This window comes from Poeciliopsis prolifica, unplaced genomic scaffold (genome assembly GCF_027474105.1).
Source record: "Poeciliopsis prolifica strain line A6 unplaced genomic scaffold, Auburn_PproV2 SCAFFOLD105, whole genome shotgun sequence".
NCBI classification, from domain to species: Eukaryota; Metazoa; Chordata; class Actinopteri; order Cyprinodontiformes; family Poeciliidae; genus Poeciliopsis; species Poeciliopsis prolifica.
The window spans coordinates 861,447-987,500 of NW_026562480.1; the positions used below are offsets into that span (position 1 = coordinate 861,447).

Genomic DNA, 126,054 nt, shown 5'->3' on the forward strand with positions numbered 1-126,054 from the left:
TTGTCCTTAAAACATTAGATTCTTAAAATCCCATTTATCTTTAGATAATCTGTCATTTTTTTGTATTGATGTAATTATCTCATACTTCCTGTGACACTGTCTATAATAGAAAGTGACACCTGGTTTATTTTAAATGGTGAAACCAACATATTAAAGTAAAAGTAGGTAATTACTTTCTGTAACTGCAGACCAGTAAACGATTAAACTGACATAATTTCTTCTGACATAAAAGTGAATTAAATGTTAACAAATTTTCGCATTTAATTTGATAGAATTAATTAAACCATTCATTCATTTCATGCAGTTTATAAGGATTAGTTTAAATAATCACATATTTCGTTTTTAGTTTGAGTAAAAGGGTAATTACAAAATAGTCCAAAGAAAACTTATTCTTAAAAATATTAGAATTATTTGGTTTGAGGTTAAACAAAAGACCTTGTTTTTACAAAAATCTTTTTATTTGGGTTTCAATTTTTTTGTTTTTATTCACTGCGGTATATTTTACAGTTGTGGAATTAATAATCTAACTAAAACATCTGGGAAAAAGTAGAAAATAACACTGTGGGACATCTGTTGACAAACACCAAAACCAAAGACATTAAAATAGTTTTCTATTTAATAATTCTAACATTTTGCAATATTTTCAAAGAAAACCAGAATTAAAATACATCTGGGAGAAGTTATTTAACTTTGACTCAAAACAGAAACTGCTGAGAAACATTTATTGAACCACAAGCACAAAAAAAAAAACAGGACATAAAACTGTTTTATAACATTTTATTAACTTTTTCTGTTTTGAAGCCAGCTTCCTCAACCATCAGAGGAAAACCATCACATGCACATAATCTGCACCAAATGAAATATTTATGTTAAATAAGCAAAATAAAAGTCCAAAATCAGCTGAAGTGCATCTGGTGTCTGGGTCGAAGCAAAAATCTTCCTCTCATTGACATCTATTAAGGTCCCATTCACAATAAAAACACCAAAATAAAACCTTTAGCACAGTCTATGTTCATAGACCAATCATGTCACAAATTGCACCAAAACCCAGTGAAAGGAGGTTTATCAAACAGGCTTCAAACTATCAGATTACATTACATTAATCTTTAAGTCATCTGTATGAGCTAATCCAGCAGGCACATAAATCCAGATGACATAAAAATAACTTCAAGTCTATTTTCTTCAGAGCAAACTAACATTTAAAAAACAAATATAGATTAAACTATAAAATATATCACCTGGAAAAGAAAATCTTTTTTTTATTTGTTCTTATTGCATAGATAAGTGATCGTCATCACTCAGAAATACACACCTGAGTTTTCATTTTTATCTTTTTACATACGTACCGTGCCGTAACATTCACAGCTGTCCCTGAAAATAAATGTTCCCACAGTAAAAAACCATGGGCCTCATCCTAAACGAACTGATTCTACATTAAGCAAAGATGCCAAAAGGAATACAACACACCAATAAATCAACAGAGGATAAAAAATTATAGGATTTTTTTTTTTTATAAAATGTCGATGATCTCATCACATGGGCAATTTTGGTGAAGATGATTGGCTTCTACCGAGGGCAAGACTCATCTGGAAGACAGAGATGAAAGGAAATTAAAGTGAATCTTTAATAGATATTTACGTTTTGAATACAATTAGATTTTAAGATGGATTACTTTTCATTAATAAATTACCAATTGTGTCTACAGGAACATACAGATATAGTTTAACTCTTCTTCTTTATAATGAGCTTGCCCACATTGCTCACCTGTTATTTACAATGTTTACCTCATTTATTTAGAAAATAACATCTAAATGATCTACATTTTCTCCTTCACAGCAAACCATTCAAATGTCAGAGGAGTTTATATAACATTCAGCAAGATAATAAAACAGACGTTTCTAAAACTCTGATGCTAACTAGCTTGCTAACAGAAGTCATGCTAGCTTGATAGCATGAGAAGATATTTATACTACTTAAAAACTAAAAGTTATAAAATCAGGTACAGACAGACACATAAAATAAAACTTAAAACGATGCTGAGAGCTTTGGTAATGTAGCATTCCTCTGAAAATTTCAGGAAAATGATTGCTACAATGCTAACTAGCATGATAAAGTAAAACTCACTTGAGATATATTTTTACCCAGTTAGAACGCTGATTATAAAATGAAAGGGAAGTTATCTGAGGGTTGATAAGCTGTAATAAAGGGGGAATAAAACATTGTTTTGACCTTTCGGGGCAACAGTATTTCTCTCAGACCTTTGGTAAACAGATAGCTACAATGCTACATAACATGCCAAAGGTAGGCTAATGTAGGAAGATGTTTTGAGTCACTTATAAAGAATTTTTCTGAATAAGTAAACACTCTAAATATGAAGAAATATAATGTAGGGAGGAGCAACAAAACTAAATTAAAGACAGGCTCAGACCTCTAATAGCAAAAGCTATTTCCTTAAGAGTTTCAGCAAGCAGATTCCAACTACGCTGATGAAAATTAACTTATTTTTTTACTTTGAATGTTCTTACGAAACAATTTTATAATAATGAATAATAAACTTTTAAAGGCATTGAAGAAATTAACAGCATATGAAGAATTAACAAACTGAAAACTACAATGCTAGCTGGAATGCTAGCTGGAATGCTAGCATTCTAGCTAAAGTCCAAATACTTGCAAAAGCAACTGGTGCTTTCAACAGAAACAAATTCTACAAAGTCATCCAAAAGCAGTGGCTTTATGCAATTTGGTGAATATTGATAACAACGTGGTTGCAAAAAAACAACAATTTAGCAGCATGTTTTATTGGATGTAGACTGTATTTATGTTGTGCATTTCTGCTAATCACTCAAAGCATTTTATATCAGAGTCACATTCACCAAACTGCATTCACAAACATGTATTCAAACACATACAGGTCTTTAAGAGCCCACTGCACTGAACCCCATTGGAAACCTCCTGGTTATTCCACCAAATATTGATTTCTGAACTCTTCCTCAGTTAATACATTAGCATGTTGTTTCTAAATAAATATTAACTTGTTTTCTTTGCATTATTTCAGGTATGAAATCACTTTTTAGTTATTTTGACTATTTCTCATTTTCTGCAAATAAATACAAAATTTTTACTTGGAATTTCGGAGACATGTTGTCAGTAGTTCGTCGAATAAAAGAATAATTCTCGATTCTTTGAATTTTACTCAAACATATACATATAAAATGTAAAATCAAAGAAACTGATCATTTTACTTGGTCTTTTAGATCTTTTCAGAGCTGTATATGCAGATCAGCCGGCAAAATATGGCAAAGTGCCCAGAAACAGGGATAAACATGAAGCTGGAGTCGAACCCACAACTTTCAGATTGCAAGAGAAGTCAGTTCAGGTTAAAGGTCAATAGTAAAAATAAATGAGGCAGTGGTGAGTATTTATGTCTGTGAAACATTTGTTTGCTGTTTTTTCCAATGTGAGTTATAATCTCAGTCTTAGGGGTGTCCAAACTTTTTGTCACTGGAGCCAAAATTGACTTCTTCATGAAAAAGAAAAAAATCCTAACCTAAAATCATGCAAATAAAGTAGCCCCTATTTTTCATTTTTTCAAAATTAATTTCTTTTGTAGATCCAAAAGTTGAAAGGGATTTTTATGACAGTGTAGTCCAGCTACTGGAAATAATAAAAATTAAATTAAATTAAAAGCAGAGTACATTTCTAGAAAAAAAACTATAAATTGAGTTTAAAATGTCAAAAATGTTGGATTTTTTGAGGAAAATGTCTGAGATTAATGTCAAATGTATGAGCTTTTTGGCAGTACTCTTTTTCTCTACAATTACCCTTTTGTACTTTCTGCATATTTGCTGGATTAAAAGAAAAAAACGTTTTTGCTGTCTTTTAGAGAATTTGGGTCACTTTCTTTCAAAACACTTGATATATTTAGCCAAGTTTAATCAAAAATAAAAACTGCAGCAAATTTGGCTTTTACCCTGATTACAAATTAAAACCCTCTAAATTTGAATACATTTTTAAATAGTTATTAGGGCCACAAAACTCAGCTCAAGGGCCATAAATGGCCCCCAGGCCGCACTTTGGACACCTGTGCTCTAGCTGTAGCTTCACCAAGAAAAAAACCCTTCATTTTGACTAAAACATCAACTTTTTAAATGAATGAAATCAATAATTTCTCATGACATCTGTAAGACCTGCAGAAAACATTCATTAAACTTTATGTCTTTGGAGACGGGGGTGACACTGACCCACTCTCAGGCGAGGCGCTGTCGCAGTCCCTGTGCTCTTCGTGCTTTTGAGCACGACTCCTCCTCCTCCCTCACCTTCACCATCGCCCTTGTGCGCCTCCTTCTCCTTCTTCTCAAGGTCATAAGGGAGCGGGCTCAACGTCAGCATGAAGGTCTCTGAAGGATACTCACACACCTGCTCCAGCTGGTCTTCATCAAAACACACCTTCCCCTGCAAAAGACAACACACAGTTTGGTTTTATTGTATTAAACTAAAAATAAATGAGTGACGTCGCACTGTAAAAGACTTGAGCTGCATTTAGTTGTGTCTACTACCTTCTGCTCTTTGAGTCAAATAAATTTAGCGATTTTTAGATTTTGAACCTAAATGTGTGACTTTTTATTAATGTTTTAGGTGAGCACTTAAAAAAAACTGAAAGAGAAAAAAGACAGGAGTGGGAAATATTTCCCAGAATGCTTAGCGGCATGATTTATATCCTGAGATGGAAATGTGTTACATTGACATGAGTAATTTGTAATTTTACTTAGCTGTTCAAAAATAGTGTTAATGTTAATGAGACTCCTGATTTATTGAGAAGGTGAAAAACATTTTCACTAAGAGACATGATGAGTTTTACAGCATTTTTTCCTTTATAAAATAAATTGACATTTGACAACTCATTTTAAGTTTGGCAAAAAATAAAAACTCAAAAACCAATTTTTTGCATACACTGTAAAAGGGGGATTTAACTTGGAAATGAAAGTCCAATTGCTGCCTCAAAAATGCAATTTAAATCAACAACTAAATTGTTTTGGTTTTAACTAAGTTCCTGAAGTTGATTTAACGACAAGACAAGTTGTCTAAACATTGTTCTTAAGTTCATTCATTTTTAATTGAGTTTTAACTTAAAGCTGCTATTTAAACCAAATAAATATTTCGCAATGTGCAACAAAAGGCTTCCCTCAGCTAGACAGTATAGCTACTTATTTTACTTTAGAATAACTTAAGTTCTTGTTTCCAATTGCATGAACAAAAATTCTGATCCGATAATACATTTTATTAATCATCACAATTAAATCAGCTCATAAGCATTTAGTGTGACCAGGACATTATCATCAAGCATTAAAATAAATATTTGCCTTAATAAAACATTAAAGTTCTTATAGGTTTTAGGAAATTAATAAAAAGTTAACACAACTTAATACTTAAAGTTTATCTTTTATAAACTCACACAAAATCTGAAACTTGCTAAATTTATTTGACTAAAAGAGTAGAAATAAATGTTTTACTCGGTGTGAAAGCTTAAAGTTCTTGGAAACATGACCTATTGTGGAAAAATGTTTCTAACTGAAACCAAACGGCTTCAAACTCGGCCTCTTTCCTCTTCGATATGCTAACTTCAACCTGCAAAGACAGACAGGGTGTAGGTGCTGGGAAAGGCTTCAGTGTGACTCTGAGAGGCGTTTGCACACACTATGACTGTTAAGCCAACTGACAGCGTGAGGCTTAAACCAGCAGAAATACTCCAAACACCCCATGCAGTCGTTGACTGGAGAGCGGCGCAAATTAAGGGGCAGAAGCAGAAACTGAACGCTAAGTTCTGGTTTTCTTTAAAAAAAAAAAAAAAAGAAAGAAAAAGTAGCACAAAGCCCAGTAGAGGTTGATTACAAAGCAGTTAGTCTAAAAGGAAGCAGTGGCACATCGACAGACTTAATCACAGAAGCTCAGCTCTGGTGCCTGGATGGGGCAGTAAGTACATTTAGAAGTGCAGACAAGGTGTGCGTGAAGCTGATTCACCTTCAACTTTGGCCGTCTGAAATGCAGAGAACAGCTCCGCTCAAGTGGAGGCTGCCCGAATCAAACTAAGGCACAGAAGGCTAATCCTGCATCCCTGACCCTGATTAACCCAGGCTAACACTGCAGGAGACCAGAGCCAAAGAAGAAGCCAAGAAGAGGGAAGTTCATGCATTTAAATTCAGGCACAACAATGCAAGGCTGAAACTAGCGACGGAGTGTAGGTCGCCTCCTACACTGACTTCCTTTTGCAAAACATTCGTGGGACTATGCAGAGGTACAAAACTCAAACAATACATGGGTCAGAAGAATAAATATTGCACTGACAAAAAAATCCAACAAAGTTTGGCTGCAGGAGTCTATGTTTAGTAATATTACACAAGATCTGAGGTATAAAAGTGCAAGAAAAGAATGAGTCAGTTGAAGCCCAGGCGGTTCACCCTCCTACTGTGATGTGATGGTGTTGAAGGGGGGAGGGAAGGACGCCTGACGTCAAACGGTCTGAAAGGCACCAACGTGAGAGCAACAGGTGGTCAGAAAATCACTTTGTGGTCATCTCTTACTGCAGCTAAAAGAGTAAGTCCTTATCGCCTGAATTACATGGCAAAAGCTAAAAGGTGTTTATAGATTCCATTTCTGCTACTTTTAAACGTTTCAGGTGACCAAGTAAAAGATCGTTTTTAAATTAATTTGTTTATTAAAGGAAAAAAAGCAAACCAAGCAGACTTCAACCTATGTGAAAAACGCGTTGCCCTTAAATATAGATTGGTTGAGCAGCGACAACCACCAAACGTGACGTTTGCAAATACGTCACTACGTCCATGATGGACGTCGGAAGTGAGGGACGGGATTACTGAACTGAGCGACAGAATTTGTTTCCCAAAGTTGTTTTCGCCAGTTTATTCGTGGTTTTTACTGGTTCGAGTCGAGCTAATTTGTCCGTGAACGTCACACACCTGCCTGGGGCTCATACTATTCACAGAAGCTAGCTTAGAAACCGAGCCGTTACTTCCTTCCTCCTGAAGTATTGATCCTGTTGATCAAATTACCGACCTTGACTGAATTCACGCCACATGATTTATGCGGATGTGTCATGAACAGCGTTTCCTCTTACTCCGGAGCAGCATTAAAAACACAAAAGACAAGAAGCTAACCGGTTTGCTTTTTCCGTACATGCTAGGCTACATGACGGCGCAGCACTGTTACCATGGTTACGGCTAGACCCTTAGCTTATCCATAACACAATATTTCATGTTTCTAGTCATACTTACTGATAAAATAAATTAACGTTAATCTTCTAACCTTGTAAAAAGTGTCGATACAGATCCGACTACCCTGAGGGCTGACAGTCATTATTATTAACGGCTGCTGGTCGTTAAGATTAACGGCTGCTATCCATGGCCGCCATCTTTCCTCGTTAAAATAATACAATGATAAGTTTGGTTTGTATCCTTGTCTTTTCCTGCAGTCGCCCGCACAGCTTGTTGATTTTGATTATGCCAGTTGACATAATGTTTATTGCTGGTTTAATAATGGGTCACTGTTTTATGCCAGGATTTATTGGCCTGACGATTTATCTGTGCCGATTTCCTTAATCTTAGGAGATCTTCTCTTCCTCTGCCAAGGTCTAAAAATCATCCACTGTCCTCTCTTGCTTTGCAGAGTGATAGGTCACATCGGCATGTTTCCAGTTAACAATAGCCACCCCACCTTTTCCAACTCAGCCATTTTCTTGCTATCTTAAGCAACATTTCACATAAAAAAACTGGCATTGGCCAAAATAAGAATCGGCAGATCACGTTTTTTAAACATTGAAATGCCTTGTTACTGAAATGTGCAATGAAAATAAACTTAACTTAAGCATCTGAGTATGAGGATAACCTTAAGCTTTCGTCACAGAGTCCTTAAAACAAAAGTTTGGGAATTAAAAAGTGGACCCCACATCTCTTCCGTTTTGTCAACCTTAAACTTTTTTAGAGAAGCTCAGACATCTGAAAGAGGAAGCGAGTAAAGACACAGCCTGACAGGGACTTTCTGTCAGACCAAAGAAAAAGACTTTAATCTTCTCACAACAGCTATCAACAAATTGCCATTTTTGTCCTTACTTCTCCTCAATGCCACCCGAATACCAGCCTGATCTTCAAACACTGTCTATTTTCCTCACCAAATCATGCACATCCAACGGAAACTTGGCCGCCTGACATCTGAAACACTCAGAGGGACAACATGGTCAAAGACTGACCTGCAATCTAACGACCCAAAGCCCCCGCTAGGGTCATAGCCAAGCTCAGACAAAGAGTGATTTGTGCGAGAGATAGAAAAGGCTGACTCAACAGTTACAGGAGGCGAAGGATGAAGTCTGCAGGGGAAATTTCAAGCAGCTTAGAAGTGTTAAAACACCAAAACAGCGACATGAGTCATCTAAAATAGGCTGGAAATGTCCAAAAAGAGCAAGAGTGACCTTCACAGGATGGTGAAAATCTCTACTTTTGACTCTTTCTTGCATTTCCCTACATATGAAAGTAAAAAGAAGAAAGAAGGTTGTTAAATTAACGTTGTACAGTGAATTATTGGTGAGGAAAAGTGTTCTTGTGAAGTGATCCTGCATGAATTCACTCAGAAAATCTCATGATTCAAGCAGGTACACAAAATTAAAACTGAAGAAAGGGAAGAAATTTTGCCTTTCATTGTGGTTTCCTATGCAGCTTTTCTGCCTCCACTGAAGCCTGCACTGCAAACACAAAATTTTACCCAGTATTTTTAGCCTAGTTTATTAAGCAAGTACCTTTGTACACTTGAAATAAGACAAAAGTAACTTTTTAGCAAGTTAGAAGCTTGTTTTAAGTAAACAATTCCTTCCACCGGTGCAACAGGAGATCTCTCCAGGGTTTATGGCTCAGAATCAAGATGTCGTGCTTCATAAGGCTTTAACTGGCTTAGCTCCTTCTCCGTGATAACACTTCTCCATCAAAGGGGATGTTCTCCCACTGCAGAGGTGTCCAAAGTGTGGCCCGTGGGTCATTTGTGGCCCTTGATCTGATTTTATGTGGCCCCAAGCTGCAGTTAAAATATGATACAAATGTGGCCTGTAGATGCAGATGGAGATTTTACCTACATGATTTTCTTACCCAGGGAACGTAAAATACAACACCAAGTATTTGTCTTTTTCTAAGACAGTTTTAAAAAAACGTTTAAGCCAAGTTCATCCAGAGACTTTTACTGAAAAGCTGCACCCAAATAAGCTTTTACTTTTTCTTAAACTTGGCTAAATACATTTTGAAAGAAAGGGACCCAAATCCTTTTAAAAACTGAAGAAATTATGTCAATACACCAAACATGCAAAATGAAAGTAGTACTAAGTAGTACATTTCTGCAAAAAATCTAAGAAATTTGTTAGAAAAAAAACAATTTTTTAGATTAGATTTGACAAAAAACATTAAAAGTATATCACAAAATTGGCAGAAATTTAATCCTGTTTTTCTAAGTACTACACCATCGTAAAAATCGCGTTCAAGTGTTGATTGCTTGATTTTCAGTTCTTTTTGGGCAAATTGGCAACATGTTTGAACTTCCCTGTCCTAGTGAAAGGCCATTCTAATTGACAACAAGAGAAGTCAGAAAGTGATAAACTTTGACTCTGGCGAGACTTTGGCTACAACTTACCCTCTTTGGTGTCACTTTACTCTTGACCAGACAGGACCTCTCCAGATTCTGATATCCACCAATCACCTCAATTTCCTCCACTGTTGGATACTTCTTCTTCGTAGGCTCATCCACAGTGGGGCTCATCGTTTGCTGGGGTGGGGCTTTAGCCGACCCTGATGATGATGCTGGTGCTGGTACTGCTGTTCCGGGCTTCGCCGCCGACCCCGTGGCTCCTCCTACGACGGGCTTTCTGGGGGTGATTGTGATGGTGGGGCCTCTCTTCACTTGGCCCCCAGAAGCACTCTTGATGGTGAAGAGCTTGGGCGAGGCGCTGGGAGACGGGGAGACGCCGGGGGAGTTGGCAGGAGACGGCGAGCATGGCGAGGAGGCTGGAGTGGGAGCACAGTTTGTAGGTTTCAGGGAGTTGTCAGGTGATTGGGTTCTTGAAAATGAGGAGTTGATGGTGATAGTTTGCTTCTGCTGAGATGTTGGGGAACAAAGATGTCGTGGAGACTCCTTGGGGTTGAGTTCTGGTGTTTCTTCAGCATCTTTCACCTGCAGCTTTATCTCTCTTTTGGGACTCTGCTGTATTTTTGCTTCTCTTTCCTTTGCAGAAGAATTTGCAGATGACTTCAGGACTTCCTGCTCTTTCAGCTGAAACTGCTCGATCTGTGTCTGGACCCCGCGGATGTCGTCGCCTGCTTTGCTTTTGCTATCCCCCTGCTGGGAGCTTGAAATAAACGGCTTCACTTTAACGAGGTGTACAGAAGATGGGATGTCTACTGTCCTGTCCCTCAGGTATAATCCAGTTCTGGAGCCAACAGTGTCCAGGTTGTAGATCCGACTCATGGCTGCCAAAGAGTTGGGATGAGGCGGCGAAGGAGAGAGAGATCCTATAGAATCTGTAGAAGTTGTGTATTTGTCCAACTCCTCCTCGGAGAGCTCCCTGTCTTCCTGCTCCTCCTCTTCGTCTTCCTCTTCTGCGCTCTCGTATCGGGCCCTGTGCTGCTCCAGGTGCGGGTCTACATGTTTCAGGGATTCAGCTTCATCCTCGGAAATCTGTGAGCCTTCAGAGGCAGAAGCTGAGCGCTCGCCTGCCACTTCCTCTCTGCTGCTGTCTTGTGAACTGAGGACAGAAACAGGAAGCTGAGGGCTGGTTTTCAACACGCCGACTTCCCGTCTGACGTCATGCAGACCCGTGAATGTCTGCTCTGCTGCTTCTCCCTTTACGCTCTCTGGTTCAGCCGGCTTTGTCTGAACCGCCATAGCTTCCCACTCTCTGTTTACCTGACTTCCTCTCACCTCGTACATGTCCTCAGCTGCTGGAGCATCACAGATGTCTGCAGCTTCACATCCATCTCCGACTCGGGCCTCTCTTTCTCTCTGCTTATCCAGCTCTCTCTGCCTGATCTTCTCTCGGAGGGACTCGATCCGGCTCAAAGGTTTTCCGATCCTCCAGCTGTCCCTCCTTTCCACCTTCTGACCTCCTTCCCAGCCTTGTCCGTCCGCGCTCCGACACTCGCTGCTTTTTCTCTCCACCATCTCTTCGGCAACATAAAACACAGTCCTTGGGATTTGAACCTCAAGAGGTGGGATCCTTTTTGGAGATCTAGGAATCTCTTTCTCTGGTCCAGAATGACTTCCTGTTTGAAGATCCTTATCGTTTATGTATATAGTTGTATCCCCTACTTTTTCTACTTTGCTGATAAGCTCCTCGGTTTGTTGGGGTAAGTTGGAGTGCATGAGGTAAGGTCCTAGTGGTCCTGTGCCGCTCCACTCCGGCCCTCGGTGGGGGATCCGATCAGGGACCATGGAGAGCAAACTGGAGCACTCTGTGAAAGCCGAATCACGTTTGCATTGACTGTCAGGAGCTTCACTGGGATTTGGTGACACTTCCAATGAAGCACCAACATAATCACTTTCAGTTTGCACTTTTTTTTTCAGTCCATCATTTGCTTCTGAATCTTTTTCCAAACTTTTCTCTTTCCTCGGGTCTCTTTCTGCTCTTGCTCTGCCGTCTTGTCTGATTGGCACTCTTCTCGCAAACGATATTCCCTCGGTGTTTTTGACTGATGCCACCGTGAACCCCTTGTCTCCCTCTGCGTCCAGTACTTTCTCTGCGGCTCTCTTATTGACAGGCTCAACTTTCTTCAGCTCACTTCTGTGTTTCTTCCACATTTCTGCATCGTTTTTCTTCTGATCGCCTCCTTTTTCATCCTCAGCCTTTACATTTCTTTGCTTTCCAAAGCGCTCCTTGCAGCTCAGTCTGAGCTTTGCTACCCCTACTACATCCTCCCAAGGACCAATGTTTTTGTCTGGGTGAATTGTCTCTTGACCACCTACGTCTCCTAACCCGTTTTCCACAGCACCAATGACTCGATCAGAGAAGCTGAAGGAGCGTTTAGGGATGTTCCTCATCAGCATGTTCTTTCCATTTGCTTTTCTCTCCTCAGACTGTCGATCATCTTGGTCTCCAGAGTATTTTCTCCTCCCCGATTGGAGGAAGTTATCTGAACTTTTGGACCGAGATGGAGGCTTTGGATGCTCCCCGAACTTACTCAGCAGCTTGCTGACCCTTCCTCCCTTCTCAATAAACACGTTGTCATCACAGCTGTCTCCTCCCTCGTCTTTATTGATCACAGTTGCCTGACCCCAGGGTTTGTCCTTCTCTTTTTCTCTCAGACAGGACATTTCTGATTTTGTATCTCTGGTTAAATCCAAGCCACTCTTCCCTTCTCCATCCTCCCTAGACTTTCCTCTCCCTGCTGTCCGCTCTTCGGTGCTGACCGACGGCTTGATGATCAGAACTTCAGAAGCTCGGATCTCCGTCACGCTCCCTCCTCCTGCCAGGATCTCCCTCAGGTCCATCTTCATCCCTCGTTTCCCCTGCTGGTCCTCCTCGGACGTCTCTCTTTCCGCCTCCCTCCATCTCGCCCTTCTTTCATTGCTGCCTTTTCGGTCCTGCTCGATGATGATGATGTTGTCGGCTCGGATGGTTCGAAGGCAGGGAAGAACGGGTGAAAACTGACCAGATGGTTGAAGGACATCTTTATCCTCCATCTCTTTTTTTCCTTTAAGGAGCTCCTGCTCTTTCACTGAGTCTTTCCACTGTTTTTTGTCTTTTTCGCATCCTTCTTGGTTGTTCTCCTTTTCTTTCCCTAGACTCTTCTCCCTGCTCTTCTCTCTCTCCCACCCTTCATTCAAATCCCTAAACCTTTCTATTTTCAGCTCGATATCTCGTCCTCTGCTCACCTCCACCTCTTGCGACCTGACGCAGAGTTTTCCCTCCGCCTCATTCGCCGCCTCAGGATCTTTGCCTTTCCTCCACACACTTTGGGTGCGAATGAACGGATTCTCGTGGACTGGAACGATGGTTTCCATCGACACCTGACTTCCAGGTTTGGGCTCTGCATCCAGCCACATCCCGGGATCCGGACTGAGTGACGTCTCGCTTCCCAGATTGACCGTAATCGAGCTGTCGGTGTCACTCAGGCAGTCGGAGGGAGTCCTGGGATCCACCTGGAGCAGGCAGATGTCTCTGTCCCTGTCACCTAAACTGTCCTGCTTGGCCTTCCTCCGCTGGATGATCCCTCGTTTCCAGGCCGGCATGCTGGCCAGCTTCTCCTCCTCCTCCTTTTCTCTCCTCTCTCGCTGCTCCTCCTCTCTCCTCTTTCTCTCCAGAAGAAGCTGTTTCCATTCTGGCAGAGAAGAAACAGACATAACAAAAAGAAATGTGCACCTCTGTGGCCAAAGTGGGTGAAACCTCTTTCCCAGGAGATTTAAGGAATTATCTGTAATTTAAAAAAAAAGAAATAAATATTAGCAGAAAATTCAGTTTTGTCTCACTAACAAGTCTAATAACAATAAAGCATCTCATAATAGTAGTAGTTTGGGATTTAGATAACTTTGATACTGCGTTTGAGAGGAAATACTTACAACGATGTTTGCGCAAAGATTTATGGGATCCAACGCGCTCCGTTCCGTCTTAATCTCCCCAAGAGCAAATAAATAAAAACAAAGGAAGAATCAAGCCTTTAAAACGTTTTGTCTAAAAGGCATGCAGTCCCACGAAGTCGCCCGGAAAGTTGTCTTTGCCTGAAGGCGAGATGGACGGCCGCTCGGTCCGCCTGCAGCTCCAGAACTGCAGCGCTAATCCGATAACTGCGGGCGGTTCCGTCAGGAGCGTTTAGCGGCACACGCCATATTGTGGGAACTAAGAACAGGAGTTTAAAGAGCAGAGCCGTCTGCCCGACTCCTGACCCCCTCCCTTCAGAGGAGGAGGCAGAGGAGCAGGACCAGGTTCACCAAACCTGAGAGCAGCTTCACTGGCAGGGGCGGCCCAAAGCTGGAGGGGGCCCAGAGCTGGAGGGGGCCCAAAGCTGGAGGGGGCCCAAAGAAGAGTTTAATCTGGGGCCCAGGACCTGGGGGACCATCCATATAAAATAAATAAAGAAAGAAAGAACAGCTAGATTTGTACAAAAACAAAAATACTGCCTGGGTGTGCTAAAATTGGGGATTAAAAAGTTCTCTTTTAATTGAGATGTGATGAGTAAATAAAACGTAAAAGCAAACAGAGATAAATTCTACATCATGTTAACAAGAACAACATTGTTTAAAAGTTTGATTGTTTTATGGCTTTGAGTCAAAACAGCAAAATTTTATTTTTTAGAAAAAGTGACCCAAAACATTGACTGGGTGTTTTTTTTTTATCCGCTTGGGCTGTTTTTGGACACATTAGAGACACAGATCAAAGTAGAAAAATGTACAGAATGTGAATTTTGTATGATACGTCCCACTTATTTTCATCAGGTGGCAGCAGAGAAAGAGTTAAAACCTGCAGGTTGGTCAGCTCTGAGAGCCAGGATTAAAAATATGCACTGATCGGGGAAACGGCTTTGAATCTGTTACCTTAATGACTTATTTAGAAACAGAGTAAAACGTCTGTGAAAGAGAGCAACAAATCCTTATAAAAGAAACAAAAAACATCCAAGGTTAATGTATTTAATGTAGTGTACAAAAATACTGAAAGTTATGATTGTGGTTCTCTAATTTAGGATTATGAGTTTCTTTCTGGCAGACTGTTCTTATAAAAAAACCCACAGCGTATTCAATGAGTGGCTCTTAAAACTAATTAACACTTAACATCTTTTCACATTGATTTATACAAAAATAATCCTAATTTGATTTCTTGAAGTTTTGTTTTTGTGGCCCTCTAGAGACTGGAGGGCCACATAAATGGCTACTGTGGCCCAGATTTGGCCCATGTGCCATGAGTTTGACAATTGTGGTCTAAATAAAATTATTACAGCACTGTGAACTGCAAGTAGACAAAAGCACTGGTCACCCTGTGTTATCAAGACATGAAGTTTTAACTCAGTCTGTTCAAGTCAGAGAAATATATTCATAGTATCAGAAATGCACCCAGACTTTCTCCTCTTCTTTTATCCAGCAGTAATATACAGCATGAAATGTCATTAAGACAGTTTTTCAAGAATCATTCACCTTTTAAAAACCTAGCATGTGGTAAACACAAACATGTCAGTAGTAGTTGTACTTTGGATCCCTTCAACCCTCCTTTTCCTTGTGGCTGCTGCTGTTCTGCTCCACGCCGCCTCGCTGCGGCTCCGCTAAGAGCCACACTTTGCCTTTAAGCTGAGCGCAGAGGTAGGCTAAATCCTGTTTGTCCAGAGAGTGCGCCAGGCCCACGTAGGCCGACAGCGTGCCGGCCAGCAGCAGCCTGTCCAGGGAAAAGGCCGGCAGCAGCCACAGGATGACGGCCAGCTCCAGGCAGACGGGGTGGCGGAGGTGGGACAGCAGGCGCTGATCCGGGGCTGGCTTCTGGGACCAAGGGTCCCCCAAACCCAGGCACTCATAATACACCTAGGAGGAGAGGATTTGATCATTTATAGACCTGCTGCAGTAAACTATAAATCAATCAACTGAAATGTGTTGATATAGCGTTTTATAAACAGGTTAAAAACGGCACCAAAGTGCTGCACAAAAACGATGGTAGAATTCAAAATTAAATTAAATGTCACACTACCAGTAACATAATGTAACTCATTCAGATCACATTTAAAAACAAAAATATGTCTCAACTTTTCTACCTGTTTAATACCCAGCAGTTCTGGATAATCAAAAATAACGAGGATGCTGCAGATGATGGCCCAGCAGAGGAAGTGCAACGCAAAGCAGAGCACAGGAAACCAGACGCTCCAGGGTGCATGGCGCACTGACCACAGACAGGGGGCGCCAGTCACTGGCTGCCAGTGAAGCATCAACATCTAACAGAAATAAAAAAAATAAATAAAATATTTGATTACTGGATTCAAAATGAGTTTGTATAAACAACACAGAAAAAATAAAATTGAATTGATTAAAGTTAAATTGTTATGACAGAACAAGTGTGGTAAAAATTATGATCAAAACTTCCAAACAAGAGTTTTAAAATATTAAACAACTGTACATAGACTGGAAATGCTCAAAAGGAGATTAAAAAAATTAACACCAAAAGAGGCAAACGTTTACAAAAACGATATGTACAAAGAAATCAGCACAGCTTAGTTAAAGAAAAACAAAACTACAAAAACTGAAAACTAACAATAGGCTACAATAAAAAATTTAATGTAATAAAAATATGACAAAAAAACTATAAAAATCAAAACTAAGAATGCAAAATTTAATAAAAAAACTAAAAATATAATAAAAATAATAAAAAACTAAGAAAGAAATTATGCATGAAGATTTTAATTAATCTAAAAATAATAACAAAACTGCAAATCTTGTACATGTACCTAAAATATTCTGAATGGTAACTTATAAATAATTTCAAAGATATTTCTTAAATCTTGGCATCACTTCAGGGATTTATATGAGTTTTCACAAAATGAAAAGAGCAACAAAAGATGGGATTCAATGCATTTTTGGATATTAGTAAAACAACAGGAAACTGATTTGGGGAGTGCAGTTGTACCTGGAGGGCGAGCGCAGTAGTGAAGCAGTAAGCTGTCCTGTTCAAGGCCCCCAACACCGACTGCAGGGCCCGTTTGACCGGAGCCCAGGCCATCAGGCTGTGCTGGGCAACGAAGAGAGCCAGCAAGCACAGATCCACAAAAAGAGCCCAGAGCACAGAACTGTCCTTCAACGCCACGGACCAGGGCACCGAGTCTTAGTGGACACAAATCAACAAACATTCCAGTTTTTTTAATTCATTATTTTAATCTAATTATTGATAGACAGGGCCAGACTTTAGGAGGGGCTTCGATGGGCAGTGGCCCAAATACCCAACTTTTGGGGAAGGCCTAAAAATTATTAATTTTTTTTTTCTTTTTTATAAAACCCAAAGTAGATGACTTGTATTAATCTTTTGAGATTTTTATTATTAATAACAATATTCAAGTGTTTAAAAATGATGAAATTATAGTTGATTTCTTTGGGAACAACATAAAATAAGAGTACCTATTATTGTACTGTAATTTACATTATAAAATAATTTTTACTTAGTGTATAGGGCACCAAAACTGGCACCAGCCCAAAGCCCCACATCCTTGCAAATCAGGCCCTGGTGGCAGGAAATACAGCAGTTTCAATATATAATGAAGGAACAGAAAATAACAAGCGTTATTAAGGTAGACTTTAACATTCAACAACATAAAATAACAAAAGGTCAGTCAGTGTGTGGGGAAACTTTAGTTGCTGAGGCTAAATTTCCGAAAACAAAAAATAACGACCGCCCAACGTGGGGCTCGAACCCACGACCCTGAGATTAAGAGTCTCATGCTCTACCGACTGAGCTAGCCGGGCGCTGGTATCGCCGAACATCATCCCGCCATACGTCATAGGTACTGCAGAAGTTCTGCATAAAACACTGCAAACAGTTGAATGACTGAAAAGACTACGCACCCATCATGACTGTAAACAACTTCCTCAAGTGATAACTTTGTGCGGCTGCAAGCCGCCTCCAGTTTTCCGAGAGCTTACCTTGACAGAGCGTCGTCTCCCCTGTAATGTTATGATAAATGGGCCGAAACGACACGAAGCGAATGAAGTCTGCGCCAGAAATGAACACAAAGAGCAGGTTAAAGAGAGAGAGCGCGCAGAGAGCCCAGCCACGGGCTGTGACTGACGCCATTTCAATCAGCGCTGCTCTGTCATGTTCACAGTTCCGGGAGAAAACTTGGACGGCAGTACGGATTATTAACACACGATGGCGCTGTTGTTCGCATAAGCCTGGTATTTTAGCGCCAAACTTGTTTTAATTTGAGAATTAAACGGTGTGAACTTCAGCAATTGAAAAGTAAATATTATATCATTAAAGGACTGCATGTTAAATTTTTAATATCACTTATTAAGTTTATCGCTAAAGCAAGTCAGAAATGTTATTAAAAGTTATCAAAAACTTGTGATTTGCTGAGTTGTGTATGGAGTTCCAAATAGAACAAAAATGTTTTTCTATGTTCAAACGTTTTGTTGGGTTAGTTTATCTGTGAAATGAATATGGGACATCTAAGTTGTTTACTTGAACCTGCATAAGTGGAAAATATTTAAAAAATATGTTTTCTTCATTTGACATAAAAATTAATTCAAGCGCTAAAGGAGTTTAGCAAACTTCACTAGTTGTGTGAAAAAAATCTAACTCAAACAAATGATGAACCAGAAACAAATCATGACATCATTAATATAGATCAAACTATTTACATCTTACGAACAAATCTAGAAATCAGCAAATCTGATCATAAACAGATTTTACAAAACAAGTAAGGTGACATAATATTTTCATCTTGTTCATGCTATCAACCAAACAGTTACTGATTTAAAATGTTTTTAAATGTGCTATTTACTAACATTTGAAACAAATAAGGAACCTAGTCTGCTTTGCTTTGGCCTGGCTCTGGCCAATTTAAATTTGCCAAGTGGATTCATGAAAAAATTTAAAGAATTTGTTCTTATATTTCCTGCTATATGACATAAATAAATGATTCTGAAAGTGGTAAATCAGGAAAGCAAAATATTTATTTAATTGAGACATTGTATAAAACATCACAATAATACACTCATCTCCATTAAATGAGGCTGACCTCACCGCTGTAGCACTCTACATGATAGTATTTGTTACATGATGCCACTCGAATTGACTCTGCAGATCCCTGAAACAGTTGGAAAAGGAAAACATGAGTAAAATGAGTAAATAATAACAAACTCAAGTTGTTCACTGAAGCTGGACTTCACCTCTGTAGGCAGTATCGGCTTCCTGCAGGCACCGCAGAGGGGAGACTGGACCCTGAAACCATGAAGAAGTCTCGGTGAAACTGAAAATCTCTTTGCCTGAGACTCCCCCGTCCTCATTGTAATCAGAACTGGGCCGGGTCTATTGTTGTTGTAATGTCACCTGTGATAGTCGGTGACACAGTAAACCCTGCAGTCTGAGTCCACAGCGAAGGCCTGACCCTGCAGCTCCTGTCTGCAGACCACGCAGTGAAAACAGGTCGGGTGGTACGATTTCCCCCGAGCCTGCAGAACCTGAATGTGTAGCTTCAGTTGTTTTAAACATGAAGGTTTACAAAGAGGTGAACTCATGCGGGTAAACAAGAAAATCCTTGCCAAATCTGTGATTGAACTCCCGCAACTGTAACACGTTTCTTCAGATGGGTGAACTCCAGAGAACTGCAAAAAACAAACAAACAAAACAATGAGAACTGGAGTATTTCATATGTGAAGAGTAACCAACAAATCAATACTTACCAAGAAATCATCCTCGCAGTAGATGTGTCCTGACACGGTGAAAAACGGCTGTCCTTTGAGCTGTTTGTCTGAAATAAAATAAATAAAATAGGTCAATATGAGAAAAGTGACTATATCACTGAAAATGTAAGTTTTTAAGCCTGAAATGTTTTTATCTTTTCATTTGATCAACTTTTGAGTCATTAGATCAAGTCAAATCAGCATAAACACAATAAATATGTCTTTTAAAGTATTTTTCTCTATTTGTTAGTGTAAGTATCTTAGTTCACTTGAAATTGGCTTAAGTCAATAATTCCTTAACACTGATAAAAAAAGCTGATTATTTCTCTTATAAATAGCACTTTTTCATCAATATGAAGGAATTATTAGCAAAAACAAGATCCTATATTTTACTGAAATGTTACTTGTAAGAAATTGTTTTGTCTTATTTCAAGTTAACTACTTTGCATTACAACAAAAAAAAAAAAAAAAAAAAAAAAATATATATATATATATATATATATATATATAAAAAATAAAATTCCCTTCTCACCCACCTCGGGTGGTTCTTATCCTCTGAGCTCGGGTCCTCTACCAGAGGCCTGGGAGCTTGAGGGTTCTGCGCAGTATCTTGGCTGTGCCAAGGACTGCACATTTCTGGACTGAGATGTCTGATGTTGTTCCTGGGATCTGTTGTAGCCACTGCTCCAGTTTGGGGGTTACTGCCCCGAGGGCCCCGATGACCACAGGCACCACTGTGGTCTTCACCTTCCAGGCCCTCTCCAGTTCCTCCCTGAGGCCCTGGTATTTCTCTAGTTTCTCGTGCTCCTTTTTCCTGATGTTGCAATCACTTGGTATTGCTACATCTACCACAACGGCTTTCCTCTGATGTTTATCCACTATGACAATGTCTGGTTGGTTCGCCATTACCATTTTGTCTGTCTGGATCTGGAAGTCCCACAGGATCTTAGCTCTGGCGTTCTCCACCACCTTTGGGGGTGTTTCCCACTTTGATCTTGGGGTTTCCAGTCCATATTCTGCACAGATGTTTCTGTACACTATGCCTGCCACTTGGTTATGTCGCTCCATGTACGCTTTCCCTGCCAGTATCTTGCACCCTGCTGTGATGTGCTGGACTGTCTCAGGGGCCTCCTTGCACAACCTACACCTTGGGTCTTGTCTGGTGTGGTAGATCTGGGCCTCTATTGCTCTGGTGTTTAGGGCCTGTTCCTGGGCTGCCAGGATGAGGGCCTCTGTGCTGTCCTTGAGTCCAGCTTTTTCCAGCCATTGGTAGGACTTACTGATATCAGCCACTTGGGTTATTTGCTGGTGGTACATCCCATGTAGGGGTTTGTCCTCCCATGATGGTATCTCTGGCACCTCAACCTCCGTTCCCTGTTGTCTGAGACATTCACTGAGCACATTGTCTGTTGAGGCTTTGTCCCTGATGTATTTATGGATCTTAGTTGTTTCGTCCTGGACAGTGGTTCTCACACTCACTAGTCCTCTGCCTCCTTCCTTGCGGCTCGTGTACAGTCTCAGGGTGCTGGATTTGGGGTGGAACCCTCCATGCATTGTTAGTAGCTTTCTGGTCTTAATATCTGTGGCTTTTATCTCCTCCTTTGGCCAGCTAATTATTCCAGCAGGGTATCTGATTACTGGCAAGGCATAGCTGTTTATCGCACGGATTTTGTTCTTGCCATTGAGCTGGCTTCTCAGGACTTGCCTTATTCGTTGGAGGTATTTAGCTGTGGCTCCTTTCCTTGTGACCTCATCGAGGTTGCCATTTGCTTGTGGTATACCTAGGTACTTGTAACTGTCCTCTATGTCTGCTATTGTTCCTTCTGGGAGTGTGACCCCTTCTGTGTGGATGACCTTCCCCTCTTTGTGACCAGCCGACCACATTTCTCTAGTCCGAATGACATCCCAATGTCCGTGCTGTAGATCCTGGTGGTGTGGATCAGTGAGTCGATGTCTCGCTCACACTTGGCGTACAGCTTGATGTCATCCATGTAGAGTAGGTGACTGATATTGGCCCCATTTTTGAGTCTGTATCCGTAGCCAGTCTTGTTGATAACTTGGCTGAGGGGGTTCAGGCCTATGCAGAACAGTAGCGGGGACAGAGCATCTCCTTGGTATATGCCACATTTGATGGACACTTGTGCAAGTGGTTTGCAGTTGGCTTCAAGGGTGGTTTTCCACAGCCTCATCGAGTTTGCAATGAAGGCTCTCAGAGTCCTGTTGATGTTATACATCTCTAAGCATTCAATGATCCAAGTATGCGGCATTGAGTCATAGGCTTTCTTGTAATCAATCCAAGCCATGCACAGGTTGGTGTGTCGGGTTTTGCAGTCTCGGGCAACTGTGCGGTCTACGAGGAGTTGGTGTTTGGCTCCTCTGCTATTTACACCGATACCCTTCTGTGCCGTGCTCATGTGTTTATCCATGTGTTTGCTTATCTTGGCCGCTATGATGCCTGACATGAGCTTCCAGGTTGTGGAGAGGCAGGTTATTGGTCGGTAGTTGGGTGGGACTGGACCCTTTGATGGATCCTTCTGGATTAGGATTGTCCGCCCTTCAGTTAACCATTCAGGGTGAGTCCCACTTTGTAGCAGCTGGTTCATTTGGGCTGCCATTCGCTCATGGAGAGCAGTGAGTTTCTTTAGCCAGTAGGCATGGTGCTGTCCAGTTTTTCATACCTGAGACTCTTTCTTGGACATCTGTCACAGTGATGGTTACCGGGGCTTGCTCAGGGAGGTTGTTGTGGTCCTCTCGTAGAGAGATCAGCCACTGTGCATTGCTGTTGTGGGACGCCTCCCTTTCCCATATGCCTTTCCAGTATTGTTCCGTCTCCAGCCTTGGTGGGTCTGCTCTGTTGTTATTACCCTGCCATTGAGAGTACACCTTAGCTGGTTGAGTGGAGAAGAGCCGGTTAATCCTTCTGGATTCATTCTCCCTTGTGTATCTCTTTAGGCGGCTGGACAAGGCTTGGAGCCTCTGTTTGGCAGTCTCGAGTGCTTCAGGTATGGGCATCTGCCTGTACTTTCTGGGTACTGGTCTTTTCATTGCACCCTTGTGGAGCTCTGACAGTTGGCTCACTTCCCTCCTTGTTACCTTGATTTTAGCCTCTAACCGTCTTTTCCATGGTGGGTATTGGGTCTCATGGTTGCTCTTATAGCCAAGTATCTCAAGGATCACTGATGCTGAGTTGTAGATCAGCTCATTGGTTTCTGTTATGGTGTTGGTAGGGATCGTTCTCAATGCTGCATTCACATTCTCAATGAGACTTTCAGATGGTACTTCACTCAGCCGTTGTAATTGGCGCCGGGGAGGCCTGGTTGTCATTCGGGTCATGATTCTCTCTCTCAGGTCAGCAGCTGTCTCGTTCAGCTCTGTTTCGCTCATTGGGGCCGTGTATCCCCTCACTGGGTGGGGACTTGTAGTTAAGTCCCCACAGTCCTGACATCCGGGTTCCTCCCTTTTGCCGTAGCATTTGTGTTGTATCTCGTCAATCTCAAGTTGTGATAGCAGTTGCCGTTTGCGGATGTTGGAACACTGAGCTACTAGTTGTTTAGCGCTTAGTGTTGACTGGGGATGTCGAAGTAACCATTCCTTCCCCAGTCTTTGCATGTAACCCCTCTGACTAGGGTTACTTGAGTAGTAGCATTCCAACAGATCCACATTTTCATCTCTCGCCCATTTCCTTCTTGTTCCAGTAGCCCATTTGTCATCAAGGTGCTCTGGTTCCCCAACACCTGACGCAGACCTTGTTTGGCCGGGCGACGTCTGAGCCGGCATGTTATGCAACTTAGTATCTCTCATGGTATGAGGTAGGCAGTAGCTTGAAGGGTCTTGCCTAAGGACCCAGACTGGATTCGAACCCTGCCCTCTCGGGTGATATACTGATGCCTTATGTATTGAGCTATCCAGTCAGCTATATGGAGGTTGCCATATATATATATATATATATATATATATATATAAAACTCAAGTTGTTCACTGAACAACTTGAGTTGTTCAGTGAACAACTAATATATATATATATATATATATATATTATATATTTTTTTTTTTTTTTTTTTTTTTTTTTGCAGTGTAGCAACCAGAAAACACCAATCTAATGGAGTTGATGGGAAATCCAGTTGATTTAAAGTAAAAACTTGTTTCCACATGTCATCAGAACCTGTTGTATAGTTAATTTATCCAAATTCATCATGAGCATTACATGCAACCGGACTGGTTTTTGTTTTTCATTTTAAGAGAAACGGGTTTATCCAGGTTGGGCTGCAGAGATGTTGTGTTTACACTTAGCATCACTTTGTTTACTGACAATTTGGAAATGGAGTTTAAAATACAAACAAGGTTGTGTAAATATCTTGAGTCATTCCTCTTGTATTTATATGTAGAGTTAAGGACAGAATTCCCTCTTTTAATGTCTTTAAAGCTTTGCTTGTTTGTGCTACAAATGTAGAACTTAGATTATATTATATTTTAATGAATAATCTATTATTTTATATATTTTTTATCTTATTTCTGGTCTTGATCTGTATTTATTTGGGGTTTATGAACAGCTTTAAAAGTTTTCCCAAATTAAAAATATAATAGAATATAAGAATATGATAAAACCTGATTAAATATACAGCTCTTGAAAAAATTATCAGTTTCTCTGATTTTACTTTTTGTATGTTTATGTTTGAGTAAAATGAACATTGTTCTTTTATTCTGTGAACTACTGACAACATGTCTCTGAAATTTCAAGCAAAAATTTAGTATTTATTTGCAGAAAATGAGAAATGGAAAAAGATGCAGTGCTTTCAGAGCTCAAATTACACAAAGAAAACCAATTCATATTTATGTAGAAACAACAATACTAATGTTTTAATTCAGAAATGAATATTTGGTGGAATAGCCAGGAGGTTTTCACTGCAGTGGACTCTATTTTTTTTAGACCTATATATGTAAAGACACTAGAAATGGTTTAAAACAATATTGTAATTTTCTAAAAACGCTCTATTAACTTCAGCAACTTTAACAACAAATATCATGGAATCTCACTAAACAAGTGTTAAATTCACACCATATTTTAAATACACAACACCGACACTGTAAATCTGACTTTTGCTCTTGCTGAGGTTCCTTGACGTTCATGAACCAGGCGACTCACTGCAGACGCTGCAGGTGAAGCAGGTGTTGTGGAATAAATGTCCCATCGCCTTGCAGGCTCCTCCAGCAGAAAACACGGCTTCCCCACATCTAGTGCAGCTTCCTGAAGTCACATCGCACACGACCCAAATGTCAGATAAGGAACCAAACAGAACAAAGCGGATAAAAATACAAACCATCATCCTCACCAAAGCAAAGTCTGGGCTCCATGGCTCCTCTAGTTGTCTCGTTCTGACAGTCTAAATTTACAGACAGCTGTAAGGGAAGCTGATCTCTGGTTTACTGCTATTGCTTCTTGGAGGGCAATAAGCTGCAGACGCCCCGACTCCCCGACGGTGGCAGCTCTCTGGGTGGCAACGGACAGCGACAACTGGCAGGAGGAGACAGGCGCTTCGCAGGACAGACGCAACTTAAATCCAGAAATATACAAGAAAATCAAGTAGGTCACATCATCTGGAGTTATTAGTAGAACTAAATTATACACATTTAGCTTGTGGCCAAATAATTAAGTTTATAATGTCAAAAGTTCATCTGTGTAAAGAAGCAGGAAGTGGTTGAGCTTATTGTGAGCAAGAATGAGGCGACAGTGGAGAGAAACATGAAACCTCCAGGAGAACCCACAGAAAACACTGAGTTTAAAGGTCCATCCATCCAGCCATCCATCCATCCATCCATCCATCCATCCATCCATCCATCCATCCATCCATCCATCCATCCATCCATCCATCCATCCATCCACTCAGTCATCCATCTGAGTGGATTAGAAAATATTAACAGTTCAGGGTATTGATAAACAGTCAAAACTCCTTAGACTGTCAGATTTGAAGCTTCATTTAGCAAATATTTACATTTTGCATTAGTGTTAGAAGTTAATAATTTCATCAAGCGTATGGTTAGAATTTTTATAATTGTTTCTCACCTACAGGCCATAAGACACACTACCTACTTCTCTTTGTTACTTCTCCTACTGCTCTCCATTCATTCATAATTCATATTTTTGCTGCTATTAAATCCAAATGCTTTGCTTTTCCTCTCCAGGTAAAATACACCTGACTAAGAGCTTCTGTTTCTGTTTAAACTCTCCATGAAAATAAGTCTCTAAACAGTGCGGCCATGTTTTCCATGTCTGCTTCCTGCTTGGTCTGCTGCTCGTCCTGAGCCTGGTTCTGGTTCTGGTTCTGATGGAACACCTCTTCCTGTTCAAAGGGAGTTGTTCTTCTCCACTGTCCACATGTGCTTATTCAGTCAGAGCAAAGTCCATTCAGAGTAATGTTTATATAAACAATGACAATAATCACACTTTTCACACATAACCATATTCTGTTTGATTTTATTTGTATTTCATCTGTAGGTACTTTATTAATATGCAGATATTTATGTTGTTTTTAGATATTTATTCTTAAGTTTTGTTAAAGTTATATAACTTTTGTCATAAATTATTCAGGATAACTGAATTGTCATGTAATGTAATTGAACTAAATGCTATAATATATTGAATTAATTATATTTTGATCTTTTCTTAAACTAGTTATAATGATAAAGGGAAATTTGTTGACAATTTCTCCAAAGTGTTAAATAGTAAATATAAATATAACTATTTGTGATATAAAATTTGTAACGCAAGTGTTCAATTATAAGTATATCTAAAATAAAATGAAATAAAAAACAAGTATGTATGTGAATATAAATCTATAAATGAGTGCAGAGTAAATTTAAACTTAAAAACATGTGATTGGATCCTGGGAATCAATTGAGTTTAATTAAATGAACTGAACTAATTTGAACTGAATTTCAGCCAAGCTGAATTTTCTTATCTGAACTGGACCTGGTCTCTTGTGAAGTGGATTTACAAACTAATTTAAATAACCTGTAATAAATGCTGGTGTAATGAATTGACCTGTTGTTACAAACAGAAAATAATCCATTGTGATTCTCTGTAGCTGGTCTGCACATGTAAAACACTGAGCATGAAAACATTTTCTCTGAACTAATGTGTTACTGCCTCCATGTGGACTGTCCAACTCTTCAACGTAACCGAGTATTTTCTCTTCAATAAATACAAGCTGCTACAGTAGATTTAGTGATTCTGACTCTTATTTAAGAGTCAGAATCACTTGTAACTTGTGTTACAAGTGGGCCTGCAACACTTCCCAGTGCTTCCCAGTATCTGTCAGCCGTTGTAATTCTCCCTCCAGGAAACAAAACGCGGCCCTGAAACCCCCGGCAGCGGCAGCAGCAGCATGTGTGGCGGTTCGGGATCAGTTTCACAGGACAGGAGGGGAAGTTTGACAGCTGCTGACTTTTCTCTGAGAGCCTCTTGTTAAGAGGAGAAACAGCAGCACAACGCCCACTCTGCATGCCGTCAGACTGGTTCGGACACACACACACACAAAAAAAAGCCCATTTGTATGTTTTAATGTAAACACAAATGTAAACATTTGAGGTTAAAACATTTGCGAAAACGTAAAAACGTAGCAAAACTTTGACTCTTTTTGGACTGTTGTGTTAATTTGACCTTTAATTTTTTTTAAGTGTGTTGAATCTGAATGGAAATTCAAAGTGAGCGATAAAATGAGGGTTTGGTGGATTAAAAACCAACGCAGTGTGTTCGAAATGGTCCAGCCCTCAGGTATGTTTCTGAGCAGGAATGTTGTGAGGCATGTGGCGGCAGGAGCAGGCCTCTGCAGCTCTGGGAGTGTTGGGCCTCCAAAGGAAATCATATACTTACTGTCACTGCACTGAGAGAAAAAAAAAAATCCACCTGACCAAGCATGCGTTTCATTTTTGCATAAGAACCTTTCCTTCCTTACTCATTTGCCTGTTTGAACAGATACCGCCTCCTTCATAAGCTCTCTGCTTTCCTGCAATATTCTGACACAGTTAAATACATAAACACCCTGAACTTATGCCGCAGCGTCCACGCCCGTCCCACGCCTCATGTTGGGGATCCACGGCCCCATGCCAGCCATCTGTTGGCATGTTTGGCTGCTTATAAATAGGGCGCCCATTGTGCCACACTCACTGCACACGACTTTAACTCTCATCCCACGGGTGGAGTGAGTCTCCCGTGGATTTTTTTTCTTTCTTTCTTTCTTTCTTTTTTTTTGCTCAACGGTTGGGCAGGATTCTCACGGCGTCAAGTTGGAACAGGTAACCCACCTGTGGGGCCACGCCCTCCGCTCCTGCGCAGGAAATCTGGAGCAGGAAGTTGCTGTCAGCGCCTATCGCTGCTGTTGGAAATCGTAAAATAATGCATTCGCTTGTCTGAAAAGCGAGCCTGCATCTGTTTCTTTTTAAATATTTTACTGTTCTTTTTCGTCGGAAGGATTTCCATACGGTCGATATGCGTTTTTGTGGAGCATGCGCTCTCCTGGCGCTGTTACTTGTGTCATCTTTGGACTCGTCAGGTGAGGGAAAACGCATCTGGCAGCTGGAAATAGTCATTTGTTGCAGACTTGTGTTCGTGTTTAACGTCACATGTTGATGTTTAAGAGGGTTGAAATGTGTAAAACAACATATGCGCTGCAAAACGCCCTTATTGTTTAAGATAAGCCTTCTTTCATGACGCTGAAGTTCGTGTATGATTGAAAGCATGACTAAAGGGCTATTCCAACTAATTTGATAATGTTTGACAGGCTTTAATAACATACTGCAAACAGATCATTTAATTTTTATTCCATATGTTTTTGGAATGCAGTCTGATATTTAGCATCATTGTCTTTATTTCTGAATCTGACCTTCATTCAGATTCTGGAAAGCTAATTTAGGAGTTGGAGACCCCAGTTAGATGACTTAATATTAAAAACTTTAATTTTGGCCTTAAATCATTTTACATTAAGTCTGGCTTTGAAAACTAAACCAGACACAACCTTTACATAATTCATTTTACACAACTGAAAAAGTAAAGATTGTAACTTTTGAAGTTTATGATTATTTTTCTGCCCTGACTTTAGATGGAGTCAATCTTGAAAAAAACTAAACCACCATTCATGTGAAATTCAGACAAAATCATTCCACATCAATGATAGATTATATCAAATCCAGTTTGTGTTTTTAATACCTTTGATAAGGTTTGAAAATACCAACAAATGTAGACATTTGAAGCCAGATGTTACCATAATGTTTCTAAATTAGTAGAAGACCATAGAGAATATAAATAGGCATTTATAAAAGAGTTATTCTATTGATTTTTATGAAATAAAACACTGTTTTATATTCTGTGTGAATACTGTAGAGCTATTTTTGTGAAGGTTGTTGTGTAAAGTGATTTAAGGATAAAGAAAATCAGCTTTTTGAGTTTTTTCTAAACTACAAATCAGATAACTGTGAATTATATAATATGTATTCATTAGTGGATCAAGTCTTTGCTAAATTTGTTAAATGCAATCATTTATTTATTCAAGTTCAAATCAGATCCTAACTTCACCATTGTACCAAGTTCCACCTTTTTGGGTCACTTCCACTGGAGATGAGCTCAGCTTGAATCACCCATTACATTATGACTGGAATAGCAAAGAACATTAATGTATCCTCATTTATGATGGAAATAACTTAAGAACTGAGCTGCCCAGCTCTTATATTAGCTTTCAAAAGCTTTGAGGCGTTAATGGAGCCTCTTTCCTGGAGCCATGACTTCATTCATTAATGATTGACCAACAATCTGCTGAAGTATGATTCTGGTGGGTGTTTTATTACAGCCAGTGTTTGGATTTAAACTCTGCTGTCTTTCTAGAAGCTGCACTTGGCTCTGAGGAGGAGTGTTATGATTATTTTAATGACTTATACATAAAAATGTTCAAATATTTACCACTGCTTACTGCTAAAAGGTCCTGACTCCTGCAGTGCTAACAAAAAGCTGTTTATCCTGTGTAGTATTGTCCTGTTCAGATCAGAACTGCAACAAGACAAAATGTTGCAAAGTGTTTTTGGTTTAGTAATAGGGCGAATATCTTGAAATAAAACAAAACTAAATCACAAGTAACTTTTCAACAAGATATTCTAAGTCGATAACGCTTTAATATTGATACAAGTTTTACTGTCAGATTGTTTCACTTATAACATGGCAAAAATGTCTTGTTATAAGTGGAATAATTCACCAGAGGAACTAGTTATTTTTCATCAATATTAAGGAATTATTGACTTAGAAGAAGCTCATATATTTTGCCAAAAAGTCTTTTTGTAAGATAAAAATGATTAAAAAAATACTTGTTTTTCCAGTGAGGCGATACATTCTCCATTTTCTTTTTCTCTTTTTGTAATGGACAAAATTTCCAGCGAAACTGTAAAATGTCTGGAATGAAAGTTTTGATGTTTGCATGGAAACTCTCTCTTCCATTGGAGGTAAAGTCTTGTTTTTATCCTCCTCTAAAACCACTGCAGCATTTCTGTGAATCACGACTCCAACCGGCCTTCAGTGAACTCTTCAAGTTTTATCTACAAAACTAATGTTTTATAGATAATCTTCTATCTCTGTTCTGTTGCCACATTTCTGGTTCAAGTCAAAAAGATGATGCTGACCGCCAAGCCGGTAGAGGAAACTTCACCAGTCTTGAAATCTAGATAAATGCCTCTAGGTTGTGGAAGAACAAGCGATTGCTGTGCAGCCAATAAGTTTTTGTGCGTGACGCAATGCAATCATGTCAACACAAAGCCGACTGAAGAGGAATGTTACTTACTTTGCGTGGAATATGGGCCACAAAAAACAGGCCAGATGGATGCTTAACAGTCTTCTTGGTGCAAAACTATAGATGTAGGTTTCCAAATAGAAATGAATTATTTTGTTTACTATGACTCATTAATTCGCTCTGGTTTATCGTTTCTGTCGGTTGGATAGGTGTGCCTGGCAACAGTGTTTGCTCATGTGTCACCAGCAACCTCTCTTTGCCAACTCTACCAGCAATAAGGTGAAGCAGTCATTTCCTGGATGACTATCAGTTTCTCATGTCGCTGAGTCTGAATCTTCGTCAGCTCCTTTGAGCCTCAGGAAATGGTTTTTAACCAACAAATGATGGTTTCCCCCTCTGAGTTAGTGGCTGGTGTTTGCATTAAGGGGAGGTGATTAAGAATGTTGTTTTTGAGTGATTGCAAGATGGTGCAGGAGATTAAAAAAATGGTCCGGAGTGATGCGGTAGGCCTATATCACAAGAACATATTTTGCTGCGAACTGTCCCAGAAGTTATTGTGATAAACGATAATATTGCTGTGGAATGATTTAAATACAAAGATCAAACATAAAAACTGTGTAAAATTTAAGAATCTGGTCGTCACTTGATATAAATATGAGAAATAATTACTGCTATTATCAGTGTTGTTGTTTCTAATTAAAGCTGCAGTATGTAGCCTTTTTTACATATTTGTTACCATGTTGTGACAATATGTTATGAGACAGATAATCTGTGAAAAGATCAATCTTCTCCCTGTTTAAAAAAAATGCACCAACCAATCAGAGCCAGGAAGAGGACGGACTTAGCGCTGTCAATCAACATCCTGTACCTCTATTTTCTGTACTATTATCTTTTTAAATACTGCATCCTTGAGTCACTAAATCCACTCTTACCGTTATAATAGTTGTCTAATTGTCTATAATTTTGAAACATTGAGTTTCACAAGATCAAGCCTAAGTCAAGGTTGATGTGAGTTTATCTTTCTGACTCAGAGATCCAAACAGGAAAGTCAGTCGAGCGTAATCACTGTCTCTAAAAACAAATGTCTAAATGCATGATTGTGAATAGAAAAGAAATGAGACACGGAATAAAATTATCTGAAGTTAATGGGTTATGGTTTAAAATGTTTACTATTTGGGTTGTAACTTGATATATTGCAAAATACAAACAATTAATTGATTGATGTACGGCTCACTGGCCTATCGGGTAACTCTACCAAACAGGAAATACATCTTCAGTCTGTTTCTAATCGCTCTGTTGTGAACTGCAGCATCTAACATGCTTGCTGATGCTTGTGGAGCGATTTGGTCTTTATTATTGCTTTTAGCATCGTGTTTTCAGATTTTGTGGTTGTTTATTTATATATGTTTCCAATCAGTTTCTGCAATGTTTTCCTCAGAGTCCCTTCAAACTACGGTGAAGCCAAATAAAGGTTCAGATGTCATTGTTTCCAGCCTGCAGCCTGATTGCACCGTCTGCACCATCAGTGGCGTTAACGGCAATCAGACTTCCTGCCAACTTTCTCTTAAATTAGAGCCTGAAGAGGAGGTGAAGCTGCTGTTTCAATGCCCCCAACCTGTCGAACAGTCGTACAATGTGACAATAATCAGTTTAATTGGTAAGTTTAAGCACAATTTAATCCCAGAGTACATTCATTCATGTCTTCTTTTGGTTTTGATTTCAGTCTTAAATTATGTCCTTTTTAATACTTTAAGAAGAGGTTTGTGCAGAAATAGATTTGTGCAAGTTTTTTGATTATTGCTGGATTAAAGCTTACGCAAATAATAAAAAAGAAAACTCAAGACGAAATGTTGTAAAATTTAGTGAACAGGGAGAGGAGATTATAATGTTATCACTGCTTGTGTAAAAGTGAGAAACAATTGTGAACTTTATTAAAAAGCATACCAGGAATGTTTTTATGTTGAGATAAATTCCCCTTTTATTGCAGGATTTTTCTATTCAAATAATCATCAACTAATTTAGTGACTGATTAATCAGTAACTGGATTTTAAAGATTCTTAAAACTTGAACATTTAGAGAAAAACATCATTCAGGACCGTAATTCAATTTAAGATAAAAACACATTTTGTTGTGAATACATTTTAGTCAAAACTCCTCAAGTGGCAAAGGCTAGCTTCACATGGTTCAGATTTATGAAAGGAATGCTACGGTATCAAGAAAATAAGTTTATATTATTACTTTAAAAATGAATTCAATTATTTGCATCTTTTAACGCATTTTTAATATTGTATTAAAATTCTGAAGCAGTTAAATGAAAAATCTACAGAATATGCTACTTCTTCATTTGATTGATCATCAGAACAATCCACTATTAAAATAAGTGTTGCTATTCTAGCACCACAATTTCACAAGTTTACGAGTTTAACCAGTTTCGCCTTTTTCTAAAACGCTTTACAGAATGCACAAAAGATGCTTGCAAACCACCGACGGTAGAAGTTCAGTCGTCCCTCCTGCCGACGTTCTCCAGAACCTTCAGCTGGAAGCTGAAAGCGCCAGAAAAGACCCTCGTGAGTCTGAAGGTCATCGGCAACGGACTGAGTAGGACTCCACACCCCTGCAATGATGGACGGCAGTATTCAGTGCTCACATCTGAAACCAGCAAAGAAGTCCCGACTCAATACTGTGAGGGTGGCAGCGAGACACAACTGGACCTGTCCGATCAGGGCGTTGTGTCCCTGGAAGCCAAACCAAACACACAGGTGGAGTCTGTCCTGTTTCAAGCCTTCGCGGCACCAATGAGTAAGAATTGTTCCAGCTCTTTACCGCAGATATTTCAGTGAAATGTTGATTCAATAGTTGATCTTAGGGGAAAATAGTTTCGGTATACCGTTATGTCCCATTGCCTTATGGACCTATGGATCCCTTGCAGCGTGACGTCACACTTGTAAGATCCTGCCCTCAACTCCCGTCTCCAAAAGCTGCTGGCCGACGATGACTACCATTAGTTCTAGCTATCAAATTATCAATGTAGCATTCTAAATCTTAAATGTACACCTGATATTTAAATGAAAGAGGGAGTCAGTGCCTAGCTATTAATTGTCAACACTAGGACAACTATATAAAAAGTCAAAGAAAAAAAATAACGGTGGAGAGGGAAGCAGATCAGCCATGCTAGCTTGACTATGACAACCACAACATGTAGATGTGATGTGGAATTCTGTGTCTTGGTTCAGTTACAAAAAGAAAAAATAAGTGACCAAGGATGGCATGTTACCAGTGCCAGTATTACCAGTTTGTTTTGAGGATACACATTGAGAACAATAGTAGACCTATCTTATACAAATTGAGATTTTTCAGTGTCAAACTTTAAATAGTGCTATGCTGAACATAATTTGGTTATAGGAAAATGTTATCACTGTACTCTATGATTAGCATGTGGCTAACTTGTTTTGCTGGTGATTACTGTGGCTCTATACTGAGCCGTCAGCATTCACAGGATTTATTTTTCTCACATTAAATAATATCATCGGTGACAGTTTGAAAGAAAAACTGAATATTTCACATAATCAAGATTACAACCACTTACATTTAAAGGCTCTACTGCAGTGCAAAAGCACAAAATCTGTTTTTTGGTCTAGTTTCTAGTGCAAATATCTTTGCAAACTTGAAAGACATTTTTAAAATAAATATTAAAGAATGATTTACTTTAAACAAGCTGCTATATTTTGCTGAAAAGCTGCTTTTAAGTTAGTGTGTCTTATTTCAACTGCACTAAGATATTTTCAATAAAAACTGGACCAATAATACTAGTTAAGATTTTGTGTTTTTACAGTGTAGGGTGAATGAAACAGTAGAAAATGGTCTAAAGCATCCAGAGTCTATTTTATGCAGAGCTTACAAAGTCATTAGCATTAATTAACTACTTTTTATTTGTCTTGAATCTCTTTACAAGAGCGAGTGATGACCGTCACTATTGGTCCTGCTTCCACTGTGGTTCTGACCCGGGATCCTGGGAAGGACGAGTGTGAAGTGTGTGTCAGCGGCGGCGCCAGTCCTGACTGCCACGCAACAGAAAAGACTCTAAAAAGTGCAGAAAAACTTCCTTTGGAGTTCAGATGCCTGAAGCCTGAAGATGTGTTCACCATGAAGATGACAACAAAAATTGGTAAGAATTTACTTCCTCTAAATCACAGGTGTCAAACTTCAGGCCTGCGGGCCAAATCTGGCCCACCGGATCTTCTGATGTGGCCCTCTAGATTCTAGACTAACCACTGTGTTTAAATATAATGTAATCAACCAAATCAATGCAGTTTTTATCTGTTTATTACCAACTTATATCAGTTTCATTATGGGAATTCATGCAAAATCAATAAATCCCCACATTTTTTCACTAACAGTTTATAGGAGAGTTTTTTTAAAAATTGTCAAAAACTTTCTAAACAGCTGAAAGTTTTTTTAAACTTTCTAAACAGCTTTCAAATTTTATATGTAATTATATAACATTTATATGGTTATAAATGTTTTAATTAAAACATTATAATGTTGATTAGAATGTTATAATCAACATCAGAACAAATATTTCCACAAACATTTTGATTTTCATTGAAAAAAAATCACAAAAACAATCGTGAAATTCCGGAGGGACTGAAAAGATGTTCAGCATTATTTAATTTTAATGATTTGTTAATGTTTTAACAGGTTTTGTCAATACATTCTGGCACCACCGGCCCTTTAGGAACTTAATTCGGCCCAAAACAAAAATGAGTTTGACACCTATGCTCTAGTGTAGACCTTTATGAAACTCAGTTTGGCTCAGTTGTGTTGATCTTTTTTCTGTTTTGTCTCAGAATGCACCCAGACTTCCTGCACTCCGGCTTCGGCTGAAGTGGATCTGGATCTCTTCAAGGGCTTCAAAAAAACCCTGACGTGGGACGTTACTGTCCCAGACAGAACTGTTTTAACGTTAGAGTTTCCTGGACTGAAGGAAAAATCTGCATCAGAGGATTGTGAGGATGGTATTCAATACACGGTCACAACCATGAGGACGGACGGACAGATGAGAACCAACAGTTATTGCAAACACGGCCCAGTTTCTCAACTGGACCTGTTTGGAAACATGGCTGTGACGGTGGAAGTGTCCAAAGAAGGAGAACCGGACCAGACCGTGTTCAATACAACAGCAGCACCGAGACGTGAGACAATAATTCAACAACGTTTAATAAAGGAACCTATAACGGAGAACCAGGAGTATTAGGAAATAATAAAATTACTAGAATTTAGTCATGATATTACGAGAATACAGTTAAAATAATGGGAATAAAAAAGAAATAATATGAGATTAAATTCATAATACTCTGAGAATAGTCATAATATTGACTTTATTCTCATAATATTATGACTTTGTTCTGGTATTACTTTGATATTATTCTCATATTGTAATTTTATTTGCATTCTTTGATTTTATTCTCAAATTTTTTCACTTTGTTCTCATAATATTACAACTCATGTTACAACTTTATTCTCAAATAATTCTCCATATTTAACTCTCATAATATTTCAACATTATTCTCGTAATATTGTAATTTCATTCTCGATTATTTTGACTTTATACTTGCTTTAGATAGACGATCTAATACGGTAGTGTATTAATTAACTTTATTAATACCGTTGGTATTTATATTTTCCAGTAATTTTGTCTTTATTCTTGTAATATTATGGATTTATTCTCACATTATGATTTTATTATCCAATTATTTTAACTTTATTCTTGTAAAATTTTTCTTGTATGTCCCTGATCTCTTTCGTAGTAACCAGAAATGTGATTTTGAAAGAAATCAACATTTGCCATTCTACATGTTTTAACTGATTCTTCGTGTCTCTGTTTTTCAGGTGGAAGATCCACGGTTGTGAATTCTGACCCTAACATGAGCCTCATCATCACCAAGGTGGACAAAGAGGCCGACTGTCAGGTCTGCGTAACAGAGGCGTCCAAACAGACCTGCACATCTGAAACGCTGAAAAGGCTGAAAAATCCTCGCAATGCTTCGGTGGAATTTATGTGTCTTCAACCGCAAAAAGTTTACACAGTGGAAATAAACAGAGAAATTGGTATGAAAATGAAAGTCTTCATCAGTAGAGTAGCCACATATGACATATTTTAACTATCTGAGAGCCTGAATTTTGGGTTTTTCTCAAGTTAAAGCAGCAGACGTCATAATGAACCATTGTAATTACGGTTTTGTTTATATTTTAAGTTGTGGAGCCACTCCTGTGTTTGCTGCTGATTATTAAATACGATTTCCAGGACTTTAAGATAATTGCTGCCTGTTTTACCTGTTAAATCTCCTAACATCTCCATTCTCATATGAACATATCCAGTTTATTTACTTCAGGTGTTATATCTTATTTACGCTGCACACTAGGAGACATGGGGAAGAATTGTTCTTTTGCATTTCTTCGCAATAACCTATTTCGTCTACAGTTACAGATGTCCACTGAAAATTTCGAATATCATCAGTAAAAACGTGTGAATATGTTAACTCTTTGGTGCAAAAACTTGATTTATTTACTGCATGTTTGAGTTTGTTTGAGGAACGTTGAGATAGAACTGCACATCTTTATTCCCTTTATTAACCATTCAGACAAGAAGACACAGTAAAAGCAGTCGGATGACGTGATAATAACTCAGAGTTTGAATAGTTTGGATGTTTTTTATTTTGTTTCTTTCCTTCTTACGGAAAGTTTCTGTTTATATTTTGAAAGGGATGAAAGAGATGGGAGGAGATGGCAACATGTTGCGAGGGAAAGCTAAAGTTTTGCGAGGTGACGCATAAGAAACATTTTTCCCTGTGTCCTCTAGGAGGCGCCGTACTTATTCACTCCTGTTCTGAAAAAATAAAACGACAAAATAAATCCATATTCTGTTTCTCTGCTTTGTCGTCAGACTGCACAAAGACTTCCTGCTCAGGCAACGCCGTCCACGTCAACAACGAGTTTTTTTCTAACTACAACCGGACCTTCACCTGGGACATAAAGGTTCAACCCACTCAGACTTTCCACCTGGACTTTCCAGGAAGTGGACTGCGACAGATTCCCAACGAGGGGACGTGTCCAGATGGCCACACGTACTCCGTCATCCTCTACCTCCACCGCGCTTCCCCAGCAACCATCGGCACTTTCTGCAAAGGCGGCACGGTGACATCAATACTGGGTCAGTACAAGGGCCGTGTGATGCTGACGGTGCCGTCGGATGTGACCCTGGACCCTATGGACTTCCAACTTAAAATTGGACCTCAGTCGGAAGGTAAGACTCTTACAAAGTGGCTTGTTTAATAATATTGCATAAAAGCACAGCTGTATTCCAAACAAATATTGTTTTATCAAATAAAATCCAATTTATTTGTATAAAAGTGGATTTTTGCTGTTGCTGTAGCCTTTGGTGCTGGATGTGATGAACTGGGTCAGGTTGTTCTGGAAAATGTAATGATGCTTTCTTGGCTGAGAATTGTAAGTTAAGGCTTTCCGATTTTGGTGAGAAGGTAAATATATGATGTAAATTTAATCATTACACTGAAAATGATTTTTTTGGTGTAGTTTCTAGTCCCTAATAGTTTTTAAACTAAATTGCAAGTAACTTTTGAGCAACATATAGGAGCTTGTTTTAAGTCACTTGACAAACTCCAGGCCCGGGGGCCAAATCTGGCCCGCTGTAGCTTTTTTATGTGGCCCTCTAGACGCCAAATTATGTCAGTAAGTTTTTTTTTTCATAAATTTTTCTGATTTTACTGAGATTTTCTCTCAAAATTGGCCAAAAACATTGAATTTAGGTGATGGCTGCCTCAGCCTTACTTTTAAGTCAAGTTATAGTCTGTGATCGACACGGCAATTAATAAAAAGTCACATTTAATATTATACATTAGTTGTATGTGATGCTGGTCTCATCTACTTCAGTAAACCTCTCTGAACGTTCACAGTTAACAATAGTCACTCCATTGTGACCAACTCGGCAACTTTCTTGCTATATGTAGCAACATTTTAGACAGAAAATTGGTATTGGGTAAAATCTGTTTCGGCTTTTTGAAGATTGGCAATTGGTCAGTGACCTGCAGTCGGTGCACCTCTACTTTAAATGGTTCCCAACTCAACTCTTCATGTTTGTGTCTCCCCAGCGACGGCCATAGTGAAGGTCAATCTGCCCCGCGGCACATCAGACACTGAGTTCATCACACCCAACTATCCCAAAGATTTCCCAGATGAGAAGCAGATCCTGTGGGAGTTCAGCATTCCCGGCATGCACAACTACTCGGTTAAGTTCAGTGAACACTCGGCCCCAGAGTGTCTGAACGAAGGCGACGTGGTGGTGGTGGAGTATCAGCAGGAGGGCAAGAAGCCGACCAGAACGGCTCTGACGGATCCGCAGCCTCAGCACCAGCAGGGCGCGTTTAATTTGACACTGAAGAACTGCAAAACGAACCAAACGCTGCCGGGACTCAGCCTGCGCTACTCGGTCTCTGTGATGAGGAGCGGCCATCCAGGTGAGATCTGGGAGCAGTCTGACGTGGAGCATCATGTTTGGGCGAGTTTAAAATCTAACTTTGTGTTTTTGTGTTTTTGTGTTTTCTTCTAGTTCTCTGTACGGTGGATTTAACCAAAGGGGAAGCAGTGTCAGTGCAGATTGAGAAGGTGGGCGCCGATCCTCTCTGTGAGATGAAAAAGGACTCTGTGGAGAAAAAGACGATAAATGTGGCAAAAGGAGAAACAGCCAAACTCTCCTTCCTCGACTGTCCAAGTGAGGACCTTCGCCTGACTGCAAGCAAACTTATTGGTAAGAAAAATAATCAATTTCTAAAGTTTAGAAAGAGTTTTTTGCTTTTGGTCACCAGTGAATATTAGCAATATAAATAAAATAAATATTTTTTAAAAAGTACTAGTTTCCTCTCAAAAAGGAAATAATGAAGTTTTCTTCCATTCTTTACCTTTCCTCTCTCACCGGTGTTGAAGAAAAAAGGAAATAATGACCTTGTCGTTATTAAAAGTGTATAAATAATTGGAGATTTAAGGATGCGAACAATTTAAGTTATCTGGACGATGAATGTGAGGAAATCAGAGGATTTTGTATTTTCTGGCTGTTTTTATTCAGACAAATTATGTAAAATTGCATGACATTGAGCATGACTATTTGTTTTGGTATTATTTTTTCTCTATTTTTACTTTTTGCAATACTTTTTTCCTATGTTAGAAGTGGAGCTAGCACTTTTTCATCAATATTAAAGAATTATTGATTTAAAACAAGCTGAATTTGTCTTTGCACTAGAAATTAGACCAGAAATACTCGATAAGATTTTGTGTTTTTGCAGTGCGATACTTAAAATTAACAGAAATAAATGCTTTAAGTAGGTAATTTGGTGTGCAGTGATGTGTTTTAAATAAGACTTTACTGTTTAAGAAAGGGGTAGATTAAAACAATGTCCATCTCTCTGGATATTTGCTGGAAGTTTTTCTCTTGAACAGATTTTCTTGCTTCTCTTCGCAGCCTGTGCAAATGCATCGTTGTGCACGCCGACGCCCCTCTCTATTCCCACGTTGGATTCCTGCCTGCCGATGCCCCTCCACAGCTTTTCATGGCTCTTCACTATCCCACATGAAGCCACCCTGGACCTGGTGTCTCCCACAGGGAGCCTCCGGCAGTCTCTGCCTGGGCAGGAGTGCGATCCGTCGTCTGTGCTGCGCGTCGACGAAAACGACGGCTCTTTTATCGGAGACTTCTGCTCCGACGGTGTGATCCAGAAACTCCAAGTTCACTCCAACATCTCCATCACAGTTACGCCGCGAGACCTTAGGAGGTCTGAGGAGCCTTTGCTCAATGTCAGCGTCAGTCCGGAGATCAAAGGTGAAATAATTTATGCTCTAAAGCTGCTGGGAATGAAATGTCTGTAATTATGTTGATCCTACCTTGGAAACATCTTTACAGGAGATGTACATGAATTGTTCTCCTGTTAAAAACCTTAATTTTTGTTTTGTTTTTATGACAGTTCACGTTGAGAAAAATCCAGCTTTCCATTATTTCAATAGAGGAAATAAACTACCGTGGCATATTAAGACTGGAAAAGAAGGAGGAATAAATTTCTGCCAAAAAAAGCTCAAATTTTGAGATTAATCTCTGAAATTTTCTGGAATAACATTTGGGAATTTGTGAGCTTGAAAGACAAAAATATGCTAGAAATTTAATCTCTTGAAAGAATTTGGAAATGTTTGAGTTTGGAAAGTGGAAAATGGTCAACTTTAAAAGTCAGAAAATTGATAAAAGTCAAATTTTTAGCTTTCCAAATTTGTAAAAGTCCTATTTTTTTTCTAGGAAATGTCATTTGGAAAAAGGAAAATTGCCATTTTATGACCATCAGAATTTTATAAAAAATTAATTTTTGTCTTTCCAACTTCCAATTTTTTATTTAATTTTCAAAAACATAAAAGTTAAATGTTCAGCTTTCCAAACTTAGAAAATATTTTTTTTCTATGAAGTTGTTGCAAATTTTTGACTTTGCTTTGGAGTTGAGAATTCTTTTTTCTGAAATCAAAGTTTCTGAGCTTTCTGTTTTTTTATGTCATTTTTTTCTATCCACAACGGTCCTAATGCATTGTCATAATAAACCTACTTAAGGAGGAATTTAAAAAAAACTAAATTAGTGTTAGGTCAATTGTTGGTACCATTTCAACCATACGGAACAACATAAAAGTACTTAGACAATATTAAAAAGATAACGAGTACTCATTTTTTACACTAACACATGATGTTGAGCTGTCTTTACAACTTGCATGAATTAGTTGAAGCTGCAGGAATGTAGATTGTTTGGAGTCACTATCATTTGCTGTTTTTCAACACCTGAACGAAACAAATTACAACTTGTTTGCTGGCTGCTTCTCGTGTTCTGGCCAAACCAAAACGGGATGGAAGATGTGGTTTTAATTCATAAGCAAAACAGCCATAATTATTTCCAGTTCTTCTTACGTTCATATCTAAGAAATAAATTATAAAATGGTGATTTTATCTTTAAATTCTCTTTTTGATTTATTTTTTATTTCTTGGCAGTTTGAATCTTATTAGTAATGAAATAAAGGGATTTGTAATTTAGGAAAATATATGTTAGAATCTGTAAAAACATAGTTTTTATTTTTCCGTTCCCTCCAACATCCACACGGGGGCAGTATTGTCTGTTGTTTTTTTTTTTTAAGAGAAGCTCATTCTGCATGATTTCCATTTCTTCTTCAGAAGACATCATCTACAGGATCAGCCCTAATTTGATGTCTCCCACCATACTGGCCACCCCAAACTGGCCTAATGGAATGAAGGCCCATTCCTCTGTCTCCTGGATCGTGGACCTTCCCTGGATGACCCACGCGCTCGTCAAGGTTGACATCAGTGGACTCGAATGCAAACACGGCCACGCCAGGATCAATATGAAGCACCAGGAAGAAGGGAACGATCTCCTGGACATCGGCGAGAGCGAAAAGACGAGTACAACAAACATGACGGCCCGTCAGAGCTTCTACCTGAACTTGACCAACTGCCAGCCAGAGGGGAGCGACCAGTTTAATGTCAAAGCCACGATTAATCTTGAGAGAAAGACCAGTAAGGAATAATTCTGGTGATTGGTGTCAGACAGTTCAAAAACACATTCAATATGTTTTTGTTTTTTCTCCACAGATTTGTTACCCATCCTTCTTGGTTTAGTCGGGGCTGTCCTGCTTCTGCTCCTGATACTGACTGTTGTATGTATAGTTGTAAGGTAAGCAGCATGTCTTTGTCTGGTGAGACATTTTTATTAGTGTTTGAAGGGGGAGTAAAATTCAGGAACTTTGCTTTTGGCTTTTGATCAATAACTTCAACTCTTCTGCTTGCTTATGCCAATCCTGGTGTCAATATACACATGAATACGGTGAATGCAAATTAGAACATCATCAGCATTCTTGTTGGTTGTGCAGGAGGCTCTACTTCGGCTTTTCAAAGATGAATGGTTGCATAATTGTGCAGTCATTTTAAACTGTAACTGTAAGCGTTGAGTTGGGGTTTTTAAAGTGACAGGATGCTCTAAAGCAGCTCGATCTGAAAGGAGGTTGAACAAGGCAGAACTAAAATCTCATTTTCTAAGAATGATTTCATGCAAAAGAGGTAATAAATGTGTTTTGGATGGCCCATAGACGTATCCGAACCTTGTTCAGGGAAGCATAATAAATCATCTGTAAAGATGATAGTGTTATATTTCATTTTTCTCTTCATCTTTTTCTGCAGGAAAAAGAAATCAAAAATGGCCAGCCAAGCCTCCATCTACATGGGGAAGGGAAACATCTTCCGTCCAAACGACAGGCACTTTGTCAAAACCCGGGCTGACAACGACTCCCACGTCTACGACTACATAGACGACTCCATGGTCTACGGCCACCTGCTCACCGACAGCGAGATTACCTCAAACGGGGTGCAGGTGGACTCCTATCAGACCTTCACAGGCCCCTCTGACAGGACGCTGCCGGTTATCAAGGAACCCGACCCAGAGCCGGAGAAGGGGCAGTACCAGTCCTTCCTGAGCCCTTCTGACACTTTCATGCCGCCCCGTCCGCGCACTCCCATCGAGCGGCAGGACAGCCTGGGCTTCCAGGACCGCCGGATGCTGGATAACGAACTCTACACGTTCAAAAGCACCGGAGACATGAACACGATCCGTCTGTCCGGGGTCGATATGGAGCCGCAGCCGCCAATAATGGAGGAGAGCTTGTAGCGTGAAAGGACTCCATGTTAGGAATCTTAATGACCTTTGACCTATCTGAAGGGCTCTTAGGTTTGAAGAGCCTCGTTTCTGCGGGAGTAGTTTTGGGAATCGGACGCACTCTTTCTCTGAGTTGAGCAAGACGGTTAAAGCTGCGGACTTGGAAGCTAAAACCTAAAATCTGTGACTTCTTGGACTGTTTTTATTTTGTGATTATTTTGAAGAAAAACAGCAAAAATTATTTCAGGAACTTTTTAAATATTTTTCTACTTATTTTAGTTTTGCCTCTGACTTCTTTTATTTTTACATAGTGTGAATTTTAAAAAATAAGGGAGACAAACAAATGTACCATTACTGAGGTGATCCAAAATTAAAATAAAAACTATAGAATACTTAGAAGAATGTCAGAACATTACTTTATTACAATATTATGTATTTTGCAGGAATATCTCTCCATACTTTTTGTTGCCCCTTTTGAGGCACAATTTCTAGTTTTAATAAAACTACTTAATTTTTATTTTTTGGGTCTGTTTTTTATTTCAGATTATTAAAACCACTCATCAGTTTGATGTTTTGTTCTTTTTTTGTTGTTGTAAGAACTAGGGATGTTTGAGCTTCAGTGCCAATAAATTTGTAATATATTGAAACACCTCAACCTGACGCCATGGTTTGTTTGTTTTTTAAATAAAATACAGAAAATACTGTATTTTCTGCATTGGACTATAAGGTGCAGTGTTAATGAATGGTCTCTTTGAAGAAATAGTGGATATCCTGTCTCTCCTCACATTATATAAATATACTTTATCAACTGAACTTATGAGAACAGATTTTTATTGCTCATTTAATTTAACCTCCAGTTCCTAAACTGATGACATGTTGATTGTTTCACCAAGTAAACAAAATCAGAGGACAAACTTAGCATCACATGCTAAGGGTTTCTCCCACTGACTAAAACAGTCATTTGGTAATGAGTCCTCTTCATTCTGGAGTGAATTCAGGAGTTTGGAGTCATGGAAAAATGCAAGGACGAACAGACGCCAGGGAAAACTACTGGGAAAAGAAAAAACAACTGAAGAAGCCAGATTCTTATGTCTGAACCTGCAGCCTTTCTTTCCACGTCAGGTTTTCATCTGCCAGTTTATTTCCACCTTAGCGATCTTGCATAACAAACGCAGAAATTGATATTCAGAGTTTATTGAAAGAATAAATCACACAAGATATTACAGAAGAACACAGAATTAGTACATAAACGGTCAATTTGCTTTCAAAAAATTGCAATTTTGCTCAATTTTTGTCTTTTCATTTAAATGCAGTAATGTTTAGACCAGCGGTTCTCAGACAATTGATTCAGTAAATTAAAAAAAACAAAACGTGATGCTTAACCAATATTTTAATTCCAGGAAAGATGCCAGCACCTTTATTCATATTTTGCTCAATTAGTATTAAATAAACCATCTTAACTGCATTTAACTGTTTTTTGTTTTTTTTAATAGAATGAATTGTATTCCTCCTGGTTTCACTGCAACCACAAGGAACGCTGCAAATGACATACCAGCACATCACTTTTGTCAAAAATAAAACCCACTGTGACCACCACATCTCATTGGTCAGGATGCAGCTGAAAATCACTGGTTTAAACTGGTCTTTAGAGTAGAAGGCAGCAGGGAAAGTGCAAACACAAAGCAGCTAAAACAAAGTTCAGGGCCCATGTTAAGATAAACAGGGTCACACCAGAGCAGGTAAAAGTACTCACAGTCTACTCAAGTAGAAGCACAGATACTTGTACGAAAGAATACTGTATTAAAAGTAAAGGCTGGACTGTTTTACTCACGTAAAAGTAAAAAGGTAGAACTTTTAGTCGTACAAAATATGTTACAACATGCTCTGTGTTGGTATAAAGATAAAAATACTGATTCGGTCTAGTTTTTCTAAAAACAAAATCTTAATTTGGGTGATTTAAATGCACAAAGCAGTGGATTTGTAACTAATCGTTCGAGTCAACAACATTGAAGGATGTTTAAAATATGGCTGCAGACGGAGATTGCTTTGCGTCTGCAAATGTATTTCTCTATTGTTCATGATGTATTTCAGGTTAAAGCACTGGTGTCCAAACTTTTTACCTAAAGTCAAAAACTGTCAAACTGAAAGCAATTTCAGTTGCTTGCTTTTCTACAGAAGCCTATGTACTGTTTTTGAAAGGCAGTGAATATTTCACGGCATCTTTGAGCTGCCAAGAGCTGCACAAAATCATGGCAAGGGCCACAATTTGGAAACTCCTGGATTAAAGTCTCCATCCATGTTTTTCTCTTGGGTTCTTCTGCTTTACTTTCTTTGTATCCAGCTGATTAGTGAAATATTGACGTTTTAACACTTTTTGTGCCAACGGTGGATTTCTTTTTCATCCTATGTGAAAATATAAAGAGCAGAAAGTACAGATATTTCTCTTGAAATGTAAGGAGTAGAAGTAAGATAAGTACTCAAGTATCTGAAAATCTACGTTAGTAAAGTAACTGAGTACTTTTACTTTTTTACTTTACACCTCTGGCTCAAACTATGTTGAACTCGCAGACTGAGGGCTTTTCGTCGCGGCAGTTCTCATCGAGCCACTTCCCATCTGTCGACAACATGGCGGCGCAGTTCTGCGACTTGCCGCCATCCGGCTGAGGAGCCCTGAAGTTGGACGTGTCCCAGTTTTTGTACGTGACGGTGGAGCCGGTTTGGTCCATCCACTGGCCCTCGGTGGTCATGTCGTTGACGCCGAGCCAGACCTCACCGTTCGAGCCGACGGTCTGACGAATGTAGTCCCGGAGCCGGTTGTTCTCCTCGGCGGAGGCGGGAGTAGCCAGGACGCCGCCCAGGGAGTTACAGTCCTCACTGGCAGTGTGGTAGCGCTTCTTCAGGGGGTCGGCCATGAAACATTTCCCATGGATCTTTTCACCTTTTAAACAAACTGCGACAGAAGATAAAATCAGATATTTAGATAATGAGCTTTGCTTTTATTGTCTTCTTTTGCCAACACAGTGAAAAACTATACTGATATTGAATACACAATATAACCATGTATTAGTTGTTTAACATTTGCAACTAAAATAAACCTGACATACAAAATCATCAGCTTTAAATCTAAACTAACTTATTTCCTGGTTCTTGTCGGTAGCTACAGAAACCATTTTTTGGAGGCATTTTTCCCAATGTTTTTCTAGAAATAATAGTTAATTTCCAGTTTTCTAGCAGTAACAATTAAATTTCTCAGTTATTCTCGAGAAATCAAGATTTTGTTTTCTCAAGGTGAAGGAGACGATTGGAGTGTTTTAAACTTGATTTCATCCTTAAATCAAAGCCACAACTACTTACATAGAGATTGACTCTTTAGCTCGAGAAAACCATCGAGAAAAAGTTTATATGGGAATTTTGACTCTTGGCTTCTATAAATATCAACCAACCAACCCAAGACCAATCAATAAATCAATCAAGTTTATTAGCATAGCACGATTCAGCAACAAGGTTGTTCAAATTGCTTTACATCATAAAAACATTTTTAAAAAATCAGCAATTCATTAATTGATCATGTGTGCAGTGTGTTATCACGTCTCAGTGCAATACTCAACTCCACCAACAGATGTCAGTAATACAACACAATAAAAATTATATCCTGAGTACTTACAAAGAAAATGTGCACATATATGTTATATGACATTTCCTCTGTAAAGCCTTAAGCCCCACAGTCGGGGCTTAAAAGTGCTTAATGACATTTTAGAAGGCGCAAAATAAATAAGGGCTTTTTTCCCCAGTTCTGTGTAAAAGGGACAAAAAGCAAGAAATAATTTGAATGCAGAAAGTAAGAATCAGAACTTCGTAGATGTACAAGGGTAACAACTCGGTTATGATCTTATAAATAAAAACGTAAAAATGTTTATCCCAATGATACACAATATTTTTTTAAATTCTGTCTATCATTAGGTACATTTTGTGTCCCTAAACTTGCTCAAACTTAGAAAGCAACAGGACATCCTTCGTGTTCAGAGCAACAGGCGACATGTGTGAACCAGGTGTCGAAGGTTTCAGGCTGATTCTTATATTTAGGATATTTTTAGACCTTATGGCTCCAGACTGATTACACTGCATGCTCTGAATGACAATCGACCTCAGACAAAGGTCATGATACAAAGCCTGAATCTGTACCCATACTTCATGTTTAAACCTTAAGACAAATTTTAAAGGGTAACGAAAAGTTGTTTTAAATATTATTTCAGATTTTCCACTTACTTTTAGCTGTTTTTTTTATTAACGTTTAAGCAGTACTTTATTGTGAGAACGTTCAAATCTCTGCAGTGTGAAGTCAGTCAAATATTTTATAGACTTCTAAAGGCATTGGAACCGGTTGTCCTGATATGATCCATTTAATTCAAATTCAAACATACTTTACTGACCCCAAAGGGACGTTAAATTTATGTTGGATTTAAAAAAATATGGCCTTTTCATTTAAATGGCAGAATTTTACATTTTCCCTTGAAAGAACTGGTATAGAATATTGAACTCTTATTTAGAAAATCAGTAAAAAGGATTTGCACAGTTATTTCTACTTCAATACTACAATATACTTAAATGCTAGTTATGGTGCGTATGTTCAATTTGAATAATAATGGGAAACAACACAGTGCAAGATTCAATTGTTTGTGGATGTAAAACTTACGTAAATCTCAAATATTGTTTGCGATAAAAAAATAAAAAAAAATCAGAAGCTTCTTGATTTGAAACACCTTCCATAAGGAAATATGTCTGATCATCTGGTCTAGTTTGAGCTCACCTGTTTGCAGAGCTTGTTTTTCCTTCAGCAGGTTGAGATCCTGAATGATTTCATCAATCTGTTTCTGCAGCGCCACCACAGCAGCATCCCGCAACGTATCTGATAGAAAACAAAACACAATCTGTGCTAAATTTCTGTACAACAAAAATGATACATCAGTATACTGCAAAACTATACAACCTTACAAAAAGTAAATTATTCCTTGATAATGATAAAAAAATACTAATTTCATTGGTAAATTATTTTATTTATAACATGGGGAAATTGTCTTGTTATAAGTAAATTTATCTATACTTTTTCATCCATATTAAGAAATTATTCACTTAAAACAAGCCTCTATATCTTGCTGATAAGTTACTTTAAGTTAGTTTTGTATTTGCACTAGAAACTAGATAATAATACTTGGTGAGACTTGGTGTCTTTAATGAGGTTAGGGTGAGGTTATCCATTTACCTTTCTTCACCGGTTTCTTCTTGATTGCAGTCTGCTGCTGCAGTGAGCAGTGGATGAGCAGCAAGACGCCCAGCAGAACAGAAAATCCTCTGAACTCCATCCTGGAAACTGTTGAATGTGGCGCCGACGTGGACATTCACACATTTATCCGTCTCCCTCACACCCTCCCATTTATCCCTCCTTACAAAAGGAAAAGTACTGGGAGAGTCGTTTGTGGGGAACGACAGTCCAACCTCAAGAGCCTGGAGGGATGGCGTGACGAGGCGTCCCATCTGGCTGCAGCCTCCTCACGTGGAGCCAGCGTGCTGAGCAGAGCCAGGCCCGTGAAGCAGGTGCAGACAAGGCGGGACGGTGCAGGCCAGCCGTTACATAATCCTTCAGATGCTGTCATTAAGGGCGATGGAGAAGAAATAAACATATTCTTCTACTGCATAAGTCAGTGGTGTCCAAACGTTTTGCCATTAGTGCCAAAATTGAGTTGAGAAAACTTGAGGGTTAAATTTTTTTAAATTAAAACTGAAAGGTTTTTATTTTTGAAGACATTTGCTGTTTTTATGTCTTCAATATTATACTAAATAGACAAAATTTTAATAAAGATATAAAGGGCATTAAAAAAAAATCTACTACGAAAGCAAAGCAGTCTAATTTTTACAGGAATCTGTGAATCATTGTTGATTCCAAACTTTTTTAAGGGTTTATCTAAGTTAAACCCAAAAAAATAATCCTCATTTTTTTAAATTTTATTTTATTTTGGCAACAAAGTTTGTGCGGCGTTTGCTCATTTCAACAAAGTGTAATAAAAATAAATAAATAAAATAAAAACATTGGATCTAAATAAACAAACGTAAAAAGATTTTATATGTCTGGAAAAATCCTTAAATTATGTAAAAATTACATTTTGTTCCATTCTTGAATTGTGATCCGAGGAACCAAACAAAATCATCCAGAGGGCCGCAAACGGCCCGGGCCGCACTTTGGACCGCCGTGGCTTATTGAGGCGCCATGACGGATGTCGGAAGTGAGGGGCGGGAGTGTTGAACTGAGCGACGGAAATTGTTTTCCCAAGTTGTTTTTACCAGTTTATTCGTGGCTTCTGTTTGTTCCAGTCGAGCTAATTTGTCTGTGAATGTTAGGCACCTGTTTGGGGCTCATAGGCCTAACTCAAACCCTACTTACGAAATATGAAACAGCTAGCTTAGAATCCGACCCAAACCTCCTTCTTCCTCCTGATTAAATTGCCTGAATTCACACCACACGATTTATGTCACTATGCCATAAACAGCGTTTCCTCTTACAGCATTAAAAACGTACAAAAGACGAGATGCTAACAAGTTTTTATTTCTGCCATACATGCTAGGCTACATGACTGTGCGGCACTGTCCATGGTTATCGACGTTTACTAATGGTTAGACACGTACCTTCTTCATATTTGATAGCTTTCTAATCACACTTACTTGTAAAGTAAATGAACGTTAATCTTCTTACCTTGTAAAAAGTGTTCGCTATAGAGCCGCGATTCCACCGTGTCGTCATATGACTAACGGCTGCTTTCCATCGCCGCCATCTTTCCTCACTAAAAGTTATAGCCTACAGTAAAATGACAAGTTAGGTTTGCATCCTGGTCTGATTGTATAGCCGACCACGCAGCACCCCATAAGCATTTTTACAACAAAAATAAACAAAATAAAAGCTACAGATGTCTATTTTAGACTAGCTTTACATTAGCGCATTGGTTATTGGACGTCCGTCATGGCGGAGTTATGAAGAGAATTACGTCACGTGCAAAAGGTCAGTAGGCTAAAAACAAAAGCTGGTTTTGGTTAATCTTGCAAAAACATATTCTGGGAAAAAACTACAACCTTACACTGCAAATGCAAAATTGTATTTAATTGATAACAGTAAGCTGACTTAAATCATCAAATTCCTATTAACGCTCACTTTTAGTCAGTTACTTGGAATTTGTGGTTGAAAAGTCTCCAACTCCAGCTCCTCATTATGAAAAAGTACATGTGCTTTTTTCTGTGTTGGAAAGTACTTTGACTCATTACTGCATGCATCCAAGCACAAATGCTTTACTTTAGTTTCTTTGTTTTTCTGGAGCCGGAATTACGTATTTTTAGCATATATTTTGTATTTCAAACACTTGATGTAATTAGTAATTCTGTGAAGTTGCAAAGGGAAAGCACAACCCACATATGGAGGCTTTCCTTTTAAGTGTATGTGAATGAACAGGTATTATCTTTATTTAACCGATGTTACGTTAATAAGATATGTCTGAGTTACGTGTACGTAAATATATTTGATTAAAAATCTAATAGTTCAAGTTAATAAACTTAAATGTGTAACCTGAGTTACCGGGTTGTTTGTTAAAAAAAATATTACCCTGTTTGTCAGTCTGTTTTCTTCAAACAGATTTTAAGCAAAAATTGGAATAAATTGTGTTTTTGTTGCAGGTTGTTGACAGCAAAGTGCAGAATGCTGAATGTTTTTTAAGATGCCAGAATGAATCACAAGTTAACTGACAAAGTAGTGTGTATGGTTTGTTTTGAGCCTTTCTCCTCTCAGCCTCTGAACACGCCCTGCAGCAGCCTGAGGGAAGCGTGGAAAGAATCCAGAGTCCCGTCTGGATGTTGTGTAAAACTTCACAGTCCCTGCTGACACGTGGCAAAAACACAGGACCAGGCAGAGAAGCTGGAACTGGAGCTTTAACTTCACCTCTGACCTACACAGATGATTTCACATCTGGAATATTTGTCAAATGTCTGTAGTAGGAAACAAACATTTTAGGACTTGATTAAAAACTTGCTTTGTTCTTTGTCATTTCTGTCCAGTAAAACTATTAATCTAAAAAATCAATAGACAAGACTATATAAAGATATAATCCATATTTGTATGGTATTAAAAGGATCAGGAACTTTTGTTTTTCCACTGAAAGCTCTGGTTTGCTCAGTCATGTCATGTGGCTGAAATTTTATGGATGATGCTCTGATGTCCCATTCTCCTGAAGGCAGCACAGAGCTGCAGCACCAGAAACTGTCAGAAACACTGAAGAGCAGAAGAGTTATGATGATATGGTTGCAGTTCTGTCCATGTTTTAATGTTGCATAGCTGTCGTTTTAAAAATAGATCAACGATTAAACTGGCATTGTTGTACAACTTTTATCTGGTCATTTTGTTCAAGATTTAGCAACTGACATCAGAAAATTGCACAGAACAAGAATATTTTTTCCACTCTGATTGGTCATGGACACCTCTAAAAAGAATTTCTATTCCCATGGCTTTTTATTCTCTGGGAAATTAGTTTTCATGATAAATACAAAAAGAAGCAGAAAAATCAAAACATCAACAATGGTAATATTGTTGATGTTAATATTATTAATAATATTAGTAATATTATTAATAAAATAATAATATTATTAATAAAATAATATTCAGTGCAAAGTGGGACCTGGATAATGGACAGGGGGGAGCTGGTCCAAAAAAGGTAGAGAAACAATGACTTAAAGGTTAGATCACATTAAAAAGAGGAAGGATGATTTATGAAACCTGGTTAAACTAAAATATGATTCAACAGCTAATATTAAATACATAATGAAAACATTGTGACACAGCAGCTGCATTAAAAATGAATACACTTTGGATGCTGAACAGGCCTTTTAAACATCAGTGTCGTCAAAATGAAACTGAAACTGGAGCTTTGATTTGCAAAACAATCAGTGCGATGTGGGTTTCATACACAATAAATATGTAATAATAATAATAATAATAATAATAATAATAATAATAATGATAATAATACAGTTTGACTTTGATGTCTGATATAAATAAGTTTTTTTATATATATATCCAGGTTTTCCCCTAACTCTCTCCCTCCTCACAGCCTTTACAGGAAATGGCAGCTCTGACAGAGAAGCTGAAGAGTTTATCTAAAATGACTTCATGTATCACTGCCTGGTTCTGTTCATTATTATATATGGTATATTCTGTTCTGGAGTTTTGTCTCTCTTCATCTTAGATAATTATGTAAATACTCCAGATTGAAAGAAATTTAGGAATTTTTCTCTTTTCAGTTTGACATTATTTTCGTTTCTAATAATTTAGGCCCTTTATGTTAGTTCTGAAATACCTATTTCTTTTGCTTAATACCAGTTCATTCAAACTTAAATATATGATCTGAACCTGACCCAAAATTATTGCTTCTGGTGAGTTTAATACGCCACTGAATGAGGAAAAGGCCTGATATAAAATTGTGTTAATCTATTATAGTCTAAATAAAGCAAATAGCAGCTTAACCTGCTGAGGACAGAAAGGTGCAGATGTTCATTACTGGAACCAGTGCAGCTCACTGTACAATAATGTGCAGAGCTCCAACCTGCTCTGCTCCCATCAGTCACACATCCCAGGAGATTTACTGCTGACTCACCCTGCAGTTACAAGAGACAAAATGGAGCTGGAAGATGCTGAACACAATCTAAAAATGAGAGAAGTTTCACTGATTACTCAAATTCTGGTCTAAAAACAAAAGCAGTGATCATTTAATTAAATTAATATGTCAGGTTTATGAGCTCATTTATCAGGTACATTTGTTCCTGGGTTTATTTTAGGTGCTTTTTTCTGGGAATCTTCCTCTCTGCTCCTTGTTTTCTCAATTTGTGGATAATGTGTGTAGTCGCTGTTTTCTGGAGTCCCAAACACTGAGAGAAAAATTTGTAACTGTTTATAAAATGTTCTTTAAAAATGGATATAAGAAGCACATTTTCTGTGATAATATTCTAATCATGCATTTGATAACAGAGAAAAAAATAGATACATTAAGAGATATCAAAAATCAGAAATGATTACCAGTAATAATGAAGTTTCATATGCAAGCATCTTATATGAAGCATATAAGCAGCAATAAATATAATATGTTCTAGGAGACATTTTCTGAAAGCTTAAAAAGTGGTAAATAAAATACTTTAAAATAAAATGTAAACATTTTCATGCATTGTTTCCAAACAGGAAGTGTATTGATAGACTGATTGGATCTGAAACAGCCTGAAGTGAAGACCAGCCTGCAGTCTTCAAGATCTCCAACAGTGTTAAAGTCTGGCAGCTTCATATTATAGACAGTTAAACTCAAAATGCTCAGTAAAGTCAATAGTGATCCAAATGGGTCTAAGCACCATGTTCTTAGAAAACCTCACCAGAACCGTCCAACATCCAGGTTCTGGTTGAGTTTAATGTCAAGATGTGGTGAAGGAGTTTTACTCTGACTGGAGATCGACTGCATTTATTAACACAATGAAAGAAACAGAATCTAGTTTATTGGTTTCTGCTCTCCATGTTTTATACTTAAAAGCTTTTGTCAAGAAACTTTCAGTAGAGATTTGCTGTTTTTTTCCTGCAGTCATCATGTTTATAAGAGCTGCAAGTTTAAAACTTTCACTACTTATTTATTACTTTAAAAACTACATGTTCTCCAGCTCTAGCAAGATAATAGAGAGCATTATTTTGCTCAGCCTCGTCTCTGGCCTTAGATTCATCCACAGACTGCAGCCTGGATTTGTTTATACATTCTCTCCATCTCTTCATCATACTTTATTTTCATTTTTCTCTCCAGTTCTTATTTCTCTTTATGTATTTTCTCTTCTTTTTCCTTCAGTATGTGTTGTTTCTCCACTTGAGAATCACTGTCTTAAAGGTTAGATCAGTATAAAAAGGGGAAGGTTGGTCTATGAAACCTGGTTAAACTAAAAATATGATTCAACAGCTAATATTAAATACATAATGAAAACATTTGGAGCATTTTCCTTTAATGACACCGTATTTATTGACAAATGTAATGACTAAAATTTACATGCGAAAAATTTTATCATCTTACATTTAGCATCTAAACATCAGGAGAAATATTTTTAAAACAGTGTGACATGCAAAGATAACAGCTGAATTACATCATTGGAGCTTTAACTCAATTATTAAGACAATCAGGAAAACATGCTTATTAGTTCTGCTTTATCCTCTGGAGCAGCTGCTTGGTGACAACATCTAACATCATATTATTTTATTTGCTTGGTATCAACTCTGTTAATTTTCTTATGAGCTTCACACACGGGATAAGATCCAAAACTTCTCCCAGAATATAGAGAGGACTATTTTGTTCAGCTTCATTTCTTGCACAGGATTCATGCATGGCCTCCAGGTCAGATTTTTGCTTTTGAATTTCTCTTTCCTGCTCTTCCCTCAGTTGCTTTGCCTTGGTTTCCATCTCCTCCATCTCACCCTTGAATTCATCCTTCATTTCTTGCATCTTTTTCTCATATTTCTCTTGTATTTCCCTCTCCTGTTCTTCTCTCTCTTTACGCATTTCCTCTTCTTTCTCCTTCAGGATGCGTTGTTTCTCCTCTTCGAGTATCCTCTCAGCCTCTTGGAACATCTCATTGGTGTAGTGACTTCCTCCATTCCTATCAACAATGGTTCTGATCTTCTTCAGCAGCTCAGTGACTTGAGGTTTCTTATCTTTCAGCTTGTTGTTGAAGACATGATACTGGTTATTACATCTGGACACCAGATCCTGGAGTTCTGGACTTTCAGACAAATAATCTTCAATGGTGGTGTCCTCTTCAAGATTGTCTCCACATGTAAACAGAACCATGCTGTATCTGTCTGCAGCCTCTCCAAAGATTTCTTGAATCTTTTGCACTGTTTGTTTTTCTTCTTCTGTGAATCTGTTGATTGCAACGACCACCAGGAAGATGTGGGGTCCAGGAGAAGCGTAACAGATGCACTGACCCAGATCTTTGGCTGTTTTATCTTCATCAAATCTGGTGTCAAACAGACCTGGAGTATCAATGACTACAACCCGCTGTCCATCCAGATTACTGGAGACTTTAGAGCAATCAATGGTCATGGATTTGGCGCTGCATTTGGATTCAAAGCACCGTCGACCCAGAATGGTGTTTCCAGTAGCGCTCTTCCCAATCCCAGTCTTCCCCACCATCACGATTCTCAGGTCTTTGTTGTCTGTTCCTGTAAAGAAGAAAGTTTAAATTAGGATTAGAATCATCATGTGCTCAGAGCTTCAGCCTCTGTGAATCTGGGAGAAAATAAATGATCCATCTGAATCAGTGACATGGAGATAATCATACATTTGAAACCAAACATTTCAAAATACTGTATTATTATGTTGGTGTTAAGATTCTTCACACTGACACTGTTAGGACACAAGTAAAAACTAAAATATTTATTGTAGAAAGTGATTGCTTGTCTGTGAAGGCTGGATGCATCAATCGTTATTAATTTAGATTATCAGAGGAATCAGTTTTTTTTCTCAGATTTCTCTCACTTTTGTTGTTTTTTCTGTTGTTAAAAAATTGCTCCATATGTCAAATCCATGAACCTGCCACTCTGCACATCACCACGATGCACAACATTGGTTGAGTTCATGTGATCAGAACAGGCGTTCTGACTATCAGTGCTACCATCAATCCGTCCTACCTGGTGGTGATGCTACGCGCACATCGATGCTACGTCACATACTGCTTACTAAGCAGGTTTCTTATCCTTACATCCTATTTGTGAGAAGTTTGGTTTCATCTGTTTTATTTCATCAAAGATTACAGTAACCTTTATTTCATTTATTTTATATCTGGCTTTCATTAACTTCATGTTTTGAGTTCACATGACAGGCAGCTTGTAGACAAATTTATAAATGTCTTTATTTTGCCGACTGCATTGTTGTTACTATACTGTCTGCTGAAAACATACATATGCATACAATATTCTAATATATTATCAAGATATTAGGTCATTTCACGTTTACAGTGACCTGCACAGTTTGGTGGAGACATTTTGGCTGCAATTCATTTGATAAAAACTGCCATACAATTTATCAATGTGCCAAAAAAGGATCAGTATTTGTAGATGTCTGTGTTTAATTTCAGTATGAAACTTGTTTCCTGTCTGATAATGTTTCAATCTAACAAACACTTATGGTTATATTACAGCAGTATCACACTGACTGTGTGTTACCTCTGAATTTTAAATATCTTTAAAAAGGTAGGATATTCTGATTCAGGGTCTTAATGCACCAATGTGGTCTAGCCACACATTAACAGGAAGAATATTCTGATTAAATAATTTTAGAGCATCACATAGAGGGAGAATTTTCTGTCTAGGGAATTTATCAGATAAACATTCAAAACATGAAGAATATTCTGATGAAGGGTTTTGGTGCATCAACAGCTTTATGTACTTCCTAACTGTATTACTGTACAGTAATTGTACTTCATTACATCCCACCACTGGTCTTAACTACATCAAATAATTTCTGGGTTTGACTTTGCTGTCCTTAAATCTGACATTTAAGATACATTTTAGTGGCTTAGATTTGTTAGGTTTGTTTAATTAATCCAAGGAAACAAACTATTTTAATATTTCAGTTACTTAAGTTATGTCAACTGGTTCCACTTCAGCAGATTATTTAACTTGAATTTGAGAATATTAAATTCAGCCAACAAAGTCCAAGAACCTTATTAGAACTCAATCATGTTGAATTATGAATTTACTGTAAATTTACTGTACGTAAATTCTTATCAGTTATATTAGAGATAACTTCAGCATTAAGCCAAATGAGCAAAAGTCTAACGTATTGGATTTACTGAACTGAATTTATTTGTCTTAAATTATTATGCAGAAAGTAAGTGTGTGAAAGTCATTTAGATTTATTTATCCAGGTTTAATAAAACCAGTTGACATAACCTGGTTAAGTAAATTCAACATTTCATTTCTTAGAGTGTATCTACATGTTTTTGTTTTTTTTATATTTTATACATCGTAACAAACTCAATATATAGAGAATCTGACTTACCATAGGTGGGAACTTTACCTGTGCTGTCCATGGTCAGAGAGATCAGTGTGACACTGATCTCTCTGACCATGGAGAGAGATCAGTGAAGAAGTGAAGAAGTGAATACACTTTGGGTGCTGAACCGGCCTTTTAAACGTCGGTGTCGTCAAAATGGAACTGAAACTGGTGCTTTGATTGGATCTTTCTGTCCAATCAAAGCTATCTGAATAATTTTAAAGCTGTTCAGTTTAATTTTAGACAACAGGCCAAAGGAGGCTATCATCTGGAAAATAATGGCTGAAATTAAAATTGAATGTAAAAGTGAAATAATAATAATAATAATACAAAAAAAAAAAAAAAAATCTGTGATTTCTGCTTTAACAGGAATCTCAAACAAACTACCGCTACCTTCAGTAGCGCCCTCTAGAGGGGAATGAGCGCCAGAAGGGTTAGTTTCACAAGATTTTTAGTGCTTTTCATGCTTTACTTGGTGACATAATCTTTAAATGAAACAGCAACTAGATGGATAAAACAATCAGTGCGATGTGGGTTTCATACACTATAAATATGTAATAATAATAATAATAATAATAATAATAATAATAATAATAATAATAATAATAATAATAATAATAATAATAATAATACTGTTTGACTTTGAAGTCTGGATATAAATAAGTTTTTTTATATATATATCCAGGTTTTCCCCTAACTCTCTCCCTCCTCACAGCCTTTACAGGAAATGGCAGCTCTGACAGAGAAGCTGATGAGTTCATCTAAAATAACTTCATGCTGTTCATTATTATATATGGTATATTCTGTTCTGGAGTTTTGTTTCTCTTCATCATAGATAATTGTGTAAATACTCCATATTGACTGAAATTTAACAATTTAGGGATTTTTTTCTTTTCAATTTGATATTATTTTTGTTTCTATTAATTTAGGCCCTTTATGTTAGTTCTGAAATACTTATTTCTCTTATTTCTTTTGCTTAATATCAGTTCATTCAAACTTAAATATATGATCTGAACCTGACCCAAAATTATTGCTTCTGGTGAGTTTAATACGCCACTGAATGAGGAAAAGGCCTGATATAAAGTTGTGTTAATCTATTATAGTCTAAATAAAGCAAATAGCAGCTTAACCTGCTGAGGACAGAAAGGTGCAGATGTTCATTACTGGAACCAGTGCAGCTCACTGTACAATAATGTGCAGAGCTCCAACCTGCTCTGCTCCCATCAGTCACACATCCCAGGAGATTTACTGCTGACTCACTGCAGGCTGACTGCAGGGTGACTGCAGGGTGGGTCACCCTGCAGTCCACTGCAGGCTGATTCACCCTGCAGTTACAACAAGAGACAAAATGGAGCTGGAAGATGCTGAACACAATCTAAAAATGAGAGAAGTTACACTGATTACTCAAATTCTGGTCTAAAAACAAAAGCAGTGATCATTTAATTAAATTAATATGTCAGGTTTATGAGCTCATTTATCAGGTACATTTGTTCCTGGGTTTATTTTAGGTGGCATTTTCTGGGAATCTTCCTCTCTGCTCCTTGTTTTCTCAATTTGTGGATAATGTGTGTAGTTGCTGTTTTCTGGAGTCCCAAACACTGAGAGGAAAATTTGTAACTGTTTATAAAATGTTCTTTAAAAATGGATATAAGAAGCACATTTTCTTTGATTATATTCTAATATTCTAATTATGGATTTGATCAGAGAGAAAAAAAACAGATACATTAAGAGATATCAAAAATCAGAAATTATTACCAGTAATAATGAAATTTCATATGCAAGTATGTTACATTATGCATATCAGTAGGAATACAAATAAAATTTCCAAGAGATGTTTTCTGAAAGCTTAAAAAGTGGTAAATAAAATACTTAAAAATAAAATTTTTACATTTTTAATCTAACTTAAAATACATTCAGGCGAGGCTCCTCAGATCCAAGCTGTGCTGGTTGTTGAAACCTTTGTAGAGTTTGTTTCTCAGCTCTTTTCCTTTATGTCAATGAGAAAACCTGCAGTTGAAAGTGTAAGGCAGCGCTACACCGCCCTCTAGTGGTCAGTTTGAAAACAGGAGCAGAAAAGTTGTCAACCCTGATTAAATACTTTACTACAATAATATTGTTTTACATAATATGAAACAAAACACTGATAACCTTCAGTACCACATAGGTAAATTATTGCTTTTGTGGTGAGTTTAATGAGCCACAGAAAATGAATCAGGAGAAGGGATGATAATAATCTATTTCTTATATTCTAAATCGCCAAACAAAGCAGTGGAAATTTAATTAAAACAATGTGTCAGATTTACATTCATGAGCTCCATTGTCAGGTAAATTTGCTCATGGAGTCATTTTAGGAATCCTTTTCTGGGAATCTTCCTCTCTACTGTTTATTTTCTCCAGCTGTGGATAATGTCTGTATATATGTACTTTATTCAAAAGACTCATGGTCCATAAGATACATAACAACACAACATACAAAACAAGAGAAAATAAAAAATAAAATACAATAAGTGGTCATAAAATATAAATATAAATCTTATAGAAGACTTGTATACCAATGTTTCCACAGAGCCGACTGGTATCTTAGCGCACTAACAGAGGGATGTGAAAACATTACAAGAAGATTGTTTGCTGAGTTACCCAAATGACACATAAACTTGTATATCAGATTTCTCAAAAGTGCCTGAAATGTTCTTACATGGGCGTTTCAGAACATTTGACTTGCACTGCTGAACCTGGGTTTCTTGATCAAAATTCTCAGAGTCATTATAAGCAACCTTAAGCTTCTGCACATTAGTTTTTTTTTTAATTTGCACCACAAAGGAGCTGTATACAAGGATGTACAGTAAGCTTTAAACGGGCTTATTTTTACCTCATCAGAGCACAAATCAAATTTCCTCCCCAGAATGTTTGCCTGGGCGTATAACATGCGACACTGCCTATAGATGTCATCATCATCAGAGAGCTGGTCTGTGATGTAGTGACCCAGATACTTAGTTTTGGAACAAACATCTAACTTTTGCCCTGACAGAAAAAAATCAGGGAAACAGAGTTGTTTGTCAGCTTTAGTTCTACAAACTGGTACAACAGTTTTCTTAGCATTATACTGCACATCAAATCTCAACCCATAATCAGAGTAGATATTCAATAACTGCTGAAAACCAGCACTGCTGGTCATCAGAAAGTGATTGACCAAAGTATCACCAATCATACACCCGGTTTTACAGAGGTTCATTTCTTTTGATAGGTCATCCATATACAAGTTAAACAGGGCAGGTGAAAGAAGCCCACCCTGCTGCACACCATTACTAACACCAAAGGGAGCAGAGATGTTATTTCCCCATTTTACATGCATTTTCTGGTTAGATCACCAGTAAACTAAATTTCGTGTAATAATATCTGGAACACCTCTTTTTTTTAATTTGTCAAATAACTTATTGTGATCAACACGATCAAAGGCCTTAGAGGCATCAATAAACCCAAGTAACACAGATGAATTTTTCCTTAAGTATGTTCTTACAGCTTCTTTCAGGCCGTAAATACAGAAATCCGTTCCCAGCTTGGCTTTAAAACCAAATTGATTATCTGTTGTACTAATAAACTGATTGAGCCGACCAAGCAAAATTTTCTCTAATACTTTAGATAACACACTAGCCAAAGCTATGGATCTGTAGTTATCAAGGCTGTCAACCTTATTAGTTTTGTCCTTAATTACTGGCACAAGGGTAACAGTTAGTAAGGAATCAGGCAACTGCCCATGGGTCAAAAACCCAGAAAAACACATTGCAAGCAGCACAGACACTTTTTGGCTAGCATATTTCAAATGTTCTGCTGCAATGCCATCAGAACCTGTTGCCTTATTCTCACACAAATTCACTATAGCCAGCTGGATTTCACTAGGGGTTATTATAACCACATCATTCTTAGCAATGTTTCCCAGTCCATAGGGTTCATTTTTTGTTGTGTTAGTCTATTTATGTTAATAAGTGAATCTTGATGATTTTATAGCTTTTGTGGTAATTATGCTCAGGCTGTGAGTTCAAAAACCGTATTAAATCAAAATTAATTCAGAACATTTTAAATTTTCTCTAGATTTTTCCCTTTAACTTGTATTTTTGTTTTTACTCAGGTCCTTTTTGCCTGACATTAAATTAAGTTTGACTTCAAACACAAACAAAAGAAAAGAGCAATTAATACTAACTTTAGCTGAAACCCTTAAAAACACTGATGTGTTCTTCAATGAAGGCAAAACACTTTGTTTTGTTTAAAATTTAATTTTATATCAGTCCTAGTTTAAGTGTGGATTTATAAGACAACAAAGGTAATTTATTATCTATTCAATGCAATATTCCCCAGTCACTTTGACATGTAAACCAGATGATGTAAAACAATACGTTTAGCAGCATTTATTGTTTTCATCAAGCTTTATTTGTGATTCTATATTCAGAACAGAAACATTAACAAACACTGGAAATCAGTTCAAACAATCATCACAAAGTGAGAATTATTGCAAAAAGTGAAAGAATATTGACGTGAAAATCATTGTGAATCTAGTTTATTTACTGTCATTTTCTATTTATGACAATCTTTCTAGCAATAATATATATTTTCCAAAAGCTTAACAAGTGGTAGATGAAATACTTTGAAATAATAAGCAAACACAAACTAACTTGAAGGAGTTTTACTCTGACTGGAGATTGACTGCATTTATTAACACAATGAAAGAAACAGAATCTAGTTTGTTGTTTTCTGTTCTCCATGTTTTTATAACGAAACTTGCAGTTCAAATGTTTTGTTTTCAGATTGATGCAGGCATTGTCATGTTTGTATGAGCAGCAAGTTTCCAACTTTCACTTTTTACATTCTGTTTTTAAACATAGTCTTAACACGATGACCTAAGTGGTTTCCACCTTTAGCCAAATTATAGAAAGGATTATTTTTCTCAGCTTCTTCTCTGGCCTTAGATTCATGCTGGGACTGCAGCTTGGATTTTGCTTCTTGAATTTCTCTTTCCTGTGTTTCACTCCTCTCCTCTGCCCCTTCCTCATTCTTCTCTCTCCTCTCCATTTTTCTCCTCTTACTGTCCTCCTCACTCCTCCCCATTTTCTCCTCCATCTCTTTTGTTTTACTCTTCTCCCACTCCTCTTCCTCCTTCTTTCTTTCAGATTGGAATTGCTCCTTCATTTTCTGAATCTCTTCCTCAAACTCTTTTCTTATTTCTCTCTCCAGTTCTTCTTTCTCTTTGCGTATTTTCTCTTCTTTCTCCTTCAGGATGCGTTGTTTCTCCTCCTCCACTGCCCTCTCAGCCTCTTGGAACATCTCATTGGTGTAGTGACTTCCTCCATTCCTGTCAACAATGGTTCTGATCTTCTTCAGCAGCTCAGTGACTTGAGGTTTCTTATCTTTCAGCTTGTTGTTGAAGACATGATACTGGTTGTTACATCTGGACACCAGATCCTGCAGCTCTGGGCTTTCAGACAAATAATCTTCAATGGTGGTATCACCAAGATCGTCTCCTTTGGTAAACAGAACCATGCTGTATCTGTCTGCTGCCTCTCCAAAGATTTCTTGAATCTTTTGCACTGATTGTTTTTCTTCTTCTGTGAATCTGCCGATTGCAACGACCACCAGGAAGATGTGGGGTCCAGGAGAAGCGTAACAGATGCACTGACTCAGATCTTTGATTATCTTATCTTCTCCAAATCTGGTGTCAAACAGACCTGGAGTATCAATCACTACAACCTGCTGTCCATCAACATCACTGGAGCCCTTGGAGCAGTTCACAGTCAGGGATTTGGCGCTGCCTTTGGATTCAAAGCACCGTCGACCCAGAATGGTGTTTCCAGTAGCGCTCTTCCCAATCCCAGTCTTCCCCACCATCACAATCCTCAACACGTTGTTTGTAATGTTGGTTCCTGTGAAAAAGACAATTTGAATTAGAATCATCATGTTGCACTCAGAATGTCAGACTTTGTGTATCTGGTAGAGAGGATAAGATGCAGCTGAAATCTTAGACATTAAGGGAATCAAAGACGTGGCGGACAAGATACTGATGAAACCATGTATGGATGAATTATGTCTTACATTAGTTTTCTTTTTATATTCGAAATAATAAAAACACAAATTTACATCTAATTACCAACATGTTTATATTTTTATTTCAGGCTCCAGATTCCATGAAAATATATATTGTCAAAGAAGGATTCTGTGATTTTAAATTATTCGCACTTGTCACCGACCTGCAGCCTTCAAGATCTCCAAGATTTCTAAAGTCTGGCAGCTTCACATCAGAGTTGAGTTCCAAATTATTCATGTTTAGCAAGAGATGCAGAGTTTATAGCAGTGGTTTTTAACCGGGGTTCTATCGAATCCTAGGGCTTCGGTGAGTCGGTCTCAGGGATTCGGCGGAGCCTCCGCCACGAAGGTCAAGACACACCCGAGTCATATAAAGTAAGGGTTAGATGTGGTGAAGGAGTTTTACTCTAAATGGAGATTTACTGCATTTATTAACACAATGAAAAAAACAGAATCTAGTTTGTTATTTTCTACAGAGCTCCCTAGGGAAAATGGAGGATGTTTTTTTTTTTTTTGCGCTACCTCTCAAAATTATTGTATTCCCTCAATAATCAGTACATTATTGTGAGAATGCACAATGATGTACTGATCTCATGTGACACAAATGAATACAGAAAGCCTTTCTTAAGGCCCCAACACACTCGGGTGGACGTCTGCCACACATGTCCACGCAAGGATAGATTTTTAGGACCTCATACTCAGTGTCGCACATTAAAATACCAGGTGGAAACAGTGTTCACATCGAACTGGTTTTCATGAGACACGGGGCTAAGGTTGAGAATAAGGGTTTTATGAGTTCATATTGTTTCAAAGTTGACATCAACATGATAAAAGTTAACATAAATGATAAATGGACTGAACTTATATGGCGCTTTTCCAGTCATTTTGACCACTCAAAGCGCTTTACTCGAGACTCACATTCACCCATTCGCACTCACAAACACTTATACACCGTTACGCAGACCGGTAGGCAATTTGGGGTTAAGTGCCTTGCCCAGAGGCACATCGACACGTGGGAGAAGGAAGCTGGAATCGAACCTACAACCTTCCGATTGCAAGACGAGTACTCTGCCATCCAGCCACAGTTGTCACTGGGACGTGATAGACACGTTAGCGAAAATGCTTGACAGCAACAGACTTTATATATTCACACAGATATTGACCTGGTCAATTATGGAGAGTTATAAGAACAATAAACAAGACATCTGAGTTTGACTTATTTTTTTTGAACAATGGCAAGCAAAGGATTATCGGGTATCTGGTCATTTTCGATTGCTGCACAAATTATTGCATCGATCACAATGGTGATCAAAACATAATAAACCAAGCTCATTGAATGGATCCCTGATTAAAGCTAAAGCAGCACAGTCTCCTGCTGCTCCTCTGCCAGCAGGAGGCTGTGCTGGCTCCGAGAGGCGGTTCACCCATGAACCGGCATGTGACCGCCATTCTCTGTCCCGCACTGAGAGGCGAGTTAAGGCTCCCCAGATGGAGAAGAAACGGAGCTAGGCACCCAAAATGTTCATTAAAATTGCTAGTATTTGTTAGGATTGTGTGAAATAAAGGAATTTATCACGAGATAATTTTAGGTAATCAGTATACTCGAGTATGAAGACCCAACTGTTTGTGCGGTTCATGGAATGTGCTCAGCACACCCGAGTATGTGGGAGCCCTTTAGGGTAGCCATCGTACTTTCTGCTTTAAAATAAGGTTATCGTGAGGTTTTTCCATGTTGTTAATATCTTATTGTGAAATACCTCAAGTTTTACATCTTTTTCTCTAGGATAGAAATGTACCACAAACTTATGATATAGACAGAAACTTTCCATAAGACAGAAAGAAAATAAAAACACATCCAAACTATTTGGGCTATTTCTGAGTTATTATCACCACTATCAGATAAGGAGTCATCTGATAGTTTTGATTATGTCTCTGTTGTGCTGGTTGTCTGAATGGTTTAAAGGGCCGTTTTCAGTTCCATCTCAACCTCAACAAACATAAACATGCAGTGAATAAATCGATTTTCAATCTGTTTTTTACACCAAAGACTAAATAATAAGCATGTTTTCACTGAGGCTCTTCAAATGCATATATATTTGAAATTATAAACTGACTGTATACAAAATAGACCAGCAAATATTGCAATAAGTATATTGCAAGGGAACACAAAAGAAACCCATTCCCCCCACAACCCTTAAAGAGCTCTGCTGTTTGCTGTTCTCCATGTTTTATACTTAAACATTTTCAAAAAAAAATCTTCCAGTAGAGATTTGTTGTTTTCATATTCCTGAAGTCATTGTCATGTAAGAGTGATAGGTTTACAACTTTTACTGTTTAACTATGAACAAACTCTTTAAAAGATTACCAATGTTCTCTCCAGGTGTAGCCAAAAGAAGGACAGAATTATTTTGCTCAGCTTCTTCTCTGGCCTCAGATTCATGCTTAGCCTGCAGCTTGGATTTTGCTTCTTCGATTTCTTTTTCAAACTTCCTCTTTTTCATCCATCTCAGCCTGGAATTGCTCCTTCATTCTCTCCATCTCTTTCTCATACTTCTCTCTTATTTCCCTCTCCAGTTCTTCTTTCTCTTTACGTATTTCCTCTTCTTTTTCCTTCAGGATGCGTTGTTTCTCCTCTTCGAGTTTCCTCTCAGCCTCTTGGAACATCTCATTGGTGTAGTGACTTCCTCCATTCCTGTCAACAATGGTTCTGATCTTCTTCAGCAGCTCAGTGACTTGAGGTTTCTTATCTTCCAGCTTGTTGTTGAAGACATGATACTGGTTGTTACATCTGGACACCAGATCCTGCAGCTGTGGGCTTTTAGACAAATAATCCTCAATAGTGGTATCACCAAGATCGTCTCCACGGTAAACAGAACCATGCTGTATTTGTCTGCTCTCTCTCCAAAGATTTCTTGAATCTTTTGCACTGATTGTTTTTCTTCTTCTGTGAATTTGCCTATTGCAACGACCACCAGGAAGATGTGGGGTCCAGGAGAAGCGTAACAGACGCACTGACTCAGATCTTTTCTGGTTTTATCTTCTCCAAATCTGGTGTCAATGACAGCAACCTGCTGTCCATCAACATCACTGGATACTTTGGAGCAGTTCACAGTCTTGGAAGTGGAGCTGCATTTGGATTCAAAGCACCGTTGACCCAGAATGGTGTTTCCTGTAGCACTCTTCCCAGTCCCAGTCTTCCCCACCATCACGATCCTCAACTCATTGTCGTTTGTAATGTTTGTTTCTGTGAAGAAGAAAATTTGAATTAGAATCATCATGTTTCACTCAGAATGTTAGACTTTGTGTATCTGGTAGAGAGGATAAGATGCAGCTGAAATCTTAGACATTAAGGGAATCAAAGACGTGGCGGACAAGATACAGATGAAACCATGTATGGATGAATTATGTCTTACATTAGTTTTAATTTTCTTTTTATATTCGAAATAATAAAAACACAAATTTCCATTCAATTACCAACATGTTTATATTTTTATTTCAGGCTCCAGATTCCATGAAAATATATAATATATTGTTAAAGAAGGATTCTGTGATTTTAAATTATTTGCACTTGTCACCGACCTGCAGCCTTCAAGATCTCCAAGATTGTTAAAGTCTGGCAGCTTCACATCATACAGTTGAGTTCCAAATTATTCATGTTTAGCAAGAGATGCAGAGTTTATAGCAGGGTGCCCAAAGTCGGTCCTCGAGGTCTGGCATCCTGCTTGTTTTAGTAGTAACAACCTTTTCAGGATGTCAATGTTCTTCTTGATGAGCCATCATTTGATCCAGGTGCGTTAATCCAGGGAGAGAACTAAAACACAGGATGCCGGCTCTCGAGGACCGACTCTGGGAACCCCTGGTCCACAGTGATGTCTTCATATAAGACTAAGCACCATGTTCTTAGCGGGCCTGGCAGCAGTGGTGAGAAGGACGTTGCTGACCACTGTCAGTCTCATACCTTATTTGGAAATCGAACCATTGAACTCCAGAAGTAAAGGGGGAGCTCTTCCTTATATTATTCCCAATCTCCCTTTTTATTTTCTGTTGATATCTGTGATACATCTTCACCTTTAGGAAGAAGTTGAAAAAGTCGGCATGTATTTAAACATCTCTCTTTAATTTACTTCAGCGCAGCTTCATTTACAATGAAGTTTTACAGTTTTTAACAAACTCTGTATCTTTCTGTATTCTTCTAAATCTGCCTCTTAGTTGCATCTTTTCGGGCTTGCTACTGCCTCTAGTGAAGTGGGGGTAGTAACACAACTAATATTATTAAATTACTAAATCAAAATAGCAAAAAGTCTTTATGATTTCTTAATTTTTCATTTTCTTAAGAATGTGGAGCTAATAATAAATTACCTAAACATGAGCTGAAGAATAACAAACTTTTAAGAATATTTTGAAAGAGAGTATATTACTCATCAGTTTGAACCTCTGAACTTATGAAGGCATTACTGTTAGAAAAATTATCTAAGTTCATTTTCTAATGAGTTTATTTGAAAGGTTATGTTTTCATATTATTATTCTGTGTGTTGTTTCCTGACTCCTTTCTTTTGTGGTATACCCTTATTTGTTTTTCCAGATGTTTTCTTTGGGGTTAGAAATTAATATACTGAGTTGTCTGTTATTGATGCATCAATTGTTCATATCGTGATTCTATGAATGTGTTTTACTTTATAGAGTTATAGAGTCAAAGAAAAGCTAAATAGTTTCATCTTAATTGTCTTCTATATAAGCCTTTACCAACAAAAAATCTCTTATAATAACATATGCTGCACCACATAAGCAAAAATGTTAATTTTTGCTTGTTGTATCTGTTTAACAATTCTAGTTGTAACAACCAGATTTTATTCTTCTGTGAACCTAATTTTTTGTTATTGAAAAACTTGTGATTAATTTGTTTGTGTGAAACAAAGGCTGGATCAAAACGAAAACTAAAAACAAGTGAAGAGAATTTTGTATTTATTTACTTAAAAAAATAAATAACTGTGCTCGGGTTCAGGTGAGTTCTCTGTTTTGAGATAAAATTACTTGGTTGGTACCTTTGCCTTTCTGCAGAACTCGTTAATGCCTCACCACAGGTTTTAACACATAATTAAAGTTAATTTGTACATCACACTTTTGCTTTAAAACATCAGAAATTGAAAGGAAATTTGAATACAAAATGCACTGTGTGTTGTTTTTATTTACTTTCAGCTTTATAGGTAATGGTTTATAAAAATCCTCCTGGATTACTCAACAAGCGCTGCGAAGCCTCAACACAAAACACACATCACCACAATATATTACATTAAGCTTGTTGACAAAGGTACTAATATTGTTGTGTGTATATTCAAAAGAGGGGAGGACTGGTTACATTTGTTTGAATAACCTTTTGGGGAGAAAGGTACTTATCTTTTACTTGAGTGATATTTTTACTGCAACTCTTACTTGAATAGATTGATTTTGAATTTAAAGAAATAAACATCAGATATTGGAATTCATACGGTTTCACATTTACACTCAGTTAAATTAATAAGCACATTCAATGAATATTTATCTTAATGTAGACATATATGATTGACACATTTAAATATCAAGTTGTAGTACAGGCACAAAACCATCCTGTTGATTTTTCAATAAACAGTTAAGATAAAAGTAATATTGCCAAACTTACTGCAAATGTTCTCAGAGTAAAATTAAATTCTTGCCGGTTGCAAACAAGGCAGCAGCAAAGGGCTGTTTGGTTACAACTCGTGTAAAAAGAGGGGAGTGGACCGCTCCACTGCTTGTAGTGACTAGTAGATGTTTTTATGTCATTATGCACAAACAGTCAGTAATAATATTTACAGACATGTAAGAAAATGTACAGAAAGGAATCATAACTTATATTAAAATATGTATGAGTCTATTAAAAATATAAGCAGAATTTAAGATGTAATTATGGCATGTATTCAGAGAAAAATAGATGCACTTTGTAGCACTTTTTATTGTAGCACTTCTTGTGTTACGAGCTATAGCACTTTTTATATGCCTTTCAATAAAATTAGAATAGACATCCTCTTTGTTCAGAGGTCGTCAGCTTGCTATGCTTAGGGAGCTCTATAGCATTCAATGAGAGCACCCTGAACTTCAATTAATGAAGAGAAGGGGATACAACATGTGACCTGACCAAGCATCCATATATGGAGTGAGAATGTGTTGTTATATACAGTCATATTCAATAAATTAGAATAGCCAAAAAGATGAGACTACAGTTACCTTTTGAAAATAATATTTAAGCTGGCATTAAGTATTTTCATCAAGCCCTGCTTTGTGTTAAACTTAATCTATATCATGTGTTTCAACTACTAATGAAGTTTCTAAAATAAATGGGCTTTTAGTAATGTCCTAATTGATTGAATAGGCCTATAAGTTTTTGTTGTATACTTTCTATATCAGCATAAACTCAACATTTAATTATCCTGACTTACCACGGATGGAGGTCTTGCTTGGGGTGCCGCTGTTGCTTGCCATGATCAGTCAGAGAGAGCAGTGTGGACAATGGAGCTCCAGTGAAATGATGAATATAAGTTTACAAGACTTAAACAGCCCTGCAGAACTGAAAGTGAAGTTTTGATTGGCTCCCTCTGCTGTTTTATGTGCTACACTTGGCTGACAATCAAGAACACACTGTAGACTTGATAAGTGTGTGGAATATTTCCAAGATGTCGCCCTGCTGGTTGTTGCTTTGTCTTTGACAGTAAAATCTCCAGTGACACAATAAACAGAACAGGTACAAAACATTCTTTCACAAACAGAACAGAAACGTTGAAACATTCCTTCTCCTCCACCTCATCTCTATGCTGTAACCCAGTAGATGAGCTGGTAGATAACTTATGTACATTTATATCTTCACTATAATATAAATGTAGGTTGGTTTTCTAGCTCTTCTATTTCTTCTCCACATTTGCAATAAATGGGAAAAACGCTGCAATAAACAGCAAACAAGTGAGATTAAAACAAGCTCCATGGTGTTCTGCATGTCTGAGTGTTGTTCCTCTGAGGCAAGTATATTTAATTCCTGTTGCTCATATTACATTCTACATCACACAATTTAAACATATTTCTGATTTAACTATCTTTATATAGAATTTAACCATTTATGAAAAGATTATAAAAAAAAGATACATCACACATTTGATCCTTTATTTAACAAATATAGTGAAATATTTGTTCAGATTATCAGTAGGAACAGAAATAGAATATCTGAAATTTAATTGGTGTTTAATGAGGAGAAATTGTTTAAAAAGTATTTCCCATCGTATTCTGATCTAGACCTCAAAAACACTCACCATTGCTATACACAAGATATGAATTAATGTGAGGCCCTGACTACAAGACTAAACATGTGAATGCACCCTAAGTTCAATGCACAGAGTTTCAGAAAATCTTGTGCTTAAATTAAAATATTCAGTCTCACAGAGATGATGTTGCTTTGGAGACTGTCAAAATTTAAACCACAATTTTATCAGAATGTTTTCAAACCGGGTTAAATGTAGCCCTAAATGTTATCCATCCATCCATTTTCCGGTCACCCTTCTCCCTAACGGGGTCGGGAGGTGCTGGTGCCTCTCCAGCTGCGTTCCAGGATACACCGTGGACAGGTCGCCAGTCTGTCGCAGGGCAACACAGAGACAAACAGGATAAACAACCATGGACACACACAAGGAGAATTTGGAAAGACCAATTAACCTGAGTCATGTTTTTGGACTGTGGGAGGAAGCCAGAGAACCCAGAAAGAACCCACGCATGCACAGGGAGAACATGCAAACTCCATGCAGAAAGACCTCGGGCCGAGAATCGAACCCAGGACCTTCTTGCTGCAAGGCAACAGCGCTACCCACTGCGCCACTGTGCAGCACCCTAAATGTTATGTATATGTTTTATCTTTAATTCTTTTGTAAGTGTCAGTGAAATAATTTATGTTTTGAAAAGATTTGTTTATTTCTGATAATTAGGATTATATATTTTAAGTTTGGTTCAAGTTCGAGAGTTGTGTGGAATAATTGTATTTTATGTTTTGTCGAACTGTTTGTCGGGAGTTGTCGCGAGATTTTATGTATGTGAGACTGCGAGACTTAAAAGGAGAAAAAAAGGGGGAAAACGTAGCAGAAGCCTGAATAAAGCTACAAGTAGCAGCCTCGTGGTTATAAGGTATTTCAATTATGTTTGTAATTTTTTGTTAATATATCGATTATAGTGTTTTAATTACTTGCTATTTTAATTTAGAGTGGACGATTGAGTTGAGATAATTGATTTGTGAAAGTCCTCTGAAGTGGCAGGCGACCATGAGGTAATTTGTCAAAACACGTGTCACCTGTTTTTTGTAAGTGTGTCTATGTCTAAAGCTGTTTTTTATTTCTGTAGTTTTCATGGCGTTTAATAAAAGAGCCCGTCAAAAGAAAGCTGTGCCAGTGTGTCACTTTGGAGTTACACCTTTTATGTTCTTTTAGTGCGGGGTATCGGTTTATCAGTTATATTCCAGTATAACATAAAGTTATACTCGAATATATTCCAGTATAACATAAAGATAAAGTTATACTGAAATATATTCCAGTATAACATAAAGATAAAGTTATACTGGAATGTATTCCAGTATAACATAAAGATAAAGTTATACTGGAATATATTCCAGTATAAGATAAAGTTATACTGGAATATAACTGGAAAGCTATATCTGAGCTTTCCTGTAAATGAGCTATTAAACACAACATTGAATTGGTGCAATTAGTTTCTCTGCTTGGAGGAAATGTATTGTAAAAGCATGTCTTTCTCCACCTTTGACAAGAAATGACTGTACTTACTGGAACTACAAACTGTGGTACAACCTTTTATGGCAATAGTTTTATGACGTGTTTCGCAAATTACCTCATTTTGTTCGACATCTTCCATATAAAATCAAACCACAGCCAAATTATTGATCCACCACTGTTTCTCTTTGGAACTAGACTGGTTCCTCTTCAGTTACCGTCTCATTCACTGCAAGTGTCAATCATCGGGGTGATTCTAGGATCTGACCTTTATGGATGCTTGGCCCCCAGCAGGGCTAAGACCCATGAGAAGATATCTGTTAGTGCAGTTTTCTAAATATAAATGCTTATTTACATACATTCACAAACAAATTAAGAGACATTATCAGTCATTCATAGAATAAAAGAATATTCATTTCACATTTTATTTCGTGTGGAACTATTTCTGTTATCGAGATTTGCATGTATATGATAGACTGCGAGATTTGAGTAAACGTTGCCTGGATCGGAGCAACATTTAGCAGCCTTGTGTCTCCTGTCGCTGTCAAGAGTGGACAAGACAAAGACTGTTTCTTAGAGTCCTCCAAAGTGGCAGGCGGCCACGAGTTGTCACTTTGGAGCTACATTCACGGTGTTCTATGAGATTATCATATACATGCAGAGTACGCATGCCTGCGCATGCATATTAAGAAGTCCGATCGTCAGAGGAGCTGTCAGTTCAGCATACAGGACAAGTTATGACCAAAACCTGTCGTGTATGTAATTCAATTGTTTTCAATGATGACTACAAAGATTTACAGGCATTGTCGTGGTTTCAAAGTGTATTTAAAGCAGGGTCCAGCTGCAGCTGCAGTGAACTACAACACACTCCCGTGTAAAACTCGCCTCCTTGTTGCTTGATGACGGTCTGACTGGCTAACCTCTGAGTCAGGATGACATATAACTGTTAATATCAAAGTGTATGACAATCTCTGTCATGATTATATGTTGCTGATTAAAAGAAACTCATATGGTAAAGACAGCGTATTCTTGTCTGACAGATAAAGCCGTCACTTTGTGCTAACCTTATGATGATCTGATAGAGCCGCTGCTCCTCCGCATAGAGAGGAGTCAGTTGAGGTGGCTCGACCATCTGGTCAGGATGCCTCCTGGACGCCGCCTGGTGATGTGTTCTGGGTACGTCCCACAGCGAGGAGGGTCCAGGGAAGATCCAGGACACGCTGGAGGGGCTATGTCTCTCGTGTGGGCTGGGAACGCCTTGGGATTCTTCCGGAGGAGCTGGGACAAGTGGCTAGGAGAGGGAGGTCTGGGCCTCCCTTCTGAAGCTGCTACCCCCGCGACCCGACCCTGGATAAGCGGAAGACAATGGATGGATGGATGGAGGGGCGGGCGGGCAGGCAGTCATCTGGCTGTTTATTCCAAGTGGTCGCTACAGGAGATAAGCAACATGTGACGCGGAGGGAACCTGACCAAGCATCCATATACAGTATGCTGAGTGGGGAGTGAGAATGTGTTTGTCAGGTTTACATTTATGAACACATTTGTCAGGTAAATTTGCTCATGCAGTAATTTTAGGGGTGCACTGTAAAGGTTCTTCTCTGCTCCAAGTGGAGATTTGTGGATAATTTTTGTAATTGTTGTTTTCTGGAGTCCCAAACACTGAGAGGAAACATTGTACCTGTTTCTATAACGACACGTCAATGACTTTCTTCTCATCTCTTCTTAAATTTCCTCAATTCAGGAAATGTTTCTTTTTGAGCTATTTACCCTATTATATGTTAGCAGGCAGGTGCTTTTTAAGATTAAGAATACTTGATTGTTTAGAACTTGTAAAAAGTAGTGACAAATTAAAGTTAATTCACAATATATCCACTTTTCTCTAGATTTTCCCTTTAAATTGGACTGTATTTTTGTTTTTACCCAATCCCTCTTTTGTCAGCCTTTAAAATGTGTTTGACTTGAAACATGAAACAGTGATAAGTTCTTTAACAACACAATTTTCTCCTAAACTGTGAATTTTATGTCAGTCCTAGTTTAAGTGTGGAATTACAAAGCACAACTAAACTAATTTAATATCAATTAAATACCACAACATTCCCCAATCCCTTGTAAAGCAGATAACAGCTGAGCAAATTTAAAAGTCAACCAGTCTAACAGTATTTATTCTTTTGATCAAGCTTTATTAGTGATTTTATAGAACAGGGTGACACAAAATATCTCAACATTGAAAAACACTGGAAATCAGTTTAAACAATCATCACAAAGTAAGAATTACTGCTAAACTATTGTAAAAAGTGCAAGAATATAGACACATGTTCATTGACATGAACATGTGAGTTTAGTACATTTACTGTCATTTTCCATTTATGTTATTTTTATAGCAACAATATATATTTCCCAAGAGCCTCCAAAAGGTTCAAAATTGATACATAAAATACTTAAAAATATTATCCAAACATTTTAATTGAATTTAACATGAACGAACATTAACTATTTTTTTTTCAAACAGAAAGTGTATTGAGAGACGGCAGGTGGAATAGCCTTAAGTGTCCTTTACACCCAAACCTAATTTCTCCAAAATCATTCAAATATACCAGTCATTTAACAGACACAGAAAAACTCCTAATTATTCATACTCTTTGCAGGAGTGAAATCCTATGATGGAGGTGTGCTGCTTCTTCCCAAAATGGAGAAACATTTGTGTTTAAATAATATCAATATGAAAAGATAAAAGAAACAAAATAAATCTGTCATTTATGTCAGAAAAAAACAATAACAAGAATAAATTTTTTATTTATTTAGCTGTTAGCTGTTAGCTTTTAGCTGCTAGACTTTAGCTGTTAGCTGCTAGTTGTTAGCTTTTAGCTGTTAGCTTTTAGCTGCTAGGCTTTAGCTGTTAGCTGCTAACTGTTAGCTGTTATCTGTTAGCTGTAGCTCTGCATTACAAATAAAAATCCCTGCAGCAATTAAATACTTAAAACAAAAGACATGTAATACTTTTTATTTACATTCACTGTTCCAATAGTGAACAGTGAATGTTTATTAACAATAAAAATCAATTGTTGTTTTATTACTTTGAATCATGATAAACTGCTTCATTAACAAAACTGCTACACTTTCATAGACCTAAGCTTTTTTGTTGTTGTTGTTAAAGGTAGCAAACATCTTATTCATATTTAACTCGATCTTTTAGTTAATTATAAGAGTTTGAAATGAGAGGCTGAGAAACTGAACCCAGCTCAGAGTATGGGAGCAGAAGAGAGAACAGACAGAAAAAACTGAAAATGATGCCTTTATTTCTCACTGTCTTCAGTGTAGAGCCTTTAAATCCACAAAATAAAATCAGAAGATTTTATTCTGGCAAAATAAATATCAGAACAATATTCTGATATTATTCTGGTGCTTTAAATGTTACATTTAAATTATGATACTTCCCAGATATTCATTTCGATGTTGTTTGTTCTCCATCCCCCAGATCATAGCAAAACTAAAAAAGACTTAAAAATAAAGCAACTTAACAAGTTATTATTTAAATAGCCCATAACTTGTATTGGAAAGCATTTCAATAAATCAATGTTTATGAGGTATTTTAAAGCTTTTTTATTTAGAACCTTAAATTTTTGTAGAGGTGTAGCAGAGATTAGATCAGTGAGACGAAACAAAACTTGCATAGAAACATTTGAATTTTAGTTTTAGTTCTCAACAATTTGTTCACTGAGAAAAACCTGTTTGATGTGCATTACTGGTCATTTTAGGTCCTGCAGCCTGAATGTGGTTGAAAACCTTTTTAAACCACATCTTATGTCATATTTCACTGTAACTTCACCGACCCTCCAAAACTGGTCTTAAGAAATGTTGCTGTTTATGGTCCCATCCAATAATAAGATGGGATTTACGTTCTTGGTTGAACCTCTGGGAAACTTGAGATGAGGTTCTCATGCAGGGAACATCCATGGTCTGGCTGAGTTTTGATGTCATGATGTGTAAGTGTAGTGTCTTATTGACTTGATTTATTAACACAATAAAAATAAATTAAATCTGGTTTGTCATTTTCTGTTCATCTTTTATACTTTGAGAAATGTTCAGTTTGGGATTAGCTCTTTTATATTTCTGCAATGATCCTGATGTTTGAAAGAACATCAGGATCATTGCATTAAATCTCACCATTTTATTTTTACCACTTTCTAAAAATTCGATTTTTCATTTTCTTCCAAAATCCAGAAGTACCGCGATGTTCAGCTTCTTCTCTGGCCTTACGTTGTTGCTCTTGCTGCAGTTTAGCTTCTGCTTCTTGTAATTTTCTTTTGTTCTCCTCCTCCAGTAGTTTGTACTGCAGCTGGAATTTTTCTTCTTGAGTTTCCCTGATCTTCTGTTCTTCTAGTTGTCTTGTCAGGTATTCGAACTGCCTGTCTCTCTCCATTTTCTCTTCCCTTCTCATGTCCCATTGATGCCGCCTCTCCTCCGCTATCTCCTTTCTCCATTCCTCTCTTTCATGTTGTCTGTCTAACCTGTCTCTCTCTCTCTCGGCCTGGAATTGCTCCTTCATTTTCTGAATCTCTTCCTCAAACTCTTTTCTTAATTTTCTCTCCAGTTCTTCTCTCTCTTTACGCATTTCCTCTTCTTTCTCCTTCAGGATGCGTTGTTTCTCCTCCTCCACTGCCCTCTCAGCCTCTTGGAACATCTCATTGGTGTAGTGACTTCCTCCATTCCTGTCAACAATGGTTCTGATCTTCTTCAGCAGCTCAGTGACTTGAGGTTTATCATCTTTCAGCTTGTTGTTGAAGACATGATACTGGTTATTACATCTGGACACCAGATCCTGCAGCTCTGGGCTTTCAGACAAATAATCTTCAATAGTGTCCTCTTCAAGGTCGTCTCCACGGGTAAACAGAACCATGCTGTATCTGTCTGCTGCCTCTCCAAAGATTTTTTGAATCTTTTGCACTGATTGTAATTCTTCTTCTGTGAATCTGCCGATTGGAACGACCACCAGGAAGATGTGGGGTCCAGGAGAAGCGTAGAGGACGCACTGACCCAGATCTTTGGCTGTTTTATCTTCTCCAAATCTGGTGTCAAACAGACCTGGAGTATCAATGACAGCAACAAGCTGTCCATCCACATCACTGCAGACTTTGGAGCAGTTTACAGTCATGGATTTGGCGCTGCATTTGGATTCAAAGCACGGTCGACCCAGAATGGTGTTTCCAGAAGCGCTCTTTCCAGTCCCAGTCTTCCCCACCAACACGATCCTCAACTCATCGTTGATTGTGATGTTTGTTCCTGTGAAGAAGAAAGTTTGAATTATAATTAGAATCATCATGTTGCACTCAGAACTTCACACTCTGTGTATCAGGAAGACAAGAAATGATCCATCTGACACCTCAGTAAGAAACAGGTGAAAACAGAAATGGAAGTGTAACCCACATAAAGTGGGGATAGCCTTTTGGGAAATAGAGATTGGGTAGGCGGGGTGGTCTGCCTGGCCAATGGGAAGTTTGATTCCCATGAATGTTTAGACCAATCAGAGAGCGGAATGCCACAGAGGCTCCACCTTCTTTCCCGTGTTGGCAGCATTGATTGAGAGATCCAACCCTGATCAGACAGCTGAGCCAGAGTGAGAGTCTTTTGGTTTCTTTCTAATATCATTTATTGACTTTGAAGGATTTTTTTTGTAAATAGTTATTGTTTAAATCCAACTTATAAGTTAGAAAGAGTGGTAAGTTTCAGAAAACTGAACTTCAGTTTTTCTGCTGTTAGAACCACTAAGATCAGTTGGAACTGTTGCACTTTCTGGCAGTTGATTGGCAGTTGTTTTCAGTTCAACTGAAGGTACAGCCTATATAATAATGTATTTTTATTTTACTTAATTCATTTTCTTTAAGTTAAAACTTAAAAAATATGCATTTTACACTGTCTAGTGCCCTCCGTGTCTGGAATGAGAGTCCCTGTCTAGTTGTTTTGAACGTGCCGCACTGAGATCGGTGAGCATATTTTGTACCTTTCATTTGGTTTTTGTTCTTTTATCTTGTTGTCAAATAATGATCTTTATTTGACCTACTTAGTTATTAAAACGTGAACCTTTGCTGAGTTTGTGTAAAATGTAATGTTTTATTATTGTTCTTGGAAAAGGATTTTTCGAACAGTTATGAAACATAATAAACTAGAATGGTTTAATAATAATTCTATGTTTCTGCTGGTCTTGTCTGTTGACAGATCAGGTTTTTTTTTTTTTTGTTGTGTTGTTTTTGTTTTTTTTGCTTTTTCTTCTCTTCTCCTGAATTGTTCCTGGAGTGGATTCCTCTACTGACTTTGTTGGCGAGCCTTCCCACCTGGACTTAGAAAGATCTGGATTTCCTCCCATGATGAGTGAGACCTGAACCAGGATTTAATTTGATTCATTTGTCATCTAAAAGACATTAGAGCACAAACTACCAGGGTCCACCCAATAGATTTAAATTTGATATTTAGCACTTGGCCAAGTATTGTTGTTTTTATTTCATGTATTTTATTGTGTGTAATTTCACTTTCTTAATTGTATGTCTTGTCCACTTGTGAGTTTATGATTCATGTTACTAAAGCTAATTGTTTTTTTTAAATTCACTCAACTGTGTATGAGCACCCATCGTGCTCCGACAGCCGAACCTATTGGCCCATCTACCTAAAACATATTGTACCCTTCTCAACTGTGTTACAGAAGAAATATATTTTACATCAGCTTGAATTTTCTTTTTATATTTGAAATAATAAAAACTACATCTTCAATGTTCACCCAATTACCCACTTGTATAAAATTGTTATTTATATAGAAACATGACTGCTATATATTGTCAAAGCAAGAAGTTGTGATTTAAACTTACTGGAACATTATCATTGTCATTTACTGCTGCTCTGTATGCAATTATTTAATGGTTTAGGTGCAAGTCTAAACCAATTATAAAAGGTTATAAAAATCTTTTATAATTGATTTATAAAAATTAATTATAAAAGATTATTATTTAAAAAGTTGGAAAAATCCAGAATGCCAAATTTATACAGACTGTGACTGAATCTGATTATCTTTTGATATAAAACCGTGAAGGTCCATTATAGAGACTTTATAATGGTCTGAGTTTAGTTTGGTCAGTTTGTGACCAGACAGTAGCTCCATAGGACAGATGTGAGAAGATCAATGAGTTAAAAACATATTTGCACACTGAAGTGTTAGACAATTTCTAATAATTTTGAAACAATTTTTATCTGATCTAACAGTTTTGTGATTTGTAATATACCATAACATTCATATCACCATGAATATTGTGATGGGTAAACGATATTTATCAGAATATAATTAGTATAAAACAATAGAAACAAATAAAAAGGGTGAACTGTGGTGGCGCAGGGGTTTGGCACGCCCCATGTTTGGAGGCCTCAGTCCTCGTCGCGGACGTCGCGGGTTCGACTCCCAGTGACCTTTGCTGCATGTCTTCCTGCCTCTCCTTGCCCTCCTTCCTGTCTGCCTGCTGTTAAAATATATGAGCCACTAGCGCCGCAAAAACTCTTCGGAGAAAAATTAAGTTAAAAAAATGACATGCGATTGATTGGAGTGTATATATTTCTATGCTTAATAACCGCTTGAATGTTATTTTGAACATTCAAAACTGTTTTTAGTTGTTTTTGTGTTTGTTATTTACCAGTAATGTTTCACTGTTTTGTTATAATGCTGCCTATCATTGCCAAATCTCCTTCTATGGGGACCACTGAGATTATTTGGGACCCACATCAACATACGTCATTACTTTGGCAACCTTATTGCAATTATTCAGATGAAGTTACTTGACCTTGTCTTGTCATCAGCTGTATTCTGTCTGATCAGAAATTCACACATTGAGATAAAGTAAAGGTGAGAACAGGAGGGATTGTGATCATGCAATTATTTAATGTATTTGGTTGTAATTTTAAAAGAGAGAAATGTAAGGTACTGTCAAAATATCAACAGTGACTAATATCATACTATAACAGTAATTAAAATCTAGAATTGTATTAAAAGATGATGTAATTACAGAAAAGATGGCAGACAGAGAAAAGCTCCACATAAATATAGTAATGTTTAAAACATTAGAATATAAAATAATCTAACAGATAGGGCCTGTTAGTCAATTTAAAAATACTGTTTTAAAATAACATTCAAGCAGGAATTAAGCATTTTCATTAACTCCACATTTCTCTGTGTTGAAAATATTTTCTCATTGTTTTAAGTTTTCTCTAAATGTTTTAAGACATCAACCTTGTGTGTATTTGCATACATGTTTCACCCAGTCACAAAGTTCCTAAAATAAATGCACTTTTCAGAAATATGGGTCTATATATTTTGTTGGATACTTTCTACATCAGAATAAATTCAACAATTAGTTATTCTGACTTACCAAAGCTGGAGGGTTTTCTTCGGAAGAAGCTGTTGCTAGCCATGATCAGTCAGAGAGAGCAGTGTGGACACTGGAGCTGCAGTGAAATACTGAATACAAGTTTACAAGTCTTTAAAAGCCCTGCAGACAAACTGAGTTTTGATTGGCTCTTTCTACTGTTTTATGTGCTGCACTTGGCTGACAATCAAGGACTTGATAATCATGCCTCCTCTCCTTCTCTATCTCCTTCTCCATTCCTCTCCGTCCTGTTGTCTGTCCAACCTCTCTCAGTCTCTCAGCCTGGAAATGTTCATCCATTTTCTTGATCTCTTCCTCAAACTTTTCTTTAATTTCTCTCTCCAGTTCTTCTCTCTTTTTGTGTATTTCCTCTTCTTTCTCCTTCAGGATGCGTTGTTTCTCCTCTTCGATTTTCCTCTCAGCCTCTTGGAACATCTCATTGGTGTAGTGACTTCCTCCATTCCTGTCAACAATGGTTCTGATCTTCTTCAGCAGCTCAGTGACTTGAGGTTTCTTATCTTTCAGCCTGTTGTTGAAGACATGATACTGGTTATTACATCTGGACACCAGATCCTGCAGCTCTTTTTTGAGCTTATCAGAATGTTTTCAAACTGGGTTAAATGTAGCCGTAAATGTTATGAATATGTTTTATCTTTAATTCTTTTATTTTATTTTTAGTGCGGGGAATCAAGTTTATTCCAGTATAACATAAAGTTATACTGGAATCTTATCTGAGCTTTCCTGTAAATGAGCTATGAAACACAACATTGAATTGCTGCAATTAGCTTCTCTGCTTGGAGGAAATGTATTATAAAAGTTGGTCTTTCTCAACCTTTGACAAGAAATGACTGTATTTACTGGAACTACAAACTGTTTTGCACAAATCTCATTCAAACTACTAAATAAATTGGCTGGATAATAATTCAGCCGACTTACATCTCCATTAATTAAGCAAATGGGGAAAGTTTTATGGAAAGTTAACATTAACAATTAAGAGAGCTACTGCTAAACAAGGCAGCCAATTTTCTAATGAAATGCACAGAGAGAAAGATTCATTCTCTTCCTTTAAACATGCATATGGCTGTTTGCTGCTCCTGCTGGGATAATTCATGGAGAATTTCCAGTCTTGTCAAACCGACAGCAAACATCACCGTGATCTGTTTGAATATCTTCATGTGGAGCAATGCTTTTAAAGAAAGAAGATTTCCTTGACACAGAACATCCTTTAGTGGAAGCTGTGATCATGAAACTCTTAACTCTCTTCAGATAGTCTGACATTATATGGTACAGTAAGGCTATTGCACTGAGGTTGTCCATATCACACAGTGTCACCAAGAGTCAGTGTGTGTCTGGTGGCACGACAGCTCATGTCAGCATGAAGCTTTGGTCTTATTTTATTTAGCAGAAATCTCTGCATACAGAGAGGATCTCAGAAAGGATCAACTTTTCCAGGGTCTTTGGGATTAGGAGGTGTGGCAAACGCTGGGTTTCACCATGACGTTTTTGGTGATGTCATCCTCCTGTAGTTTCTTTTTTTTTTAATACCTTTGGAAAGTAACTACATAAAAAATATTCTTATACATAATATAAACAAAATCACACAATATGCATAAAAAATATACAAAATAGATAAATAGAAATGTAAACTAATTTGGCTTAAAAAAAACAGAATCAGCTACCAAATGGATATAAAATACATAAATACACAAATTAAACAAACTGTCACTATTCAACAGAACATTAGTTTTACAAGATGTTAAAAAGTAGTTACCCATCATGTTTTTTTAGAGACAAACATTATGTGCAAAACTAATTAGATATTTTTAAAGAAAATCTTCCTTTTAAAAATGCTCACCACCAAAATATGTCATATAAAAACCCTGCAAAGAGTAAAAGCTTGAGCACACTTCCTCATGATCTGGAACTTTGTTCATTTCCATTTTTTTCATTTGTGACAGATATCACCACTGAAAGGATGACTGTCAGTGTTTTTATTTTTGTCTTTAAGGCTTTTAGGACGGCCTCAGTGTTTGCTGGAGCTGATTGGTTCATTGCTTCTCAGAGCTGAACTCTGTGTAACCAGACAACAGAAACTGCAGAGACCAAAACACTATTGAAGTTACTGCATGTCCTTTCCATATTTCAGATATCAGCTAGTTCTGTTAAATTCAGTCCAGTCTAGTCTAAACCAGCAGACCTTGCTTCTTTGTCTTCATGGTGGTTCAACCTTGTCAGCCTGATAGCATGACGTAGTTACACCATGAAGAGTGCATATCATGATAATCTCTATTTTCCCTGGCAAGTTTTGTTACAGGTATTACGGTAAATAATATAACATGGCCTAGCTTTGGTTTATAGCCATATGTGTGTGTATGCATGCTAGTGTAGCTAACTCTCTGGTCCCTGTTCTCCCAGCTCTCAGCCAACAATCCCTGACATGGTGGTGGAGCGCCCTGCCACATGGTTTCACAAATGTCTTCAGGGGAGGGAAGAAGGGATGAGTGTTTCTCTGCTAACTGATCCTGGAGTGTGTGCAGATATACAGACAGACCTGACTGAATTTTTTAATGACAACAACAGCGTCTCACCTTCTACTTCATGGGACGAGGCTAAAGCTGTAAAGATTGGAAGGACAATAACCATCTCCTCCACATCACAATAATTATAATAATAAAAAACAGAGACTTGAAGAACATAAACCACAAGTCAAAGTAGGGGCATTTGACAAACAGCATAATAAAACATTTAAAATAATAGAGAAACAACAACAGAAACTAAATTATTTACTTATATAAGACAGAAGGAGGTCCTGGGTTTAGATGTAATGTATATAATATTTAAAAATTATATCATCAGACGGACAAAGATATAAAGTTATGAGGACCAAAATAACAATAATTCAAATAAATGACATAATTAAAAATAAGAAATGCAGGCAAACATAAAATTCATATAATTTTCCTTCAATATAAAGTAATTTAAATTTTGAAAGAAACTGCAGGTATGTGTCTGTTCTGGTGAATTTTTGGTTAAAACATGTTTGTTCTTCATTCAATGAAGTGACTCACAGTGGGGAGATAATCAATTATACTCATGTAAGAGTACTAATACCTCATCATAAAATTACTCAAGTAAAACTAAAAAGTACAGCGCAATAAAACTACAACAAAAAGTAAAAACAAACATTTTTTTCAAAAAGTTACTAAAGTAACTGTATCAAGTTATCTCCCATCTCTGCACATAAATCAGCCAGCAGGTTTTATTAAGAGGCTCCAAACTTTCTTTGCTTCTCAGCTCCGTTCCCTGTAAGGCAGCGCTACACCGCCTTCTAGTGGGCAGTTTGAAAACAGGACCAGAAAAGTTGTCAACCCTGATTAAATACTTTACTACAATTATATAGTTTTACATAATATGAAACAAAACACTGATAACCTTCAGTGCCACATAGGTAAATTATTGCTTTTGTGGTGAGTTTAATGAGCCACAGAAAATGAATCAGGATGATAATAATCTATTTATTATATTCTAAATCGCCAAACAAAGCAGTGGAAATTTAATTATAATAAAGTGTCAGGTTTACATTCATGAGCTCCATTGTCAGGTAAATTTGCTCATGGAGTCATTTTAGGAGGCTTTTCTGGAAATCTTTCTGCTGTTTATTTTCTCCAGTTGTGGATAATGTCTGTAATTGTTGTTTTAGTCTATTTCATGTTATTAAGTGAATCTTAATGATTTTATAGCTCCTGTTGTAATTATGCTAAGGCTGTGAGTTCAAAACCCGTAATAAATCAAAATTAATTCAGAACATTTTAAATTTTCTCTAGATTTTTCCCTTTAACTTGTATTTTTGTTTTTACTCAATTTAATGTCAGGTCCTTTTTGCCTGACATTAAATTAAGTTTGACTTTAAACACGTAAACAAAAGAAAAGAGCAATTAATACTAACTTTAGCTGAAACCCTTAAAAACACTGATGTGTTCTTCAATGAAGGCAAAACACTTTGTTTTCTTTAAAATGTAATTTTATATCAGTCCTAGTTTAAGTTTAGATTTGTAATGAAACAGTTAAAATAATTTATTATCCATTCAATGCAATATTTCCCAGTCGCTTCTATATGATGTAAAACAATACATTTAGCAGCATTTATTGTTTTCATCAAGCTTTATTTGTGATTTTGTATTCAGAACAGAAACATTAACAAACACTGGAAATCAGTTCAGACAATCATCACAAAGTGAGAATTATTGCAAAAAGTGAAAGAATATTGAAGTGAAAATCATTGTGAATCTAGTTTATTTACTGTCATTTTCTATTCATGACAATCTTTCTAGCAATAATATATATTTTCCAAAAGCTTAACAAGTTATACATGAAATACTTTGAAATAATAAGCAAACACAAACTAACTTGAAGGAGTTTTACTCTGACTGGAGATCGACTGCATTTATTAACACAATGAAAGAAACAGAATCTAGTTTGTTGTTTTCTGTTCTCCATGTTTTTATAACGAAACTTGCAGTTCAAATGTTTTGTTTTCAGATTAATGCAGGCATTGTCATGTTTGTCTGAGCAGAAAGTTTACAACTTTCACTTTTTACTTTTAAACAAGCCGGTAAAAGATTTAACAAGGCTACATCCAGCGTTAACAACTTCTTTTCCAGCGTTAGCGATGTGTTCTCTAGCTTTAGCCAAATGATAGAGAGGATTATTTTGCTCAGCTTCTTCTCTGGCCTTAGATTCATGCTGGGACTGCAGCTTGGCTTTTGCTTCTTGAATTTCTCTCTCCTGCTTTTCCTTCAGGGCTTCAAACTGCTTCTCTCTCTCCTTTCTCTCTGCCTCACTCCTTTCCATCTCCCTTCTTCTCTGCTCATTCATCTCCTCTCTCTCCCTCTGTCTTTCCTCATGCATCCTCTCTCTCTCCCTCCTTCTCTCCTCTTCTATTCTTTCCATCTCTCTTCTCCTCTCCTCATTCATCTCCTCTCTCTCTCTCCTCTTCTCCTCTTTCATTTCCTCCTTCTCTCTTCTCCTCTCCTCAATCATTTCTTCTCTCTCCCTCTTCTTTTCCTCCTCTCTCTCCTTCTTCTCTCTCTCTCTGTCAGCCTGGATTTGCTTATACATTCTCTCCATCTCTTTATCATACTTCTCTCTTATTTCTCTCTCCAGTTCTTCTTTCTCTTTGCGTATTTTCTCTTCTTTCTCCTTCAGGATGCGTTGTTTCTCCTCTTCGAGTATCCTCTCAGCCTCTTGGAACATTTCATTGGTGTAGTGACTTCCTCCATTCCTGTCAACAATGGTTCTGATCTTCTTCAGCAGCTCAGTGACTTGAGGTTTCTTATCTTTCAGCCTGTTGTTGAAGACATGATACTGGTTGTTACATCTGGACACCAGATCCTGCAGTTCTGGGCTTTCAGACAAATAATCCTCAATGGTGCCTTCAAGATCGTCTCCACGGGTAAACAGAACCATGCTGTATCTGTCTGCTGCCTCTCCAAAGATTTTTTGAATCATTTGCACTGATTGTAATTCTTCTTCTGTGAATCTGCCGATTGGAACGACCACCAGGAAGATGTGGGGTCCAGGAGAAGCGTAACAGACGCACTGACTCAGATCTTTGATTGTTTTATGTCCCTCAAATCTGGTGTCAAACAGACCTGGAGTATCAATCACTACAACCTGCTGTCCGTCCACATCACTGGAGACTTTGGAGCAGTTTACAGTCATGGATTTGGGGCTGCATTTGGACTGAAAACACTCTCGACCCAGAATGGTGTTTCCAGAAGCGCTCTTCCCAATCCCAGTCTTCCCCACCATCACGATTCTCAACTCATTGTCGTTTGTAATGTTTGTTCCTGTGAAGAAGAAAATTTTAATTTGAATTAGAATCATCATTTTGGAAGCAAAAAAGCAATAACATGTCTAAAGAAACTCTCTCCCCAGCTGGACCATTGGTGGGAATCATGGAGGAGATTCACTCTGTGGAAAACTGACATATCTTTTACGTATAAAAGGACATTCTTACAACAAATGCTGGTCTAAATACATACAAGAGCAAGGAAAAATAAAGAGGAGTAACATGTTGAAATGTTTTTTCTCTCTCTTCCTATTTAACTATGAATCAGTGACCCCAGTTCTGTGTGTATTGTATGTTTCATTGTAATGAAAAATGTGAAAGAGTATATATATAAAAAAAGAATCATGTCATAAACTGATAAAAAAAAAAAAAAATTTAAAGATATTGACCAAAAATGTCTCTTGGAAACAAATGTTTATTAAGCTGCGTTCAGACTAAAGTGATCCAATTCCCATAACCCTTTTTTGCTTCCAGATATTTGCCACCTGCATGTGATCTACAGTGGGAACGTCAAAAACGACCTCAAAGTGTTGCGCATGCGCACTAGAGGGCGCAATAACGTCGCAGACAGAGAGCTGCTGCAGCAACAAGCTGGTTGATTCCGCCCATAGTTTCACTCCTCCTATAACTCTGAACTCTCAACCACTTCCAGTCCTGGTTCTCTGCTCCACTGACTCCCGGCTGCATGACAGAACTATTAGACAGGGGAAACCCACAACTCTCTGCACAGAACAATAAGGATCACAATGCAACTTGTAACCATATGGGCCCCAGCAGAACTAAACACAGAATCGTTACAATCTATAAATGTGTGTTTGCAGCTGGGTTTTTTGTTTGCCCCTCCCCTGATCAGCAGCTGCTAATCCTTATGACCACCAGGGTTCAAGAATTTCAATAAAAGGAGAAGAAAGAGGAAAAATGCAGAGCAAGTTTGGAGACTGGAGCAAACTCTCCTCATTCTTCTTTCCTCCAGTTTCACGTTTTAATTCACATGCCTCGTTTTCCTTTGTCTGTGTGAAGGTGTTTAGGGTATTTGAACTTGACAATAAAATGAATTTACTGGTTATAGTGATGCTTTAATAAGCAGAATTTTATAAAACTGTCCATTTGGAAGCAGATTGACAGTAAAGACGGCTGAAAGTGACTCACCATAGCTGAAGGTCCTGTTGGAGCTGAGCTTGTTGGTGGCCATGATCAATCAGAGAGATCAGGGTGGAGCTCCAGCTGCAGCGAAGAAATGAGTAGTTTGGACCCTCTGCAAAATTTTAAACAGTCCTGGAGTCAAAATTAAACTTCAGCTTTTATTGGTTCTGTTTCAAGTTATTTCTTAAGGACTGCCTCATTGTGCATAAAATTCAGTTAAATCATTGTACAGAAGCTGGAATGAACTGTCATTTTTATTTAATTTTTTATTTTTGGGACCTTTTTTACATGTTATATCATTGAGATTCAAGAACTCATTTACCAGAGACACCTGTGTTGATAAAACAAGTTAAACAAAAGCACAAGCATAGCAAAAAAACAAGCAAGAATGAAATTTCACTTAATTAAATGAGGTAATAAACACTGTGTATCTGTTCAATAAAAGTGCCATCAGACCAATAATTGTAGCTTTAAAACATGTTCATTATTTGCATCAAAACAGTTCATTTTATTTCTTAAAGATGATTTTTTTTCTTTCAGGTACACTTAAAACAATTTACTTTGTTTCTGGGGAATTAATGGACATTAAAAAACATTAAACACTAAAAAAGATAGTAATCAAAGTTGTTGTTAAGCTAAAAATGGACGGGGTGTCCTGCCCCAAGTGGAAAGTTCAAGTATCTCAGGATCTTGATCATGAATGAGGGAAAATGGAGCAGGAGATCGTCAGGCGGATTGGCGCAGCGCCTGCAGTGAAGCGGGCGCTGCACCGGTCTGTCGTGGTGAAGAGAGAGCCGAGTCAAAGACGAAACTCTCGACTCACAGTTGATATACATAGATGAATCAAAGCCCATCTATGGTCATGAGCTTTAGCTTTAGGACCTAAAGAACGAGGTGACAGATAACAAGCAGCCCGGGATTGTCTGAGGAGAGCCGCTGCTCCTTCACGTCGAGAGGAACATGGCTCTGCTGTAGCAGCTCAGAATACTGTGTAATACATTTGCTCTTTTAAAGCTACTTCTCCACATCCAAACACATAGACATGTAAATTATTAAATTAAATGCATTTCTCTGTCTCCATGTTGGGGCTCCACAGTGGTGCAATTGGCAGCACTGTTGCCTTACAGCAAGAAGGTCCTGGGTTCGATAGTTTGCATGTTCTCCCTGTGCATGCATGGTTTTTCTCCAAGTTCTTTGGCCTACAGTCAAAAACTGTTTGGTAAATTGGTCTCTCCAAATTCTCCCTAGGTGTGACTGTGAGGGTGTACCTGCCTCTCGCCTGGAACACACCAGCACCTCCCACGAGGGACAAGGGTGTTAGAAAATGGATGGAGATCCTCATGTTGGTGAAAAGAATTTATCCACACCTCTCTGTCAACAGCAAAAAATCTGAGCATACAATCCAAGTGCTTTATTAATAAAGGATAAAATATGCCTGTGACCTGAGATTACCTGTCATCTGAATGGTTTAACATACTCAGGCTCGAACAGTTGCAAAAGGCTTTTCTGCAAAAAGGGACTGAAAGTAAAGAGCTGCACATCTTTCTCACACATTTCCAGAAAGCTTTTTGTAACGGCTGTCTATTCAATGCAAAGCAGTTTGTTTGAAGTTTCCACTAAACCACTAAGTTGATCAGAAAATGTACTTAGATGCAACTGTGCAAGTTGAACACTGCAAGCTCTATTTTCTCAACAAAAAGCTCACAGGACCTGTGACATTGACAGGTTGACTTCTATGATGTGAAAGAACAATGTGATCAGTAGCAGGCCTTCAGGTTTGCACATTTATTGCAAAACCATGTAGTTTTCAGCTGCTCATAAGGTTAGCCACAGTTACATAGCCATCTTTTACCACTTCCCAGATTCTGCTTGAGTTCTCAAAAATGAATAAACTCCATTCCACGCTCTAAATGCTCTGGGCAAAATAGATTTTAAAGTGCATGTTCCCCACAGACAACGTTTCACTGTTTTATGTTTAATAAAAAACTGTATTTTATTATGTGCTTACATATGAGTTGGTAAAAACTACACTGAAAAACTAAATATGAAGATCAACTAAATTACAAAACAGAAAGCAAAGTTCTCCTTTTTAAAATTATTTGGTGCATGTTAAGTGTATCCATTTATTTAATGGGCCATTTATAGTCTATATTTCTGCTTTCATTTTTAACCGTCAGTTTGTGTCCTCCACTACCGCCACCGTCAATATGCACAATGGATATTTAAATGTCACACAAATATAATAGAAATTAGGAGAATAAAGTCATAACACTGTGAGCATATTGTCAAAATATTAGCAGACTAAAGACAATACTACCAGGAGAAAGTGAAGTTATGAGAAGAGAATTAAGAAAATATTTCAAAAGTTCCCAAGATCTAATGTGAGCAGTTCAGCAATTTATTATCAGAATAAAGGATAAAATATGCCTGTGACTTGCGATTACCTGTCATCTGAATGGTTTAATATACTCAGGCTTGAACAGTTGCAAAAGGCTTTTCTGCACAGTTTGGTGTTTATTACACAATAAATATATAGTGGTATATATTATATATTAAATATGTATATGTTCATATAAACTGGTTTTCCTGAGTGTTGTCAACAATGTAAAGCACAAACTGCTGGTATGAATGAGTGGTGATCCTTTCAATGCTATTGGCACCTCAACCATCCAGGAAGTGGAGCAGCTGTTTCCACCTTCTTAAGACAAACTAATATTTTTCTCCCCATTGTTTCAATTCAAAGGAATCTGCTCCCTTGCTGCAGTCAGACATATTTAGAAAGTTTCTGTTGATTCTTCATGTACATTTTAAAACAGCAAAGCTTTAAACATTTGCTGTAATGTTGAAGGTTCTTCCTTGTTACGCTGCAGTCTTTGACTCACCAACACATAAATCACCCAGCAGGTTTTATTCAGAGGCTCCTCAGATCCAAGCAGTGCAGGTTGTTGGAAACTTTGTAGTTTTTTACTCAGCTCAGTTCCCTTTATGTCAACGTGAAAACCTTCAAAGTCTATATCTCATAGACTGTGAAGGTTAGCAGCGCCACACCGCCCTCTAGTGGACAGTTTGAAAACAGTAGCAAAAAAGCTGTGATTTCTACTTTACTACAATATTTTTTATATTGTATGAAGCAAAAACATTAGGCGATAACTTTCAGTGCCACATATGTAAATTAAATACAAGGAGGAATTTCAAAACATTTGAAACAGTAAAACTTTATTTATTAATAGAGCAGCAAGTGACAGACACTCTTCAACTTTTTATCCTTATTTCATTATTGCATTATGTAAAAATTCAATGTTGACTGAAATTGAACAATTTAGGGATTTTTCTCTTTTCAGTTTGACGGTATATTCATTTCTATTAATTTAGGCCCTCAATGTTAAATCTGAAATACTTATTTCTTTTGCTTAATACCAGTTCATTCAAACTTAAATGTATGACCTGAACTTCACCCAAAATTATTGCTTCTGGTGAGTTTAATACGCCACTAAATGAGGAAAAGGCCTGATATAAAATTGTGTTAATCTATTATAGTCTAAATAAAGCAAATAGCAGCTTAACCTGCTGAGGACAGAAAGGTGCAGATGTTCATGACTGGAACCAGTGCAGCTCACTGTACAATAATGTGCAGAGCTCCAACCTGCTCTGCTCCCATCAGTCACACATCCCAGGAGATTTACTGCTGACTCACCCTGCAGTTACAACAAGAGACAAAATGGAGCTGGAAGATGCTGAACACAATGACGTCATGTAACATCACTAGTTTGAAAGTATTAAGGAAAAAATTAATTAGTAGATATTTTGAGAAAGAATTCGGAGAGTAAACATATACAAAGTTATTCGATTTTTAAAGAAAACTAAGTTATTTAATAGAATTTGACTGTAGTAGGTGTGTTGGTCAATGTGTGTATGATATAGATGAGTAAAATATAAATATGTATATAAGTATGTATATATAGAAAAGATTTATTTTGTACAAATTTATATGTATACTGTTGAAAAATCAGAGGAGTAAATCTACTTATGTTTACTTGCTCTTTACTTTTCCTCTGATCTTCCGGGTTCCAGGAACTCTGCGTGTACAGTGGAGTTTCAGAGAACAATGATACGACAGCTGACTTCAGATATTTTCAGAGCTTTATCCAAAGAATTCAATGCATACAGAATGTTACATCAGCATTTCACCCGGATTATCAAAAAGTCCAACACATGACAAAACATAGAATTACCTGCATGAGTTGAAAAGAAAAATACAAAAATGCATTTTTGGGAATCACTCACACGGCACAAAGCGATTCGAACTTCTGCTGTAAAACAGACCATTTTATAGGAATGTTTATTCACCTCATTTAAATATATGCATTAGAAGGTGTGCCCTCTCCTTGCAGGGCTGTTCCAATGTTAATTTTATTACCTCCTGCTAAAGAGCCCCTAAAGGCAGATATATGGATTGTCAAACTGGGTCTTGCCGTACCAGACGTCTCCTGCAGAATTTATGACCTGGGCCTGTTTAGTTTTCTGGCTCAGTGATTCAACTAGAAAGTGTTTTGTGTTTTATACAAACTGAAACAAAATCTAATGCTAAAAAATAGTAACTATACGTTTGAATTTAAAACTGCAGGGTTGTCTATTTTGGAAAAGCTCTTTGAAAAACCTGAAATATTTTAAGAGTAAAAAATAATGGTTTTAATAATCCTATTGTATCGTAATATAAATTGCATGCAAGTAATATGATTTAAAACTAACTAATTCAAAACATGCTGTTTAATGCTTAAGGAAATATCTTAATACGTTTGACTATACTTTGGAGAAGACTATTCTTATACATTTAATGTTTTCACTGAACTTTTGAACCAACACCAAAGAATTTATTGATCCTGAAAACCCTCCTTATGGGAGTACCAGACTGCCTTCTCCATAGAAATTTATGTAAGTTCTGAGAGTGACCAGTTGTTTTAGTTTGGATCTTTATCTAACTTTGCCAGTCGTAAAGTCTACTCCTAAAAATTCATGCTACATCTAATATTTTGTATGTCTAAAGATTAACTGTCTCTACAGTTATGCTAAATAAACTTATATTCTTAATAATACATAGAGGAAGAGAAAGAGAGAAAGAGAACGTTAGACCAATATGAACCACACTCCATACCAGTAAGTGGCGGTAATGCTACTAGAAGTTTGTTGCCAACCGCCAATAAACTCAATAAGAAGAAGAAGAGGGTGAGAGTCTAGGCTGATTCCTCTACAGGTATGGTTGACATGAAGCGTGCACTGGATTCAGAATTATTTCTGATGCCTCCATTTTATTGTTGAAGGAAACTTGCTCTTGGAGAGGACATACAGAGCTCTGCTAACTTTTAGAGACGGTAAAGGCAGTTTATTAGTAATTGGCTATTTAAAGTATCTGTCTAATTCTATTCTCTGTTGTGTGCAGGTTAATCTGCTACTGTTTCAGTTTGAGTTTGTTTTGGTTTCAGTGTTATTAGTTTAGAATTTAAATTTTGAATATTTTTTGATTAAATTCTTTATTTTGGGGGGGGGGCTTTGTAGTCTGAAGAAGGGGAGTTTTATCACCCAGCCCTCTAGGCTTGCTTGTAAGCATAATAACTTATGCTGTTCCTGGTTCCAAGCTGTTTTATTTAGATTGAGGAGACTAGTACAAGGGGAGGTTCTTCTTTTCCTTTGTTTACTCACTAGGGAGTCGTTCTTGTTGTGAGTGTGTTTTTGTTTGGGAACACGTAGGTGTATTTAGGCATATTTGGGTTTTTATTATTATTTCTCCCCCAAGCAGTCTGATTTTATTCAATTGGAGTAACTGGTTGTCAGCCGTAAGGTTTCCAGGGCCAGCATTGTCAGGTTCTGTGTTTTTTCTGTGTTTTTATTCCGAGTTTCTGTGTCCTGAGTCTCCTCGTTGTCCTGTCTTCCCCTTGATTGTTCCCAGGTGTCTCTCGTTCCCTTGATTACCCTCTGTGTATTTAGTCCCTCCTGTGCCCTCTGTTCCTCGTCGGGTCCTTGTCAGATTGTCAGATTGTCAATTGTTGTTGCACGTCGGTGTCCTTTGTTTTTGTCAGCCGCCTGAATGACCAGTTGCTACCGGCGTTGAGCCCTGGCTTCCGCTCAGCCGTGCTGCCTGGCCGCGGACTCTGTTGACTGTGTTTTTGTGGATTATTTTCATTAAATATTTCATCATTCACCATATCTGGGTCTCCAGCGCCTGCCTCATCACCTCCGATACACCACACTTCATGACAAGCATAGAGTTAAGATTTTAAATTGGTCGATATTGTACAATAAAATGAACTGACGATTTATGCCTAAGGGTTATTGTGAGTTAAATAAACTGTGCTTAATTTGCATCGTTGCCTCTGATTATTTTCTTACAAACTTATGTGTGATCTGGTAAAAAGGAAACACCAGAGAATTTAAGTTTCTCCGCACATAACTAAAGTCGTAACCGGGGTCACATAAGCATCAGGAGAAATATCTTTAAAACAGTGTGAGATACAAAATAACAGCTGAATTACATCACTGGAGCTTTAACGCAATTATAAAGACACTAAAGAAAAAACATGCTTATTAGATCTGCTTTATCCTTTGGAGCAGCTGCTGGTGACAACATCTGATCTCACATTATTTCACATGCCCTGACAACATGTTCCACAGCTTTCCCAGATGAAAAAGAGGATTAAATTGTTCAGCTTCATCTCTTGCTCTGGATTCATACTCGGCCTGCAGGTCAGATTTTTGCTTCTGAATTTCTCTCTCCTGCTCTTCCTTTAGATGTTTTTTCATGGTTTCCATCTCCTCCATCTGACCCTTGAATTCTTCCTTCATTTCCTGCATCTTTTCCTCATATTTCTCTTGTATTTTTCTCTCCAGTTCTTCTTTCTCTTTCTGTATTTTCTCTTCTTTCTCCTTCAGGATGCGTTGTTTCTCCTCTTCGATTTTCCTCTCAGCCTCTTGGAACATCTCATTGGTGTAGTGACTTCCTCCATTCCTGTCAACAATGGTTCTGATCTTCTTCAGCAGCTCAGTGACTTGAGGTTTCTTATCTTTCAGCCTGTTGTTGAAGACATGATACTGGTTGTTACATTTGGACACCAGATACTGGAGTTCTGGACTTTCAGACAAATAATCTTCAATGGTGGTGTCTTCAAGATCGTCTCCACGGGTAAACAGAACCATGCTGTATCTCTCTGCTGCCTCTCCGAAGATTTTTTGAATCTTTTGCACTGATTGTTTTTCTTCTTCTGTGAATCTGCCGATTGCAACGACCACCAGGAAGATGTGGGTCCAGGAGAAGCGTAACAGATGCACTGACCCAGATCTTTTCTGGTTTTATCTTCTCCAAATCTGGTGTCAAACAAACCTGGAGTATCAATGACTACAACCCGCTGTCCATCCAGATTACTGGAGCCTTTAGAGCAATCAATGGTCATGGATTTGGCGCTGCATTTGGATTCAAAGCACCGTCGACCCAGAATGGTGTTTCCAGTAGCGCTCTTCCCAATCCCAGTCTTCCCCACCATCACAATCCTCAGCTCATCGTCGTTGGTAATGTTTGTTCCTGTAAAGAAGAAAGTTTAAATTAGGATTAGAATCATCATGTGCTCAGAGCTTCAGCCTCTGTGAATCTGGGAGAAAATAAATGATCCATCTGAATCAGTGACATGGAGATAATCAGACTGTTGAAACCAAACATTTCAAAATACTGTATTATTATGTTGGTGTTAAGATTCTTCACACTGACACTGTTAGGACACAAGTAAAAACTAAAATATTTATTGTAGAAAGTGATTGCTTGTCTGTGAAGGCTGGATGCATCAATCGTTATTAATTTAGATTATCAGAGGAATCAGTTTTTTTCTCAGATTTCTCTCACTTTTGTTGTTTTTTTGTTGTTAAAACATTGCTCCATATGTCAAATCCATGAACCTGCCACTCTGCACATCACCACGATGCACAACATTGGTTGAGTTCATGTGATCAGAACAGGCGTTCTGACTATCAGTGCTACCATCAATCCGTCCTACCTGGTGGTGATGCTACGCGCACATCGATGCTACGTCACATACTGCTTACTAAGCAGATTTTTTATACTTACATCCTATTTGTGAGAAGTTTGGTTTCATCTGTTTTATTTCATCAAAGATTACAGTAACCTTTATTTCATTTATTTTATATCTGGCTTTCATTAACTTCATGTTTTGAGTTCACATGACAGGCAGCTTGTAGACAAATTTATAAATGTCTTTATTTTGCCGACTGCATTGTTGTTACTATATTGTTTGCTGAAAACATACATATGCATACAATATTCTAATATATTATCAAGATATTAGGTCATTTCACGTTTACAGTGACCTGCACAGTTTGGTGGAGACATTTTGGCTGCAGTTCATTTGATAAAAACTGACATACAATTTATCAATGTGCCAAGAAAGGGTCAGTATTTGTAGATGTCTGTGTTTAATTTCAGTATGAAACTTGTTTCCTGTCTGATAATGTTTCAATCTAACAAACACTTATGGTTATATTACAGCAGTATCACACTGACTGTGTGTTACCTCTGAATTTTAAATATCATTAAATAGGTAGGATATTCTGATTCAGGGTCTTAATGCATCAATATGAACTAGCCACACATTAACAGGAAGAATATTCTGATTAAATAATTTTAGAGCATCACATAGAGGGAGAATTTTCTGTCTAGGGAATTTATCAGATAAACATTCAAAACATGAAGAATATTCTGATGAAGGTTTTTGGTGCATCAACAGCTTTATGTACTTCCTAACTGTATTACTGTACAGTAATTGTACTTCATTACATCCCACCACTGGTCTTAACTACATCAAATAATTTCTGGGTTTGACTTTGCTGTCCTTAAATCTGACATTTAAGATACATTTTAGTGGCTTAGATTTGTTAGGTTTGTTTAATTAATCCAAGGAAACAAACTATTTTAATGTTTCAGTTACTTAAGTTATGTCAACTGGTTCCACTTCAGCAGATTATTTAACTTGAACTTGAGAATATTAAATTCAGCCAACAAAGTCCAAGAACCTTATTAGAACTCAATCATGTTGAATTATGAATTTACTGTAAATTTACTGTACGTAAATTCTTATCAGTTATATTAGAGATAACTTCAGCATTAAGCCAAATGAGCAAAAGTCTAACGTATTGGATTTACTGAACTGAATTTATTTGTCTTAAATTATTATGCAGAAAGTAAGTGTGTGAAAGTCATTTAGATTTATTTATCCAGGTTTAATAAAACCAGTTGACATAACCTGGTTAAGTAAATTCAACATTTCATTTCTTAGAGTGTATCTACATGTTTTTGTTTTTTTATATTTTATACATCGTAACAAACTCAATATATAGAGAATCTGACTTACCATAGGTGGGAACTTTACCTGTGCTGTCCATGGTCAGAGAGATCAGTGTGACACAGCAGCTGCAGTGAAGAAGTGAATACACTTTGGGTGCTGAACCGGCCTTTTAAACAGTCAAAATGAAACTGAAACTGGAGCTTGATTGGATCTTTCTGTCCAGGATTTGACAAGATTTTTAGTGCTTTTTCATGCTTTACTTGGTAACATAATCTTTAAATGAAACAGCAACTAGATATATAAAACAATCAGTGCGATGTGGGTTTTATACACTATAAATATGTAATAATAATAATAATAATGGTGTTTGACTTTGAAGTCTGGATAAAATAAGTTTTTCTGTATTTATATCCAGGTTTTCCCCTAACTCTCTCCCTCCTCACAGCCTTTACAGGAAATGGCAGCTCTGACAGAGAAGCTGAAGAGTTCATCTAAAATAACTTCATGCTGTTCATTATTATATATGGTATATTCTGTTCTGGAGTTTTGTCTCTCTTCATCTTAGATAATTATGTAAATACTCCATATTGACTGGAATTTAACAATTTAGGGATTTTTCTTTTTTCAGTTTGATGTTATTTTCGTTTCTAATAATTTAGACCCTTCATGTTAGTTCTGAAATACCTATTTCAAGATCGTCTCCACGGGTAAACAGAACCATGCTGTATCTGTCTGCTGCCTCTCCAAAGATTTTTTGAATCTTTTGCACTGATTGTTTTTCTTCTTCTGTGAATCTGCCGATTGCAACGACCACCAGGAAGATGTGGGGTCCAGGAGAAGCGTAACAGATGCACTGACTCAGATCTTTGATTGTTTTTTTCCCTCAAATCTGGTGTCAAACAGACCTGGAGTATCAATCACTACAACCTGCTGTCCGTCCACATCACTGGAGACTTTGGAGCAGTTTACAGTCATGGATTTGGGGCTGCATTTGGACTGAAAACACTCGACCCAGAATGGTGTTTCCAGTAGCGCTCTTCCCAATCCCAGTCTTCCCCACCATCACGATTCTCAACTCATTGTCGTTTGTAATGTTTGTTCCTGTGAAGAAGAAAATTTTAATCTGAATTAGAATCATCATTTTGGAAGCAAAAAAGCAATAACATGTCTAAAGAAACTCTCTCCCCAGCTGGACCATTGGTGGGAATCATGGAGGAGATTCACTCTGTGGAAAACTGACATATCTTTTACGTATAAAAGGACATTCTTACAACAAATGCTGGTCTAAATACATACAAGAGCAAGGAAACATAACGAGGAGTAACATGTTGTAATGTTTTTTCTCTCTCTTCCTATTTAACTATGAATCAGTGAGCCCAGTTCTCTGTGTATTGTATGTTTCATTGTAATGAAAAATGTGAAAGAGTATATATATAAAAAAAAAATCATGTCATAAACTGATAAAAAAAAAACTTTTTTTAAAGATATTGGCCGAAAATATCTCTTGGAAACAAATGTTTATTAAGCTGCGTTCAGACTAAAGTGATCCAATTCCCATAACCCTTTTTTGCTTCCAGATATTTGCCACCTGCATGTGATCTACAGTGGGAACGTCAAAAACGACCTCAAAGTGTTGCGCATGCGCACTAGAGGGCGCAATAACGTCGCAGACAGAGCTGCTGCAGCAGCAAGCTGGTTGATTTCCCCTCATAGCTTCACTCCTCCTATAACTCTGAACTCTCAACCACTTCCAGTCCTGGTTCTCTGGTTCTCAATAAGGATCACAATGCAACTTGTAACCATATGGCCCCAGCAGAACTAAACACAGAATCGTTACAATCTATAAATGTGTGTTTGCAGCTGGGTTTTTTGTTTGCCCCTCCCCTGATCAGCAGCTGCTAATCCTTATGACCACCAGGGTTCAAGAATTTCCATAAAGGAGAAGAAAGAAAAATGCAGATCAAGTTTGGAGACTGGAGCAAACTCTCCTCATTCTTCTCTCCTCCAGTTTCACGTTTTAATTCACATGCCTCGTTTTCCTTTGTCTGTGTGAAGGTGTTTAGGGTATTTGAACTTGACAATAAAAATAATTTGCTGGTTATAGTGATGCTTTAATAAACATAATTTTATAAAACTGTCCATTTGGAAGCAGATTGACAGTAAACGGCTGAAAGTGACTCATCATAGCTGAAGGTCCTGTTGGAGCTGAGCTTGTTGGTGGCCATGATCAATCAGAGAGATCAGGGTGGAGCTCCAGCTGCAGCGAAGAAATGAGTAGTTTGGACCCTCTGCAGAATTTTAAACAATCCTGGAGTCAAAATTAAACTTCAGCTTTGATTGGTTCTATTTCAAGTTATTTTTTAAGGACTGCCTCATTGTGCATAAAATTCAGTTAAATCATTGTACAGAAGCTGGAATGAACTTTAAGGTAATTTCCATTAAGTAAAAATAAGTAACAGTGTGAATCTTGAGGCTGAGTTCAGCTGTGTTACTTATTTTGTCCAGTTTAAAATGTGCAATACCCTATCGATATATAGTCATGTGAAAAAGTTTGGGCACCCCTATTAATCTAAATTATTTTCATCTCTAAATATTTGGATGCTTGCAATTACTATTTCATTTTGATATAACCAATAACTTATGGACACAGTAACATTTCAATATTGAAATGAGGTTTTTGAACTAAAAGAAAATGTGCAGTACACATAAACACAAAATTTGACAGGTGCAAAAATATGGGCACCTCAACAGAAAAGCGACATTAATATTTAGTAGATCCTCCTTTTGCAACAATAAAAGCCTCTAGTCGCTTCCGGTAGCTTCTAATAAGGGTACCCAAATTTTTGCACCTGTCAAATTTTGTTTTTATGCATATTGCCCATTTTCTATTAGTAAAATAAACCTAATTTATTGTACTGAAATATAACTGTGTGCATCAGTTATTAGATATATCAAACTGAGATAGCTATTGCAAACACCCACATATTTAGAAATAAAAATAATAAAGATTAATGGGGGTGCCCAAACTTTTTCATATGACTGTATGCAATAGCCTGATATATACAATAACTTGTTCTATATATTTATATAACAATAATCCTGATGTTACACTTTAATTTTGTCAGGATGTTTTCATTCAGGCTGCTCTCCCCTTCCTCTCCCACATTTATAGAAAACAGCAGCACTGAGGAGAAACTGAAACAAAAGTGAAACTAAGACAAGCTTCATGGATCACTGCATGATTCAGTTTATTATGTTAAATCTTTTGTTAAGGGGTTTTGACTAAGTTTCATCCCTCCATCTGGGACAAACTGCCTCCTTCCTGTTGCTTGCATTTCTCTTAATTTAAGAAAATTAATCGCTTTCATGAAAAGAATACCATAAATAGCATATTTAATCCTTTATGAATAAAACACATGGATTGTGTGTTCTGTGTCTTTGCATGGAGCATTGTGTCTGATACACACAAAACTCCTGCCTTTCCAGAGGTGATAATAATTAATCAACTGTGTTCAATTAAAATTAAGCCCTGCTTCTCAGCAATAGATGACTAATTATCATGGTGCATTTTCTAGACTTTATGAATTGTTTTTCCTTACTCTCCCCTTCCTCTCCCACATTTATAGAAAACAGCAGCACTGAGGAGAAACTGAAACAAAAGTGAAACTAAGACAAGCTTCATGGATCACTGCACCATTTAGTTAAACATTTTGTTTTGGAGTTATGTCTCAGCTTCATCCTTCCACCTGGAACAAACTTCTTCCTTCCTGTCGCTTGCATTTCTCTAATTTAAGAAAATTCAATACTTTTAATAAAAACATACAATAAATAGCACATTGGATCCTTCATCTCATGACTAAATCACTTGAATTTTGTGTACACTTTCTCTGTATGGAGCATTGTTTATCATAGACCCAAAACTTCTGCATTTATTTTGGCCCAGCACTCAGCAAGGTTAGACAAATATTAAATAGATGAGTATTTATAAAGGTGTATATGTTACACTATGCAATAACACAAACACATTAGAAAAAAAGTGAACCAGGACAACAGAAGTGTACAAATATATTTTTAGTAGAAAATTACATACACATGAAAATACAAACATCATAAAGAGGTGATTTTAGCCCAGGAAGCCGACTTTCTGTCTCTTCTTGCCCAGACTCTCCTCCTGCTGCAGCAGCTTCATGAGAGGAGCGTGGAGAGCTTTTCCTACTCGCTTTCCTGCCTGCAGAGAGAAATTAAACAAAGCAGGGCGTAACCTTGGATGCCATAAATACCTGAATGCATACAAGGATTTCTTATCTTTGAGTAAAATGACTATGTACAGAATGCCAAGTCTTTAAAACTTTAAGAGGTAACACTTTATTTGAAGAGGTGTGCTTAAGACAGATATAAACAGGAAGGAGAATTCATGAATGTTTAGAACTGCTGTCATGAAATACCATTTGGCAAATAATGACACTTTTATTGCAAAGTTGCATTAAAAGTTATTATTTACAGAATGATAAAGTGGTTATAGTTGTGTGAGTTTAAAGAAGAATAAAATCGAGGAACAGGAAGTCAGAGTTGTCACCTCTATCATCTCACAGATGCTCTCTGGGTCCAGGCTGCCTCTCCCCACCTTCCTGCTGCAGGTGATTATTCCTTTGTGTGTGACGGAGATGATGAGGCTCGCCACAGAGCAGGCCTTCTCCTGCAGGGTGGCGTCCACCACGTGTCTGTGGCCGATCTGCACACAAAAACCCAGCCGGCCTTAATCATCCGCCACGTCAAATCTAGTTTCTATCTGAACGCGTCGGCTGGGAGCTCACCTTGCACAAAGTGACGATGCAGGGAACGTTTTCCACATGGAGTCTCATGCAGTCGTACGGGTCGTCAGAGAGCTCGATCTCCTTCCCTCCTTCTTCATCGGATGAGATGTGAACTCTGGGAATTCTGCCGGAGAGGAAACCAGAACACGGCTCATTTTCACAACTTTGTTTTTTTGTTTGTTTGTAGAGGAAATCAGTTTAGATCAAAATTAATGGAGTAATACAAACTCACTTAGTGTTGAAAAGAGCAGCTTTGATCGCTACTGAGATGGCGTCGTACAAATTCCCATCACACTGAAGAAGCTGAGGAGGAAACACAATAATGTTAGAGTTTATCTATTTGGCTCAAATGAAAGGCGTTTTAAACAGGAAACACAAAATCGAACATGAAATTTCATATTTTACTGTTGGGAAGGATCTGGAGTTGGTGTGTGTTACAAGTGAGAACAACTAGATCCAGCAGAACCAACCCCCACACACAGCTGAGTGCCTATTATTGTTGTAGACAATAACAGTTATTGGATCCTGAACATCATAGGAACTAAAGGTGGAAAGGCAAACTAATAGTTTTTTCTTTCCCATCAACAAAACTGTCATTATATTGTGACAATGTAATATGAGACAGATAATCTGAAAGGATTAAGCTCCTCTGTTTCTCCCTGAATCTGAAGAAATGCACCAAGTCAAAAACAACCAGAGTCAGGAGGAGGCTGCCAATAATGTCTGTGCTAATGAGACAGATGATCTGCCTCATATCAATAAATCATTCAATAAATATGTAAAAAAATTAATAGAAGCTTCAATTGTTAATCCTCGTTTTAAAACTGCAACAAGCTTTAGCTGTAATGTTGGAGGGTCTTCCTTCTGAAGCCAGGTGACCCTTGAACTCACCAACACATCCACATAAAGCACCCAGCAGTGTTCTCCAGGACTTATGCAGAGGCTCTTCAGATCCAAGCTGTGCTGGTTGTTGAAGACTTTGTAGAGGGTGTTGCTCAGCTCCGTCCCCAGTTCTTCGCCTCCTCTGCCCTCAAACTCTGGGGTTGCATTGGCCGAGCTGAAGATTAACAGAGGAAAAAACAACGTGGTGGACTGGAGGCGTACCAAGATATCCCACTTTATTTTATTTTTAGAAATATGACAGAGCTGAGGGTGATTCATGATTTTGTGAAATTCTGCTGTTATCTTTTTCCAAAAATGTAAGCTAGTACGACACCGCCCTCTAGTGGATGGAGAAAAATAGGTGATAGCGGTCAGCGCTACATTTTTAATAAATTACTGTGAGCAATTAAATCCTCATTTATACAGGGTTATATTTATGTGATCTAAAACGTTGTTTAATGTTCTTGAAACATGACATAAAAATATGACAGGACGGGCTGCACAGTGTGCAGTTGGTAGCACTGTTGCCTTGCAGCAACAGTGCTACCAGGCTTGGAATCGAACTGGGTTCGATTCCAGGCCCGGGGTCTTTCTGAACAGAGTTTGTATGTTCTCTCAGTGCATGCATGGCTTCTCTCCGGGTTCTCCGGCTTCCTCCCACAGCCCAAAAACATGACTGTTGTGTAAATTGGTCTCTCTATATTCTCTCTAGGTGTGAGTTTCTGTGTGCATGGTTGTTTGTCCCGTCTGTCTCTGTGACAGACTGGCGACCTGTCCGGGGGAGTGACCCCGCCTCTCATTCGGAAAGTTAGCTGGAGATAGGTACCAGCACCTCCTGACCCACTGGGGACACGGTGTTAGAAAATGGATGGATGAATATGACAGGACCAACAGCTCTGTTAGGAGTTGCAAGCTTTGGATCTCACTATATGATTTTAAGACCATATTGACATTAAAATAATCGTTTAAAGGCTTGATAAATTGCTGAAGATAAACCAGAATTGTACTAATTTTTAAATATTGCAATTATTTACTATTTTTTGTTCGTCAATGCATTTCTTTCCTGAGTGATGTTAACCCACCCATCTTCTTTTTTAAGAGTGTTTTTATTTCGTTCGATTTTGAATTCAGGTAAACTCACAGAAGTAAAAATATTTTCTGTCATTTGTCAGTTTTATTAAGGAAAAACAATCTATTGAAATGATAAATCAAATTTGGTATAAACACCAAACCCACCAGTCAACGAAGAACTCCAAATATCCCTGGTTTGCAATCATCGGCCTCGGTTTCCCGATCTCAGCCTTGATCCCGACCAGAACCGCAGTGTGTCCCTGAGAGGATCAATGGGAGACAATCATGTGGATCAGACTGAACCATAATTACCATTAAGTTAGACCTCATGTAGCAGCTGGACCTGAAAGTGACTAAATGACGTAAATAATAGTGGCCCAGATTTTCTTACAAACTGGCATTTGGTGTAATTCACTCTAATCTAACGCATGTGTTTTATTTAAGTTGTTTCCTCACAAAATGAGAAGCTGAAGGGACTTATGTTTACCAGAGTTACTTTAGCGGATCCGTCAGTGTTGGACACCACGTCTGTTTCTACCTCCATGTGTCTGTAGTCCTCGCAGCCTCTCCCATCCACCCGTAAATCATCCTGATCAGAACCACAAACAGCGTTTAAAAACCCTCAAACAAACCATTCACATCTTGACACGACAGTTCACCTCCATGGTTCCGGTAAAAGACGAAACCTTACCCGTATTCCGTGTAGGATGTAAACTTTCTCAGCCTCGCTGACTTGTACTGTTGCCATGTTGTTTTCTTTACTCTTCTTCGCTGCTCTTTTTCTTCTTCTGTAGTTTTTAACGGCAGCGTCCATCCATTGATGTTGCATTACTGCCACCTCTTGGATTTTACTACGAATTACATTTTCATTAAATTCTCCTGAGATCAGTATTTTTCAAAATATGAAATTCATTTCCCTTCATTGCTATTTAACTGAGCAACTTCATTTTAATTTTTCAGTTTCATAATTAAACTTAGTTCTATACTAAATTATTTTCTGTGTCATACATATATATCCCGAAACTAATAAAGCCATGTTCCATAGTTTATGTTGTCTTACACGATCTTGAGTAGAAGTGCATTGAAAGAACTATGACCAGTTCTTAACCTTTGTCCTTCCTTGTGTTTATTCCTCTAATTCTTATAACATCAACTGTATTTTGTATCCTGTATAAATCCTACATAAAATGGAATGGTGTTCATAAAGATAATTTTTGGCTCTAAATCAATCTGTTGATGGGTTTTAGAGATTTTCTTCTTTTCTTCAGGTAGAAGTCTGTCTCTCTCCAATAGACAATGGTTGTTATGCAAAACAATGCTCTATCAGATGCTAAAGCTACAGTATGTAACTTTTGTCAAAGAAAAATGTTTTTTTTTTTTTTTTTTTTCAGAGCCAGGAGGGGGGTCCTAGCGCTGTCAATCACGCACTGCTCAGACCCCCCCCATGCTGCAATGCTACATCGTCTCCCCAACACTGGATTCTGTCATGAATGCTCAGGCTAATGCTGCCTGTCAGCTGATGAAAGCTGACAGGCAGCTTTTCTGTAATGATCAGCGCATACACGAGGTTGATTGACGTGATGTTATGCATGGTAAAAAAAACAACAACCACAAAAAACCTATAGCTTGCTAAAAATTAGTTGGAATTTTATTTGGATGGCGACCAAGCTGTTTTATTCCCTATTTGAAAAATACATCAACAACCTTCAAGATAATACAGTGGCAAAATTCTCTTGATTTGATTGGCCAACTGGGATTCAAGCCTGCATTGACAGAAACCTGACAGTCCACGCTCAGGGCACACACGCCCTTTTTCAGGCGAAGAGGGCACCAGACTTCCTGGTTGGATGGACCCGATTTGTTGTCTTCATTTCCCCGCAGAGCTCCCTGGATGTGACCGAGTAGGGAAGCTCCGGAGCAGAGCCGTGTTTTAATAGCGTTTATTTTTTAGCGATGAAACAAATTAAGAAACAAACAGCAGTGTGAAAGAGAGGCGGTTGTGAGGACGGGAGCAGCGCGCGGACATCGGAGAGGTTAGCTTGGACTGAGCTAGCAAACGCCGCGGCAGAGCGGAGTGCAGACCCCCTGGGTGGCGTCTTTCCACTCTCCGAAACCTCGAAAGAAACGAAAAACTACAAGAAAAAACGGACGGAATCGGAGAAACCGAGAGGTGAGTTGTTTAGCTAGAGGAAAAAACAAATGAAAACATCCTAATTGGACTAGATTCCAGCTTTTAAACAGTTGGGAAACCTGATTCCTGCCCTGCTCCAGTTATCAGAGTTAACTTCCTGGTTCAAGTTCTGCCTTCAAATCTGTCTGAAAATAAATTAACCGCATTCACAAGATCTGATATTATCTGTTCGAGTCATCCAAACATTTAGTTCAGCTGGAAAAACCGACTCAGTGACGTTCAGGTGTAATATTGTTTATTTGACTCTTTAGTAAATAGTCTTTTGAAAAGAATCTCTGCATCAGTTTCGACAAATAACATTTTATTTAATAATATAATCGGCTATATCTTTATTTTAGAATTATTTGGATTTTATTTCATTTTACCTCCATAATATTAATGGTTATGAATATTAGATCTGGATATCATAAGAGGACTCAAAAGTTATGAATAAAAATGGAGAATTTGTACTTCTGTGCTTTTTCTCATATAAATTTTTCTAAAAGTTTAATTGGTTTAAAGTTTATTCCACCCATCCGCCTTAACAATTGTTCATGCTGCTATCTGTTTATCCATTCATCCACCCGTCCACCTACCTGTTCATCCTACCATCTATTTGCTCATATTTCCATTCACCCAGTCATTTATCTGTTCATTTGTTTATCCAACCATACAGTGTGTTTCATCCAAACTGCACTGATGAAGCAGTTTATGCAAAAATAATGTTTATATATTTTCCAGTGAGCTCATATGAGCATCAAAAATAAATGTATTGAATTTTTGTAATATTCAAAACTGAATTCTGTGCTTTCATTAGATGTGAGAACTGTGCATCAAATTAATGGAAATAAACACTTTGATAGATGATTTTTAATTCAGTTACTGAAATAAATCAATTTCTCCTTTGTATTCTAATTCTTTTACATGCACTTGTATTTTATCATTAGTCAACGTGAATCTATAATCACCCTAATGTATTCCCAGTTTGCTCTTTCTTATTTTGCTGATTTTGTAGTTTCACAGGTTCTCTCAGTGGCTCTGGAAGGCTAAAAACAAAATGCTATATGTCACAGTGTCTGTTTAATAAGACCTGGACGGACTGGTTCGGTCACCAAACCGTTGTTTTTGGTCTTCAGATGAGGTTCAGGTTAAACCACATGAAGGCATTAAGGAACTGCGTGTCGTTGAGCTCTGCCCTCATTGGGTACCGTCATCCCACCACCCTGTCACCACGTTCCAGCAACAGGCTGTAAAACATGCCCATAAATTATTGATGAGTATCTGAATATGCTGTGAGCAGTTTTAGTAACCCTTTGCTTTTGGTCCACTGAGCTCAACTAGAGGGGCGAGTCTCACTGAAAGTGCCTTCTATTGTTAAAGTAGCATTTCATTGGGGAAACTCTTGAAAACATTGACTTTGGTGTTTGTTATGAATATGTCCTGGTTGACCAATCGGCTTCAGTGCCTTTAGTTTTAGGGTGTTTTCTCCCAGGCTTAATTTCAAAGCCTTATTGTAAATAATTTATATTATTATTAAGGAAATGCTTGTTTCTGGTAAACCAAACACTGATTTGTTTTTCTCGCAATATTCTCTTGCTGAGAAAGTTGTTTCCAAATTACCTAGAATAGTGAAAGAAAGACAGCATTTTATTTTTTCAGCAATTGGACTCAGAAGTAATGGGTATTTTGTTCAGGTTCTGGATTAAAAAAAGTTGACAATTGTAGAGGTGTAAACACAGTACACTGCAAAAACACTTATTAGCTATTTTTGGTTGAGTTTCTAGTGCAAATATCTTAGTATAATTAAAATGAGATGACATTAATTTACAAATAATTAATATTGATTAAAAAGTTAATCACTGGCAGACTATTTTACTAATAAGATATTTTTCATTTGCTTTTAGTGAAATAACAAATGGAACTACAACTTTTTTATTTTAAGTAAGTTTGTCTTTTTTCAAATGTGCTAAGATATTTGCACTAGAAACTAAACAAAAATACTTGGTGAGATTTTATGTTTTCGCGGTGTGAATGTTTCCATTAAAAAATGCAGAGAACTCCTGAAATCTGTATAGAAAATAATTAACTTTTGATATAAATTTTGTCTGAAACTTGATTCTGTCTCTTTCCTCTTCTGCATCCCTCCATCCCTCCCTCTGCCCTCCTGCTGCGTCCTGTCAGTATGAGACTGGAGCCACAGGCGCTGTAGGATGAAGAGTCCGGCGCACCGCAGCAGAGACATCGAGCGGCAAGCCGGCTACCTGAAGCCCGAGCACTGTGCCCCTCCTCCTCCGCGCAGCAGCTCCGGCACCATGTGGTTCATTCGTGACAGCTGCGGCATCGTGTGCGGCATCATCACCTGGCTCCTGGTCTTTTATGCGGAGTTTGTGGTGGTGTTCGTCCTGCTGCTGCCAGCTAAAAACGTGGCCTACAGCTTCTTCAACGGGCTGGTCTTCAATGGCCTCGCCTTCCTCGCTCTCGCTTCTCACGCCAGAGCGATGTGCACGGACCCGGTCAGTTCAACCACTTTAAACCCATAGAAACACTCCGTAACCACAATATTCATTTAGACAGTTAGAAGAAGTATGCAAACCTGTAAAATTTGCATTTATCATGCATCACATGATGAATTCAAATTAACTCAATAATTTCCATTTGCATGATTGATTGTTTTTCTCTTTTATTTTTTTCTCTTGATGACAAAAGTTTTTATTCTGGTCTCAACTTGCCCTTTATTTGAAGGACAGTTTTGCTTACAAAAACTTCATAATTCATTTTATTTATTCCTCCTGTTGTTTGTTGTTTATTGTAGAAATTTAAGCCGTTTTCCAGTTGCAGTGATAAATGTTTATTAGAATGTAAAGTTTAGTGATCTTTGGGAATACCATTATATTACTAAAATTGTTTATTGCTTATTGCATTAACCTCTGGGACAATTTAATGTCCATCAAACTTTGTAATTGTGGCAGGTGTAGCTGTTCTCCTCCGGCGTTAATCAGTAAGGATCTTTGGTCTTATGTAAATCATCCACATATGAAGTATTTCTTTTTTTGAATAATAAATTAAGAAGATATTGATTATGTGGCGTTACACAGAGTAGGACTGGGTGATAAACCAATGTGATACATTTTTTCATTTTTTTCCTCCACCAATGCATTTCCTCGGTTTCTATAGTTCAGAATGGTGTTATCATGACTAAAGCCAAGCCTGTTTGACAAGCGTGTTTTACAGCTTTTATTATCTGCATTTTGAATTCAGGTCAACTATAATGAAATATTAAGGTTAAGCTGAGATTTTTTAATTTTTTATTAAAAACATAAATGTCTAAAATTATTAGATTAAAAGTAAAATTTCATAAAAACTCAAAAACAAAATTAATTAAAATGAGAAATGTTGAGCATCTTGTGAAATTACACTTTGGAATAAGTTTTACAGATAAAACACATCAGTATGAAATTATTATGATTAGAAGCAGGACTTTGAAACAATCTCACAAACTGTTTATTTTGAAAAAGAATCTGATAACTACACTTTTTTTCCCATCATTAAAACATTTTTTTCCTCATAATTTTAAGATGTTTTTTTTGATCTTTTCCTGATAGAGTTATGACTATATTCACCAGTTGCACAACAATTCTAATCATCTTTACATAATGTTCCATTATGCAACTAACAGAAGAGATTATTGAAATAAATATTATCATTACTGTATTTTTATTACAGTAATGTAATAACAATCTGGAACCTCAAACTGCTACAAAGACTAAGTCAATATCACAATTTTCTATTTTTTTTTAATAAGGGAAAATCAACTTTTGTTCTAATTTCTTTCTCAAAAAAATATTCTTTTTAAGAAAAGATCCTTTCAAAACTGCTAAGTCTCCTTCAGGAAATTTCAGATTTATAGTTTGAAGAAACCTGTGGATTACCCATCACTGTATTTAGATAAATAATCTGGCAATGCAACTTCTTTGCATGACTGTTTTAGTTTATCTGACTCCTACAAAGGATTGGACTCTTTTTCGTCTGCTTCTCTTGAAGCAGTTTAATTTATTGTCGACACTCGAGAGAAAAAAATCTTGTAGTCGTTATTTAGAGAACATATTTCTAAAGGTAGTTTATGTTTACAAAGGAGTAACTTTCATGGATAATTCAGCTAAACTGCTGTTTGTTTTTCATTTCCTCTCCTGTCTCGCAGGGAGCCGTGCCCAAAGGAAATGCAACCAAAGAATTCATTGAAAGCCTGCAGCTCAAACCGGGGCAGGTTGTGTACAAGTGTCCAAAGTGTTGCAGCATCAAGCCTGACAGAGCGCACCACTGCAGGTAGAGCAGGGCAGCTTTTACCTGGAGAAATCTGCTGCTATCGTCCCACTGGGATCTCTCTCCTCTCCTCCAGTGTGTTTGTCCCAGCACAACGTCTCCTGCATCTCCCATCTGTTTGTCTGCTTTACTTTTGTTAAGTCTGCTTGTGCAACGTTTCCCTGCAGACTCTGCAGCTCGGTAATGGGGATTCCCTCTGTGGCCGTTGTGTTTCTCTGGGAAATCCAGGCGTGAAAAGTGCAAAAACACCAGAGTGATTGAAATTCAGTCGATGCTTTAGAGCTTCAAAATGGTACGACTTGTCACAATAACAAATATCGCCCAGTAATTATTGTGATAAATTATATTTAATGTATTTTGAAGTAATATTTTCATCATGGCATAATAATGCAAGTTTTCCCTCTCAGAAACTAATGAAGCTTAATTTTGTGAAGAACACTTAGTACTGAAAACTGGAAGTCATTTGAAATTTTCACAATAAAAAAAGGCAATCAAAGAAAAACAACAACAACCGAAAGCGTAAATGAAATTAAGTACAATGTCTCTGTAAACAAAATTGCTCTTCAAAAAATATTCATCATCACAATGGAAATGATCAAGCTCCTTTTAACTTAGCATGCAATTAATTGATTATTGCAACAGGCTTATTAATGGCCGTCATTATTGTGGCTGTTTTCAGAAAACACATTTTCCTCTGATGATGTTTTCCTGCTGGGGAACTTTGTGTGAAAAACTGATTGAAAAGTCAAATGTTTTGCTTTTTCCTGTGAGAATCAGGACTCGTCACACTCGTAAGGCAGAAGCATCACATAAATAATCAGCTCACTGTGTCCCACATTCATCACAGTATTTCTCTTTGCCTGCATGATTGTGTTTGCATGCCCTGTAAATGTGTTTTGCCTTCAGAATGATGCGTTTCTCAGCCTCCTCGCTGCTCTGTCGTATTTATTTCTGCTTGTCTCCTCAGTGTGTGTAAACGCTGCATCAAAAAGATGGACCACCACTGTCCCTGGGTCAACAACTGTGTCGGAGAAAACAACCAGAAATACTTTGTGCTCTTCACAGTGAGTCTTTTAGCTAAAAAAATATATATATATTTGACGACCCAGTTAACCTAATTTACAATAAATCTGTTTGTTTTTCAGATGTACATTGCACTGATTTCCTTACACGCGTTAATCATGGCGGCCTTCCACTTTGTTTTCTGCTTTGAAGAAGACTGGGCAAGTAAGTGTCTGAATGAGAAAAAGATCCCCGTCCTGCTGCATAAAATCTATTTCATCCTGGGTTAAACGTGGAAAAAAACCTTAAAATAAAGTCGTTCTTTATTATTAGCAGCATAAAGATCTAAAAAAAACTTCAATCTTTGATTTGGGTGCATTCAATCTGTGGGTAAAAAATGTTTAAATAGTTTTCTCCTGTAGATTTTCACAAGGTTGAAGCAGAAAAACGTCTTTTTCACAAAATATTTTCTAATCTGATCCAGGGGTGGACGATATGGACCTACAGGTTTTTATCACAATAGTTTGCCGTACTATCCTGATGGTGATAAAAATGGCTGTGTGACTGACACAAATAATAACATTTCCAATTTTAATCTGCTTCTTTTTAACACTATTTATATAAAGAAGTGTGATTTGTGAAATGATAACATTACCAATCTCGACATTTCTGACGGTTATGAGGCATTTTAAACATCATTAATTGAATTTTATTGTCACAACAATAAATCAGAATCTTATAAATTATTTCCCATGTTTGATAATCAGTTTTTGAGATTATATTTTGAGGTTGATCAGTACTTTACTCGTTCGCTTGTCCTTCTTGAAGAAATGAGGGAACTGCTGAACTTAGAGTTGTAGAAAATATAGAAGTTTTATTTTCTAATTATTTGAAAATTTACCAGAAAAATTTGTAGCTTTTGTTTCCCTGAGCGATGATTCAGTCTAATATTCTGGGTTTTCAGCTCAAACAGAGAAAACATTTCATAAAGAGAAAAGCTAACTTCTACTGAGACGTACGACTGGCTTTAAGGTAACAAAATCTCTTCTTCTTCTTCCTCTCCCAGAGTGCAGTAACTTTTCTCCACCAGCTACAGTCATCCTCCTCATCCTCCTCTGCTTCGAGGGTCTGCTCTTCCTCATCTTCACTGCGGTCATGTTTGGGACTCAGGTTCACTCCATCTGTAGTGATGAGACGGTGAGCGACTTCCTGCTAATCCACGTTAATCCCGCTGGGGAAAAAAAAAAGCAAATCAAGGAGTTTAAAGTGCAGCGCTGTCAGTCTTAACCACAATGGATGAATGATGAAGATAAATCATTGATAATCAATGAGAGATGCTGTTATTTCCAGCTTTTATAGAGGTTTATAAATGTGAGTTAATGTCAGATATATTTATAAACTGTATTTTATTGGAGTGGAGAATAAACAGTCAATCTTTTCCTCCCTCCACACACACACTTCTTCCCTTCTTCTCTTTCGTTGCCTCATCTTGTATGTAGAGCTGCTGATTATCTTGTGACGACAGACTCCTTCAGCTTATATTTAGTATTCATAATTTACCCCAAAAAAACCTCCCAGAAACACAGTGGAACCAGGTAATCCACTTGCAGCCCTCTGCAAGGCTGACTCCAGTACATTTTCTGCTCTTTCCACCCACGGCATGACTCACAGCGCCATAATATTCACTACAAAGATCATCTGTCTCAGGCAATTTCAGAGTAATGGAGCCTGCAGTTCAGCGTGTTTTCAGTGAGTCTCCTGCAGCCTATGGGAGGAAAACAAAAGAATGAAAACATGATTCATTTCCCTGCTCTTTTGTCATTCATAATTCAAAGGGTTTGTTTTTTCCTCTGCAGGGTATCGAACAGCTAAAGAAGGAGGAGAGGAGATGGGCCAAGAGGTCCAAATGGATGAACATGAAGGTGGTGTTCGGCCACCCCTTCTCGATAGCCTGGCTCAGCCCGTTTGCCACGCCGGACCACGGCAAGGCCGACGTCTACCAGTACATCGTGTGAAAGCTGAAAACCGCCGCTGACTTGGACTCATTTTAAAGCGTCTCTTTCTGTCGTCTCCATCCTGAGAGGTGGATATTTCTTGAAGTTTGGATCTTCTTGGGTGTTCTTTTAGTTTCTGTAATGTAGCTTTTTGGGTTTTTTTTCCGTTTCCCTTTTGGTGCTGAATGAGATTAATGACATTTGTCGCAACCATGAAGCAGCACCGGGAACAAAAATCAAATGAAAGATGAGAAGCACTTGGAGCTCTGTTCGATGCTGCGTGTCGGACCATTTCCTCCTTTCTCAGAGTAAATCATGTGAACTGATGACCAGCATGATCCAGGTATCGACTCTTGGATTCGTCTTCCTGTAAACAATCCCGCCATCCACTTAAATTGCTGTTTCAGTGTCTTTGTGATAATCTCCTCCTGAATGCTGCAGGTGATTTTTGCCTTAGAACGGTCCTTTAGCAGGCGGCACATCTGATATTTTTGAAGATATCTCTATTTATTGCCTTAATGCAGCACTGCAGCTTGTCACTGGTTTACATTATTTTTGAAGTGAGAATGTTGCAGCCTTGTTCAGTGGGTGGATTTGTTCAGGAGTGTGTTTTTTATGCTTATTGTTCTGCATAAAAGCCACAAAGGTAGAACAAATCATGTGTGATGAGATTCAGATTGCTTTCATATGTAAAATGTGGAAGCAACCATCCTAAAGCTGAAGCAATAACTCCAGTGATTGGTTTAAGTTATTATCCTTCATTTTACATCATGGTTTGACACGTTAAACACAAAACTTATGCTTTTTTTAAGCATAAAAATCTCCATATTTATTGGCATACCCAGTAAAGATGCATGTGTGAAATAAAATAATCTTTCGGCTTTAGCTTAATGAAAGTTTTGGCTTTAATTTCTGAGATTATTCTAACCTGTCAGTATTGACAGAGCTGTTTTAAATCTTCTAATTATTCCTTTAATCATAGATATGCTCAAGTTTTGACCAGATGGATTTTTTTGTTTAACATGTCTGTCTTATAATTAAACTGCATGTTCTCTTGTGTTTCCCATTTTTTAGAGAAGCAGAAAATCTTAACTTTTTTCAGTTGTAAAGAAGGAAATTATACATCTGGATTTGTTAGGTTTCTCTATATCAATGGCACAAGCAGTATTATTTGCTTATAGGATTGAATGGATAAATGTACTCAAACTGAAGTTTGAAATATATTTTTTAATAAGTATTAAATCTCTTTTTATACATTTACATGGGCTGCCAATAAATTTAGGGGGCACAACAGCTATGGAAAAAACTGCAAAGTGCTGTGATTTTAGTAAATGTAGGTCTGCGTTTTGAGTACAATTCGCATGTTTTTGCTTGTTTTTGTTTTGCTTATTGCCTTGTGGAGAACTGCTTATGCTTCAAGTTGGATTTATCAGCTTTCCACTCGTCGTCTCCACTAACATTTACATTTAGAATAAAAAGCATCTTCGAAAAGCTGGAAATCTGGTGGAGACCAAGTTAAACCTGTGCATGATGCTTTACAAGAAAATCCTGTTTGGATGGGTTCAGGCGAAATGTTGGATGGGGATGAATTATAATCCCAACGAGACTGAAAGGAAGATGAGCTGCATAAAAATACTCTTAGATTTCTGACTTATCCTGCTTCAGAGTGTCATACCTCACTGCTTCTTATAATGTCTTTCACAGTCAAAACAAGGGAAATGTAAATTCTTTTGGGTTGAAACTACAGCTTGTCACTGATCCTGTTTGGAAGCAGATCTCCAGATTTGTGCATCAACATAATAAAATGACTAATATTTGTAGAAATGAAAGTTTAAGCTACATGTTTAAGTTGAAAACTTGTGGATTGCAGTTTGTAAGAGCAAAATAAAAAGCAGGATGAGTTTCCGTAGCATCTATAAAAAATTTTTAAATGAAATATTTTGTAGATTTTCCAGTCTTTCTCGTCGTTAACTTCAGTTTCTCAGCCAGCAGATGAACCAGCATCCTTTTATTATCTGCTACTTGTAAATGAAACACAAGCTGTTGTTGAAAATGTGAAGGACCGTAAACATAATTCAGCTGCTCAGTTCATGGGGTTCGGTTGTGGGTGATGTAGTTTGTCATCGCAGTTCCTCGTGTGCCTGACTGAACCCGGAAAGCAAACGAGGGTCTTTACACGATCGCATGTTGAGTCGCGTTTCGATCAGACCGGAAAAGGCCCGCTGTGACTTTTAGACGATGTCCTGAGGAAAACAATCACTTCATATTATTGAACACTAAAAAAAAAAAACGCCTTTGCCTGTGTGTTTTAAAGCCTTACTGTATTTAAAGACATCTAAATGCAGATAAAAGGAAATATTTGAGTGCACATGATGCCAAAATGAGTCTTTAATGAAGTCGGTTATTGTGAGATTGCAGCATGGTTGTTGTTTCATGAAAAGGCATTTAAATGGATTTATTTTTAAAATCGTCACCGTTATTTGGAGATGTAGCAAGTTTGCAACAATTTTTCTCTTCTTTTTGTTGTCAACCTGCTCTGTATGTTTCTCTGTTGTCAGGTTTTAATTTTTTGTTGGCTGATGTTTTAAAGGGGAAAGTCAATAAAACAAATTTCAAATAATATAAGATTCATTGCTGTAACATAAAAACTATTAGATATTTTGTTTTAGGGTTTATTACAAAATGTTAAGTTACACAATTGCAGATGTTTTTGCTGTATAGTTATTAAAGACTTAACTCCTTATTGCCTGTTTTTATTTTAAAATCACACTTTGCTATCAAGATTTCTAATTACTTTTTCCCCCTTGAAAAGCTTTACACTTTCATTTACTGTGATGAAGACCACCACAACCCCTGTTGTCAGTTTGAGCAGCAAATCATCAAAAACCTGCACACGACACAAAACACCTGAATGATGCTGTCGAGATGTTTTTATTGAGTTAAACGATGTTTCCTGTTTACATTTTCTCACTGTGACTAATGTCCGTTTCACATCAACTCAAGATATTTTATGCGTCACCTTCGTCATTAATGTCTCACCATTTTCTTTCAGGTTGGAAATGTGAAAGATGTACAACAAACTAATGCAACATCAGCTTTGACACACAAGATATTTATCGGCTCAGTAATTAATTCTTAGCCCTAATGGTTTTGCTTTAAACTGCAATTTATATATATAAAAAGTTACTTTATTGCACAGCATCACATTTAATCCAGTAGAAGTTTGTCGTTTTTTTTTACTCAATTCAAACGTCAGTGTTTACAGCAAGTGGGCCATGCTGGGACAGATTACGTTGCATCGTTTACCTCCAATAATATCATGCCATTAAAAGGAGACAAACCAGGTATAATGTTTATGATGGAAAGCAAAGATTGTTGAGCGGCTGAGGCTTTAGCAAGGAGGTTTATACCGACCATCAGTCTCATGCATTACTGAGGCATCATCATGTTGGAAAATGCAGGTTGAGCCTTTTGGTGCAGAGAGCAAACTTGGTAGAAACGTCCTTCACTTTCTTTATTGCCCGTACCACAGATACTGCATCAACATAGCAGTAACTTAAAAATACTTTTAGGTTTTGTGTTCCAATTTTTGAAGCCACTTTATTTAGTACATCTTGGTGGAAAAATTGTTCAGATGGTCTACAGCAGGGGTGCCCAAAGTACGGCCCGAGGGGAATTTGTGGTTGTTGGGCTGATTTATTTAGGGCCCCAAACTGCAGTTCAAGAATTAAATTAATTTATTTATTGAACTTTATATTTTTTAATCAGAGCAAAATTATTATTGCAAAGGAAAAAGGGAAGTAAAGCAGCACTCAGTGATAAAAACACTGAGTTTGTAAAAACATGCACACATGACATGTGATGTGACTGAAGTGCAGCAGCTGCCTTAGGATCAAAACACAGTATGTTTCACAGTCTTATATGCAGAAACATAAATTCAAGTAATGAAAAAACGAAACAGAATAAAACATAAGAGGAAGCAGGATGAGCCCTGCAGTGCTACATTAGAACAGCTGTTAGTTTTTAAGAGCAAGAGGGCACTTTGTTAGCTGGCTGCCTTCTTTAAACAGCAATAAGCCTTTTAGATGTTTACAGGGAGTGTCAAAGTAACTAAAGGAAACATAAGCATTAAGTCAGACATTAAGGAGTTGCTCAGTAGTGATAGGATTATCATTCAAGTATGTGGTGCAAAAATCCACACAATTATATCAGATCAGGTCAATAGCTTTGTATAATATGTATGTATATTTTTTGCATTGCCTCATTCCTGCACATAATGTGTAAAAAAGACAGAAATAGTCTTCAGGTTTGACAAATGAAGCATCTCAAGACATTTTTAAGTGATTGATGTCAGTCATTGAATAAAATGAACTCCTGACTCTTTTGAATCCTTATCAGCCACACCCATTGCATTGGTTGGTTTCATGTCGCCTGCTTTGTGCGCTGGACTTAGTAAGAGCTGCATAGAAAGCAGCTGAAATGCTGATCAATCATATTTCTGATGTTTAAAACAAAAAGTTTATGGAGCAGGAAAAAAACTTGGGTCAATTTTGTGCTTGACTGGTATTAACCAGAGCAAGAATGTAATATGTTAGAAGCCAAGTTGTCAACAAATGCAATTAAAATATAGAAAAAACTAATGTTAGCCTAGCACTTGCATAAACCGATGAAGACAGCACTGTTTTGTAGGTTTCAGGAGATGCTTTATAACACTATAGGAACTTTCTTATCTACTCAGTCCCTGTACTGTAATAAGATATTAAAGCTGTTTTAAAGCAGCTACAATTGAGAAAACTTTATGGTCTTAATTTTGCCAAAAGTCAGCTGTAAATGACTTGACTTTGTATCTGGAATGAAAACATGATGATCGGGACATCTCCAAAAGTCAAGTTTACACTGCGTGACTCAACCTTTGCTAACAAAGTCATTTGCCTTTATGGACGGTAAGAAAATGTGTGGCCGTGAGCTTAAATCTCACAACCTGTGAGAAACTTGCAAGATGTATAGTCAATTTTTACTTTATTTTATTCTGGACACTTTTGGGCCGTGATCGTTGTTGGATGCATTTCTGCCGTGAGAAGAAATTGTTAAATTTTGCATTTCTCAAGTCTTACATTGTGTTGTTTTACGATTGTTTGCTGTCAAAATGTTATAATCGCACAGCTTTATGGTGACTGAGGTGAAGAAAGTCGCCCCCTGCAGGCAGACTTTATTAGAAGGCTGGAAAAATAAATAAATGAGAAAACAGTTTTTCTAAATAAATAAAAATAATTGTAGATATTATACTACTGATGGCCAAAATACTGAACTTCATATGTCCATAAACTAAAGTTTGACTTCACAGGAGCTACTTTTCAGTTTTAATATACACACTTTAAAAATACAGGTCCAAATAAAATAAATGCACTTATTCTGTTCTAATGAAACATTGATATCCCTCACATATTTGTATCCAAATTATATATCATAGAGTAGGTGGTAAAAAAGCCAAATGTTTGTTTTATTTGTATGAAACAATTTAAATAGCTTTCAGTGATGAGCAGGAACTAAAAAATCCAGCCTGGAAATATTTACATTGTTTTCTGCAAGACTAAAAACTCATTCTTTATTTCCATTATAACTAAGAACAGAGATGTGTTTCTACAATCCCACTGTTTCTAGATAATGTGCTTTCTTCGTTTTTGCGCCAAACTTCACAGACAAACTAATGCCTCGCCAAACTAAACAGTGTTACAGCTTCAAGTTGGGAAACGGGCGATGCTTGCAGATCGTAATACTCATTGCCCTGGGTAATTATTCTTTGAATACATTTTTATGGTAACCAAGAGAGTGTGTAGACTTTTGTGTGACTGATTTATTGAATATATTGGATTTTGAAGTTATGGGTTATGTGCAAAACGACTGACTTTCCGACTTGGGATTTCAGATGCTGTTCCAGATCATTTCCTCCCAAATTTAAATTCTGGAAAATAAATTGACTGCATCATGTTTGTTAATGTTCACCCCACAAACATGAGAGTGATATCAACCTCTGATCACCTACTCAACAATAGACTATTTAATCTCATCTCCAAACATGCCACATTTTTTATTTGAGCTTTTTTGCCTTTGTGCTATCATTGTCTCAATATGCAACAAATGATATTAAGCTAGAATAATTTCCCTCTTTCTGTGAATCCGTGCACAGAATGATTTAAGAGCTGGAAAGAAGCTGAAACCAGGCGTCCGTTTCTTTATCTCCACTAGCCAGACTGTAGCTGTGCTGCATAAGCAGCTCCTCCGACGGCAAACATCTCCTAAAATCTTTGCAGGGATAAAGTGGACTATTTTATTTTACACTGGGTGCATAATTATTTGGCAAATGCCATTTTTGAGGATTGTTTTTATTAACCACAAACTCCAGTGCTCTCTGTTAATCCAAAATGTCAATTAAACATTAATGAAAGTAAAGGTAAGGTTTTGATTTTCTTATTGAGCAGCTACCAGAATTTATAACACATGAGGAACATTCATTTCCTCATGAGAATCAAACTCATTTCCCTCTGCTGATTATTTGCAACATTTGATGGTTCAGTGAACACATCCAAATATCTTTGCAGTCCCTCAGAGAGACTTTTGGTCATTTTTGACTTTTGAGAATCAGTTAATTCACTTTTTTGTCTAAAGAAAAGAAGCTGCCCAATAATTATGTAAACCTTGATCTCTTTAGACAGATTCACATCACACTTAAATAAATTGTGCCTTAGAACTAAAACTGATGATTTGTTCAAAATGCTCACTTGTCTAATAATTGTGCACACAGTGTATATGACATGACTGGAAGACCTCTTGTTCTCCCGCTGGAGGATTGCAGCTTTTTCAATTATGCACCTGGGCTGCTGTTCAAAAGAGCAAATTCGCTGAATAAAACTGCTGTTTTCAGCCGTTATTTGTCTTTGGCTTTGCTTAAAAGCAGAGGAGGTGTCAGCCTGAGCACAGCACAGCCAGCCAGCGGAGACAACATGCTATTCGTCCTTCGTCGCGGCTGCAGCCTGATGCCGATCCTGTGGCGAAATCCTCTGCAGAACCAACAGACCCGAAAAGGTCAACGAGATCCCGACCCACCACAGTGTTATCTGGGGTTCCCCAAAGATCAGCTGGCCCAGGAAAGCCTGCAACAAGACGGGAAAACAAAAACTGTTTAAGTGGAAAATATTATTTCTGAATACATTCAAAAATGTGTATGGAGAGAATTCCTTAAAAGTTCTCTAAGTTAACTTTATCTTCTAGTCGCATGAAAAGGAGAAAATGGGAGAAAGTTTCTACTTACGGAAGATACGAAGTTGGAGGCAGTGGTGGTCACAGTGGTTCGGGTGGAGGAAGAGGAGTACCTGAGAGCTTTGGCGAGGAAGGTCCACATCACAGCGTTGCAGGTGAAGAGAAGACCACCACACAGCAGCCTCAGAGGGATGTGGAGCTAGGAAGAAAAAATAAATATGCTTTATTAACGAACGTCAACTAACAACAATGTTGCCTGCAACTACTGAGATCAGAAACCCAAAATAAGAAGAAAGAAAAGTATATTAATATTCAAAATATTACAATATACTAATATTCTGAATATTCAGATATTCAAAATATTAATATTCAATATTTGTAACTATTTTTAAGCACGTAAAATTATTACATTTATCCTAAATAATTTTAAATAAATGATTTAGACTAACTTATTTTAAATAATTATCCCACTAGACAACAATGCAATAACATTAAAAGCACAGACTGACTTAAAATCTAATTAGGAGTAAACACATATTTCTAACTAACAACTAAATGTCAAACAAAAGCAAAGCAAAAAGAGAAATCTTGAGTTTGCTCCAGATCAGGGCCTAAATGATGAAGTTATTCATCACCTGGTTTTAAATTTAGACTCAGTTGCTATCAAAACAATTATCAGTACAACTTGCTAAATTCTCCACCAGACAAAAGAAGTCCATTTTGAAATTGATTGGAAAAGAAGATCCCATCCTGCTATAATGTGACACATGGACTTGCCATACCCTGACAGGCTTTTGACCTTGTTAAAGCAGGATATCCCACAGGATCGCGCCGTTCCCTAATTGGTATTCCTGAAATACCTCAACCCTGAAGTGACGCATGAAAATCAAGTGCTGCATTTCAATTAGGATCGTTTAATTGACTCCCTGAGCCGCTGCTCTCCTGAATATCCACACCGACTCAGAGCAGAAGGCGTGTTTATTGTCGTGGAAGCAGCAGACACCTGTCTGCAAGTGTTTTTCACTGCACCGCATAGACACGGAGCGAAGGTCGCAGCAGAAACCTGACTCCCTGTTTCCCTCACATCGTCACCAGCATCAGCCACACGAGAACAACGCGGTCCCGCACGCGCCGCGTCGCCCTTCAGCACGCGGACACTGCACGAGCGCGCAGATGCCGCAGGGGGTGAACCGTCGCGTGACGCTGTCCGTGGTGCTGATGATGTGGGGTTTGCTCCCCCCTAATAACCGGAACCGGCCATATTATCCCGACTGTGTTGTGAATGACGAGCAGAACCGAGACTCACCCGGTCGCACGCCGTGGTTTCATCCGCGTGTCTGAATTTCCGCTGCTCGCCCCACGTCCGGAGTCCGGTTTCACACACTCCCTTCAGATAGTCGGCTCCCAGGGACAGTTTGGCCGACGACGACGCCACGGCTCCGAGGAATCCCGCCAGCAATGCATAGAAAACTCCCGGGAACATGATGGTGATGGTTAAGATGGCAGCCGAGGCACATTATTCTTCAGTCCATGTTTTTAATCACTTCCTTTTTTGCTTCATTTTTTCCCCCCTACATGTCTGCTGTTGGTGCTGGTCGAGCTGCCTGCATGGTACTGACCGCATGAATGAATGAGCACATTTCCCTGCGCTTACTATCCACGGCCGCACGGTGGCAGAAACACAACACAGTTGAGCTCCTGTGGAATTCTGGGAATTGTAGTAGTGTCTCCTAACGAGCTGGAATCAAAATAAACAACACGGGCTTGCCCTGTAAATACAGTGTTTTCAAGGAATGGATTCCAGAAACAGTTTTCCGATAAATACTGAGCGAAGCAGCACAGAATCGATGCTAATGTAATATCCCTGAGAGTGAGTAAGTACTCTGGAGTCTTTGCACAGTGCTGCCAGACTTCTGCTCTCCCTGCAGCATACTGATAAGCTGCAGTAGGTGGGCTGATTACATTAAACCACTGTGGTATCAGTTGTGATGGATCAATGCTCTTGAATAGGATCGTTCCCCTGATAGGAAGCCATAAAGTGATATAACTAAGATAAATATGCCTTTTTGATAAAGACATGAGTGATCAGAACATCTGGTATCGTCGTCTGCAGCCGAATGTTTACTGAACTGGACAGACGAGTGAAGGGCACATTGTAAAAGAGGTGCATCTCAATAGATTAAAATGTCATTAAATAGTTGATTTATAACAGGTTTTGTATTCAATAAGTGAAACATATATTGTACAGATTAATTGCACAGAGGCATCTGATTAGCAGTTGTCCTTTTTAATTAGAAATACATTAAATGGCTGAGCCAGAAACTGATGGATATTTCTAATCTGACCTTGTTTCTCACTGGAGGCAGGATGAAGGACACAAAAAGCAATTAATTTCTCATGTTTATTCTTCTAATTATAAAACACAACATTCATAGTTATTGAACTGTCACATAAAGTTTCTTGATTGCTGAAGTGACTTTCAAGCTCATAAAACACTCTGGACCAAGACTTGCAGATGGTATGACTTCAAATCGTCGCTGACGACACTGTAAAACATTTAAAGGTGGTTTACCTTGAAAATGAAAGTCAGAAATTAAAGTTTATGAAGTTGATGTAACAACAAGAGATAAGTTGTCTAAACATTGTTTTTTTTAAAGTTCATTAATCTTGAATTGTGAGTTTTAAACTTAATGCTGCAAGTGAAACCAAATAATTATTTCACAACATGCAGGAAAAAAATTAAGGAGCACACATTTCTCAATTATTTTCAATCACATTATCAAGTTGAAATAATTTCTTATTTTACTTTAGAATAATTTTAATTCTTGTTTCAAATTGCATGAACAAAATCTTTGATCTGATAATGAATTTAATTAAACATCACAATTAATTCAGCTCAGAAACATTTAGTGTGAACCATTATCCTCAAGCATTAAAATAAACATTTGCCTCAATAACACAATGCATTTCCACCTCTGGATACAAGAACGTGCCGCTATGCATTCTGGGAAAGACCTCTGTCTTGTTCTTATTTCACTTTTTTTTTAAGTGCTAACCTAAAACCTCTGGTTTATTAAACTCTTAATATAAAGTTAACACAATGTACTACTGTAAGTTAATCTATCACAAACTCATTTAGTTTCAAAATCTAAAACTGGTTAAATTTATTTGATTTATTTATTTGTCTACAACCTTAAATAGTAGAAGGTAGTAGACACTTATTCGAGACCTGGACTACCAAATTAAATGATAATAATAATAAAAAATACTTTTAACTTAAAGAAGATTTGGAACCACTTTCTTCTTCAGTCCATATTAAATGTTATCTTTAATTTAGGAGTGGATTCATCTTCAGTGGGTTTTGATTTGTTTCTCTTAAAGCTGCATTGTGTGAAAACCAGACAGACTCGGGGATAAAAATGTTTTTCTATCTGTAAGTCCTTGATTTCTCACTTCTGTAACATCAGGCAGAAGTGAGAACAAGGACTGCTGAGGTTGAGTTTGACTTCTGATGATGTTTTTAATTCTGTTTAATTAAAAAAAGCATTTGTTGCAACATAAGAACATTTTCACAACCCTGTGAGTCATTTTCAAATAATCTGCTATGATGTTTTATACAATGTGAATAAAAACTAAGCAAACAATTATCTATTATTTTATTTATGTTTTCTTTTGTGCTCTAATAGTAGCAACATTAGCACCTTAGACTAAGTTTAGTTTAACTTGAACTATTTTATTTTTTTTAAGTTATAGAACCAAAAGGGTTTGGCTCTACTTGCTTTTATATAACAGGTGAAAAACAATTTTCTTTTAATTGCCAGACACATATAAAGTGATTCTTCCCAGTAGAAACGTGACTGCACAGAAATAAACTCAGTTTTTGTTGTTTGCTGGATTATAACATATAAACATTATATTTCTTTCCACATAGTAGATATTTTCATTGCTGAAACTGACTTTTTGATCATTTTTAAAGCCTTAAGGTTTCCCCTGAAGCCTCTAAAGATACTTTGGTCAAGAGTTTTCTTTCTAACCAGTAGATGTCTCTAGCATGCAGAGAACTATCACAACCTTCTAGTGGATATTTATGAATCATAAATAAATTTGATAAGCTTATTTATGAACCCGTAATTTATTACATATTTGATGAAATGTTGTCTATTTATGCAGCTGGTATGTAAGAAGCAGTGACCAGTTAGTTAATTAATAAAGCTTTATGTCAGATTAACAGCTAATAACTAATTAAAGCTCAATAAAACCTTAATTAGGCAGTCAATACTCCACATTGGTATCATCATTGCTTTAATTGTGCACTCATGTCAGGCTGTTAAAAATAGCGCAGCTATTAAAATGAGACCAAAGCCAGAATGAAACAGCTGAGCTACTGAAAGGATTTAATTCCTATAGTTTTTATTTGGTTTCTGTTTTTGTATTTTTCATAAAACTAGTGAGCGATGACACTGGGGAGCAGAGGAACGATGATCGAGAGGAGAATCAGAATATTCTCCTCTCTGCTTCGAGGGGAGAACCGTCCTCCATATTTTGATGCTGTTAAATTTCTGGAGTGTTCAAGTGAAACATCAGGAATAAATTGGAGCCATTACCTGTTATCTCCTCACTTTAAGTTTCCAGCCTAAGGCTTCTCAGACGAACGCAAGTGTCAAGTCAGAACGCTAATTGGGGTCCAATTGAGCAATAATTGAACCCACAGAGAGTTTTAGTGACATTTCAGCTTAAAGTCTGTCACTGCCGTCTCATGTCATCGTCCACCTTTTGCGCTCTGGCTCATCTGAGGAGACTTTAAAAAGAAAGCAGTCCCAGATGGTGGGTTTATTAGTCTAATGACTCTCCTGACCTTTAGCTCTGTCAGTCGATGCTCTTTTTAAACACTGAAGTGGCAGCTTGACGGTAGTAAAAAAATAAGACCTCTTCATAACCTCAACAAAACTATTATGGGATTTTAGGGGAGGCTGTAAAAGGAATTGCAGGGACTTTGGAAGAGACGACGTCCTGTGGAAAGAATTTACCAGTTTCATTAAGCTGTGTTGTGGATGTGGTGCAGTTCAGAAATATTCGGTTGAATTTTGTACAAGAAGAGAAAAAGGCACCACTGTGAGTCCTACTGCTGCTGTATTACTATGGAAAACAACTGGAACACTATACAACTCAAACAGCTGCTCCATGACTTTGTATTTTTGTGTTTTTAAGCATTTTGAACTGCAGTGTGGCTGAAACGTGACATGCAAATCAATGTGATTGATTGATTGATTGAACAGAACATTAATCCCCAACATCCCCAACTGCCATGGTGTTAAAGATCCATCCATCCATCCATCCATCCATCCATCCATCCATCCATCCATCCATCCATCCATCCATCCATCCATCCATCCATCCATCCATCCATCCATCCATCCATCCATCCATCCATCCATCCATCCATCCATCCATCCATCCATCCATCCATCCATCCATCCATCCTTGGTTCTGTCCGATAATCTTTTAACGACCATATTTAAATCCACCCATCCTTGGAACCATTCAGCTTTGGATCTATCCATCCTTAAATCTTTCCTTCCACTCATCCTTGGATTTATCTATCATTGGATCCATCTTTGAATCCATCCATCCTTGGATCCTTCTATTTCTCCCAGGTGAAGATCCGCCTCATCCACTGGGTCTTATGTGAAATCATGAAGCAGAGTTTATTACGCTTATGACAGCGGTGCCCAAAGTCGGTCCTTGATGTTTAACGCACCTGGATCCAATGACGGCTCATTAGAAAGCCTAAGCAGAACATTAAGGTTGTTATACCACCAGGGAGGGAACTAAAATAGGCAGGATGCTGTCCTGGAGGACCAGCTTTAGGCACCACTGAATGAGGACTGTGAATATAACATGTCTAAACTCACAACATTTGTCAAAAGTGGCAACATGGGC

General features: G+C 37.7%; 11 protein-coding genes, 1 long non-coding RNA gene, 1 other non-coding gene and 1 pseudogene across 17 annotated transcripts; 3 read left to right on the plus strand and 11 right to left on the minus strand.

Moving 5' to 3' along the window:
• Positions 1-763: 763 nt before the first annotated feature.
• LOC129354177 (histone H3.v1-like) lies at positions 764-10,959 on the minus strand. Its single transcript, XM_055023690.1, has 3 exons — positions 9,679-10,959; positions 4,242-4,452; positions 764-1,586 (listed from the first exon to the last, which is right to left on the minus strand). The coding sequence occupies exons 1-3, from the start codon at positions 10,924-10,926 to the stop codon at positions 1,567-1,569; spliced, it is 1,479 nt and encodes a 492-aa protein (XP_054879665.1). The 5' UTR covers positions 10,927-10,959; the 3' UTR covers positions 764-1,566.
• LOC129354160 (uncharacterized) lies at positions 10,959-13,845 on the minus strand. The gene is made up of 3 exons (XM_055023672.1): positions 13,597-13,845; positions 11,026-13,451; positions 10,959-10,982 (listed from the first exon to the last, which is right to left on the minus strand). The coding sequence occupies exons 2-3, from the start codon at positions 13,378-13,380 to the stop codon at positions 10,959-10,961; spliced, it is 2,379 nt and encodes a 792-aa protein (XP_054879647.1). The 5' UTR covers positions 13,381-13,451; positions 13,597-13,845.
• Positions 13,846-14,647: 802 nt separating this feature from the next.
• nrm (nurim) lies at positions 14,648-17,830 on the minus strand. 2 transcript variants are annotated; one of them, XM_055023691.1, is made up of 4 exons: positions 17,641-17,830; positions 16,634-16,827; positions 15,768-15,944; positions 14,648-15,540 (listed from the first exon to the last, which is right to left on the minus strand). In XM_055023691.1, exons 1-4 carry the CDS (start codon positions 17,789-17,791, stop codon positions 15,226-15,228), a joined length of 837 nt encoding a protein of 278 aa, XP_054879666.1. In that variant the 5' UTR covers positions 17,792-17,830; the 3' UTR covers positions 14,648-15,225. The 2 variants fall into 2 exon arrangements, with proteins under 2 accessions (XP_054879666.1, XP_054879667.1); XM_055023692.1 differs by lacking the exon at positions 17,641-17,830 and adding an exon at positions 17,160-17,420.
• trnak-cuu (transfer RNA lysine (anticodon CUU)) lies at positions 17,391-17,463 on the minus strand. Its single transcript has one exon. It is a non-coding gene; the product is annotated as a tRNA-Lys (tRNA).
• An 832-nt stretch (positions 17,831-18,662) lies between the features above and the next one.
• Positions 18,663-24,906, minus strand: limd1b (LIM domains containing 1b). Of its 2 annotated transcripts, XM_055023683.1 has the most exons (7): positions 24,732-24,900; positions 24,545-24,646; positions 19,402-19,469; positions 19,261-19,323; positions 19,049-19,179; positions 18,889-18,940; positions 18,663-18,806 (listed from the first exon to the last, which is right to left on the minus strand). In XM_055023683.1, the coding sequence occupies exons 1-7, from the start codon at positions 24,751-24,753 to the stop codon at positions 18,723-18,725; spliced, it is 522 nt and encodes a 173-aa protein (XP_054879658.1). In that variant the 5' UTR covers positions 24,754-24,900; the 3' UTR covers positions 18,663-18,722. The 2 variants fall into 2 exon arrangements, with proteins under 2 accessions (XP_054879658.1, XP_054879657.1); XM_055023682.1 differs by having other exon boundaries at positions 19,049-19,323; positions 24,732-24,906.
• Positions 24,907-27,728: 2,822 nt separating this feature from the next.
• On the plus strand, positions 27,729-43,580 carry cdcp1b (CUB domain containing protein 1b). Of its 2 annotated transcripts, XM_055023710.1 has the most exons (14): positions 27,729-27,950; positions 31,606-31,824; positions 32,625-32,966; positions 34,120-34,332; positions 35,015-35,359; positions 36,057-36,275; positions 36,930-36,989; positions 37,111-37,470; positions 38,336-38,701; positions 38,794-38,991; positions 39,700-40,056; positions 41,434-41,793; positions 41,869-41,950; positions 42,454-43,580. In XM_055023710.1, the coding sequence occupies exons 1-14, from the start codon at positions 27,887-27,889 to the stop codon at positions 42,935-42,937; spliced, it is 3,669 nt and encodes a 1,222-aa protein (XP_054879685.1). In that variant the 5' UTR covers positions 27,729-27,886; the 3' UTR covers positions 42,938-43,580. The 2 variants fall into 2 exon arrangements, with proteins under 2 accessions (XP_054879685.1, XP_054879686.1); XM_055023711.1 differs by lacking the exon at positions 36,930-36,989.
• A 523-nt stretch (positions 43,581-44,103) lies between these two features.
• clec3bb (C-type lectin domain family 3, member Bb) lies at positions 44,104-49,926 on the minus strand. The gene is made up of 4 exons (XM_055023665.1): positions 49,671-49,926; positions 48,186-48,569; positions 47,733-47,831; positions 44,104-45,875 (listed from the first exon to the last, which is right to left on the minus strand). The coding sequence occupies exons 2-4, from the start codon at positions 48,319-48,321 to the stop codon at positions 45,472-45,474; spliced, it is 639 nt and encodes a 212-aa protein (XP_054879640.1). The 5' UTR covers positions 48,322-48,569; positions 49,671-49,926; the 3' UTR covers positions 44,104-45,471.
• A 4,067-nt stretch (positions 49,927-53,993) lies between these two features.
• LOC129354150 (GTPase IMAP family member 4-like) lies at positions 53,994-57,105 on the minus strand. Of its 2 annotated transcripts, none has more exons than XM_055023663.1 (2): positions 57,034-57,105; positions 53,994-55,193 (listed from the first exon to the last, which is right to left on the minus strand). In XM_055023663.1, exons 1-2 carry the CDS (start codon positions 57,101-57,103, stop codon positions 54,229-54,231), a joined length of 1,035 nt encoding a protein of 344 aa, XP_054879638.1. In that variant the 5' UTR covers positions 57,104-57,105; the 3' UTR covers positions 53,994-54,228. The 2 variants fall into 2 exon arrangements, with proteins under 2 accessions (XP_054879638.1, XP_054879639.1); XM_055023664.1 differs by having other exon boundaries at positions 57,052-57,081.
• Positions 57,106-61,429: 4,324 nt separating this feature from the next.
• LOC129354161 (reticulocyte-binding protein homolog 2b-like) lies at positions 61,430-80,346 on the minus strand. Its single transcript, XM_055023673.1, is given in 9 exon segments — positions 61,430-62,939; positions 65,465-65,595; positions 65,597-65,966; positions 65,969-66,343; positions 69,552-69,586; positions 72,935-73,148; positions 75,175-75,191; positions 76,049-77,150; positions 80,273-80,346. Coding segments are annotated over 9 exon segments (3,345 nt in total). The 5' UTR covers positions 80,316-80,346; the 3' UTR covers positions 61,430-61,881.
• LOC129354152 (uncharacterized) lies at positions 77,455-78,042 on the plus strand. Its single transcript, XR_008605130.1, has 3 exons — positions 77,455-77,484; positions 77,628-77,699; positions 77,789-78,042. It is a non-coding gene; the product is annotated as an uncharacterized LOC129354152 (long non-coding RNA).
• A 4,309-nt stretch (positions 80,347-84,655) lies between the features above and the next one.
• Positions 84,656-96,701, minus strand: LOC129354162 (putative autophagy-related protein 11; annotated as a pseudogene).
• Positions 96,702-100,660: 3,959 nt separating this feature from the next.
• Positions 100,661-104,170, minus strand: exosc7 (exosome component 7). Its single transcript, XM_055023685.1, has 8 exons — positions 104,063-104,170; positions 103,859-103,960; positions 103,537-103,631; positions 102,310-102,475; positions 101,651-101,721; positions 101,419-101,542; positions 101,181-101,336; positions 100,661-100,832 (listed from the first exon to the last, which is right to left on the minus strand). Exons 1-8 carry the CDS (start codon positions 104,117-104,119, stop codon positions 100,728-100,730), a joined length of 876 nt encoding a protein of 291 aa, XP_054879660.1. The 5' UTR covers positions 104,120-104,170; the 3' UTR covers positions 100,661-100,727.
• Positions 104,171-105,170: 1,000 nt separating this feature from the next.
• LOC129354156 (palmitoyltransferase ZDHHC3-like) lies at positions 105,171-115,599 on the plus strand. Its single transcript, XM_055023668.1, has 7 exons — positions 105,171-105,541; positions 107,723-108,054; positions 109,740-109,864; positions 110,829-110,925; positions 111,007-111,088; positions 111,930-112,060; positions 112,720-115,599. Exons 2-7 carry the CDS (start codon positions 107,752-107,754, stop codon positions 112,876-112,878), a joined length of 897 nt encoding a protein of 298 aa, XP_054879643.1. The 5' UTR covers positions 105,171-105,541; positions 107,723-107,751; the 3' UTR covers positions 112,879-115,599.
• Positions 115,600-115,769: 170 nt separating this feature from the next.
• LOC129354157 (transmembrane protein 42-like) lies at positions 115,770-121,727 on the minus strand. Its single transcript, XM_055023670.1, has 3 exons — positions 121,421-121,727; positions 120,167-120,313; positions 115,770-120,008 (listed from the first exon to the last, which is right to left on the minus strand). Exons 1-3 carry the CDS (start codon positions 121,595-121,597, stop codon positions 119,862-119,864), a joined length of 471 nt encoding a protein of 156 aa, XP_054879645.1. The 5' UTR covers positions 121,598-121,727; the 3' UTR covers positions 115,770-119,861.
• Positions 121,728-126,054: the final 4,327 nt, after the last annotated feature.

Bases quoted from the DNA above. Each gene is read 5' to 3' on its own strand.
- LOC129354177 (XM_055023690.1), bottom strand. From the start codon at position 10,926: ATGGCGGTTCAGACAAAGCCGGCTGAACCAGAGAGCGTAAAGGGAGAA. The intron at 4,453-9,678 runs GTAAGTTGTAGC...TGTCTTTTGCAG, and splicing joins GTAAAGTGACACCAAAGAGG to GGGAAGGTGTGTTTTGATGA. The intron at 1,587-4,241 runs GTCAGTGTCACC...TCTGTCTTCCAG, and splicing joins AGCGCCTCGCCTGAGAGTGG to ATGAGTCTTGCCCTCGGTAG.
- LOC129354160 (XM_055023672.1), bottom strand. From the start codon at position 13,380: ATGTCTGTTTCTTCTCTGCCAGAATGGAAACAGCTTCTTCTGGAGAGA. The intron at 10,983-11,025 runs GTCGGAGATGGA...GTGATGCTCCAG, and splicing joins AGAGAGAAAGAGAGGCCCGA to CAGCTGAGGACATGTACGAG.
- nrm (XM_055023691.1), bottom strand. From the start codon at position 17,791: ATGGCGTCAGTCACAGCCCGTGGCTGGGCTCTCTGCGCGCTCTCTCTC. The intron at 15,945-16,633 runs GTACAACTGCAC...TATTTCTGTTAG, and splicing joins CTACTGCGCTCGCCCTCCAG to ATGTTGATGCTTCACTGGCA. The intron at 15,541-15,767 runs GTAGAAAAGTTG...CTCTCCTCCTAG, and splicing joins AACTGCTGGGTATTAAACAG to GTGTATTATGAGTGCCTGGG.
- limd1b (XM_055023682.1), bottom strand. From the start codon at position 24,753: ATGGAGCCCAGACTTTGCTTTG. The intron at 19,470-24,544 runs GTGAGTCGCCTG...ATTTTATTTCAG, and splicing joins CTTCACCTGCAGCGTCTGCA to ACAAACAGCTCAAAGGACAG. The intron at 19,324-19,401 runs GTAAGTATTGAT...TGTTTTTTGCAG, and splicing joins ACTGCGAGGATGATTTCTTG to TTCTCTGGAGTTCACCCATC.
- cdcp1b (XM_055023710.1), top strand. From the start codon at position 27,887: ATGCGTTTTTGTGGAGCATGCGCTCTCCTGGCGCTGTTACTTGTGTCA. The intron at 27,951-31,605 runs GTGAGGGAAAAC...TGTTTTCCTCAG, and splicing joins GTCATCTTTGGACTCGTCAG to AGTCCCTTCAAACTACGGTG. The intron at 41,951-42,453 runs GTAAGCAGCATG...CTTTTTCTGCAG, and splicing joins GTTGTATGTATAGTTGTAAG to GAAAAAGAAATCAAAAATGG.
- clec3bb (XM_055023665.1), bottom strand. From the start codon at position 48,321: ATGTCCACGTCGGCGCCACATTCAACAGTTTCCAGGATGGAGTTCAGA. The intron at 47,832-48,185 runs GTAAATGGATAA...GTTTTCTATCAG, and splicing joins GAAGAAACCGGTGAAGAAAG to ATACGTTGCGGGATGCTGCT. The intron at 45,876-47,732 runs GTGAGCTCAAAC...CTTCTGTCGCAG, and splicing joins AAAACAAGCTCTGCAAACAG to TTTGTTTAAAAGGTGAAAAG.
- LOC129354150 (XM_055023663.1), bottom strand. From the start codon at position 57,103: ATGGTCAGAGAGATCAGTGTCACACTGATCTCTCTGACCATGGACAGC. The intron at 55,194-57,033 runs GTAAGTCAGATT...TCTTCTTTACAG, and splicing joins AGGTAAAGTTCCCACCTATG to GAACAGACAACAAAGACCTG.
- exosc7 (XM_055023685.1), bottom strand. From the start codon at position 104,119: ATGGCAACAGTACAAGTCAGCGAGGCTGAGAAAGTTTACATCCTACAC. The intron at 102,476-103,536 runs GTGGGTTTGGTG...GTTAATCTTCAG, and splicing joins TTGGAGTTCTTCGTTGACTG to CTCGGCCAATGCAACCCCAG. The intron at 101,543-101,650 runs GTGAGTTTGTAT...CCTCTCCGGCAG, and splicing joins GCTGCTCTTTTCAACACTAA to AATTCCCAGAGTTCACATCT.
- LOC129354156 (XM_055023668.1), top strand. From the start codon at position 107,752: ATGAAGAGTCCGGCGCACCGCAGCAGAGACATCGAGCGGCAAGCCGGC. The intron at 109,865-110,828 runs GTAGAGCAGGGC...TTGTCTCCTCAG, and splicing joins GACAGAGCGCACCACTGCAG to TGTGTGTAAACGCTGCATCA. The intron at 111,089-111,929 runs GTAAGTGTCTGA...TTCCTCTCCCAG, and splicing joins CTTTGAAGAAGACTGGGCAA to AGTGCAGTAACTTTTCTCCA.
- LOC129354157 (XM_055023670.1), bottom strand. From the start codon at position 121,597: ATGTTCCCGGGAGTTTTCTATGCATTGCTGGCGGGATTCCTCGGAGCC. The intron at 120,314-121,420 runs GTGAGTCTCGGT...TTTTCTTCCTAG, and splicing joins AAACCACGGCGTGCGACCGG to CTCCACATCCCTCTGAGGCT. The intron at 120,009-120,166 runs GTAAGTAGAAAC...GTCTTGTTGCAG, and splicing joins CCTCCAACTTCGTATCTTCC to GCTTTCCTGGGCCAGCTGAT.